This window comes from Homo sapiens, chromosome 12 (genome assembly GCF_000001405.40).
Source record: "Homo sapiens chromosome 12, GRCh38.p14 Primary Assembly".
Taxonomy (NCBI): Eukaryota; Metazoa; Chordata; class Mammalia; order Primates; family Hominidae; genus Homo; species Homo sapiens.
The window spans coordinates 8,305,022-8,426,876 of NC_000012.12; the positions used below are offsets into that span (position 1 = coordinate 8,305,022).

The 121,855-nt window shown below is 45.8% G+C and overlaps 2 long non-coding RNA genes and 5 pseudogenes across 2 annotated transcripts, besides 11 other annotated features; 2 read left to right on the plus strand and 5 right to left on the minus strand.

Moving 5' to 3' along the window:
- Nucleotides 1–3,244: 3,244 nt before the first annotated feature.
- Nucleotides 3,245–15,251, minus strand: LOC107987171 (uncharacterized). Its single transcript, XR_007063200.1, has 3 exons — nt 14,127–15,251; nt 11,335–11,518; nt 3,245–3,711 (listed from the first exon to the last, which is right to left on the minus strand). It is a non-coding gene; the product is annotated as an uncharacterized LOC107987171 (long non-coding RNA).
- Nucleotides 11,098–11,287: an enhancer, noted in NCBI's record as "active region_5932". NCBI's record gives its function as "activates an Ori minimal core promoter by ATAC-STARR-seq in GM12878 lymphoblastoid cells {active_cell/tissue: GM12878}" and the evidence as "EXISTENCE:reporter gene assay evidence [ECO:0000049][PMID:35858748]".
- Nucleotides 14,474–15,333: an enhancer, noted in NCBI's record as "OCT4-NANOG-H3K27ac hESC enhancer chr12:8472091-8472950 (GRCh37/hg19 assembly coordinates)". NCBI's record gives its function as "activates a minimal SCP1, AML or CMV promoter by ChIP-STARR-seq in primed H9 embryonic stem cells {active_cell/tissue: H9 hESC(primed)}" and the evidence as "EXISTENCE:reporter gene assay evidence [ECO:0000049][PMID:30033119]".
- Nucleotides 15,334–16,193: an enhancer, noted in NCBI's record as "OCT4-NANOG-H3K27ac hESC enhancer chr12:8472951-8473810 (GRCh37/hg19 assembly coordinates)". NCBI's record gives its function as "activates a minimal SCP1, AML or CMV promoter by ChIP-STARR-seq in primed H9 embryonic stem cells {active_cell/tissue: H9 hESC(primed)}" and the evidence as "EXISTENCE:reporter gene assay evidence [ECO:0000049][PMID:30033119]".
- SNRPCP7 (small nuclear ribonucleoprotein polypeptide C pseudogene 7) lies at nt 35,167–35,945 on the plus strand (annotated as a pseudogene).
- Nucleotides 51,942–85,731, minus strand: LINC00937 (long intergenic non-protein coding RNA 937). The gene is made up of 2 exons (NR_024420.1): nt 85,249–85,731; nt 51,942–52,120 (listed from the first exon to the last, which is right to left on the minus strand). It is a non-coding gene; the product is annotated as a long intergenic non-protein coding RNA 937 (long non-coding RNA).
- Nucleotides 53,962–64,576, plus strand: LOC101927966 (40S ribosomal protein S24-like; annotated as a pseudogene).
- RPS3AP43 (RPS3A pseudogene 43) lies at nt 53,989–54,837 on the minus strand (annotated as a pseudogene).
- Nucleotides 85,522–85,571: a silencer, noted in NCBI's record as "silent region_4214". NCBI's record gives its function as "represses an Ori minimal core promoter by ATAC-STARR-seq in GM12878 lymphoblastoid cells {active_cell/tissue: GM12878}" and the evidence as "EXISTENCE:reporter gene assay evidence [ECO:0000049][PMID:35858748]".
- Nucleotides 85,522–85,826: a biological region, named in NCBI's record as "Sharpr-MPRA regulatory region 11326".
- Nucleotides 85,532–85,826: a silencer, noted in NCBI's record as "tiled region #11326; K562 Repressive non-DNase unmatched - State 13:Ctcf". NCBI's record gives its function as "represses a minimal TATA promoter and a strong SV40 promoter by Sharpr-MPRA in K562 cells {active_cell/tissue: K562}" and the evidence as "EXISTENCE:reporter gene assay evidence [ECO:0000049][PMID:27701403]".
- Nucleotides 85,672–85,721: a silencer, noted in NCBI's record as "silent region_4215". NCBI's record gives its function as "represses an Ori minimal core promoter by ATAC-STARR-seq in GM12878 lymphoblastoid cells {active_cell/tissue: GM12878}" and the evidence as "EXISTENCE:reporter gene assay evidence [ECO:0000049][PMID:35858748]".
- Nucleotides 91,490–91,749: an enhancer, noted in NCBI's record as "active region_5933". NCBI's record gives its function as "activates an Ori minimal core promoter by ATAC-STARR-seq in GM12878 lymphoblastoid cells {active_cell/tissue: GM12878}" and the evidence as "EXISTENCE:reporter gene assay evidence [ECO:0000049][PMID:35858748]".
- Nucleotides 91,870–91,919: an enhancer, noted in NCBI's record as "active region_5934". NCBI's record gives its function as "activates an Ori minimal core promoter by ATAC-STARR-seq in GM12878 lymphoblastoid cells {active_cell/tissue: GM12878}" and the evidence as "EXISTENCE:reporter gene assay evidence [ECO:0000049][PMID:35858748]".
- Nucleotides 92,212–92,713: an enhancer, noted in NCBI's record as "H3K4me1 hESC enhancer chr12:8549829-8550330 (GRCh37/hg19 assembly coordinates)". NCBI's record gives its function as "activates a minimal SCP1, AML or CMV promoter by ChIP-STARR-seq in naive H9 embryonic stem cells {active_cell/tissue: H9 hESC(naive)}" and the evidence as "EXISTENCE:reporter gene assay evidence [ECO:0000049][PMID:30033119]".
- Nucleotides 92,714–93,213: an enhancer, noted in NCBI's record as "H3K4me1 hESC enhancer chr12:8550331-8550830 (GRCh37/hg19 assembly coordinates)". NCBI's record gives its function as "activates a minimal SCP1, AML or CMV promoter by ChIP-STARR-seq in naive H9 embryonic stem cells {active_cell/tissue: H9 hESC(naive)}" and the evidence as "EXISTENCE:reporter gene assay evidence [ECO:0000049][PMID:30033119]".
- On the minus strand, nt 101,812–102,174 carry VPS51P3 (VPS51 pseudogene 3; annotated as a pseudogene).
- Nucleotides 109,758–110,753, minus strand: OR7E140P (olfactory receptor family 7 subfamily E member 140 pseudogene; annotated as a pseudogene).

A 121,855-nucleotide genomic window follows, 5' to 3' on the forward strand; every position in this document is an offset into this window, starting at 1 on the left:
TGCCAGTCTGTCTTTTAATCAGAGAATTTAGCCCATTGACATTTAAGGTTCATATAGTTATATGTGAATTTGATCCTGTCATTATGATGTTAGCTGGTTATTTTGCTCATTAGTTGATGCAGTTTCTTCCTAGCCTTGATGGTCTTTACCATTTGGCATGTTTTTGCAGTGGCTGGTACTGATTGTTCCTTTCCCTGTTTAGTGCTTCCTTCAGGAGCTCTTGTAGGGCAGGCCTGGTGGTGACAAAATCTCTCAGCATTTGCTTGTCTGTAAAGTATTTTATTTCTCCTTCACTTATGAAGCTTAGTTTGGCTGGATTTGAAATTCTGAGTTGAAAATTTTTTTCTTTAAGAATGTTCAATATTGGCCCCCACTCTCTTCTGGCTTGTAGAGTTTCTGCTGAGAGATCAGCTGTTAGTCTGATGGGCTTCCCTTTGTGGGTAACCTGACCTTTCTCTCTGGCTGCCCTTAACATTTTTTCTTTCATTTTAACTTTGGTGAATCTGACAATTATGTGTTTTAGAGTTGCTCTTCTTGAGGAGTATCTTTGTAGTGTTCTCTGTATTTCCTGAATTTGAATGTTGGCCTGCCTTGCTAGATTGGGGAAGTTCTCCTACATAATATCCTGCAGAGTGTTTTCCAACTTGGTTCCATTCTCCCTGTGACTTTCAGGTACACCAATCAGACGTAGATTTGGTCTTTTCACATAGTCCCATATTTCTTGGAGGCTTTGTTCATTTCTTTTTATTCTTTTTTCTCTAAACTTCTCTTCTTGCTTCATTTCATTCATTTCATCTTCCATCACTGATACCCTTTCTTCCAGTTGATCGAATCGGCTACTGAGGCTTGTGCATTTGTCACGTAGTTCTCGTGCCTTGGTTTTCAGCTCCATCAGGTCCTTTAAGTACTTCTCTGCATTGGTTACTCTAGTTAGCCATTCGTCTAATTTTTTTTCAAGGTTTTTAACTTCTTTGCCATGGGTTCGAACTTCCTCCTTTAGCTCGGAGTAATTTAATCGTGTGAAGCCTTCTTCTCTCAACTTGTCAAAGTCATTCTCTGTCCAGCTTTATTCCATTGCTGGTGAGGAGCTGCATTCCTTTGGAGGAGGAGAGGCACTCTGATTTTTAGAGTTTCCAGTTTTTCTGCTCTGTTTTTTCCCCATCTTTGTGGTTTTATCTACCTTTGGTCTTTGATGATAGTGACGTAAAGATGGGGTTTTAGTGTGGATGACTTTTCTGTTTGTTAGTTTTCCTTCTAAGAGTCAGGACCCTCAGCTGCAGGTCTGTTGGAGTTTGCCTGGGTGTCAGCAGTGGAGGCTGCAGAACAGAGGATATTGGTGAGCAGCAAATGTTGCTGCCTGATTGTTCCTTTGGACGTTTTGTCTCAGAGGAGTACCCGGCCATGTGAGGTGTCAGTCTGCCCCTATGAGGGGGTGCCTCCAGTTAGGCAACTCAGGGGTCAGGGACCCACTTGAGGAGGCAGTCTCTCCATTCTCAGATCTCCAGCTGCATGCTGGGAGAACCAGTATTCTCTTCAAAGCTGTCAGACAGGGATATTTAAGTCTGCAGAGGATTCTCTGCCTTTTGTTTGCCAATGCCCTGCCCCCAGAGGTGGAGCCTACAGAGGCAGGCAGGCCTCCTTGAGCTGTGGTGGGCTCCACCCGGTTGGAGCTTCCCAGCTGCTTTGTTTACCTACTGGAGCCTAGGCAATGGTGGGCGTCCTTCCCCCAGTCTTGCTGCCACCTTGCAGTTTGATCTCAGACTGCTGTGCTAGCAATGAGTGAGGCTCCATGGGTTTAGGACCCTCTGAGCCAGGCACAGGATATAATCTCCTGGTGTGCCGTTTGCTAAGACCATGGGAAAAGTGCAGTATTAGGGTGGGAGTGACCCGATTTTCCAGGTGCCATCTGTCACCCGTTTCTTTGACTAGGGAAGGGAATTCTCTGACCCCTTGCACTTCCCGGGTGAGGCAATGCCTCGCCCTGCTTAGGATCATGCTTGGTGTGCTGCACCAAGTGTCCTGCACCCACTTTCTGACACTCCCCAGTGAGATGAACCCAGTACCTCAGTTGGAAAAGCAGAAATCACCTGTCTTCTGCATCGCTCATGCCAGGAGTTGTAGACTGGAGCTGTTCCTATTCGGCCATCTTGGCTCCACCCCCGCTATTATGATTCTTACACAGAGTTCTTTGCTTTCCAGCAGCCTCCTCTTCCTCCTTTTTAGGTTGGAATCCCTCTATTTTAGTGGCCACTGGGATTCTGAAATGACCAGGTCTTTGTCTCAGAGACCTCACACATGCTCTTCCCTCTGCCTGGAACACTTTTCCTTGCTGTGGTCCCCTGAGATCTCTTTCAGCTCAACTGCCCCATGCTCAGAGACCCCCTTTCTCCCTCTCTAGTTTGAAGCCAGTTTACCCCTGTAGTCTGTGCCTGGAAAACTCGTTTTCCTCCTTGATGCCTCCTGAGTTGTCACAGGATGTATGTGCCTGTTTGGGTGTCTGGTGTCTGTCTCCCCGACTGGACTGCATGCTCCTGGTGAGCTGGAGAGACTGGACTAGCATAGGCCAAGGCCCTGGGGCTGGAAGGAGCAGGGCAGAAGGCACAGGCAAAAGGTCTGTGATCTAGAAGGAAGTGAAGGAGAGGGAGAGAGATGAGAGAGATGCAGAAGATGGGCCAGGGGCCAGGCTGTGTGGAATCTTTTGGGCCACAAAAAGACATTTGAGTTCTTATGTAAGAGGACCAGGACACCATTGGAGGGTATGAGTCACCTCATCTAACTGAGCTCTGTAAATGTCAAGGTTTCATTATTTTTATACAATTATTTAAAAGTGATTTTAGTTATTTACCTTTTTATTTTTATTACTTTTATTTTTTTTTGAGACAAAATCTTGCTCTGTTGCCCAAACTGGAGTGCAATGGCATGATCTCGGCTCACTTCAACTTCCACCTCCTGGGTTCAAGTGATTCTCCTGTATCAGACTCCCGAGTAGCTGTCGTTATAGGCATCTGCCACCACGCCCAGCTTATTTTTGTATTTTTAGGATAGACGACATTTCACCATGTTGGCCAAGCTGGTCTTGAACTCCTGACCTCAGGTGATCCACCTGCCTCAGCCACCCAAAGTGCTGGGATTACAGGGGTGAGTCACCATGCTCGGCCTTATTTACTTTTTTAAAAAAGAACAGGCCAGTCACGGTAGCTCGTGTCTCCAATCTCAGCACTTTGGGAAGCTGAGGTGGGATGATCACTTGAGGCCAGGAGTTCAAAACCAGCCCAGGCAACATAGTGAGACACCCCCTTCCCCAATTTCTAAGAAAATGAGAAAATTAGGCATGGTAGCTTGTCTGTATCCCTAGCTACTGGGGATCCTGAGCTAGGGAGGACTGCTTGAGACCAGGAGTTTGAGGCTCCACTGACCTGTGATTATGCCACTGAGCTACAGCCTGGGCAACAGAGTGAGGCCCCGGAGCCGCCTCAGCCTCCCTAGAGCTGACCGAGCTTTTGCTTCTTATCACAGGGAATGACGGACGCTGGGGCTTTGATGGGCATCGGATGAAATGGGCAGAGTGACGCTTACCTGGGATGGTAGTGAAGTGGGATGGGGAGGTCATTGTGACAGGGGGCTGCATGGGTAATTGGCCTTGATGCCCTCCCCGGCCAGACGGTCCAGGTTGGGGGTGTCCACACCCTGATCCTAGTCCCAGCGGAAGCCCTGGAAGATGAGCAGCAGTAGTGAGTGCTCTTCTTCCCTGGGAGGGGGTGGCCGCCCAGCAGGACAGGCAGCGGCAGCAGCAGCTGGAGGGCGCCGAGCCATGTCATCCCACGAGCACCTGTCATGCACTCCTCACAGAGTTCATGGGCTTCTCCCTCTTTAGTCCGTTGTTGAACGAAGTCCACATTAATAATTCAGCCCAGCTCTGTTGTGGGACAAACAAACTGGAGTGTAGCAAGGTGCTGCATATTTGCAGGACAGTATGAAAGCATTCTGGAGATGGATGGGGGACATGGCTGTACAATGTGGTGGATGCACTTAACACCACTGAATTTTTCCTTTGAAAATGGCTAAAATAATAGATTTTGTATGTATTTTACCACAATAAAAAATCAAACTGGCCGGGCATGGTGGCTTACACCTGTAATCCCAGCACTTTGGGAGGCCAAGGCAGGTAGATCATTTGAGGTCGGGATTTCAAGACCAGCCTGGCCAACATGGAGAAACCACATCTCTACTAAAAATGCAAAAATTGCCAGGCATGGCGGTGCATGTCTGTAATCCCAGCTACTCGGGAGGCTGAGGCAGGAGAATTGCTTGAACCCGGGAGGCAGAGGTTGCAGTGAGCCGAGATTGCGCCACTGCATTCCAACCTGGACGATGGAACGAGACTGCATCTCCAAAAAAAAAAGAAAAAAAAAAATCAAACCACATGAAATATTTTGGACTCTTATACTAATTCCAACATTTTGAAGATCTGGGGAGAACAAACTAGATTGGTGCTTTCCTTGGCTTATTATGTCCTGTTTTTATAGAGAGAGCAAATTATTGTTCACCAGCACTATTAAAATAGCTACAACAGGATGGGCATGGTGGCTCACACCTGTAATCCCAGCACTTTGGGAAGCTGAGGTGGGAGGATCGCTTGAGCCCAGGAGTTCAAGATGCCAGCCTGGGCAAAATGGTGAGACCCTGCTACTACCAAAAAATACAACAACAACAACAAAAATAGCTAGGTGTGGTTGTGTGCATCTGTAGTCCCAGCTACTTGAGAGGCTGAAGTGGGAGGATCACTTGTGCCCAGGAGGTTGAGGCTGCAGTAAGCCGTGATTATGCCACTGTACTCAGCCTGGGTGACAGAGTGAGACCCTGTATGGAAAAAAAAATAAAAAGTTGCAGTGGACTCGGTGATCATGAGGCCAGGCACTGTATACATGTACATCATCTCATTTAATTTTTTCTCTTGTTTAAAATTAGTTTTTCCTCTAATCCCCATGTTGATCGACATCTTTTTAATCCTAGGAATTAGTTGAAAATTTCGCGTAAGAATTAAAAGTTGCCTGGCCTGATGGCTTACACCTGTTATCCCAGCACTTTGGGAGGCTGAGATGAGAGAATCACTTGAAGCCGGGAGTTTGGGCCAGTCTGGGCAATATTGCGAGAATGCAACTCTATAAAAAAATTTAAAAAGCTGGGTGTGGTAGGGTTCACATGTAGTCCCAGCTACTTGGAAGACTAGGTGTGAGGATTGCTTGAGCCCAGGCGGTAAAGGCAGCAGTGAGCTATGATTGTGCCGTTGCACTGCAGCCTGGGTGATGGAGTGAGACTCTATCTCTAAAATAAATGAATAAAATTGTGGTATAATATATGCAACATTTACCATTTTGTGTATCTGAAAGTGTACAAGTCAGTGACATTTTGTACATTTATCATGTTGTGCAATTATCACCACTACCTAGTTTCAGGGCTTTTTCAACACCTCAGTTGGAAGCCTCATATCCATTCAGCAGTCACTCTGCATACCCCCTCCTGCAGCCCCTGGAAACCTCTCATCTACTTTCTATCTCTGTCGATTGGCTTAGTCTGAACATTGCATATAAATGGAATTGTACAATATATGACCTTTCATGTCTGCTTGTTTCACTGAGCATGTTTTTAACGTTCATCCATATCACAACATGGATAAGTTTTATTTTCTTTTTAGACCCAATCTAAAAAGAAAAAAAGTTGTAAAACAAAAACAAAAAATATATAGGATGGAGTTCAGATGAGTCCTGCAAAGTTTATAATATTTACTATCTAGCACTTTACATAGAAGCTTGCCTAGCTCTGAATGATATGCAGGTACAGAGATGACATTTATCTTGGCACTTATAGAAAGACCTATAAATTGTATAAAGACATCATCATTGGATTTCCAGTAACAAGAAGCGGCAAGACATGACGGTGTGTCCAGGTGTTCAGGTGAGGTTTAGGGAAGGTCTTGTCTTGACGAGGTCGGATGTGAGACCCAGATGAGATAACCCCATTTCCCCTGCTGAAATTGCCTGAGAATTTCATTCCAGTTATTTGCGTAGGTTGATTCTTTCGGTGGGGGTGGGGTGGGTGAGGAGGTGAAGTGTCAGGGGAGTTCTATTTTGTATTTGCACAACTTGGCTTTCTTTTTACTTGGTGTGCTGTTTTGCTGTATGAGGAATTTCATAGCATTTTGTGATGAGTATGCAGCATAGTGGTTTGAATCCTGCCAGGCCGAGGGTCATATCTCAGCTCTGAAACTCATTATCTATGACTCCTTGCGGCAGGTCCCATAACTCTCCAAGCCTCTGTTCTATATTTCATGTGGTTGTGAGGTTCAGATGAAATAATGCATGCTGGCAGGAATGGTTACTGCTCATGGGATTTCCAGGTGCTTCCCATATTCCCCAGACCCCCTGTAGTTAGATGGATCCATGCCAGGGTCCAGTGCTCTATAAGTGGAAGTCACTGACATCACCTCTAGTCTACAGCTTTTGAGGGCTTGGGAATAACTCTCTCATTCTCTCATCTCCTGGTGCAGTAACTATGGGAGAATCCTTGCATTAAGATGGTAGAATTTCCGTCATTCTAGGATTTTGAGTGGCCATATGGAGCACATCATACCCAGGCAACCCATTGTGGACATGTAATGTAAGAAATCAACCTTGGTTGCTAAGCTGCTGAGACTCTGGGGTTAATTTGTTACTGCAGCATAACCTAGTCCATCCTGATGCATGCAGCATGCAAACCACTTATGTTGACCCTTAGTCATGGTAAGTGCTCCACAGATGTTGGTTACTTTTGGTAGGAAGATAGATTGCCTCTGAAAGTTTTGTTAGGTGATCTCATGATGCCAATATTGCTATTTTGTAATTGGATAAATTGGACTTGGCTCTCCTTCCAGCATGTGGGAGAGAAAGATGACTGAGAGACAATAAGGCACTATTATCTTCAGTTTGTGTCCTTGGATACCCTTGGTGGCAATGAACAATGCATGCCCCTCTGAGAAAACTGGACCTAAAGGAGAATGGGAGATGATACCAGAATTGGGAACCTCCAAGGCCCCAGGCATTCCCTGGTCTGGAGAAAACTTTGAGTCCTTGGTGGGAAGATTCTCCAAGGGAACATAAATGCTTCTACTACCTAGTTTGTCTCTTTGAGAAGTAAAACTTTTTTTTTCATTCCAGTAGCTTTTGGGGTACAGTTTGTCTCTTTGAGAATTGCATACTAATTAATTTTAGGGGTCATCTGTACACATCTCTATATTCCTGAAACATGGTAGAAACAGCCAGCAGTCAGGCGACAATCTACTATGACCACTAAAGTATCCCCAAAGTGAAACACCAGATGTGATCCACTAGGTTTAGTGGAGGTGGCTGGCTTGACAGTTGATTATATTTATTATTGTCACTGTGGTGATTATGGCCACAACATTGTGATGCGTGTTGGTGTTCTTTTGGTGAGCTGCAGTTTGGAAGGAATAAATCCTTTTTTTTTTTTTTTGAGTCTTGCTCTGTCACCCAGGCTGGAGTGCAGTGGTGCCATCTCAGCGTGCTGTAAACTCTGCCTCCCAGGTTCAAGTGCTTCTCCTGCTTCTATGGCCAGGCTGGTCTTGAACTCCTGACCTCAGGTGATCCACCTGCCTCAGCCTCCCAAAGTGCTGGGATTACAGGTGTGAGCCACCATGCTCGCCCCATTATTCATTTAACCAATATCTATTGAGCACATTGGGTGTGGTGGAGGATGAACTGCAGGGGAGAGAGGAAGCCTCCTCCTGCCACTATGTTTTCAAGTTGTCCTAATACTCCACCATGACACGCAGGCTTGTGGGTCCCAGAGCTCCAGAAGCATCTCCCGACCACAACATCCTGACCCAGATTCTACTGAATAATACGTGAGTCTAGCAGAGCGATCTCTGACACTTCCCTTCTTTTGAACGGCTGATCTGTCAGCCATGGGGAGCCCTTATGAAAGTGCAGTGTGTTTTGTGAAACTTGAGGTTGATCAAAGAATACCATTAAACTTTGTTAAGAAATCTACATATTGATGACATAGGCAGTGGGGTGGAGGTGGGGAAATTCCCAAATACATTTTAGGAATTATCTCAGGAGGTAATAGTCAGAACTCTTGGTTGCCAGTGACAGAAACTCATCTTACTAGTGTGGAGTGGAAAAGGGATCATGTTTTTCTCTGCACTCCCCAACCCCAACCCCAACCCCAAGCAGATCCTGAAAGAGGGACAGGATTGCAAGTGGATTATTTAGGAGATGATTCCAGGGAACACCAATAGAGGAGTGAGGAATTGATTCATGGAAAGGCAGGAGGCCACACAGGGGGCTTCAATGAGCAGCTTACCACTCCAGGCAACTAGGATTTGACCCCACTGGGGACCTCTGGGAGGTGATGTGGAATACATTTCAAAGTTGTTCCATCCAGGGGGCAAAGATATTGAAGCATTTATAGCCTGGCTCCTATCCGTCACTTGCTGAGGACTGATCCCATGGCATCAACTCTCTGGCTTTGCTTTTTTCTTTTTTCTTTTTTTTTTTTTTTTCAGACATAGTCTTGCTCTGTCACCCAGGCTGGACTGCAATGGCATGATCTCGGCTCACTGCAACATCTGCCTCCCAGGTTCAAACGATTCTCTTGCCTCGGATTCCTGAGTAGCTAGGATTACAGGCGCCTGCCGCCATGCCCCACTAATTTTTTTATTTTTTGTAGAGACGGGGTTTTGCCAGGTTGATCAGGCTGGTCTCGAACTCCTGACCTCGTGATCCACCTGCCTCGGCCTCCCAGTGTTGGGATTATAGGAGTGAGCCACTGCACCTGGCTTCTGTGGCTTTTCTGACATACTCCATGCCTGACTTTGAGAAAGCCCTCAGGTGAAAGTCTTGGTTGTATGCAGTAGCAAGCATGTACTAGAATGATAAAAACCAAGGGGCTTACCACAAGATCTCTCTATCTCTGTCTCTAGCTTTGTCTGCATACTGGCTTAATTTCTTCTTACTCAAGCCTTTTCTGCATAAGGCGAGGAACGTGGCCACAAAAGCTCCTGTATTTCTCACTACACACAATTCCTGTCATCACAGAGAATGATTAACTTGGTCTAGTTCCAGTTTGGAAAAATATTCAAGGGAAGAATTCTGATTGGCCAATTTAGGCCAGATGCTCATCCCTGGACCAATCAACTGAGGCCAGAGGGGTGGAGTCATTTGAGAACATTGCAGCCCCCATGAGAGCCACATGAGTGGAGTAGGAAGTGTGAGTCTCCATAGAGGGGAGGGCTGCTAGGCTGAAAAGGCAATAGATGTCTGCAGTGAAAAGAATAGATCAGGAGATACATTCTGTTAAACCTGTTAATTATTTGAAAAAAAGAGAAACTTTCAATATACAGTCACAGTATACGTGAGCCGGTGGCTCACGCCTATAATCCCAGCACTTTGGGAGGCTGAGGTGGGCAGATCAGAGGTCAGGAGTTCGAGACCAACCTGACCAACATGGTGAAACCCCGTCTCGTGCGCCTGTAATCCCAGCTACTCAGGAGGCTGAGGCAGGAGAATCGCTTGAACCAGGGAGGCGGAGGTTGCAGTGAGCTAAGATCATGCCACTGCCCTCCAGCCTGGGCAAAAGAGTGAGACTCCTTCTCAAAAAAAAAAAAAAAAAAAAAAAAGTTACATTGTGGTTCCCCCAGAATGATTTATCAGAAAGGAAAAACTTACAATATGCGTATTTCCTATGCATAGGCTACTGCTATGAATTGAAATTCTTAAATTCCAAAGATTAATTAAAATGTTTCTTAAGACACATAAACTGTTAGAATCTGCTTATAATGAGGCTGAAGTTGAGTAAGAAGAGAGCTGGCATTTAGGACATTACTTTTCTTCTGTCGAGTACTGTCAAGATTTGGTTCTGCCTGGAAGTAGATGCACCTCAAGGGAGGGTTGCATGTAAAGGTGTGTGTGTGTGTGTGTGTGTGTGTGTGTGTGTGGTAGTTTCCAAAGATGGGTACAACTTTCTGCAAATGCTCGTGTAGTGTAATTGAACCAATCTTTTCTTTAAGAGGTAGAGTTTATACTCCTCTACATGAATCTGGGCTGCCTATGACTTGCTTTGGCCAGTGGAATGCTGCCAAAGTGATGGTGACCAACTTCTAGCCGTGAAAGGAAAATAAATTTTGGGACCCTAAGATCACTAAGCTAGGCTGGGCTCGGTGGCTCATGCGTGTAATCCCAGCACTTTGGGAAGCTGAGGCGGGCAGATCACCTGAGGTTAGGAGTTCAAGACCAGCCTGGCCAACATGACAAAACCCCATCTCTACTAAAAAATATGAAAATTAGCCAGGCGTGGTGTCAGGCGCCTGTAATCCCAGCTACTTGGGAGGCTGAGGCAGGGAAATTGCTTGAACCCTGGAGTTGGAGGTTGCAGTGAGCCGAGATCGTACCACTGCACTCCAGCCTGGGCAACAGAGCGAGACTCTGTCCCCCCACCCAAAAAAAAGTTACTAAGCTAAAGAGAAAACTCAAGCTGGGAACTGCTTAGGGGAAACCTGCCTCCCATTCTATTCAGTCACCCCTTTGCTCACTGAGATAAATGTATATCTGATTGCCTCATTTGGAGAGGCTAATCAGGAACTCAAAAGAATGCAACCATTTGTCTCTTAACTACCCGTGACCTGGAAGCCCCTTCCCCTTGTCTCACCTTCACCTTCACCTGGAGTTGTCCCGCCTTTCCAGACTGAACCAATGTACATCTTACACATATTGATTGATGTCTCATGTCTCTCTAAAATGTATCAAACCAAGCTGTGTCCCTACCACCTTAAGGACATGTTGTCAGGACCTCCTGAGGCTGTGTCACAGGCAAGCGTCCTCAACCTTGGCAAAACAAACTTTCTGAATTAACTGAGACCTCAGTTTTTTGGGGTGCATATAGTCTTAGGCCTTGAAAGCCCTCTCGTAGTTTCCATATTTTTGCCCTCTTGGATGCTGGCACCAAGCAAACCTTGGCTATCCTGCTTAAAGGGCCATTTGGAGAGGGGCTCTGGAGGGCGAGGGGCCACATGGAGGAAAACAAGCTTCCCCGGCTGACAACCAGCACCAACTGCCAGGCACATGCATGAGGCCGTCCTGGATGTTCCGCCCAGCTGGCCCTCCAGCTGCAGGTAGCCACACAAATGAGCCCAGGTTAAAGCAGCCAGGAAGTCCCCATGCAACTCACAGGGTCATGAGCAATAATGGCTTGTGGTGGTTTAAAGTTTCTAATTTTAGGTGCAATAGGTAACTGAAACAGCCCACAAGGGTGTGAGCCTGTGGAGGGTGCATTTCCCACCTGCTGAAGCTTCTCAATTCCCAGGATCCAATCCAGATAAGACTCTTGTTCTCAGTGTCCTTGATGGAAATGGCAATGAACTTTTTGCAGATTGGACCATCTCGGGAATCCCAAAGATCGGAAACTATTTTCTTTCTCAGAATCTTCCACACAGCATTGAGCCTTAGGAATTTCTAAGAAGGATCTGGAATGAAAAAAAATCTTTTGAAAAGGTATTTGTATAGCTTCAGTTCAGCAAGATTCATGGCGGGTATTAGACTAAGTGCTGGTGTTAAGCCAAACCATGTTTTTCAAAGACTCATCTGGCCTCAAGGTTGGCAGGATCAGAGTGGCCTCCCAGGATCTATCACATCCTCAGAAGAGTTGGTTCAACTGGCATATACCCAGATCTCTTTGAGCTAGTATGATACTCCCTTGAGTCAAAGGCTGCCACATCACATCTCCTTTAAGTCCCCCTAAATACGACCCCAGAAGTATTGACAAAATAGTGCTATTCCTGAAGATTTCAGGAGGACATAAATGAAGAGACTAAACTGCAAGGTACCAAAACTTCCATCTTTGCTAAAGACCCTCATCCAGGCTGGGCACGGTGACTCATGCCTGTAATCCCAGCAATTTGGGAGGCCAAGGCAGGCGGATCACCTGAGGTCGGGAGTTCAAGACCAGCCTGACCAACATGGAGAAACCCCATCTCTACAAAAAATACAGAATTAGCCGGGCGTGGTGGCACATGCCTGTAATCCCAGCTACTAGGGAGGCTGAGGCAGGAGAATCTCTGGAACCTGGGAGGCATAGGTTGCAGTGAGCTGAGATCGTGCTATTGCATTCCAGCCTGGGCAACAAGAGTAAAACTCCATCTGAAAAACAAACAAAAAGTCCTTATCCAATGGTCGTGCCACTCTATCTGGCCATGTAATTTCTCCTCCTGGCTTTCTGTAGCAACAGGCTTCTGAGGAACCTCACTCTGCCTTTCAAAACCCCTTCAACTTGTACCCTTCATCAGCAAAGTACTTAGCTCAACATGTATGCCTCTGGAGGAACTCATCCCCATGCCATTTAAGGATATTTCCAGCAACATCATCTTCACTACCCCAGGACAGCATTTTAGAGTGGATTACGTGCCTGCTGGATGTGTTGTACTTGAGGGAGTTAGAGAAAATGCCACACTTTGAGACGAATTAAGAGTCTGTTTATTTAGCCAGCGGCTAAGAAATGGCTAACGTTTAAAGTTCTCTCGGCCTCGAAGAAGGGGCTAGATTTTCTTTTATACTTTGGTTTAGAAAGGGGAGGGGGGGAAATAGTTAAAACAATTTTACAGAAGTAGGCAAAAAAGTTAAAAGGAAAAACTGTTACAGGAAAGTAAACAGTTCTAGGTCTAGGGGCTTTAAGACTATTACAAGGTGATAGACGCCAGGCTTTGGGCGTTATCAATTGGACGAATTCCTGAGAACTGCAGATACTGCTCGCCACAGTATCTTATCAGTTAATTGCATTCTTGGATGTGCTGGGAGTCAGCTTGTACAAGTTAAGTCCTTGGGGAAGGGGCTGCCAGTGAAAGAGCCAAGATGGAGTCTGTCTGGCTCTCTTAGCTAAGGGAGAGTCAATTCAGGTGGAAATAAGGCTAGGTGATTAAAAGAAAGGGAGAGTCTAAGAACAGGGTTAGTAAAAACAAGGTTGGGCATTACATTCCTCACTTGTGTTTTTGGGGAATCAAATCGTTGACTCTTCAGTTATAACAAGGGGGTTATATTGAGTCTTAAGATACATAAGTTTGACAGAAACTATGTGTTGTTTTACAAAATTAATAAACTAATTTAATATACAAGGTCTAAAAATTAGACTTAATAGTAGGATTGGGAGGGGGTCTGGCTAACTTAGTAGTTAGAATAGTTAGCTCTGGGTTCTAGTTGAACATGCTTTGATACTAGGGGATGTTATTTTCTTGTTCTTGTTGGCGCTTATCTAGATGTTCTTGCACTGTCTGGAGTGTATCTTTTATGACTAAGAATGGTGGAGGAACAGTTAAATCAACTTGTCAGGGTGTTTCTGGAACATAGGGTTACTTAGATCAGTTAAAGGCCTGATTGGCTTGGGTGGGCTTTATGAGACTAGGGTTTTTTTGGATGGTGAACATAGTCTTAACATTAAATCCTGGGATATAAAATCTTAATCTTCATGACATGCCATGATACTATTGAGTTGAATTAAGGTCATGGACAGCTATAGTAAGAGGATTACAATTTTTCTAGTACATAATTTAGGATGAGAAGCACGACTTGTGGAAAGAGTTGAAGATCTGGTTGATCTTTTAGAGTAGGTGGCTAAAGTTACACATGTCTAATCAGGGCAGAAAAACTGATAAGTATCTTGACAGCTAACATCAGGGTGATTTCTAGGACAGAGGTAAAAGCCAATATTTTGGAGTCTTTTTTCTGCACTTTTGGAGCCTCTACACTTAGTTTGGCTCTTGGAGTGTCTGAATCTTGCTGCAAGGTCGACACTTCCTGCTCCTGGGACTGACAGATTGTGTTGCTTTTCGTGGGTATGGGCTGGCTTTGGGAATAGTACAAATAAATCCACTGCAAAGGAGACTTCTTTGGAGGTACTGGCCTTCTAAGTGGTGTTTGCAAATACACGTCCTGTTGTGAAAGAGGTGAGGAGAAAGGAGTAGGAAGGCACAGGGGATGTAACGGGCAAAAACAAGTAAGTGAGGTAGTAAAAAGGATGAATCTAATGGCTTCACCTGACTTAGGTGCAGTTTTAAGGGGACTGACTTAGGCCTGGGGACTTACGTTTTTAGCTGGGATCTGTTGGCCTTTTTGATGCAGGAGTGATGAATCTAACTAGGAATGCCATCTATTTTCAGAGCCACTGGTGTCCTGAGGATGACGGTGTGAGGTCTTTTCTAAGCAGGAGCGAGTCTTTCTTTTTGGAACTTTTTAACAAACGCTAGGTCTCCTGGCTGGAAAGAATGGCAGGACTTTGGTCAGGAATTGGATTGGGATGGGCTCCTCGAACAAGTGGCAGGATGATATCTTGTACCTGTTGGAGAGACTATAGGTACTGTAACAAATTAGTTTGTGATATTTCTGCTAATTTGGCATCTCTTAGCTTAGGCAAGATAGGCGGCGCCTTCTTATACATGATTTCAAAAGGTGAGAAATTCTCCGGGTAAGGGGTGCACCTTACTTTAAGTATGGCTAAAGGAAGGAGACTTACTTAATTTACACTGTTTTTTTAAGATTAATTTTGTAGGAGTGTTTTTTAGGGTGTGGTTCATGCTTTCTACTTGCCTGGAGCTCTGGGGTTGATAGGCACAATGGAGCTTCTGTTGAATGCTTAACACCTTACTGACTGACTGAGCTATAGGTGAGGGGAAGGCTAGTCTATTATCAGACTTTATGGCAGCAGACAGCCTATATTGAGGGATGATTTCATTGAGTAAAAACTTAACTACTGTGTTGGTGGTTTCATTTTTGGTAGCAAATGCCTTAGTTTATCTGGAGAAGGTGTCTACTAGTACTAGAAGGTATTTGTACTAAGCCTGGTGTGGTTTTACTTCTGTAAAGTAAATTTCTTACTTTTTTCTTGGCGAGTTTTTTCAGAGACAGTGGCCTGGGCTGGGTTTAGGACTTTGTTTGGCATTTACTTGGGCGCAGGTTGTGCACTGGAGAGCTGCTTAATCTGTTAGGCTTTGAAGATGGGGGATCTTAAAATGGCTCTGGAGGAGCTGAGGTAGCTTTGCTCTTCTTAAATGGGTGGTAGACTGTAGGTAACTGATTAAAGTTTCTTTAAGAGTTCAGGGTATGAAGATTCCAGAGTCAGGAAGAATCTACTAACTTTCCTGATTTTTATTGGCTCTGAGATCTGAAGCCAGTTTTTTTGTTGTTGAGTGTACGGGATTGTCATGCAGATCTGGCTGTGGAAAGGAGACTGTAGGCAGCAAGTTTAGAGGCGTGACTGAAAGTCTCGCTGAGACCTGAGCTGCTGAATCAGCTTTCTGGTTACTATGGGCAATGGCTGTGTTTTCTTTTTGATGTCCTTTGCAGTGGATCACAGCTATCTGCTGAGGTGAGTAGCCTGCTTTCCTGGTAGATGGCTTTACGTACATGCACAGTAGCAAAGGCGTACTTGCTGTCACTGTAGATGTTAATACGTTTATTCTACTTTATCGGAGAGCCTGAGTGAGGGCGATCAATTCAGCCTTTTGTGCTGAGGTGTTCGCTGGTGAAGCTTGAGCTTACAACACATCTGTCTCTGTGGTAACAGCTGCACTGGCTTTTCATACTTCCTGCTTGAGGAAGCTGCTACTGTCTGTGAAAACGGCGGCATCTGCCTCTTCTAGGGGCACAGCTTGAAGATCAGATCAGCCAGTTTCGATAGTTTCTAACAGTTCTTGACAGTCATGAGCAGGAATAGTGGAGTCTGAGTCAGGAAGTAGTGTAGCTGGATTGAAACACTTTGTGGGAGAGAAAGTCAAACGAGGCTGATCTAACAGTAAACTTTGATACTGCAAGATGCGAGCATTTGACATCTATTTGCCAGAAGCATTTTGTAGCAAGGTCTTTACGGCATGAGGAGCTGTAAGGGTTAAATTTGGGCTTAGAGTTAACTTATCATCTTCTTGGGCCAGGCTTGCTGTAGCCGCTATGGTTCGCAGACAACTTGGCCATCTACAGGCCACAGGATCTAGCCTCTTAAATAGGCCACTGGGCATCTTTAGGGTCTTAGAATCTGAGTGAGCCGTCTTTAGCAACTCCTTGGCTTTTTTGGAGATATTAGAGAGGGCTAAAGCAGGGGCTTCAGTTAACGCTAAATTAATGGGCTATTTCATTCTGTACTTCTTGGATAGTTGCCACTAAGATTTTTGTTTGTCTTTTGAATGCTTTATGAGTGGCCTTTTCAGCTGCCTGTGTTGCTTGTTTTTGTTTTTTAAACTTATGATTGTCAAAAACTTTTTGGGCTATTTCTGAAAGCTGACTGATATTTATTCTAGCAAATCTTTCTAGTTTTTGGAGTTTCTTTTTAATATCCGGGGCTGCCTGAGCCACAAATGCTAAATTAGGAGCACGGCTACTTTCGGGAGCTGCCGGGTCAAAAGGGGTGTAAATCCGATAAGCCTCCTGGAGGCGCTCTAAAAACGTTCTTGGTGACTTATCTGGCCTTTGGACAACTTCGGTCGTCTTAGACAAGTTTATGGGTTTCTGAGCGGCTCTTTTAATACTTGTGAGAGGAGATACCAGTGAAAATCGTCTAAAGCTCCCTTTCTACTTGAAGAATTTGGGTCCCAGTTAGGCCGGGTAGAGGGAAAGACCTCCTCAAGGAGGTCTCTAGCTTCTCCTTCCGGTCCACTGGCTGATGTGAGGAAGTACTTTTTGGCTTCTTTTCGGATACGTTCTTTCTTTTCAGAGGTGAAAAGGGTTAAAAGGAGCTGTTGGCAATCATCTTAGGTGGGTGAGTGAGTCCGGAGTACAGACTCTGTCAGAGAGGTCAAAGCCTGGGGCTTTTCAGAAAAGGGAGGATTATAAGTTTTCTAATTATGTAAGTCAAAAGTAGAAAAAGGGACACAAACTAAGAAGGGTGCTGAGCGCTCGTCACCTGGAGGGACTTGTGCCTCTCTCAGTGGTAGTAGAGGGGCTACTTCTTCCTGCCACGGTCATGATTGAGAGGCAATGGGTGGCGAGCCTACAGGGGACGTCGTCGAGGAGACATGGGATAACTTTAAGGGAGAAGGTTGGTTGTAAGGCGGTGGGACTGGGTGAGGGAGACTCCCCTCTTCTTCAGAGGGAGGCAGTACAGGGGAAGCTGAACCGGCTGAGGGTCGAGGCGAAAACGCGGTCTGGCTTAGGAGGACCTTGGAGGTAGAATTATGAATGGCGCATGAATGGAGCCATGGAGGGGGGATCCTGACTAATCTTAGCTATTGATCAATGTAGGGAAACTGATCAGGGTGGCTAGGAGTTTCAGTAACAACCTGCCACACAGCTTGAAGAATTGCAAGTTTCAATGACCCTTCAGGGGGCCACTTGACTTTAAACTTTGGCCATTTTATTTTGCAGAGTGTCTGGAGCTTGCCTTTTTTAAGGCGGACTTTATAATCCTCTGAGGAACTGAGAGGAAAATTCTGCAGAATACATTGGAGAGGGCTTTAACTTTTATAAGGCTGGGAGGAAGTGTTTCTTTTTTTTTTTTTGAAGGCAATTTAATAAGATTTGAGCATAGATATTAAACTTAGCATGGACAGAGAAACATTTCTTGGGGGACTGGAGTAGTGAAAGAACAGAATCAACATGACTAGAAAGAGCAGAAAAACCACAACAGCTAATACTACTTGCTACATTACTGTAGCTTTAAGATTGAGGGAGGAGGACTAGAGCCAGCCTGAGATCTTCTGGGTCAGTTTGATCTAGGCGTTCTTCTTCTTCTTCTAGATCTGCACTTTAAGTACTTTTGGTGTCTTTATGACTTAAAGGCAAATAGCTTAAACTTAGCTTTTTCTTTTAAGGGTTTAAGGAGTGAGAGCAGAGCCAAGTCCTGGAGACGCTGAACTTGCTGTCGCACCGGAAAACGAGATGTGCGGGGTAGGGGGCAGGGACAAGGTGGAAAAGGACTACTCGGATCATTTTTAAGATGGGAGAGTAGCCACAGAGGAACAGAGTAAGAATCTAAACGAAGTAAAGCAGTACGGGCGTACATTTCTTTACATAGTGTTCTACTTCAGGGCACAGGAAAAGTTACAGAATGACAAAAGAGGTGAGTAAGGAAATCTGCAGGGTGGCTGTTTTGAACTCACTACTGGTTTAGTTTAGAGGAGGTCTAATCACTTGGACGTGGAGTGTGACGATCTAAATACTTACAACTTTCATGGTGCTAGAAATCTTAATCAGGCAAATGTTTTTCACACTTGTTCTTGTAACAACACTTGACTTGGTTCTGGCAGAAAAGACAGGACTGTGGTGGCCAGCCTAAATGATTGATGAGAAATTTCACCTCCTGTGACAAAAAATCAGCACTAAGGACTTTGAAGAAGTTTTTACTTAGATGTCTTGGGCAATATCACCGTCCTGACATGCAAAACTTTCACAACTACTAAGAAGACAATAGAAACTGAACAGAACAATCAATATAAAACAAACAATTGACTTTAAGGCATGTAAACAGTTATGACAGTTTCTTCCTTTTTTTTTTTTTTAATAGACAGACAAGGGGAGGGGTTCCTGTGATGGGATCAGTCAGATGCCTGCCTGGCCGCTCCCCGTGAGGGGACTTGGGCTCCTCTTAGCATTGGCAGGCCGGTATAAACTTCCGGCTCAGATTGAGCTATGCCTGATGCTGCCTTAAGCCTTATGAGGTCGCCAAGGAACCGCAGGTGAGGGTCTACTTGAACTCCGTCGCTTTCGCCGTAGAGCTACAAACTGGAGGACAAGCGCAAGCCCTTGTCCTCCCTCATTCATTCATTATTCACAAAGAGTTTATAACAGTTTTTTTTTTTCTTTCTTGGAGTTTCTTCAAGAAACTTGAAGAAGAGAAAGAGGAGAGATAGAAAAAGACAGAGAGAGAGAGAGAGTGACCGGTCTGCCAGAAACCAGGACTCAGTCCTCCAGCATCCTGGGATGTGGACTGAGTCAAGGGAGGACCCCTGTCAGGGCCACTTCCCTCCTAGAAAGAGACACAGAGGTGCCTAACAGAAAACCAGGGCTCTACCTTCTAGCTTCCTAGAGAAACGGGCAGAGTCAAAAGAGGGACGCCCTCATCAGGGCCGCTTCCCTCTTACTAGAACTGAAATCAAATCTGACCTACCTGACCTCGGGGTCAGAAGTTGAGGACTCAGAGGTGGAATTTTTGTGGGCATCCACACGGTAGTCGATCCGCTCTCCTCTGGAAGACGGTCACCTTTTGGGGACCTGAAAATTTTTTTTCAGGTGGCACCCCCACTACAAGCCGGCCGTCCTTCCGGGGGAGCCCGGAGCGAGCCCGGCTCTCGCCTGGTGGCGTTTCTCGCTCGGGCCTCCAAATGTTGTACTTGAGCGAGTTAGAGAAAATGCCACACTTTGACATGAATTAAGTCTGTTTATTTAGCTGGCGGCCAAGAGATGGCTAACTCTTAAAGTTCTCTTGGCCCCGAAGAAGGGGCTAGATTTTCTTTTATACTTCAGTTTAGAAAGGGGAAAGGGGTGTAGTTAAAAGAATTTTACAGAAGTAAAGTAGGCAAAAAAGTTAAAAGGATAAATTGTTACAGGAAAGTAAACAGTTCTAGGTCTAAGGGCTTGAAGACTATTACAAAGTGATAGACGTGGGGCTTTAGGCATTATCAATCGGACAAATTCCTAGGAACTGCGGATATTGCTCGCCACAGTATCTTATCAGTTAATTGCACTCTTAGATGTGCTAAGAGTCAGCTTGCACAAGTTAAGTCCTTGAGGAAGGGGCTGCCAGTGAAAAAGCCAAGATAAAGTCTGTCTAGCTCTCTTAGCTAAAAGAAAGTCAATTCAGGTAGAAACAAGGCTAAGTGATTAAAAGAAAAGGAAAGTCTAAGAACAAAGTTAATAAAAACAAGGTTAGGCATTACAGATGGGGTCATCCTGACATTCAGCACAGTGTTTGTCCTGAAACTTCAATGGAGTGCTCCTAGTTTGATAACTTGAACCATGCCAAATAAATTGAATTTCTCTTTCTTAACAACAGATGTTTGAATACAGCCCCGTGTCCCTCTCTGCTCCTTCCTGCCTTCCTCCTCTCCTCTTCCTTCCCTTCCTTTTCAAGAGCAGGGTTTGCAAGCTTTTACTTGAAAGCATCAGATAGTAAATATTTTAGAATTCGTGGGCCATACAGTCTCTTGTAGTAGTTAATCAACTCTGCCACCCATAGCATGAAAGCAGCTGATATAGGTTGAATATGTGTCCCCACCCAAATCTCATGTTGCAATGTAATCCCCAGTGCTAGAGGTGGGGCCTTGTGGGAAGAGATTGGATCATGGGGGTGGATTTCTCATGAATGATTTAGCGTCATCCTTTTGGTCCTGTCCTTGCAATAGTGAGTGAGTTCCTGCAAGATCTGGTTGTTTACGAGTGTGTAGCACCTCCCTCCTTACTCTCTTGCTCCCACTTCAGCTTCTGCCATCATTGTAAGTTTCCTGAGGCCTCCACAGAAGCTCAGCAGATGTCAGTGTCATGCTCCCTGTACAGCCTACAAAACTGTGAGCCAATTAAAACTCTTTTCTTTATACATTACCCAGTCTCAGGTATTTCTTCATAGCATGAGAGAACAGCCTAATCCAGCAGCCATAGACAATATGTAGCAAATGGGCATGGCTGTGTTTCAATAAAACTTTATTGACAAAAACATGTGCAGGCAGGTCAGATTTGGCCCATGGGCCATAGTGTCCCAACCTCTGCTCTGGAATATTCTCTTTAGCCTGGATGGACATCTCTAGGGTGTTTTTTTTTTTTTTTTTTGAGACGAAGTCTCACTGTTGCCCAGGCTGGAGTGCAGTGGTGCAATCTTTGCTCGCCACAACCTCTGCCTCCTGGCTTCAAGCCATTCTCCTGCCTCAGCCTCCCAAGTAGCTGGATTACAGGCACCTGCCACCACACCTGGCTAATTTTTGTATTTTTTAATAGAAATAGGGTTTCACCATGTTGGCCAGGCTGGTCTCAAACTCCTGACATCAGGTGATCCACCCATCTCAGCCTCCCAAAATGCTGGGATTACAGGTGCCTGCCGCCACATCTGGCTAATTTTTTTGTATTTTTAGTGGAGATGTGATTTCACTATGTTGCCCAGGCTGGTCTCGAACTCCTGATCTCAAATGATCCACCTGCCTCAGCCTCCCAAAGTGCTGGGATTACAGGTGTGAGCCACTGCAGCTGGCCTCTAATATATATATTTTTTTGACCATTGCTTATTTGGTTTGACTTTCATTTTCTTCCCCATTGTGGTAGTCATTTTCTGAATGCCTGTTAGTTTTTCCATCTCTCTCCTCTGTAGTCCCTAGAGTCAGATGAACTCCTCTGCAGGTGCAATGGTGTAACACACTCTAGTGCTGAATTTTGAGCAGGAGAAAGAGAGCAAGAGTGACCAGTACCCTTGGAAACTCTGGCCTCCTGAGAATTTGGTGTCTTCTCTGCAAAGGTTGCAAACCTGTTAACCCACAGGCCGGAGAGAGAGAGAAGCCAGAATCATGATCTCTTAAGCTTGAGTTTAATATTTGATGCACAGAGATCACTGAGTTTTTTGATAAGAATTAGAGGGGGAAGAAATGGCCACAGAGATCAATTTCTATCTCCAGGTGAGGATTCAGGAGATAATTCTGCCAACAGAAATTCCTGAGAACTGAGATGGGGGAAATCGCTGGTATTAGAAGGGTGAAAAGGTCAGTAATTAAGGCTACGACTGTGCTCTTAGAGGCAAAAGGAGAAAATGAGACTGCCAGGCATGAATAATGAGAAATCTTTGATGGAATTAGCCATGCAGAACAGATACTAAATGCATCCTCATTCTTCTCATAGTCAAAAGTTTTTGCTTAAGCTGGATGGGAAAAAGAGAATCCCATTTCACTAAGCATAAAAGAGGGGATTTTAGAGAAGGTCTCAGAAGAAAGAGATGTGGCGGTTTGGTGAAACTCACCAGAGGCTGAACCCTCTCCGGCATAACACAGGGATTGGGAGGAGCAGGGAAGCATTAGGCCAGGTGCATAGCCCAGTGCTGCTCTCTCTGGACTTGTTTGCTAGCTGAGCTCATCCATTTGCATAATTTTCAGCGCCATTTCTCAGCTGATGAGTCCTGAACTTTTGTCTTGAGGCTAGACTTCTCCTTCAAACAGCAGTCTTAAACACTCAACTTCTTTCTTGTTTTTTCCACTTGTCAACTCATGAACACCTCAACCTTCTTAAATCCAAAGCCAAACTCATGGCTTGGAGTGGTAGGTGATGGCTGTAATCCCAGTGCTATGGGAGGCTGAGGTGGGAGGATTACTTGAGGTCAGGAGTTTGAAGCCAGCCTGGAGAACACAGTGAGACTCCCTATCTACAAAAAAAAAAAAAAAAGCTAGGCATGGTGAAGTGCATCTGTAGGATCTGTAGTCCTGTTACATGGCAGGCTGAGGCAGGAGGATCACTTGAGCCCAGGAGTTTGAGGCTGCAAAGAGCTATGACTGCACCAATGCACTCCAGCCTGGTTGACAGAGCCAGAGTCCCTGTCTTAAAAAAAAAAAAAACAAAAGAAAAACTTTTTTTCCTCCTCCTCCTCCATGGGCTCTGTCCATGCCATCTCTGTTCTGTAAATGGCACCACCCCCTGCTGAGCTGCTCAAGGTGGTCATAACTCATGTGTTGTGCTAACTCTGCTTTTGCCCTCTTCTCCAGTCAGAAGTCCTGTGATTCTAAACTTTATCCAACTTGTCCACTATCTCTATCTTCACTGTCATTATCTTTGCCTAGGACACTGCTATCCCAGCTGGGCTACAGCAGTAGCCTCCTAACTGGTCTTAACTGGTCCTCTGCACCTGCTCTCCATGCTCAGCAATCCATTTCCTACCTAGCAGCTTCAGTGATCTTAAGGTGTCCATTGAGTCTCATTCCTGCCTTTCCTGCCCATGGCACATAGAATAAAATAGAGACCCCGAGTCTTCTGCCTGTTCGTGCCACCTCTCCAGCTCTCTCCTATCTCCTCCCCTTGGCCTACTCTATTTCAGCCACTCTGGCCTCCTTTTGTTTTCTTCGACTTTCAAACCTTTCTCCACAACAGGGCCTTTGCACTTGCTGCTTCAGCCTGGAATGATTTTCCTCTGCACCTCCCCAAATTAGACCATCCTTTGGGTCTCAGCTAAAATGATGCTTCCAGACAGCTCTTTCCTGACCCCTTTATCAAGTGGACTTCCCTGCTCTTCTCCACCTTAACCTCATTATTTCTTGTTGCGGGAACTCAGGGACCCCAAATGGAGGGACTAGCTGAAGCCACAGCAGAGGAACATAAATTGTGAAGATTTTGTGGATATTTATCATTTCCCAAATAATACTTTTATACTTTCTTATGCCTGTCTTTATTTTAATCTCCTAATCCTGTTATATTCATAAGCTGAGGATGTACATCACCTCAGGACCACTGTGATAATTGTGTTAACTGTACAAATTGATTGTAAAACATGTGTGTTTCAATAATATGAAATCAGTGCACCTTGAAAAAGAAGAGAATAACAGCAATTTTTAGGGAACAAGGGAAGACAACCATAAGGTCTGACTTCCTGCAGGTTTGGGCAAAAAGAGCCATATGTTTCTTCTTGCATGGAGTCTATAAATGGACATGCAAGTAGGACAGATATTGCTAAATTCTTTTCCTAGCAAGGAATATTAATATTAATACCCTGGGAAAGGAATGCATTCCTGGGGGGAGGCCTATAAATGGCCACTCTGGGGATGTCTGTCTTATGCAGTTGAGATAAGGACTGAGATATGCCCTGCTCTCCTGCAGTACCCAAAGGCTTACTAGGGTGGGGAAAAACTCTGCCCTGGTGAATTTGTGGTCAGACTGGTTCTCTGCTCTCCAACCATGTTTTCTGTTGTTTAAGATGTTTATTAAGACAATACGTGCACCACTGAACATAGACCCTTATCAGTGGTTCTGCTTTTGCCCTTAGCTTTGTGATCTTTGCTGGACCTTTATCAGTAGTTCTGCTTTTGCCCTTTGTCTTGTTCCTCAGAAGCATGTGATCTTTCTTAGACCCTTAGTAGTAGTTCTGCTTTTTGCCCTTTGAAGCACGTGATCTTTGTACCTACTCCCTGTTCTTACAGCCTCCCCCCCTTTTGAAACCCTTAATAAAAACTTGCTGGTCTGAGACTCAGCAGGCATCATGGACTTACTGATACGTAGTGTCACCCCCAGCGGCCCAGCTGTAAAATTCCTCTCTTTGTAGTGTCTGTCTTTATTTCTCAGCTGGCTGACACTTACGGAAAATAGAAAGAACCTATGTTGAAATATTGGGGGCAGGTTCCATCAATAGTTCTTTCATGGATTTACTTATTTTTTGTCTCCCTCCATACCCTAGAAACTCCTGGAGGGCAGAGCTGTGTCTGCCATCTTCATCATTGCATTACCACCACCCAGCACAGTGCCTGGCACAAAAGAGTTGCTCAATAAATAAATCAGGATGAATGAATAAACACATGGATAGGCACTTTGAACTACAGATGAGTTTAAATACTTTGTGTTTTTCTTAGTCAAACATGTGCAATTAAGCATGTGATAAATGATATGATGACCACATGTGTGTCTTGCCTGATGTTCTTTGCAATCACTAAATGAAGTCAATTGTGCCTGTTTTGACAGTTCTGTTTTCAACCTAATGATCTGTTTCTTTTAACTTCTGGCTGTTGGCTTTGTTTGGGTTTGTTAGCCTGACAAAGTGGCAGATATTGGTATTTGCTCTTTTGTTTAAATGTCTGTCATGAACTTTAAAAATGCCTTTGCTTTTGGTAAGAAACCCTAGTTAGGACAGTCTAGCAGTCAGGATGATTTGGGTTCTGGTGCAGTAACAACAATCCCCAAATCTCAGTGGATCCATGCAGTGAGGTATTTGTTTGTGTGTTTGTTTTTTGAGACAGGGTCTCACTCTCTCACCCAGACTAGGGTGCAATGGTGCAACCTCAGCTCACTGCAACCTATGGCTCCCAGACTCAAGCAATTCTCCTGCCTCCTGAGTAGCTGGGATTACAGGCCTGTGCCACTACTGTCTCACTAATTTTTGTACTTTAGTAGAGACAGGATATCACCATGTTAGCCAGGCTGATCTTGAACTCCTGACCTCAAATGATCCACCCGCCTTGGCCTCCCAAAGTGCTGGGATGACAGGCATGAGCCACCATGCCTGGCCACAGTGAGGCTTATTCTTGGTCACGTTGCATGTCTGGGCTGTGTTAGGGCATTGTGGGGTGGTCTGTTCATTGTGTTCACTCAGGGATCCAGGCTGACAAAAGCCCCATCTCTGCATGTGTCCTTGATCACTACTTCAGGGGAAAGGGAATGTGGTGGTTCACACAACACTTCCACCTGGAGGTGACTCAAGTTGCTCTTGCTCATGGTTCATTGGACAATACAGATCACAGAGACATGGGCAACTTCTCTGTGCCTGGAATGGGAATCAAAATAAGAATAGCTACATTGATTTTCCCTAGCTATTACACAGAAGGCCTCATTTAAACACAGTTACTTATTTGTGTTTTGAAGCTAATTTTTGTCCATCAAAATTCACAGAAGATATGTGCATTTCCAAGTTATTATTAAGCACAATTTTTTTTTTTTTTTGAGACAGAGTCTCACTCTCTTGCCCAGGCTGGAGTGCAGTGGCATGAACATGGATCACTGCAACTTATGCCTCCTGGGTTCAAGTGATTTTCGTGCCTCAGCCTCCCAAAGTGCTGTGACTACAGACATCCACCACTGCGTCTGGCTAAGTTTTGTATTTTTAATAGAGATGGGGTTTCACCATGTTGGCCTGGCTGGTCTGGAACTCCTGACCTCAGGTGACCCACCTGCCTCGGCCGCCCAAAGTGCTGAGATGACAGGCATGAGCTGCCACGCCCATCCTTGAGTATGATTTTTGATTGGGAGGGTCAGAGTTAGGGTTTTAGTCTGAGGACAGTATGATGTGAAGGTGAAAAGCAGAGCTTGGCTGTGAGTTTGCTGGGATGCCTGTGCTGCTTCTACAGTTCTTTGGCTGTGTGACCGTCACCTTTGGCAAGTTCCTTTACGTTTCTATGTGTTGGTTTCCTCATCAATAAAATGGAAAAACTAATCATAATCATAATATCTATTGGTGTTGGGATAGCCCAGTGGTTGACACATAAGGACTCAAAAATAGGTTTTTGTTTGTTTGTTTGTTTTTTGAAAGAGTCTTGCTCTGTTCCCAGGCTGCAGTGCAGTGGTGCAATCTCAGCTGACTGCAAACTCTGCCTCCTGGGTTCAAGCGATTCTCCTGCCTCAGCCTCCCAAGTAGCTGGGATTACAGACGCCTGCCACCACTCACAGCTAATTTTTGTATTTTTAGTAGAGATGGGGTTTCACCATGTTGTCCAGGATGCTCTCGATCTCTTGACCTCATGATCCACCCACCTCAGCCTCCCAAAGTGTTGGGATTACAGGCATGAACCACAGTGCCCGGCTCAAAAATACTATTATTAATTTTGGGGGGTAGTTACTATATTTTGTGAAAATCAGAGTTCAGTACCTTGTAACACTGGGTTGGGATCTATCCCAGAAGGAACAGGCTTCTAAAGAGGAAGGCATGGAGAGAGGGGCAAAATTTCAGTGTATGTTGTAATGACTTTAGGTATATGGACCTGGGGCTGAGTTCTAGCTGGGGCCACCAGGTGGCAAGGTGGACTTTGCTAAATTCTATCACTTTCCCGGGCCTCAGACTCACTTGTTACAAATGGGGTTAAAGCATCCCTCTTTCAGGGCTAAGATAAAGATGATTAAGTAAGAGGGAATGAAAGTAACTTCCATCAACTGTCAAAAGTATTCGTTTAAAATTTTTTTTTTTTTTGAGATGGAGTCTCTCTCTGTTGCCCAGGTTGGAGTGCAGTGGCATGGTCCCGGGTCACTGCAATCTCCACCTCCTGGGTTCAAGTGATTCTCCTGCCTCAGCCTCCTGAGTAGCTGGGACTTCAGGTGCATGCCACCATGCCTGGCTAATTTTTATATTTTTAGTAGAGACGGAGTTTCACCATGTTGGCCAGGATGGTCTCCATCTCTTGCCCTTGTGATCCACCCACCTTAGCCTCCCAAAGTGTTGGGATTACAGGCATGAGCCACCACGTCCGGCCCATTTAACTTCTATATTACTTTCCTGTTGGTGGATTTACCAGTGCAAACTGAGCAGCTTAAAACACCACCCAGTTATTATCTGTTTTCATGAGCCAAGGGTCTGGGCAGGGTTTAACTGGGTCTTCTATTCAGGGTCACAATACGGCAACCAGAGTGTCAGTTGGAGCTGGGGTCTCATCGGATGCTCAGTGTCTTCTTCCAAGCTTATTCAGTCTGTGAACTGAATTCAATTACTTACAATTGTTGAATGAAGGCCCTCAACTCCTAGAGCTGCCACCTCCAAAGACAGCTCACAGCATGGCCGTTTGTGTCTCCTTGGAGGCTAAGGGTTCAATCTCTGAAACTTCACCTTTAAAAGATTCACCTGATTAGGTCTGGCCCACCTAAGATCATCCTGCTATGGATGAACTCAAAGTCAGCTGAGCAAATGTGCTTAACAAAGCAAGTGTGACCATAATCACATTTGCAAAATCCCTTCCTCTTGGCCAAATCGCAAGCTCTGCACACACTCAAGAAGAGGAGATGATACAGGGAGCAGATATAAGGGAGTGGGTCTCTTGGGGGCTGTCCTAGAACTATTTCCATTACAACTTCCTTTCTCGAGGAACAGCAGGCCTGGGGAGAGATGATCACAGATGAGCGCAGCCCACAGGTGGTGAGTGCCTGGTGCTGGGGTAGGATGCAGGAGGCTGTGAAGCAAGTATGAAAAGCCTTCTCTGGGCTGGGTGCAGTGGCTCACACCTGTAATCCCAGCAGTTTGGGAGGCCGAGGTGGGTGGATCACGAGGTCAAGAGATCGAGACTATCCTGGCCAACAAACATGGTGAAACCCCGTCTCTACTAAAAATAAAAAAATTAGCTGGGCATGGTGGTGCATGTCTCTAACAACCCAGCTCCTCAAGTGAGCAATTCCTGTCCCTTTTAAGGGCTCACAACTCTAAGGGGGTCCACATGAGAGGGTCTTGATCTATTGACCAAGCAGGGAGTACGTGACTAGGGGCTGCATTCAGCAAACCCCATCTCTACTAAAAATACCAAAATTCAGCAAAGTTTCAGGATACAAAATCAATGTGCAAAAATCACAAGCATTCTTGTACACCAATAACAGACAAACAGAGAGCCAAATCATGAGTGAACTCCCATTCGCAATTGCTTCAAAGAGAATAAAATACCGAGGAATCTAACTTACAAGGGACATGAAGGACCTCTTCAAGGAGAACTACAAACCACTGCTCAATGAAATAAAAGAGGACACAAACAAATGGAAGAACATTCCATGCTCATGGCTAGGAGGAATCAATATCATGATAATGGCCATACTGCCCAAGGTAATTTATAGATTCAATGCCATCCCCATCAAGTTACCAATGACTTTCTTCACAGAATTGGAAAAAACTACTTTAAAGTTCATATGGAACCAAAAAAGAGCCCACATTGCCAAGTCAATCCTAAGCCAAAAGAACAAAGCTAGAGGCATCACACTACCTGACTTCAAACTATACTACAAGGCTACAGTAACCAAAACAGCATGGTACTGTTACAAAAACAGAGATACAGACTAATGGAACAGAACAGAGCCCTCAGAAATAATGCCACACATCTACAACTATCTGATCTTTGACAAACCTGACAAAAACAAGCAATGGGGAAAGGATTCCCTATTTAATAAATGGTGCTGGGAAAACTGGCTAGCCATATGTAGAAAGCTGAAACTGGATCCCTTCCTTACACCTTATACAAAAATTAATTCAAGATGGATTAAAGACTTAAATGTTAGACCTAAAACCATAAAAACCCTAGAAGAAAACCTCAGCAATACCATTCAGGACATAGGCATGAGCAAGGACTTCACGTCTAAAACACCAAAAGCAATGGCAACAAAAGCCAAAATTGACAAATGGGATCTAATTAAACTAAAGAGCTTCTGCACAGCAAAAGAAACTCCCATCAGAGTGAACAGGTAACCTACAGAATGGGAGAAAATTTTTGCAATCTACTCATCTGACAAAGGGACCTATGACTTTCTTATAACCAAAAGAATATGGCAGAGGTGATGGGATGTAGTGATTACGTTAGATAGGATGTTAAGTTGTCTGGCTAGGAGGCTGTCTGTCTTGCTGGCTTTGAAGATGTGAGCTGCCATGTCATGAGCGGCCAGATGGAGAGGCCCATGTGGCAAGAAGCTGAGGGCAGCAAGAAACTGGGGCCCTGAGTCCAGCAGCCTGCAAGGAACTGAATGCTGCCAACAACCAGATGAGCCTGGAAACAGATCAAACACCAGTCAAGCCTCCAGATGAGAACTGAGCCCTGGCTGACACTATGGCTGCAGCCTTGCACTGAACCCAGCTGAGTCACGCCTGGATTCCTGACCCACAGAAACCATGCAGTGATGACTGTCTGCTGTCTCAAGCCACAAAGTTTGCAGTAATATTGTTGCACAGCAATAGATAACTAATATAAAAACTGTCCTACATCATGTACATTACTGAGCGAAATGTAGAACCTGGATTTGAGCTCTGATTTCAGAGGTGTGGTCTCAGTCTCCCCAGGGAGACCTGTCCTGGGAGACAGTTATGCCAGGCTGTGATGCTGTGATGATTGTTCTCTTCCTACCCAGAAGCTTTCAATAGGCATGTCAAGCATGTGACCCCAGCTGCATATACCAAATGTATTTCTGACAAATGCCAGGACATCGTGAGCTTTCTTGTTTTACTGAGAGCTCCATAAAGGAAGGACTATCTTTGTCTTTTTTTTTTTTTTTTTTTTTTTAAGACTCTCACTGTCACCCAGGCTGGAGTGCAATGGTGCGATCTCGGCTCACTGCAGTCTCTGCCTCCTGGGCTCAAGGGATTCTCCAGCCTCAGCCTCCTGAGTAGCTGGGATCAAAGGTGTACATCACCACACCCAGCTAATTTCATATTTTTGGTAGAGATGGGGTTTCGTCATGTTGGCCAGACAGATCTTGAACTCCTGGCCTCAAGTGATTTGCTTACCTCGGCATCCCAAAGTGCTGGGATTACAGGCATGAGCCACTGCACCTGGCTTGTCTTATTTATGTTATGTCTACGTGAAACAGCCCAGTGGTCAGCACACAAAGGGGTCCAAACGTGAAAGGAAAGAGCAAACACAGGGGAAACATAGGGGTGTTCAGAAACAGTTCCCAGGTTACTGTCTGTTTCAATATGTACAGTCCTCGAACCCACCTGCAAGATTCTGACTTGGCAGGTGAGAGTTGGAGATGGGGGAGCTACCTGGTTATGAGGGATCCCAGTTCATTTTGAGGCAGCTGGTTGTTAGACTGCATTGTAAAAATTACCCCCCAAAGATGTGAAAGGATAATTTATGTATTTCTAATAGAGTTTCACCATGTTGGCCAGGCAGGTCTCCAACTCCCAGCCTCAGGTGATCCACCTGCCTTGGCCTCCCAAAGTGCTGGGATTACAGGCATGAGCCATTGCTCCTAGCAGTATTTTTTTAATGAGGCAAAATTCACATAACACATAAGTCCCTGTATGAAACCATATACTTCGGTATCATTAAATACATTCACAATGTTAAGCAATCATCATCTCTGTCTAGTTCCAAAACATTTTCATTAACACCCCCAGCCCCCCCAAAAAATAACCCTGTATCCAATCAAGCACTCTCCATCCCCTCCCCTTTCCCCCAGTTCCTGGCAACCACTTACCTGTTTTCTGCCTCTACAGATTTGCCTATTCTGGACCTTTCACATAAATGGAATCATGTAATATATATAATAACCAAAAGGTAGCAACAACCAAGATGGCCATTTGGTTGATGAATGAATAAACAAAATGTGCTGTATCCATACAGTGAAAGTATTGGTGCCTACCACATGTGGATGGACCTTGGAAACATCACGCTAAGTGAGAGAGAGCCTTGGTATTGTCTCATCTCCCCAGGAGATTCCAAGGTGCAGCCAAGGTTGAGACCCAGTGACAAGCAATGGATATGGTTGGGTGCAGATGAAATAAGGCAGCCAGGGGCAGGAGGGATGTCTCATTGAAGTTGACTGTTTGTGGATGCCTAGCAGGGGTGGGGATGAGGGATGATAACAGCAACCCCAATCCCAACACAGCGTGACCGATTTTATCTTCAGCCAGCTGATACGCCTCATGGGATTTGGACACGACATCTCTGCCTCCCAGATTCAAGCAATAACTCCTGCCTCAGCCTCCTAAGTAGCTGGGATTACAGGCATGTACCACCACACCTAGGTAATTTTTGTATTTTTAGTAGAAACGAGGCCTCATAATGTTGCCCAGGTTGTTCTTGAACTTCTGGCCTCAAATGATCCACCCACCTCAGCCTCCCAAAGTACTGGGATTACAGGCATGAACCACAGTGGCAGCCTCCAAATTCTACTTGAAGTTTGACTTTCCACCTCCAGAAAATCCAAACCTTTGCCCTAGTCACAGTGGGACACCCCGGAGTTAATTTCAGAGAAATGTGGTTTTAAAAACAACTCCAGGCCAGGCGCAGTGGCTCACGCCTATAATCTTAGCACTTTGGGAGGCCGAGGCGGACGGATCACGAGGTCAGGAGATCAAGACCATCCTGGCTAACACGGTGAAACCCCGTCTATACTAATAATACAATAAATTAGCCGGGCGTGGTGGCACAAGCCTGTAAGCCCAGCTACTCGGGAGGCTGAGGCAGGAGAATCGCTTGAACCAGGGAGTCAGAGGTTGCAGTGAGCCGAGAGCGCACCACTGCACTCCAGCCTGGTGACAGAGGGAGATTCCGTCTCAAAATAAATAAATAAAACCCTCCGATATGAACACCAAACTAGGATCATTCCATTGACTTCCCTCCACCAATCAGGGGGAGTGATGGTGATGGTGCATGAGTGTCTATTTGCATTGAGTCTTAATGGAAAATAAGGTTGTGTCACTCAAAGGAAAAACAAATCACAGCCCAGACTGGAGCTGTGGATTAATAACATGGCTGAGTGTTGGTACAGGCTTTCCACAGCAATATTAAAACTGAAAAAATCAGCAATGAAGCTCCCAGCCACATTTCTGCCTAATGATTTGGGGGAAAACAACAGAGGCACTCCTCAACTTTTCCTTCACTGCACAAAGTGGATTTGGCTGGAAATGCCAAATGTGCTTGTAGCTGGGATCTTTCAAATGAAAGCAAGCTGGGAGTCAACCTCCTGCAGCCGCAGGCCAGAAATGGGTTGAGACCAAACTATTATAGTAACACTGGTGCACATCTAAACAGATTTAACTCCCTCCCAGCAATCCAGATTAATTTAATATGCTTTCTTAATGGCATTCCGCATTTCTCATTAAAGCAAATGAACGTCCATCCCTCTGTGATAAATTAGGTCAAAAAACATTCATATATTTAGGGCACAGGGAAGGAGGAGTTGTTGGCTGTTAAAAAAAAAAAAAAAGTCCTGCAAATGGCCTTTCAAAGTCTAGACATCTTCATCATCAACACAAACATTCCTCTTCACAAAGGGACCTCAAGTAACCTTAGGCTGGAGGGCCCACCTGCGTATGTCTTTCTTCTCATTCTTTCTTACCTTTCCTCCAGCCCACACAACTCACATTCAGTGACCAAGTCACGTAGGTTTTACCTCCTAAATCTCTCATATCCTTCACTGCTCAGCCACTCTCCTGACACCACCATAAACCAAGCCACCATCACCTCCAGCTGTTTGACTGCAAATGCCTCCAGACTGGCCTCTGCTTTTCCCTGGCCCTGTGACAATCTGCACTCCTCACAGGGACCAAAGCAATCACTTCAGAAGGTGCATCCAAACAGATCACTCAACTTTCAATGGCTCCCTCTGCTGTGTGGGTTAACAATGATAAAAGCTCGGCCGGGCGCGGGGGCTCACGCCTGTAATCCCAGCACTTTGGGAGGCCGAGGCGGTCGGATCACGACGTTAGGAGATCCAGACCATTCTCCCTAACACGGTGAAACCCCGTCTCTACTAAAAACACAAAAAAATTAGCCGGGTGTGGTGGCGGGCGCCTGTGGTCCCAGCTACTCCGGAGGCTGAGACAGGAGAATGGCGTGAACCCGGGAGGTGGAGCTTGCAGTGAGCCGAGATCGCGCCACTGCACTCCAGCCTGGGTGACAGAATGAGATTCCATCTCGGAAAAAAAAAAACAACAACGATAAAAGGTCACCTTTTCTGAGCACACACTATCTCAGTCCATCCCTACATCAGCCCTTTATTTCACCAGTGGGGAAGCTGGGACAGAGAGTAGTTACGTGGGATGCCCAAGGTGGGACCACTCGTGTGAAGTTTCCACACCCTAATGTGAGACCCTCTATGACCTAGCCCCTGTCTTTCTCCAGCCTCATTTCCTGATTCTCTCGCTTGCCCTGCAGGCTTCAGCCACAGAAACTTCTTGAAAGTCCCTTAAATCTGGCTGAGCGCAGTGGCTCACGCCTGTAATCCCAGCACTTTGGGAAGCTGAGGCGGGTGGATCACCTGAGATCAGGAGTTCGAGACCAGCCTGGTCAACATGGTGGAACCCCATCTCTACTAAATATCCCAAAATTAGACACGTGTGGTGGACGGCACCTGTAATCCTAGCTACTCGGGAGACTGAGGCAGGAAAATCACTTGAACTCGGGAGGCAGAGATTGCAGTGAGCCAGGATCGCACCACTCCACCCAAGCCTGGGCGTCAAGAGTGAAAGTCCGTCTCAAAAAAAAAAAAGTCCCTTAAATCTGCTGTATGCCTATCAACCTCAGGGACTTCACTATGCTGTTCCTCACCCTGAAATGCTGTTCCTCATTTCTCCACATAGTGAACTCATCCCACCCCCTAGGCCTCTCCTTAAGTGTCATCTCTTCCAGGAAGATTTTACTTTTTAAATATAACTATTAAAATATAATTCAGGTACCTTATGATTTGCCAATTTAAAGTAAACAAATCAATGGTTTCAGTGCATTCACAGAGCTCGGCAACCACCATCATGATCAATTTTAAAACATTGTCATCACCCCAAAAGAAACCCTGTATCTATGAGCAGGTACCTGCCATTTCCTCCTCCCACTAAGCCCTGACAATTTACTTTTTTGAGATAGAGTCTCTGTCACAGGCTGGAGTGCAGTGGCACAATCTCGGCTCACTGCAACCTCCACCTCCCGGGTTAAAGCAATTCTCCTGCCTCCCGAGTAGCTGGAATTACAGGGCTATGCCACCACGCCCATCTAATTTTGTATTTTTAGTAGAGACAGGGTTCCTGTCTTCATAGATTTGCGTGTTCTGGACTTTTCATATAAATGAAATCTTATAATATGTGACCTTTTCTGACTAGTTTCTTCTACTTAGCATAATATTTTCATAGTTCATCCGTGTTGTAGCACGTGTTAGTACTTCATTCCTTTTGATGACTGAATAATATTCCATTGCATGGTCAAACCATGTTCTATTTCTCCACTCATCAGTAGACAAGCATTTGTGTTGTTTTCACTTTGGCGCTATTATGAATAATGCTGCTATGAGCATTTGTGTACAAGTTTCTGCACGGACATATATTTTCATTTGTTTCATAAACTGGAGTGGAAGTGGTGGGTCATAGAACTCTGTGTTTAAGCTTTTGAAGAAGTGCCAGACTGTGTAAGAAAGAAAGCCTTTCCTCACCCTGTGAGACTGAGCTCCCTCTCTCCATTTATACATTCTCTTTATGCCCTTTGCTTCTCTTTCAGAGCAATTCACTTTGACCTGGGTCACCCTCAACTTAAGGCTCATAACTCCCCTAGATCCTCAGGGTCCACACTAAATGTGATGAAATATGATGCAAGCCACATATTTACTTTTGCATTTTGTAGTAACCACATTTTAAAAAGTAAAACAAAAGAAGTGAAGGTAATTGGAATAATATCAGAGATTTAAACAAATCTATCCGAAATACCAGGTCTACAAGTATAAAATATTTTAACATTAACAAAATACTTTGCTTTCTTTTTATATTAAGTCTTCACAATCTAATGTGTATTTGACACTTCTCGCACATCTCAGAATGATGGCAGCACCCCATATGGGGGGCCCTCCCATGATGCCAATGATGGGCCCTCCTCCTCCTGGGATGATGCCAGTGGGACCTGCTCCTGGAATGAGGCCGCCCATGGGAGGCCACATGCCCATGATGCCTGGGTGCCCAATGATGAGACCTCCTGCCCATCTCATGATGGTGCCCAGTCAGCCCAGAATGACTCGACCAGACAGATAAGGATAGAGGGGAGGCCTCATACATCAGTGTTGTTTTGTTGTTGTTATTGTTGTGTTTTCTTTGTTTGTAATGTTTTGTTTTGTTTTTGAGACACAATCTTCCTCTGTCGCCCAGGCTGGAGGGCAGTGGCACGATCTCAGCTCACTGAAACCTCCACCTCCCGGGTTCAAGCAATTCCCCTGCCTCAGCCTCCTGAGTAGCTGGGACTACAGGCGTGTGCACCATGCCCGACTAATTTTTTTTATTTTAGTAGAGACAGGGTTTCACCATGTTGGCCAGGATGGTCTCAATCTCCTGACCTCGTGACCCGCTCGCCTCAGCCTCCCAAAGTGCTGGGATTACAGGTGTGAGCCACTGCGCCCGGCCTATATGAGTTTTATATTTACCTGCTCCCTTCACCAGGAGATCATGCTGCTGTGATGCCGGCTTTTCTTAACAGCATAAGGAAGACTTGTCCCCTTGCCCTATCAAAGAGAATAGTTTTGGAGGGGAGAAGTGGGACAAAAAGATGCAGTATTCATTTCTATTGGGAAATATGAAAATAAAATTGTCAACTCTTTTAGTTAAAAACAACAACAAAAAAAAGGAAACGAGATGTGGGGCTGCCACATGCAATATCGTGCATTAAAAGGATCTTCTACTCTGGAGGAAAATATCTTTGCTGATGCCAGACCAACCTAACACAAAGACCTTTTGGTTTTTTAATGTGACTGTGTTTTATTTTACAATGTGTAATTCACTTTAGAAGGGAAAAGTACCTGTCTGGGGAAAACTATTTAATTTCCTGCATTTATTTAGAATATTGGTTAATGTTATTCTGAAGGGAAATATCTCTAACAAGTGAGTGGCCCCCACATAGACACAGCTCATGAGCTCACGGGGCAAAGGAATTGAACAGCAGCCTCCTAATAGCTAGCCTTCTTTGTGGTATGGAAATAATTATCAGCATGTAAAAGACTATATATATATTCAACAATTCTGACCCCCTGCAAAATTCAAATCTACAACTGATTTGCTTCCCCTGGGCTCCTGAAAACAACTTTGTCAAAATTGTTCAGAAATAAAATCGGCCAATCGTTGCCCCTTGGGGACGCAGGACAAAGCAAATCAGCCATGACCAATATGGAGTCCGCCGTACACAATTACATGCAGACCTGCAGGACATCGAGTCCCTGCTATGGTCCCTCCCCAGTCAGGCCCGCACTGCCTGGGCTGCAGCTAGAAGCATTCAGGCACAAGTGCATTCAACAAATACTTATTTAATTGCATTGGTGGCTAGAGGGCTGTTGTTGATTAAGGTACATTAATGGATCCATTTCCTCCCTGTATCCAAGACTCTGCCATTTGTCTCTGCAGTGCCTCCCGCTGAAGAATCGGAGTATATTTCTCCAGCCCCTAATGTTGGGTTTAGTCATGTGTCTAGCTTTGGCCACTGGAATATTAATCTGCATGACCAAAAACTTGGAAAGTATGCATTCATTTGTGCTCACTCACTCCTGCTGTCACCATGAGAACAAGCCCAGGCCAGCCTGCTGCTTCCAGCAGAAGATAAGAGACACCAAGAGCAAAGTCGAGCTTCCCAGACATGCTCATGCTAGATTAACCAATCCTCAGCTGACCCATAGCTCCATGAAAATAAATGACTGTTGTATTAAGCCACTGAGATTTGGAGTGACATGTTATACAGCATTTTGTGACAATAACTAACTGATACAAGGGTCACCATCCTTTATCTCTGTAGATTTTTGCCAATTTTTAATAGCTAGATGGAGATCTTCTAGTTGCCTTTATTTATAATGAATAAGACTGTAGAGCTACTTTGGCCTGACACTACCAGTTACCTACCCAGAAATTCAGAAATACTTTCTTCTCCAACCCACCCCAACCAACCATTACCATTTTCTTTTTTTTGAAACGGAGTCTTACTCTTTGCCTAGGCTAGAGTACAAGTGGCACAGTCAGAGCTCACAGTAACCTCAAAATCCTGGTCTCCCCTGATCTTCCCCTTCAACCTCCTACGTAGCTAAGACTACAGACATGTGCCACCATGCCTGGCTAATTTTTTTATTCTTTGCAGAGACAGGGTCTCACTATATTGCCCAAGTTGGTTTCAAACTCCTGGCCTCAAGCAGTCCTCCTGCTTCACCCTCCCAAAGTGCTAGGATTATAGGCATGAGCCACCACACCCAGCCTCTTCTTCTTTTTAAATAGAAACCCTATTTTATTCTGACAGCGGGTTGCTTACTTTTTTTTTTTTTTAAGAAAAAATTGGCCCAGCCCCAGGGAATAAATTGTGACCAGTCTAAACAGGGTTGGCAAACTATAGACCAAGGGCCAAATCTGGCCCTCTGACTGTTTGTATAAATTAAGTTTTACTGGAATAAAAGCAGGTCCATTCATTTATGCCTTGTCTACATATGCTTTTAGACTACGATGGCACCACTGCGTCACTGCAACAGAGGTTATCTAGACCAAAAGCCTAAAATATTACCGTTTGCTTCTTTATGGAAAACATTTGCCATTCCCTAGTCTAAGGTTGAGATTCTGAGCTTAACATTTTAGCCTACCCCCACTTACCAGTGACTGGCTCAAAACAAGTCTGTGATTCCATTCTGACTGTTCTACTGAGGGAAATCCCCCTTCTTCTCATGCAGAGCTGATGAGGGTAAGTGGTATTAATAGGACATATGCTCAGGTTTTCTGAAAAATACTTTTATCTAGAAATGCATAGGAATATGCTGGTGCCTGAATGTACCATCTGGGGGCCTGGAGATTGACTCACACTGCCTCCAGAGCTAGCGCTCACACTTACTACTGAGAGGCCTGAGGAAACACCTGCCTACCCACCACCGGAACCTGCGCATGTCACCTGGAGAACTAGAGATCAGCCTGCCACACACACCACCCAGGAGCCCAGTGGCGCACCTGCCCACCTGGCCCAGTGCTGCCACTGCCAGCAACCAAAGAAGCCACCTGGAGGCCCAGGGATTGGCCCATGCAGACAGGCTATCATCAGTGCCCACATACACTGCCCATGGTCCCTAGTATTGACACACCTGGTCTACCACCACTACCACTGATGCTGAAGGACAAGACTTCCAGGCATCTCCATCCTCAGCAAAGCCTCACCACAGCCTCCAATAACAACTGCAGTCTGGCTGGGCATGGTGGCTCACACCTGTAATCCCAACACTTTGAGAGGCTGAGGCAGGAAATCATGAGGTCAGGAGTTCGAGACCAGCCTGGCCAACATGGTGAAACCCTGTCTCTACTAAAAATACAAAAATTAGCTGGGCGTGGTGGCACGTGCCTGTAGTCCCAGCTACTCAGGAGGCTGAGGCAGGAGAATCGCTTGAACCTGGAGGCAGAGGTTGCAGTGAGCTTAGATTGTGTCACTGCACTCCAGCCTGGTGAGAGAGCTAGACTCCATCTCAACCACAAACACACAAACAAAAAAAACTGCAGTCTAAGCCACTGAATAACTCACAGACACCACTCATGCCAATTACAGCTGAAGAAATCATATGCAGACTATACCACTGTGCCCACCCAGAATCAAAGCCAAAGTGTGATATCCAATGAACACTGTAGATACAGCTATAAGAAAAGCTCTTTCCCATATAAAAGCCAACCCAGAAAATTGGAAGAAGTGACTGCTATGTCAGAGTCACAGATAGTCACATAAGAATGCAAGAAATATTAAAAAGGAAACATAACATCGCCAAAGAAGCACAATAATTCTCCAGCAACAGATTCCAATGAAAAGAAAATCTATGAAATACCTGAAAAAAATTCAGAATAATGATATTAAAGAAACTCAGGGAGATATAAGAGAGCACAGATAATGAATACAAAAAAATCAGGAAAATAATTCATGATCTGAATGAGAAATTCAACAGGGATAGACAGCATAACAAAGAACCAAACACAAATCCTGGAGGAGATGAAATCATTGAAAGAAATACAAAAGATAATTGACAGCTTTAACAATAGGCTAGATCAAGCAAAACAAAAGAATTTCTGAACCTGAAGACTAGTCTTTTAAAATAATTCAGTCAGACAAAAAGAAAGAAAAAAGAATGAAGCAAGGCTACATGACATATGGGACACATATGTGACCAAAAACTGAAATTCTGGGAGTTCTGGATGGAGATGAGATGGGTAAAGGCATAGAAAACCTATTTAATAAAATAATAACTGAAAACTTCCTGAAAGCTTCCAAATACAGGAAGCTCAAAGATTACCAAATAAATACAACTCAAAAAGGTCTTCTCCAAGGCACATTATGGTAAAATTGTCAAAAGACAAAGAGAAAATGCTAAAAACAGCAAGAGAAAAGCATCAAGTCACTTATAAGAGAATCTCCATCAGGCTAACAGGGGATTTCTCAGCAGAAACCTTTCAGGCTAGGAGAAAAGGGGATGTATACTACAAGTTAAAAAAAAAAAAAAAAAAGTAAGGCAAAAATGCTATACCCAGCAAAGCTATCCTTCACAAATGAAGAAGACTGGCACTGTTTCTCACATCTGCAATTCCAGAGACTCAGAAGGCTGAGGCAGGAGGATCCTTTGAGCCCAGGAGTTCAAGGCTGCAGTGAGCTATGATCATGCCACTGTACTCCAGCCTGGGTGACAGAGTGAGACTCCATTGCTTAAAAAAGAGAAAAAATATTTCCGAGATAAGCAAAAGACTGTTTGTTTGTGTCTTGTTTGTTGTGGTCCTACAAAAAATGCTTAAGGGAGTCCTACACTGGGAAGAAAAAGAACAATTTCTACCATCATGAAAATACATGAAAGTATAAAACTCATGGTAGCGCAGACACACAAAGGAGAAAGGATTCAATCATCACCATTAAAGAAAACCACCAAACTGCAACAATAAATAATGAGAGAAAAAAGGAACAAAGGTGTATTAGTCTGTTTTCACACTGCTGATAAAGACATAACTGACTGAGACTTGGCAATTTACAAAAGAAAGAGGTTTAATGGACTTACATTTCCACGTAGCTGAGGAAGCCTCACAATCATGTTGGAAGGCAAGAAAAAGCAAGTCATGTCTCACATGGATGGCAGCAGGCAAAGAGAGAGCTTCTGCAGGGAAACTACCCTTTTTAAAACCATCAGACCTTGTGAGACATATTCACTATCACGAGAACAACATGGGAAAGACCTGCCCCCATGACTCAATTACTTCCCACCAGGTCCCTCCCACAACATGTGGGAATTCAAGATGAGATTTGGGTGGGAACAAAACCAAAGCATATCATTCTGCCCCTGGCCCTTGCCAAATATCATTTCAAAACAAATTATGCCTTCCCAACAGTCCCCCAAAGTCTTAACTAAGTTCAGCATTCACTCAAAAGTCCACAGTCCAAAGTCTCATGTGAGACAAGGCAAATCCCTTCCACCTATGAGCATGTAAAATCAAAAACTAGTTAGTTACTTCCTAGATACAATGGGGGTATAGGCATTGGGTAAACACAGTCATTCCAAATGGGAAAAAAATGCCAAAACAAAGGGGCTACAGGCCCCATGCAAGCCCAAAATCCAGTGGGGCAGTCAAATCTCAAAGCTCCAAAATGATCTCCTTTGACTCCATGTCTCACATGCAGGTCATGCTGATGTAAGAGGTGGGCTCCCATGGCCTTGGGAGAAAAAAGGCCACAGCTCCACTCCTGTGGCTTTGTGGGTATAAACCCCCTCCTGTCTCTTTCACAGGTTGGCATTGAGTGTCTGCAGCTTTTCCAGGCACACAGTGCAAGCTGTCAGTGAATCCAACATTCTGGGGTCTGGAGGATGGTGGCCCTCTTCTCACAGCTCCACTAGGTGGTGCTGCAGTAGGGACTCTATGTGGGGGCTCCGACCCCACATTTCCCTTCTGCACTGCCCTAGTAGAGGTTCTCCATGAATGTCCTGCCCCTGCAGCAAACTCCTGCCTGGACAACTAGGCATTTCCATACACCTTCTGAAGTCTAGGCAGCAGTTCTGAAACCTCGATTTTTGACTTCTGTGCACCCATAGGCTCAACACTATGTGGAAGCTGCTAAGGTTTGGGGCTTGCACCCTCTGAAGCCACAGCCCACATTGTACCTTGGCTCCTTTTAGCTGCAGCTGGAGTGACTAAGACTCAGGCACCCGAGGCTGCTCACAGCAGGGGGGACCTGGGTCCAGTCCACAAAACCATCTTTTCTTCCTAGGCCTCTGGGCCTTTGATGGGAGGGGCTGCCATGAAGCTCTGTGACATGCCCTGGAGACATTTTCCCCATTGTCTTGGAGATTCACATTTGACTCCTCGTTACTTAAACAAACTTCTGCAGCCAGATCGAATTTTTCTTGAGAAAATGGGATTTTCTTTTCTATTGCATTGTCAGGCTGCAAATCTTCCAAACTTTTATGCTCTGCTTCCCTTATAAAACTGAGGGCCTTTAACAGCACCCAAGTCATCTCTTGAATGCTGTGCTGCTTAGAAACTTCTTCTACCAGATAACCTAAATCATCTCTCTCAAGTTCAAAATTCCACAAATCTCTACAGCAGGGGCAAAATGCCACCAGTCTCTTTGCTAAAACATAACAGGAGTCACTTTTGTGCCAGTTCCTGACAAGTTCCTCATTTCCATCTGAGACCACCTCAGCCTAGACTTTATTGTCCATATAACCATCAGCATTTTGGGCAAGTCTCTAGGAAATCTCTTCCAAATTTTCCCACATTTTCCTGTCTCCTTCTGAGCCCTCCAACCTCTGCCTGTTTCCCAGTTCCAAAGTTATTCCACATATTCAGGTATCTTTTAGGAACACCCCACTTCTGGTACCAATTTACTGTATTAGTCCATTCTCACACAGCTGATAAAGACACATACAAGACTGGGAAATTTACAAAAGAAAGAGGTTTAATGGACTTACAGTTCTACGTTGCTGGGGAGGCTTCAAAATCATTGCGGAAGTCAAGGAGAGACAAGTCACATCTTACAGGGATGGCAGCAGGCAAAGAGAGAGCTTGAGCAGGGAAACTCCTCCTTTTAAAACCATCAGATCTCATGAGACTTACTCACTATCAAAAGAATAGCATGGAAGATACCTGCCCCCATGATTCAACTACTTCCCACTGGGTCCCTCCCACAACACATGGGAATTCAAGACGAGATCTGAGTGGGGACACAGCCAAACCAAATCAAAAGAATATACAAAATAACCAGAAAACAATGAACAAAATGACAGGAATAAGTCCTCACCTATCAATAATAACTTTGAATATGTGTTAAATTACCTACTTAAAAGATAGAGACAGGCTTGATGGATAAAAAATGACCCAACAACATCTCCAAGAAACTCACTTCACTTGTAAAGACACACACACACTGAAAGTGAAGGGACTGAAAAAGATATGCCACACAAACAGAAATCAAAAGTAATCAGGAGTAGCTAAACTTTCATCAGATAAAACAGACTTTAGGTCAAAAACTGTAAAAAGGACAAAGAAGGTCATTATATGGTAATAAAGGGATAAATTCAGCAACAAAATATAACAATTCTAAATATGCATGCAACCAACACAAGTGCATCCAGACACACATAGCAAATATTATTAAATCTACAGGGAGAGATAGAGTCCAATACAATGATAGTTGAGAACTTCAACATCCTACTGTCAGCATTGGACAGTTCATCTAGACATAAAATCAACAAAGAAACATTAGACTTAAGCTGCACTTTAGACCAAATGGACCTAACAGATATTTTCAGAATATTTCATCCAGCAGCAGCAGAATACACAATCATCTCATCAACACATGGAACATTCTCCAGGATAGACCATATGTTAGGACACAAAACAAGGCTCAACAAAATTTTAAACATTAAAATCATATCAAGTATCTTCTCAGACCACAATGGAATAAAACTTGAAATCAATAACAAGAAGAAATTTGGAAACTGTACAAATACATGGACATTAAATGTGCTATTGAATGATCATTGGGTCAATGAAGAAATTAAGATGGAAATCAAAAAATTTTTTTAAACAGAAAATGGAAACACATCATGCAAAACCAATGGGATACAGCAAAAGCAGTACTAGGAGGAAGGTTTATAGCAATAAATGCTTACACCAAAAAAGTAGAAAGATCTCAAATAAACAACCTAATGATGCACCTCAAGGAACTCAAAAAGCAAGAACAAACCAAACACACAATTAGTAGAAAGAAAAAAAAAATAACAGCAGAACCAAATGCAACAGAGACAAACAAGAAATGCAAAGAATCAACAAGATAAAAGTTGTTTTTTTGAAAAGTTAAACAAAATTGATAAACCACTAGTGAGGCTAACCAAAAAAAAAAAAAAGAAAAGAAAAAAGGAGACCCAAATAAATACAATCAGAAATGAAAAAGGAGACATTACAACTGTTACCAAAGAGATAAAAAGGATGATTAGAGGTTATTATGAACAACCATATCCTAACAAATTGGAAAACTTAGAAGAAAGGGATAAATTCCCAGACATACACAGCCTACCAAGATTGAACTAGGAAGAAACAGAAAACCTGAACTGACTCAAAATGAATAGCAGGTTTGAATCAGTAACAAAAAGTCTCCCCAAAGAGAAAAGCCCTAGACTAGGCTTTTATGCTGATTTCTACCCAGTTTATAAAGAAAAACAAACACCAATTCTTCTCAAACTATTCCCAAAAATTGAAGAGGAGGGAATTCTTCCTAACTCATTGTATAAGGCCAGCATTACCCTGATATCCAATCAAGACAAGGAAACAACAGAAAGAGAAAACTACAGGCCAATATTCCTAATGAACACAGATGGAAACATTCTCAGCATAATACTACCAAGCCAAATCTAATGATGAATGAAAAAGATAATATACCATGATCAAGTGGCATTTATCCCAGGAATGCAAAGATGGCTTAACAAACACAAAATCAATGCATGTGATACATCACATCAACAAGATGAAAGGCAAAAACTATCTGATCATCTCAGCAGATGCAGAAAAATCACTCGGTAAAACTTACCATTCCTTCATGATGAAAACTCTCAACAAATTAGGCATAGAAGGAACACTTCAACATAAGAAAAGGCATATATGACTAATCTACAGCTAACATCCTACTCACTGGGAAAAATTGAAAAGCTTTCCCTCTAAGAACTGGAACAAGACAAGGATGCCCACTTTCACCACTCTTATTCAACACAGTATGGGACATCCAAGCCAGAGTGATCAGACAAGATAAAGAAATAAAAGGCATCCAAACTAGACAAGAGGAAGTCAAATTGTCTCACTTTGCAGATGACATAATCTTATACTTGTAAACAGAAAAACCTAAAGACTCCACCAAAAAACTCTTAAAATGGATAAATTAGGCTGGGCATGGTAGCTCATGCCTGTTATCCCAGCACTTTGGGAGGCCAAGGTGGGTGAATCACCTGAGGTTGGGAGTTTGAGACCAGCCTGGCCAACATGGTGAAATCCTGTCTCTATTAAAAATACAATTAGCCAGGCATGGTGGTAGGTGCCTGTAATCCCAGCTACTTGGGAGGCTGAAGCAGGAGAATCTCTTGAAATCCAGAGGCGGAGGTTGCAGTGAGCCAAGATTGCATCACTGCACTCCAGCCTGGGCAACAGAGCGAGACTCTATCTCAAAAAATAAAAAATAAAAAAAATTTAAAAAAACAGATGTATAATTCAGTAAAGCTTCAGGACACAAAATCAACATACAAAAATCAGTAATGTTTCTATATATCAGTAACAAACTAGCTAAAAAAGAAACCAAGGAAGAAATTCTATTTACAATAGCTACAAAAATAAAATACCTAGGAATAAACTTAACCAAGGATGGGGAAAAACAAAACAAAAAAAAAAAACAAACAAAAAAAAACCTCTGCAATGAAAACCACAAAACACTGATAAAATAAATTGAGAAGACACAAACAAATGGAAAAGCATCTCATGCCCATGGGTTGGAATTACTAATACTGTTAAAATGACCATACTACCCGAAGCAATCTAGAGATTCAGTATAATCCCTATCAATTATATTCTTCACAGAAACAGGAAAAAAAAACCCTGAAATTCATATGGAACCACAGAAGACCCCAAATAGCCAAAGCAATACTGAGCAAAAAGAACAAAGCTAGAAGCCTCACACTACCTGATTTAAAGGTATACTGCAAAGCAGCTGGGCGTGGTGGCTCACGCCTGTAATCCCAGCACTTGGGGAGGCCAAGGCAGGTGGATCATGAGGTCAGGAGATCGAGACCATCCTGGCTAACACGGTGAAACCCCGTCTCTATTAAAAAAAAAACAAAAAAATTAGCCGAGGCTGAGGCAGGAGAATGGCGTGAACCCGGGAGGCAGAGCTTGCAATGAGCCTAGATTGCATCACTGCACTCCAGCCTGACTGACAAGGCAAGACTCTGTCTCAAAAAAAAAAAAAAAAAAAAAAAAAAAAAAAAAATATATATATATATATATATATACACACACACACACACACACACACACACACACACACACACACACACACACACACACACATACTGCAAAGCTATAGTAACCAAAACAGCGTGTATTGGTATTAAAACAGACACAAAAACAAAGGAAACAGACTAAAGAACCCAGAAATGAATCCACGTATTTTCAGCTGATTTTCAAGAAAGGTGTCAAGAACATATATTGAATAAAGGACACCCTCTTCATTAAATGGTGCCAGGAAAACTAGATATCCAAACACAGAAGAATAAAACTAGACCCTTATCTCTCATCACTTACACAAATAAACTCAAAATCGATTAAAGACTTAAATGTAACAGCCACAACTATAAAACTACTAGAAGTAAACACAGGAGAAATGCTTCAGAACAAAGGTTGTATGGCTAACACTTAAAAAGTACGAGCAACAAAAACAGACAAATGGGATTATATTAAACTAAAAACCTTCTGCATATCAAAGAAAACAATCAACAGAGTGAAAAGACAACACCCCTCCCTAACGCCATATACAAAAATTAACTCAAGATAGCCTACAGACTTAAATGTAAAACCCATAACTATAAAAACCCTGGAAGACAACCTAGGCAATACCATCCGGTACATAGTGATGGGCTAAGAGTTCATGGTGAAGATGCCAAACGCAATTGCCACAAAAGCAAAAACTGACAAATGGGATCAAATTAAATGAAAGAGCTTCTGCACAGCAAAAGAAACTATCAAAAAATAAACAGACATTTCTCAAAAGAGGATATACAAATCACCAAGTTTGTGAAAAAATATTCAACATCACTAATAATCACGGAAATGCAAATCAAAACCACAGTGAGATATCATCTCGCACTTGTTAGAATGGCTATTATTAAAAAGACAAAGCACAACAAATGCTGGCAAGCATGTGAAGAGAAGAAAATTATCGTATATTGTTGGTGGGAATGTAAATTAGTACAGCCATTATGAAAAAAAGTACAGAGATTTCTCAAAATCTAAGAACAGATCTACCATATGATCCAGCAATCCCACTTCTGGGTATATATCCAAAAAAAAGGATATCAGTGTATCAACGGGATATCTGTACCCCCATATTTACTGCAGCACTATTTACAATAGCCAAGATATGGAATCAATCTAAGTGTCAATCAATGGATGAATGGATAAAGAAAATGGGAATATACGCACAATAGAATAGTATTCAGCCATAAAGAAGAATGAAATCCTGTCATTTTCAGCTAAATGGATGGAACTAAAGGTCATAAAGTTAGGTGAACTAGGCCATGCACAGAAAGAAAACTATTGCATGTTCTCACTTATATGAGCAGTTTATGCTCCTGGAAATCAAAGCGGGGGCCATGTTTCAGGTCAGTAGGGTCAGGGATAGAGACCGCAGTTATGGACTTGTGTGCCCTGTAGCTATAGAAAATTGATATCATGGAGATAAAGAGTAGAATGATAGTTACCAGAGGCTGGGAATAGGAAGGGTTTGGAAAGAGGTTGATTAATGGGTATAAAAATATATAATAGAAGGAATAAGATCTAGTGTTCCATATCACAGAAAGTGACTACAATTGTATATTTCTTTTTTTTTATTTCAATAGTTTTCAGGGAACAAGTGGTATTTGGTTACATGGATAAGTTTTTTAGCGGTCATCTCTGAAATTTTGGCATACCCATCACCAAAGCAGTTTACCCAACGTATAGTCTTTTTTCTCTCACCCCCTCCCCCTTCCCCCTGAACCCCCAAAGTCCACTGTTTCATTCTTGTGCATTTGCATCATCATAGCTTAGCTCCCACTTATAAGTGAGAACATGCGATGTTTGGTTTTCCATTCCTGAGTTACTTCGTTTAGAATAATGGTCTCCAACTCCATCCAGGTTGCTATGAATGCCATTATTTCATTCCTTTTTAAGGCTAAGTAGTATTCTATGGTATATATATAAAAAACACATTTTCTTTATCCACTAATTGATTGATGGGCATTTGGGCTGATTCTATAGTTTTGCAGCTGTGAATTTTGCTGCTGTAAACATGTGTGCAAAAGTGTCTTTTTCATATAATGACTTCCTTTCCTCTGGGTAGATACCTAGTAGTGGTATTGCTGGATCAAATGGTAGATGTACTTTTAGTTCTTTAAGGAATCTCCATACTGCTTTCCATAGTGGTGGTACTAGCTTAAATTCCCACCATCAGTGAAAAAGCGTTCTCTTTCACCACGTCCATGCCAACATCAATTTTTGCTTTTTTTTACTTTTTTTGTTGTTGATTTTTTCTTTTTTTCTTTTTTTTTTTGAGATGGAGTCTCACTCTGTCGCCCAGGCTGGAGTATAGTGGTGCGATATCAGCTCACTGCAACCTCTGCCTCCCGGTTTCAAGAAATTCTCCTGCCTCAGCCTCCTGAGTAGCTGGGATTACAAGCAACCACCACCATGCCCGGCTAATTTTTGTATTTTCAGTAGAGATGGGGTTTCACCATGTTGGTCAGGCTGGTCTCAAACTTCTGACCTTGTGATCCACCCGCCTCAGCCTCCCAAAGTGCTGGGATTACAGGCGTGAGCCACCTCACCCGGCCCTATCTTTGTTTACTTTACACGTGGTATTGCATTGTGGTTTTGATTTGCATTTCTCTGATAATTAGTAATATTGAGCATTTTTTCATATGTTTGTTTGCCATTTGTATATCTTCTTTTGAGAATTGTCTATTCATGTCCTCGGCACACTTTTTGATGGGATTATTTATTTCTTGCTGATTAGAGTTCCCTGCAGATTCTGGACATTAGTCCTTTGTCAGATGCAGTTTGTGAAAATTTTCTCCCACTCCGTGGGTGATCTGTTTACTCTGCTGATTATTTCCTTTGCTGTGCAGGAGGCTTTTAGTTTAATTAAGTCCCATCTATTTATCTTTGTTTTTGTTGCATTTGCTTTTGGGTTCTTGGTCATGAACTGTTTTCCTAAGCCAATGTGTAGAAGGGTTTTCCAATGTTATCTTCTAGAATGTTTATGCTTTCAGACCTTAGATTTAAGTCTTTGATCCATATTGTCTTGATTTTTTTATAAGGTTGAGAGATGAGGATCCCGTTTTATTCTTTTACATGTGGCTTGCCAATTATCCCAGCACTATTTGTTGTATAGGGCGTACTTTCCCTACTTTGTTTTTGTTTACTTTGTCAAAGATCAGTTGGCTGTTAAGTATTTCGCTTTATTTCTAGGTTCTCTACTCTGTCCCATTGGTCATGTGCCTATTTTTATACCAGCACCATTGCTGTTTTGGTAACTATAACCTTGTAATATAGTTTGAAGTTGGGTAATGTGATGCCTCTAGATTGTTTCTTTTTGCTTAGTTTTGCTTTGGCTTTGTAGATTCTTTTTTAGTTCCAAATCAATTTTGGCATTGTTTTTTATAGTTCTATAAAGAATGATGGTATATTGATAGGAATTGCATTGAATTTGTAGACTGCTTTTGGCAGTATGGTCATTTTCACAATATTGAGTCTACCCATCCATGAGCATGAAATGTGTTTCCATTTGTTTGTGTCATCTATGATTTCTTTCAACAGTGTTTTGTAGTTTTCCTTGTAGGGGTCTTTCACCTCCTTGGTTAGGTATATTCCTAAGTATTTTATTTTTACAGCTAACATAAAAGGGTTTGATTCTCAGCCTGGTTGCTGTTGGTGTATAGCACTGCTACTGATTTGTACACATAGATTTTGTATCCTGATAAATGAATTTATTGTATATTTCTAAATAGCAATAAGATTTGAAATAACTCCAACACAAAGAAATGATCAATGTTTGAGGTGATTAATATCCTAAAGACCCTGATTTGATCATTACACATTGCATGCATGTACCAGAATCTCACATGGACCCCATAAATGTGTACAATTATTCTCTGTCAAAAACAATTTTTTAAGAAACATGCAGGAATACACTGTACCTCTTCCTTGCTGTCTCTGGATATTGTCACATGAGGACTTGACATGCAAATTGTGGCAGCCCCTGGGACCAAGAGCAGAAGGCTATAGCAGCATAGAAAGCTCAAATGAAAAACCTAACATCTCAAGCTACTAATTTAGCCAACCTTGGCATCAGCTATCTCCGGTCTTAGTACATGAGGTGATAAGCCCCCACTGTCAAGTTGGGTGGCCATCAATTGCTGCAGAATAGAAGTTAATGAGGCTTCCTCCTCCTGGATCCCCTACTAGACCCTGACATACCCATTCAGTCATAGGCAGAAAGGGAAGCAGAGCATAAGGAGACCTGGCTGGCTCTGCCATAGGCAGATCTTACCTGTCCTGCTTGCCCTAAAAAAGCCTGGTGACTATGCAAGGGACTGAGAGGTGGCTCCCATGGCCATAGTCTAGGCAAAATAACCCATCCACTAATAAGTGAACATGGCAGAAATACAGTCAGCATTTCCTCAGTCTTGCCAATAAAGTCAACTCCTCCACTCACCAGGGAGGAGCTGTATGAAAGGGGCAGAGAGACTTGGAAGTTTTCATCCTAACTCACTCTTCTTTGTTTTTGCTTTGTTTTGTTTTGAGACCGAGTCTCGCTCTATCACCCAGGCTAGAGTGCAGTGGTGCAATCTTGGCTCACTGCAACCTCTGCCCCCTGGGTTCAAGCGATTCTCATGCCCCAGCCTCCAGAGTAGCTGTGACTACAGGTGCCCACCACCACGCCTGGCTAATTTTTTATTTTTAGTAGAGACACGGTTTCACCATGTTGGCCACGCTGGTCTCAAATTCCTGGCCTCAAGTGATCTGCCCACCTCAGCCTCCCAAAGGGCTGAGATTACAGGCATGAGCAACCCCACCTGGCCACCTAACTCACTCTTGAGAGGCCAGAAGTGATGCTGGAACTTTCTTCCTCTGTGGGTTAAAAAGAGAAAATTAGGCAGAACACAAGGCATGAGAGATGCAGCGATGCATATATCTATATGCAGCTTTTGTCTGCATCCAGTAGAAAATGCATTTCTAGGCACCAGGTTTAAGAGTGAAAACCTGGAGTCTTGTCTATTAGCATTCTCATTCCCCACAAACCAGAGAGGGAATACATTTGCTCCAGCACACCCGAATGTAGGAAATGTCACATTCCTATTTCTGTAACTTCAGTTAAATCTGCTCTGAGTCCCTGGATGCCTGGCAGGTGGAGAATTCAATCTTGTCGTTACCAGCATTCCTTTCCCTTCTCCATGGGCTTATGTAAGAATTCTGGACTTACATACTGTTGGAAAGCCAGGTAGGAACTACATCCCCCAAACTCTCCATTCTTCCAGCTGCTCATGATCCATCAACCTTCTTTGGGCCATCTGCTATAACAAGACCCTCCTCACAGCATCATTCCACTGACCCACAGGCTCAGCCCCAGGGACCCTCACTATAGCAGGTCTCCACTATGCATAGGAACTCACAAAAACCTTCTCTTCATCTTGGCTTCCTCTGATATCCAGCCACTCCCCCACTTCTCACCTTAAACACAGATGGCAGCTCCTTCCCATTGTTCCAAACCTGGGGGATTGTCCAGCCAAATTCTCTTCAGACACCAAAGCTTCACCCACCCTCTTCAGGGAGGTGATGCAAGGGCATCTGAGATCTTTGGAAGCTGAATTCTGGCTTCTCTTTGGGGTGGGCTGAGAGTGGGAACTAGACTCTCTTTTCCAAGTGCCATGTTTATCTTGTTCATCATTATATTATCTCCAATGCCTGGCACATAGCAGGCACTACAGATTGACACTTAGTAGATGCTATTAGTGTCTGTATAATGGAACTTTTGAGGTTGGAGCTATTAACAGAAAACTGCCAAGCAAAAGGATGGAAAAAAGACCACCAAAAAAAAAAAAAAGAAAGAAAGAAAGAAAGCAATCATGGCTATGAGCTCTAAACACACAAGGCACCAGCCCAAGTTTGGGCAATTTTAATACAACAGCCATTTTGCCTCCAAACAAACTGGCACTGGAAACCTCCCTCTGCCTCTTAAAGAGAGCCACTTTCTCTTTCTCTAAGTGGGCAGCATTTCTCCCCAATGGCAGTACCCAGCCCACTGCCACCAGCAAAGGACTGCATCCAGGAGCCAAGAGTTTGATAGTTTAAATAATATATTTTATAGGGAAAAACAAAGTAACATCCACATAAATCTGGAACTACCACCACTTTCCAGAGGCTGAATCCCATTTGTGGAGTCTCTTGCGTGTCAAGTACCTTGCAGTCAGCTCAATTATATACTTTTGGGATTCGTTGCAGAGAAGAGTGAAGTTATCTGCAAAATAAAGGAACCAGGGCTCAGAATTCCCATAGCAATCCATGACAGAGGATGTGAGTAGAAAAGGGAAGGGTGAAGTCAAAGGAGAAAAGTCAATGAGTTGGTCAACACCAAGCAAGGATCATGGAACACTCTCCATGGCCCCACAACTCAAATGAAGTCAATAAAACCCATCAATGCTTGGTGTAAGTGTTGTATGCTCCCAGAAATGAAAGCAAGGGCCAAATTTCAGGTCAGTAGGGTTGGGGGTAGAGGCAGCAGTCATGGACTTGTGGGCCCTGGAGGATGGGATGATTCTGAGATATTGAATCCCCACACTGATCTCAGTAGAAATCTCAGGTAGGGCTTCAACATTCGTGGACCAAGGACCCTGCGGGCCTGAGAGCAACAGACTTGGTGCATGTTCCAGCTCCAGCAATCCCAACTGGGGCTTTGAACAAGTTACTTATTTTTTTAACTAATGTTATTTTAATTGACAAATCATAATTGTACACATTTATGTGGTGTTTTGTTATGTGTATACAATGTGTGATGATTACATCAAACTAATTAACATGTCCATCCCCTAATTTACTGACAATTTTTATGATGAGAAATTTGAAATGTACCCTCTTAGTTATTTTGAAAGATACATTATTATTGACTATAGTCACGCTGCTGTGCTATAGATTTCAAAGCATGTAATCCAGCAACCCAACTTCTGGGTATAGACCAAAAAAAAATCGAAGTCAATACGTCGAAGGGATCTCTACATTCCTATGTTCACTGCAGCACTATTCACAATACCCAAGATATAGAATCAACCTAAGTGTCCATCAGTGGATGAAAGGATAAAGAAAATATACTATATACATACAACGGAATACTATTAACCCTTAAAAAAGAAAGAAATCCTGTCATTTTCAACAACATAGATGAACTTGAAAGACATTGTGTTAAGTGAAATAAGCCAGGCACAGAAAGACAGATACTGCATGATTTTACTTATATGTGGAATCTAAAGAAGTTGAACTCACAGAAATAGAGAGTAAGACAGTGGTTATCAGGGGCTGGGGTGGAGGAAAGGTAGGGGATAGGAGACACTGGTCAAAGGGTACAAAGTTTCCAATAGGAAGAATAAGTTTTGAACAAGCTAAACTCCTCTGAAAGCTCAGTTCCTCATCTGTAGAGCAGGGATGCATCATTAACCTTCTAAGGATGTTGCTGTGAGAGTAAGAGATGATGTTCAGCACAATACCTAACGCACAGTCAGGTCTCCTTAAGCTTGAACCTGCATCGCCATGACCTACATCTCAGGACAGAAAGGCTCACAGCCAGTGTCTCAGTTCCCAGTGAAAAGTGGATCCCAGACCAGGCTGAACAGCAGGATCCCTAGGGGATACCCAGCCCTACTGAGTCAGAATCACCAGAGGTAGAGCCTGGGTATGTATGTATGTGCGTGTGTGTGTGTGTATGTATGTATGCATGTATGTATATGTGTGTGTGTGTATGTATGTATGTATGTATAAGAGATAGGGTCTTGCTCTGCAGTCCAGGCTGGAGTGCAGTGTCACAATCATAGTTCACTGCAGCCTCAAATTACTCCTGGCCTCAAGCCATCCTCCCACCTCAGCCTTCAGAGTAGCTGAGGCTACAGGTGAATGCCACCAAGCCCAGATACTTTTCTTTTTCTTTTTTCTTTTTGGAGAGAGTCTCACTCTGTTGCCCAGGCTGGAGTGAAATGGTGCAGTCTTGGCTCACTGCAACTTCTGTCTCCAGGTTCAAGTGATTCTCATGCCTCAGCCTCCTGAGTAGCTAGGATTACAGGCATGCACCACCACACCAGGCTAATTTTGCTTTTTTCAATGTTGTTTATTGTTTGTTTTTCACAAATAGAACTTTTTATTTGCCACTATTATAAGTCTGAACTTTAAACAGATTCTTGGACTGGTGGTTCATATCCATCAGCTCATTCAACTTTAGCATGTGTCTCATCCCTAGTGGGTTTTCCAGAACTACTACCATCACCACGAAGCTCCATGCCTTTCAAACCCAGGGTTCTCCAGCATTTTTTCTTTTCTAATGAAGACATCATGGAGAGGATAAATTGGCAAGCCTTTTCTACATCTTTTCCAATGTTGTCTGGAATCAGTTTATTGACCACTTCTTTCAAGTCATTTGTCTGCACCTCTCAGGTCATGATTTCCATCATTTTCTTCTGGATTTGGCAGACTGTTGGTCCTGAGCATAAGAGGTCTTCCGTATCTGATTGTTGCGTTTTTTAGTAAAACCAACACAAAACAAGATGAAAGAAGTAACCATCGTAGTCTTGACATCAACATGAGCGTCAATCATTGTTGAACATTTTTCAGCCATGGAACATATTTTGTCACAGGTAAGACCCATGCCATAGAAGTTAGTCAGGCAGTTTTTGCCCTGAACATCTTCAGTAATCAGCTTGAATTTTCTAAATGCAACTTCATCATTCTGCAAATCAGCAAGACTCACTTCAAACACAAGACCCTTGGGACCATCAGATGCAATTTGGGTTCCTTGGGTCCTGGTGACCAAGTCTTTCCAATATTTCTTATATTGGACATAGGAGGTGCTTTCACATCATACTTATCTTTCTTAGAAAATGGATCAACTACTTTCTTCTTAACTCCCTTTTTGCCACCTTTCATAAGGCACTTGTTCTTAACAAACACCATGGTGCTGCTCAGAGTACGAAAAGGCTAAATTTTATATTTTTGGTAGAGACGGGGTCTCACCATATTGTCCAGGCTGGCCTTGAACTCCTGATGTCAGATGATCTGCCCGCCTCAGCCTCCCAAAGTGCTGGGATTACAGGTGTGAGCCACTGCACACAGCTGATATTTATTTTTTCTTTTTTGTAGACACAGAGTCTTGCCATGTTGCCAAGGCTGGCCTGGAACTCCTGGCCTCAAGCAATCCTCCCACCACAGCCTCCCAAAGCACTGGGATTTCAGATGTGAGCCACCGTGCCCAGCCTGGAATCTAGTTTTAAAGCCAATCAAGTGTTGAATAAAATTGCAACTTGGGCTGTTTTTTCTTTGCATTTTTTACATTTCAATGGTTTTTAATATATTCAGAGATATACAAAAACATTACCAGTCAATTTTAGAACATTTCATGACCTCAAAAAGAAACCTCATACCCTTTAGCTAACACCTCCTATCCTCTCATGCTCCTACCAGCCCTAAGCAACCACTAATCGACTTCCTATTTCTATAGATTTCCATCTGAATGAAATCATGTAGAATGTGATCTTTCATCTGCTTTGAAGGTTCATCCACGCTGTAGCATATGTACTTTGCTCCTTTTTGTGATCGAATAATATTCCACCATGTGGGTAGACAACATTCGTTGTACCTCTTCATCTGGTGATGGGCGTTTGGATTAATTCCCTCTCTGGGTTATTAGGAGTGATGCTACTGCAATTATTCATGTACAAATTTTTGTGTGGACCTGTGCTTTCATTTTTGAATATGAAAATATGGCACATCTCCAAGGAAGACATACAAGTGGCCAATAAGCACATGAAAAGATGCTCAATGAAATTCATCATCAGGGAAACAGAAATCAAAACCACAGTGAGATATCACTTCATACCCATAAGGATGGCTACAATCGAAGATCCAGAAAATTGGCCTGGTGCAGTAGCTCATGCCTGTAATCCCAGCACTTTGGGAGACCGAGGCAGGTGGATCACCTGAGGCCAGAAGTTTGAGACCAGCCTGGCCAACATGGTGAAATCCTGTCTCTACTAAAAAAATACAAAAATTAGCCAGGCATGGTGGTGGGTGCCTATAATCCCAGCTACTCGGGAGGCTGAGGCAGGAGAGTAACTTGAATCTGGGAGGCAGAGGTTGCAGTGAGCCAAGATTGTGCCACTGCACTCCAGCTTGGGTGACAGAGCAAGGCTTCGTCTCAAAAAAATAAATAAATAAAATACAGAAAATAACAAGTGTTGGTGAGGATGCAGAGAAACTAGAAACTTCATACACTGCTGGTAGGAAATAAAATGGTGTAGCCACTGTGAGAAACAGTTTGACAACTTCCCAAACAATTCTACACAGAGTTACCAAATGACCCAGCAATTGTACTCCTAGGTATAGGCCCAGCTTGGGCTCTTTTAATCTATGGAAAATGAACTATGGGTACTTGGCAAGAACAAAGAGGGAGAGAGGCAGAAATGGAGCCATGAGGGCACATTGATTGGTCTCTAGTACACAGGGCTCCTACTGCAAATGGTCTCTAAATGACTTCATCAGTTGCTCATAAAAAAAAATTACCCTCTGCTCTAATCGTGGAGGAAGAAGTGTGGATTGGACCTGGTGAGCCACGGTAAGACTGACTGCTAAACTTTATGAATGAGGGGATTTACACATATAATCTTGACTGTACTATTTTTTATTTTATCCACTGTCTGTGAAAACCTAACTCTTGACTAAGAACTGACTTTCCTGTACTTGTTATTGACTCCAAGTAAATTTCCAATTCCACATAGTCCAAAGATGATGTGCTGAGAAATCTCTCAAAGGAAAAATGCTAAGAATACAGGCAGAGTTATGCGGCAAATTTTGCAGAATTAACACAAATTGCACTTGCAATTTGTGAAAACACAAAACATTTCATGAGTAAAGAAAAAAGTGTTCATTCTAATAGAGGCTGCAGGATGAGGCTGATCAAGCTGCTTGCCCAGCCAGACCTTGGGCTCTTACCTAATTTGTGTTAGAGTCAACTCTGATGGAGTCTGTATCTCAGTCATCTTTTTTTTTTGACATGGAATCTCGCTCTGTCTCCCAGGCTGGAATGCAGCGGGGTGATCTCAGCTCACTGCAACATCTGCCTCCTGGGTTCAAGCGATTCTCCTGCCTCAGCTTCCCAAGGAGCTAGGACTACATGTGCATGACACCATGCCTGGCTAATTTTTGTATTTTTAGTAGAGATGTTTCATCATGTTGGCCAGGCTGTCCTCAAACTCCTGACCTCAAGTGATCTGCCTGCCTTGCGCTCCCAAAGTGCTGGGATTACAGGCATGAGCTACCATGCCTGACCTCAATCATCTTTTTATTCTCCACACCTGGCAAGTTCTAGACACACTGTGGTTCCATACAAGTTTGTTGAATAAACAGGAGACAGATAGAAAGTGGGAACTCTGGAAGTAGAGAAGATTCCAGAAATTGTGCATATTTCCCAGAGACTGTGGCCCAATTCCTCAGTCTTGCCAGAGTTTCTCTATCTCAACTCAAACCTTATGTGTGGGCCCAGGCGCAGTGGCTCACACCTGTAATCCCAACACTTTAGGAGGCTGAGGTGGGCAGATCACTTGAGGCCAGGAGTTTGAGACCAGCCTGGCCAACGTGGTGAAACCCCGTCTCTACTAAAAATACAAAAATTAGCCAGGCATGGTGTTGTGCACCTGTAGTCCCAGCTACTCGGGGGGCTGAGGCACAAGCATTGCTTCAACCCAGGAGGCGGAGGTTGCAATGAGTCAAGATTATGCCACTGTACTCTAGCCTGGGCAATAAAGCAAGACTGTCTCAAAAGAAAAAAAAAAAAACCCTTATGTGTGGGCCTTGTTACAGAATTAATGTTTATATGGACAATATGTACATGGGTGTATGTTAAGAGCATGAGTCATCCACAAGATTTTAGCAAAGTCCATTTAGAAAGCTCAATGCTTTGGGCTTCCACTTGCTTTGCTGCCTCTGTCCTCAGAAGGAGGCTTCATCCTTCCATGTAACCAGCAAATCCTTTATGCAGAGATGTACACAACACACTCCTATCCTTGGCTGTGACACCTTGAAAGGCGCTTCTTGGTGGTCCCTGGTGCTCATTTCAGAGTAGTTAAAATTAAGATGATCAGCTTTCATGCCAATCACTCTACAGATCACTCCTATTATGACCAATTTTTCTAAATGCTTTATTGAATTATTACTTAAAGAAATGTGCACATAGAAGAGGTCAACACAGTACTTTTCTTACAAACTGAACATACTGGCCAGGCACAGTGGCTCATGCCTGTCATCCCAGCACTTTGGGAGGCCGAGGTGAGCAGATTGCTTGAGCCCAGGAGCTTGAGACCAGCCTGGGCAACATAGTGAGACCCCCCTTTCTACAAAAAATAAATAAATAAAAAATTAGGCAACAGTGGTGGCACATGCCTGTAGTTCCAGCTGTTCGGGAGGGCTGAGGTGGGAGGCCTGCTTGAGCCCAGGAGGCAGAGGCTGCAGTGAGCCATGACGGTGCCACTGTGATCCAGCCTGGGTGACAGAGCAAGATTCTGCCCAAAAAAAAAAAAAATAACAAAAAAAAAAACAGAACATTTCCATATTAGCGACACCCAATTCAAGAAACAGAGCATTACAGCCCCTTCCAGGATATTCCTGGCATCTCTTCCATCTCTACTAACCCCTGACTACAAACAGCCTCCACCTATTTCACCTGACATTGTACTTTATGAAAGCAGCAGTTCTCAGATGGGGGCTATTTTGCCCCCTGGGGACATTAGGCAATATCTGGAGACACTGGGGGTTGTCTCTACTTGGGGGGAGTTGTGTTCCTGCATCCAGTGACTCCAGGGATCCAGGGATGCCGTTCAACATCCTAAAATACACAGGGAACCCCCACATATACAACAGAGAAATTGCTGAGCCAAAATGTCAGCAGTGTCACAGCTGAAACCATGACATACACAGAATCACACAGTATCTGCTCTTTCGTGCTGAGGATCTCTTTCATTCTGATCATTGCATAGGAAATAGAAATGTTATTTGGAGGCAGGTAGAGTCCAAAACAAAGAAAATCCAGAGATTTTTTTTTTTTTTTGGTCAGCCTGGTGCCTTTAGAGCTAGGATTTAGTTTCCATCCTTTCTGTCTCATTTTCAAGTGATTTTTCTTCAACTGGCATCTGCTGGGCTCAAGACCCGGAGATCCCCGCAAAGCTGAGATTCACATGGGAATTTTGTACACACTCACACGGGTATACACTGCCATTTACATGCAGACATCCACCCACAGATACACACATCCAGAGACCAAGGCAGAAAGCAAACTCCACCATAAAAGCACGGTTCCCCGAACAGGAGAAACACACCATTCACTCAAGGGAGGTACCTATTTGTTTAATTCAGCCTCTGGCAGGCTGTTGCCAAGCCCAACTCTGAAAGTCTTCCCCTCTAGGAGAGAGAGATGGATTTTTTCTTTACTCAAGAATATAGATCTAAAAAAACCAAACACTTCTGCATCTCAAAGCAGGCTCTACCTCCTGAGCTACACATATTGATCAGCATTTTATTGTCAATTTTCTTTTATTTGAACTGGAGAAAAATATAATCTAATTGTGTTCTTACTGACAGTTTGGAATCAGTCACACTAAATCCAATTCTCTGGGTTCTCATGATTAAGGTGTTTAATTTGGGGGACAACAAAGCAAAAGCATTGGTCATGTTTTAATATAATTAGTACAGGATATATCTAAGGGGTTCAAGTATCACTGTAGCAAGAAGCTCATTCTGCAGTAAAAGGGGGATTCTGCCACTAGGATAGAGTGAGGGTGGTTCATGGCTGCACCGTTTCATCAATGTCTCTTCGAGAGTCCATGGAATGTGGAATGGGAAAGACTGAAATAGTCCAAGTCTTGGCTAAGCTTCTATTAAGGGGTGTTAGGAGCTGATAAAATAACCTGGTCTTTATAGACATCCCACACTGTAGTTCTCTAAGCTACAGATTCTCAGATTTTTCTATTTTATAAACCAGTAAAAATATTTTATTAATTTGAGAACCAACATAAGGTTGCTACTTTTTTTTCTCTTTGGTAAGAAGGAACTTTTTTAAACTACCAGTTTCACACACACACACACACACACACACACACACAGACACATACACACACACACAGAAATTCCACCATGATTGGTCAGAAGAGGTGAGGTTTTGCTGCAATAACAAGCAACTCCTAAATCTTGGTAAATTCAAACATCAGAAGTTGTTTTTCTCACTCGTGCTACATCTGCAGGGAAGTGTGGGGTGCTCTGTTTTCCATCAAACTTGCCCTAAGACTAAGGCTAATGGGGGTTGCATTACCTCGAGTATCACCAAGCAGGGAACAGAGGGAGAAGAATGCTAGAGAGTCTTGTACTAAGAATTAAATGCTCCAGGCTAGAAGTCTCACACTGCACCTCTGCCCCCAGCCTGTTGGCCAGTACTTGCCACATCCCCTCCCCCACCACACTGCAATGCATGGAGACAGGAGAATTGGATACATTACAAATTTCTACCCAATGGCATTTCATAAGAGAAAAAAATGTAAATACAAAAATGTTTTAATAGAATAGAATAGATACATTTTTAGAATAAAGAACAATCCTCCAAAAAGGACAGCTCGTGGTCTTTCAACAATGGGCACATTTCTGTGACATTGTCTCTGTTTTTCCATTTTATCCTTGACCTATGAACATTTCATACAGATGGTCCAAAGAACACCATTTGAGGACCACTGCTCTAATCAGGTGATGAAAACGGCCCTAAGAACAGAGCACAGTCTCCTTAGCAAAGACCCAGCAGGGCCAGGGTGACCACGTTCTCACCATCAATGCACAGACATCCACCTGCAGCATCCTCACATCCCAACATCAAACAGTGGCTCTTTATAGCTTGATTCTAATGCCCTTTGATCTTCATCATCACTGTAAAGCTCTCTGGCCCCAAGATATAACATCACCACTCTAGCTACATCCTGCAACTGTTCACCTCTCCTGCCGCCTCATCCCTCTAAACTTCTCTTCACAACCTCATGTTTCCTTCTTGCTTTACCTTCCTGCTCAGCCTGGACCTTACAGTCACCTTCTTGTAATGTGCTCCTAAAGGCGTTCTTCCCTGCTTTCAACCACACCCACCTGGAAAATCTCCATACCCCATTGATGACTTGCCTCGCAACTGCCCAAGGGCTGCTGAATGATACTGGAAAGAATCACAACATGGATCTGGTAGTTCCACTAAATAATCTCACCATCCAACTCTAGGGTAGACTTCATTTCTGTTCAGCAGTATTTTTAAGCATCACAAATAAATTCAAAACCATATTTGCTATAACAATTGACTTTAAACCTCTTCCATATCTCAAAGCCCCCAAACCCATCCCTAGGGGTTTCAGAGCCCAGAGTTGAGTTCTCTCAACTCACTTCCATCTCACCTCTAGATAACTGTATCTTGACCCTCTTCCTCTGCCTTTCCCATCTTATAAGGAGAAGCATCCTTATCCTTTCCCAAGCTACCTTCTCCACTTGTGCCTCATCTGAGACCTCCCTTTATCACCCGTTCCCTTGGAACTGCCATGACTCACCACCTTCACTCATCATTTCACTCATATTTTGTACCATGTATGTGACAGGTGTTTAACATATAATCATGCTTAAGTCTCCACATGCTAACAAGAAAAACCTTGATCATCCCTGTTATGCCCTCAAGTCATTACCCTCCCCGCTCCTTTCCTGTGTTCCCAAACTTTGTTGATCTTCATCAAACCCTCTGATGCAGATGGCTCCAGTTTGCATCCTATTAGGTTGGTGCAAAAGTAATTGTGGATTTTGCTGTTAAAAGTAATGGCAAAAACAGCAATTATTTTTGTACCAGCCTAGTATCTTTTCTCCTTCTACCAAACTTTGTCCCTGAGACATCTCATCACCTATAACTACCTCCTCCATGTAGTTGATTCCCAGATCTGTATTATTCTACTGAAAGTCCATTCCCCAACTTCCTCGGCTGGAATAACAGAAGCCCAATTAGAATTCATGCTACCAGCTTCCCACCACCACCACCACCACCACCACCACCGTCACCCTGCCATTGTTAGCAAAACCATCTCTTGAGTGGAGCTCAAAGATTTGTAATGATCTCTCACTCCCCAGAAAGAGAACTTCAGACTCAGCCTAGAAGTAAAGATCCTCCAGATATGGCCTCAACTACCCTCCAACCCATGTCCCCAGTGCATCCCTCTGATGCCCCCTTCAGTGGAGTTAAAATGGAGTGAGTGTTTTTCTTTTCACATACTCCTGGTATTCTTCCACAGATACAATTTCACCTCTTGAATATTTTCAAGGATTCTCCATGCTACACACAGTGAAATCCAAACTCCCCATCAGGACCCCAGTCTTCCCAAACCCTCTTCACACTTTTCTGCCTCCATGCTTTTCCTTGGGTCATTGTCTTCTCTAATATAACCTTGTGTATTACTCTAGGTTCTCCAAAGAGCAAAGAGATAGAGGTAGAGCTATACACACAGAGAGACGCAGATTGATTAGTTGTAAGGGATGGCTCACATGGTTATGGAGGCTAAGGAGTCCTGGAGTCTGCAGCCAGCAAGCTGGAGACCCAGGACTCCCAATGATATAGTTCCAACTCGAGTCCACATCTAAAGTCAGGAGAAGATTGCTGTCCCAACTCAAATATAATCAGGTAAAGAGAGCAAATTCTCTGTGACTCTACCTTTTTGTTTTGTTCAGGCCTTCAGTGGATTGGATGAGGCTCACCCACATTGGGGAGGACAATCTGCTTTATTCAGTCTACCAATTAAATGTTATCCTCATCCAGAATACCTCAGAGACCCACCCAGAATAATGTGTAGCCAAATATCTGGGCACCCACAACCCAGTCAAATTCATACATAACACTAACCATCATGTCTTGCTTCTACACTCTCCCCATTACTGCATGTCCAAATCCTTCCCTTATTTCAAGGCTTAGTTCAAATGTCACCTCTTAACTAAGCCTTCCCTGCTAACCCCAAATATTAATAGAATTGGTTTCTCCCTTCGCTGATGTCTCAAAATACGTTGTGTGTTTCTCTTTTACTGTATTTATTACAAACTCCCTTACAAATCAAGGCAGTGATTCCCAAATTATCAAAAGAGTATAAAAGAAGTCTTCTTTGAGTGTGAAATATCTCATGGAATATAGCACATGGCCTCTTCATGAAGAAACTACTGGGAGAGAAGAAGACAAGATGGAAGAGGCCAGGGAAAGGGGGTTAGTAGAAAGCACAATGAGGCTGGGCTAATACGGTGGCTCACACCTGTAATCCCAGCACTTTGGGAGGCAAAGGATGGTGGATCACAAGGTCAGGAGATCGAGACCATCCTGGCTAACATGGTGAAACCCCGTCTCTACTAAAAATACAAAAAATTAGCCAGGCTTGGTGGCACGTGCCTGTAGTCCCAGCTACTCAGGAGGCTGAGGCAGGAGAATGGCGTGAACCCGGGAGGCAGAGCTTGCAGTGAGCTGAGATGGCGCCACTGCACTCCAGCCTGGGTGACAGAGTGAGACTCCATCTCAAAAAAAAAAAAAAAGAAAGCACAATGAAATGTCAGTGGATGGGTGCCTATAATTTCTAAGGGAAATAGAGTATAATCCAAGAATTTTATAGCCAGCTAAATTATTGCCCAATCAAAATAGGCAAAAGATACTATCACATGTTCAAGAACTTAAAGAATACAGTATTTCTGAGCTCTTTAAAAAAAAGCCTTCATAATAAAATTTAGTCAGCCAAGAAATTAAAAAATAAGCAACTTGTGAATTGAATGACCATGACAAAAGGTTAGTGATGAGAGGTGAATCCATTTAAAAACAGGACTATGATTGCAGAACAGAAAGAAAGGTGGTCAACCTTAACAACATGAAACAACCCAGAAATAACTAGTTTCCAGAGGTAAAGGGAGGGACTGTAGGAAGCAGAAGTACAAATGCCCCTTATTAAGTCAATTAATCAGGTCTAAAATTGAAACGTGGTTTTAAACATATAATTTCTTGTTTATTTTCCTCCGTAACTACCTAAGGATCACCACGATGAATGACACGGTAACTATCTGGACCAGGAAGTTCATGACCAATCGACCGCTCCAGAGGAAACAAATGGTCACCAATGTCCTTCACCACGGAAATGCAACAAAATGTACAAGATCATAATAGGTGTCATCTTCATATTAATAGTTGGACTCAGAACCCATGTTGGTGGTGGTTAAACAATGGGCTTTGGCATGCTATCTGGTTCTTTGAATTATGCAAAGAAAAATGAACTCAAACATAGACTTGCAAGACACAGCTGACATGAGAAGAAAACGACCTCGAGAAAACAGCAAAAGGAATGCAAGGGCAGAATGAAGTCAAGAGACTGCAAAGGCCAATGTCAGTGCTGGCAAAAAGCAAAAGGAGTAAAGATTTTGCAATGACTTTATTTGCAGTGACTGTACAAATTTTGCATGAGATGATCAATCAGCTGTAAAGACTTTTACATATATATAAAACATCTTAATATTTTTCATCATCTTTGATTTCCTAGATGTTCTAGAAACTGATTTTTAGTGAGAAAAAAACTACATTTATCTGAGTTGACCAGTTCCTTCAGTTTCATTTCCATTTCTTTTTCTTCTGATAAATTTACACGGCATTCAATTTGCTACTTCTTGTTTTCAAAATCTCATTTTGTGTGATCAGAAGTGTCTGTTCATGTCTCAGGCCATCTTTGTGCATAGCAAGGAATGCTGTTCACTTAATATTAGGAGGTTTATTTCTTGGGGTCGTGAGATTTGGGGTGATTTCTCTCCCTTTTTGTACTTTTCTGTATTCATTAATTTTTTTGAGACAATGTCACCAATGTCCTTCATATTAATATTTGGACTCAAAACCCATTTTGGTGGTGGTTAAACAATTGTCACCCACATTGGAGTGCAGTGGTACGATCTCAGCTCACCAAACCTCCGCCTCCCAGGCTTAAGCAATTCTCCTGCCTCAGCCTCCCCTGTAGCTGGGATTACAGGCGCGCACCACTACCGCCTGGCTAATTTTTATATTTTTAGTAGAGGTGGGGTTTCACCTTGTTGGCCAGGCTGGTCTTGAACTCCTGACCTCAAATGATCCACCCGCCTTGGCCTCTGAAAGTGCTAGGATTACAGGCATGAGCCCCCGTGCCCAACCTTTTCTGTATTAAATTTTTTAAAACAAAACATTTAAAATAATCAAGTCATTCTTTTTGAATCTACTTTGTATTATAGGTGTCCAAATACTCACCTATTCTCTCTTACGTGATGACAAACTTGTTGAAATGTCATTTCATTTTGTGGCTCCAGCCCCAGGTATTCTGACTCTGATTCTAAAGGGTCTGCATGCAGAGCGAGCAAGCCACCTAGATGATTCTCTTGCAGGTGTTTTAAGGGCAGGAGTTTGAGACACCCTGATGCAAAAGAACGAACCCTCAAGGAAGTTGGCTGTACGGGTATTTTCCTTCCTAGCACAGGAAAAGACAGAAAGATTATCCAATCAGTACCACTCATAGCACCTGATTATATGTGTATGAGGAATTCAGATATGGTTTGATCAAGGCTGAAGACCTAAAAAGAGGCTCTTCTCTTGGACATCAAGTCCCCATCTCATGCGTGGTTGAGTTAGTAGAAACTGAGGATGATACTTCTTCCTCCAGCATTGGTATCCCATGGTTTTTGTTCAGTAGATGAAGTACCTCCATTCCCCAACATCCCCAAGCTCTATCCCAGTTTCCTCACATACACTTTTTTTTTTTTTTTTGAGACAGAGTCACGCTCTGTCACCCAGGCTGGAGTGCAGTGCATTGGTGCAACCTCAGCTCACTGCAACCTCCACCTCCCAGGTTCAAGCGATTCTCCTGCCTCAGCCTCCTGAGTAGCTGGGATTACAGGCATGTGCTATCATGCCTGGCTAATTTTTGTATTTTTAGTACAGACAGGGTTTCACCACATTGGCCAGGCTGGTCTCAAACTCCTGTCCTCCAGTGATCTGACCACCTCAGCCCTCCAAGTGCTAAGATTACAGATGTGAGCCACCGTGCCCAGCCTCCTCACTTACACTTTTACAGAAGATCTGATCATACCCACTCTGCAGAAGTCAGAATGGCCCCCACGTGGTGTTAAATGGGAGTGAAAACTTGAGTTCAATCAACTGAGAGTGACACAGAAACATTTCCCCCAAAACGCTTTTGGCAGCTCTGCTGATCCATAACCTGGCTCCATTTCAGGACAAGACCTCCTCTTAAGCTGCACTGGCTTCCACTAGAGTAAGTCACATTAACTCATGGCAAACACAACTGAAGGGCAAAAAGATTCTTTTTAAAATGATTTTTGCCTCTCACTTACCAACACACGCTGGCCTCCCTAAAGCCTGACTCCATTCAGCACCTGTTCCACTGAGCACCCACTGAAAGCTCAGCTCATGAGCTGAGATGACCCAGACATCAGGGAGTTTACAATCCAGGGGGAAAACAGACCTGAATACAAATGGTGACAATACAAGACGGAGTCAAAGAGCCCAACTTGAAGTTTCAGCAGAATAGCACCAAAGACTAGTTCCCAACCCAGCTCCCAGAGCCAGAGCCAGAGCCAGAGCCAGGCTGGCTGCATGAGATCACCTGGGAGCTTTTGCAAACATAGGTCCTAACTGAGCCCCTAATCATCAGACTGGGAGTCACTGGGAGTGAGCTCCAGGAATTGGTTTATTTAATAAGCACCCACACACACATGATTCTGATGTTCCTATGCCTTGTAGAAACATGGAACTATGGAAAACGCTAAAAAAAAAAAAAGGCACTAAAAGAAACCTATAAATATTCACTACCATCCCAGGCATCATGAGGACGCTCCATGTGCACTATTTACAATACTTAGAATAACCTGCAAAGGAGGCATTCATTCATGACGATGGGCTTTATCGGGATCAGAGCCAGCCCTGGGAATGCTTGAACCTGCGCTGAAGGTCACCCCCTCCTCCCCACAGCAGGGGGCTAACATTAAGGAGCAGGGGCCAGATGGGAAATGGAGTGTCCTTTCATTATGAGACCACAGTGAGAGACTTTTTTTTTTTTTCCAGAGTCTCGTTCTTGCAACCCAGGCTGCAATGCAGCGGTGCAATCTCAGCTCACTTCAACTTGTGCCTCCCGGGTTCAAGCGATTATCCTGCCTCAGCCTCCTGAGTAGCTGTGACTATAGGCGCCCGCCACCATGCCTGGCTAATTTTGGTATTTTTAATAGAGACAGGGTTTCACCATGTTGGTCAGGATGGTCTTGATCTCTTGACCTCATGATCCACCTACTTTGACCTCCCAAAGTGCTGGGATTACAGCTGTAAGCCACCACGCCTAGCCTGAGACTTTCAAGTAAAGCCACAATGGACCACAGAGCTTAGACATCAGGGCTAACGTGGAATCTCTGTCATTAAATCTTGAGATCTTATTATCTTTGCTCAAAGAAAAAAATAATCACAATTGACATTCTGAGGACAAGACATCTGAATGTAAACTTGATCTTAGAGGATATTAAGGAATTACTGGTAATTTGATTAGGTATGATAATGATCATATAAAAAATGCCCTCATGTTTTTAGAGGGAAGTAAATTACATAAGGGTGAATATCAGGATGCAATCACATAACTACTGTAAACTATTTTTTAAATACTTCAGAAAAAGAAATGGAGTAAATATTGCAAACGTTAATAGTTTTTAAACCTATGTGATGGGTATATGATAGCTCATTAAACTAGTCTCTCTACTTTTATGCATATTGACAATTTTTCATAATAATAACAAAAAAAAACCTTGGCCAGGCACAGCAGCTCATGCCTGTAATCCCAGCACTTTGGGAGGCCGAGGTGGATGGAGGACAGCTTGAGCCCAGGAGTTTGAGACCAGCCTAGGCAACATGGTGAAACCTCATCTCTACAGAAAATAGACAAATTAGTCAGGCATGGTGGTGTGCACCTGCAGTCCCAGCTACTCAGGAGGCTGAGGTGGGAGGATCACCTGAGCCCAGAAGGTCAAGGCTGCAGTGAGCCAAGGTCACGCCACTGCACTCCAGCCTGGGCTACAGACCCTGTCTCAAACAAACAAACAAGCAAACAAAAACCCTCTTGATCCCATTTCCCAAAAAAATGATTTTTTTGAGATCTTACCATCTCCTGGCTTGTTGCAGAGTACAGAAAATCAAGACAAAGTACAGCACACAAGGAATAAGCAGGGAGGGAAGCGTGGGGGAGGCTGACACCGTGGACTCTCCCAGCTCAGTCGACCCATGCGCCTTGCTTCATGGAAGAAAGGAATGGAAGATGAAGCATGCCTTCAGCACACAGTGACCTTCCTCACTAGTAAATGCGCCTCCAGAAGTGTCCAAGAACTCAGTGCCAGAGCCAGGCTGGCTGCATGAGAATCACCTGCGAGCCTTTGCAAACACAGGCCCCTACTGGGTCCAAATGTATTCATCTCTTGGAGGGGAGGAGAGAGGCAGAACAAGGAAAAGGATGGGAAGAAACCAGCCTTGTGCACAGGAGGATGCTGGGATTCCTCCTGCACGTTTAGCGCAATGCAGCCTATTTTACAAGGTCACAGAAGCTCAGAAAGGTAAACCTGCCCAGGTTCTCATAGCTTGTAACTGGCAAAACCCGCCCAAATCTCTGTCTCTAGAGATATTTCCACTTGCTTCAACTCTGGAGCTGTCTTAGTTGTAAAGATGACAGATTCCACTCATCACTCACTTTTGTTTGCAGATATTGCCTAAGGTCCCTTGTGAATATTTAGGTCAGGGATTTTTTTTGAGTTTTTTGTTTCTTTTTTTTTTTTTTTTTTTACAAAGCAATCTTGTGGAAAGAACCCAAAGTGCCTCCCCCATTGAAGACCCTGTAAACAGGAAGACGAGAGTCTGGAGTCCTGGTCTGATTTCCACACCTTCCTTAGATTTCCCTGTGTGTAAAATCCAACAACAATCTTTGAGAAATTGCCTCCCCTAGGGGAGAGACAGAGGAAGTGTTAACTCTGCTTTTTTTTTTTTCTTTTTTTTCTGTTTTCAGACAGAGACTCGCTCTGTCGCCCAGGCTGGAGTGCAGTGGTGCCATCTCGGCTCACTGCAACCTCTGCCTCCTGAGCTCAAATGATTCTTGTGCCTCAGCCTCCCGAGTAGCTGGGACTACAGGCAGATGCCACCACACCTGGCTAATTTTTGTATTTTTAGTAGAGATGGGGTTTCACATATTGGCCAGGCTGGTATCGAACTCCTGGCCTCAAGTGATCCACCCCCCTCAGCCTCTCAAAGTGCTAGGATTACAGGCATGAGCCACCATGCCCAGCCACTTTGCTATTTTTTTTTAATAGACAGCTTCGAGGTCCAGTGTGATTTCACAGGTTAGGAAACATCACAGGCAAAGAAGAACACTTTGCATTCAAATAGCAGAATGTTTTCATTTTCAAAGAGCTCTCACCTGCCATCTAATCTTGTCTTCCTAGCAGTCCTGGGAGAGAAGCAGATGTGGTTTCCAATCCCACTTTCCAGAAGAGGAGACTGAGGCAGAGGCTTTGCAGATACACAGAGGACATGTGAGGACAGGTGAAGGTCATGATCATTGTCAGCCCCCTCCCCCAACTGGACATTCCCAGATCTGGTGGACTTCCAGCCAGAGGAGACAGAAGGACTGGATCACTCAACTCTGCCATGGGTGCCAGGACCCAATTTTTCCCTGGCTAACTCGGTCACCTCCTGTCTGGGATCTCCAACTACTACCCATCCCAGAAGTCTCAGCTAAAACAGCAATTCAACGGGGAACTTTTTTCTGAGGCTCCAGGATTGGGCCAGGCCTTCTCCATGGCTCTCTGCCCTTCCCCTACTGCAGAACTTAGCACCTGTATGTCACTATTGGTTCAAACATGTGTCTTTCATATGCTCTCCACGTTATCTGCAGCATCTGCTAAGAATAATAATGAATGGTAAAACCTAATCTCTATTGAGTGTCGATGATGCACTTTTAACGTGACATCTTATTTAATCCTCACTATATCTGCAAGAGTAGAAGCTATTAATAGCCAATTTTCAGATAAGAAAATCAAAGCACAGTTTCTATAACTTACCCAAGCAGCTAGCTAGGAGGCAGCTCAATTTGAGCTCAGGGAATCAGATTCCAGAAACCATGTTCTCAACTACTGGAGCAGATACCTCCCCAGAATCTAGTAGGTGGTTAATGAGTCTTTGTGGAATAAATGAACAGAAGGACAAGCAGTGGATGGATACATAGGTGGGTGGGTGGATAGATGGGTGGATGGAAAGATGGGTGGGTGGGCAGGTGAATGAATGAATGGGTGGTTGAGTCGGTGAAGGGATGGCTGAGTGGGTGGAGAAATGGATGAGTGGTTGAGGGGGTGGAGGGATAGATAAATGGGTGGACGGGTGGGTGGATAGATGGATAGATGAGTGAATGGGTGCATGGGTGAGTGGATGGATAGATGGGTTGGTGGGTGGGTAGGTGGATGATAGCTGGGTGCATAAGAGAGTGGGCTGGATGGATAGATGGGTGGGTGGGCGGGTGGATAGATGGGTAGGTGGGTGGATGGATGTATGCATGTCTGGATGGATGGATGGATGGATGGATGGATGGATGGATGGATGGATGGACGGAATGGTGGATGGATGGACGGACAGATGAACAGATGGACTTGAGCCTTTATTCAAGGTCCTCCAAAGAATTGAGTGATTTCCTAGGGTGTGTCATCACCTGCAGGTGGGTGGGCAAGGGGGCTTGCCTCTGTAATACTCATGATTATGGGTAGTGCTCAGCCTTAGTCGCCACTCTCAGAACACTTTATTGACTAGGAAAGTCAAAACTGGCATTGACAACTAATGCAAATTACAGCTATAACTAACAGAAGATGTTGAGTGATGAGAGCTGGGCAACCAATAATCAATAACTTGGCTGTGTCATGTTGCTGCCATGCTGGACAGGTAGAGCCACGGGTTCCTTAATCCCTCCATCACATTGAGGATGCCTATCAAGATTTCCCCAACCATGAGGACAGGGATATTATCAAATACTTGCAGTTTGCCCCAAAAGGCTCACCCTCTTCATTCCACCTGCACATGACCTTCAGCTCAAAGACATTTCCAGTCCTCCGGGTCAGCCCTTCTTCCAGCCTTTGAATTAACCCTGATGACTGCCTGCTCATTAGGTATCTTCATCTTTCATCACACAGCCTTTTCTAAGGCTTTCCTTCAGTCCAGCCCTCACTAAACGCTGGAACTGTTGTTGACAAAATCCAGAACAAGCTGGCTGCGGGATACAGGTGGGAAACAGGCTGTCGTAGTGGGGAAAAAATTCTAAGCAATCTCGAACACAGAAAAGAAACTGAACAGGTAAGAGAGAGGCAGTAAAGAGAAGAAGTGTGAATTTTGCATAACTGAAGCTGAAGAAGATTGGGGGGCATGGCAGACCACAAGATAAATATGATATAGACTCCTTTTTAAAAAAGTATAAACACCCACCCTTTCCTACTGACAACTGTGCTTCAAATATTGCTAAGGTCTTTACTAAAGGCAAGTCAGAAAAACAGGGTATTTTATGCAATACAGTAAGAAGGCCCATAGGCAAGCATGTTCCTGACACCACCTTCTAGGATAACCCCTGGGATTCTGGTTACGCCTGTCCTAAAGTTGTCTCTCACTCCTGCTGTTGGAGAACTACTAAGAGAAAGAACCATAGTGAAGTGGTTAAGAGTGTGCACCCAGCGACCAGCCAGATGGCTTCAAACCATCACCATCTAATACTGAGCAAGTTACATAATGTTCCTGAGCCTCAACTTTCTCACCTGTAAAATGAGTATGCCGTCATTCATTAATCAAATTCTAGGTAAGCATATACTAAACACCAGAGACACAAATGAGAATCAGGAACAGGCATGGCCCTGGCCCTCACGGTGACCACAGTCTTGAAGGGGAAGGATGACACGCACAGAAATAGGAAGCCGTAGCTGAGCTCATGACACCTGGTGTCATGAAAGCAGATAACAGGGGGTTGCTGTGACTGAGTCAGTGTGGTCAGGCGTCCCAGAGGATGTAGTGACTCCACTGTCAGATGAGACTGTGACCAGGTGAACGGGTAGGGACAGGGAAAATCTTTCCAGGCAGAAAGAGCAGGATGTGCAAAGGCCCCGTGGCAGGAAAAGAGCAAAGGAAGTGCAAGAGCCTGAAAGAGGCCAGAGAGAACAAGTGAACATGTGGATAATCACAGCACCCACCTCATACAGGACTTGCAAGAAATTGAGACACTGTCTGTAACAGATTCAGCAATGACTAAATAGAAACTATCTCCTAAAAGCACAGGATGAAGCTCCTTGGTGGTATTTCCCATGTGAGGCTGCCATGGACTCAGAGGCCAAGTTCAACCTGCCTGTAGACAACCTCCAAGCCAGCTGGACACACATACAGCCTCAGGCTCAGGATATCCAGGACAGAGTCCTGGATGCTTGAAGTCATGATAAGTATCCAGAATGACACAGAATTCCAGCCAGTCATGGTGGCTCACACCTGTAATCCGAGCACTTTGGGAGGCCGAGGTGGATCACCTGAGGTCAGGAGTTCGAGACCAGGCTGGCCAACATGGTGAAACTCCTTCTCTATTAAAAATACAAAAAAATTAGCCAGGTATGGTTGTGGGTGTCTGTAGTCCCAGCTACTCAGGAGGCTGAGGCAGGAGAATCGCTTGAACCCGGGAGGCAGAGACTGCAGTGAACCGAGATTGCACCATTGCACTCCAGCCTGGGCAGCAAAAGTGAATCTCCGTCTCAAAAAAGAAAGAAAAAAAAAAGAATGACACAGAATTTGCTAAAGGGGGATAAACGGCTTTCTTCCAAAGCTGGGCCTGGTTTCTACAGAGAGTCTTTCAGATGAAAATTAAGCAGCTCTTTGCAAGCAGCTCTCTGCAAGCACCTCAGAGGAGAACCCCTCACCCTGATGAATCAGGCACACGGGCGCATCCAAGACAATCGGCTGCATGCATGTGAACAAGCCTATGGTAGAAATGCAGTGCTTTATTTGTTTGGGGTGGTTTAATCACCAGGAGGGAGAAGCATCTAAAGCAGCATTCAGAGGTGGCTGTTGCCTGGGTTTTCTGGAAGGGGGAGGCGGTGAGGATGAGGGCTTCCATTTCATCTGCAGGACCCTTGCAGAAGGAGCTGGGGAAAGCTTTGCAGCCATCTGCACACTGTTTGCCATCTTGTCTGGCTGGGCAGCCGAGCTCCAGATGGGGGCGGATGGGATAGCTCTTGCCACCGTATTTGGAGAGAGATGGCAGGGAAGTCAGCCCCCATGAAGAAGACAGGAGCACACAGGTGCTGGAAAGTGCTGCCTAGGCCCCTGGGCTGAAGTGTCCAACCCCACAGCCTCTACCTGCCACCAAAGCAGCCCGAGAGGATCTTCTCTGTCCATCTCCATCCTGGCACCTACAGACACTTGGAGAGGGTCCTTCACATTGGAACTCACAAATGCACACTGATAACCCCCACACGGAACTCTCATACGTAGCAAGTGAAAAGACAGGATGCCAGTTTAACTTGAATTTCAGATAAACAACAAATCATTTTTTAGGGTAAGCAGGTCCCAAATATTGCATGGGATATATTTGCACCAAAAAAAAAAAAAAAGGTTAATGAGAAATTCAGGTTTAATTGGACTTCCTGTATTTTAACTGGCAAGCCTAACCCCGTGTAAACACAACCTCGAGCTTGAAACTCACAGAGAAGCCACGGCCGTGCTCACACATGCACACAAACCCATATGCCTTACAGAGTCAAGGGCTGTGATGAGGGTCCCCACCCTTGCACACTTCCCTGTCCTCTGTCTGGGCTCAGAGCAAACAGAGGGTCACCTGGCATCCACGTCTAAGCTGGGCTTGGAGGTGTCCTAAAGAAGCAGGATGCTGACCTGCACTTCCCCAGCTAAGCCGGGGCTGCAGCCAGGCCTAGCTTCCAGTCTCGGGCCTAGAACACACAGCACAGCCCCAGACCTTGGCAAGAAGGCCACTGGTCCAGGACCTATTAGAAGCCCCACTTCTTTCCTCTGTTTCTGCTGCCATTGCCCCAGTCTCTGACCCTGACACTCAATCACTCTATAAACACAGCAGGTACTGGGGTGGCTCTGGGCTCGGCACTAAAGACAATGCCCCTGGTAAAGCCACAGTCTAGCAATGACAGTCAACCACGTATCAGCAACAGCCCTGCCCCACACGTGCTGACTGCGCACAAGGCCGGCGCTGTGAACGTGCTCTCAACACTGATCTCACTGAACCCTCATGGCAGCTCTAGGATGCAGACAGTAGCATCACATTATCCCCATTTTACTTTTGAGGAAACTGAGGCCTGAAGAAGGCAAATGCAGGCCTCGAGATTTGCAGTAACATTGCCAGGAATGTTTGAGAAAGCAAACTTCTCCAGAGTGAGGCAGTCTGCCAGAGCTCAGAAGCCAGAGTCCCTGTTAGCAGGGGTTGGGGGGACTGTGGGGTGGGGGCAGACAAGCAGGTAGGGGCTGGACCCCCCAGGACACCAGGGTGCAGACTGGTGTGAGTAAAAGAGAGGCGGTCGTGCCATCATCTGCAGAAGATGATGTCTACAGAGGACAGTACCATGTGAGCCCTTGGGGAGCCAGATGACTGGATGGAATTTTGCACAGGATGCAAATTAAGCACAGATCCCCCTCTGACCTAGACAGCCCACCTCCAGGAACATCCCACAGAAACGCAGACACAGAGCACCAAGTGATGTGTGCGAGGAAATTCATCAGAACACCGTCTGTGACTGGGAAAAGGCGGAAACCATCCACAGACGTATCGCTGCAGGGCTGGTTAAACGAAGCAAGGTGCATCCACACATCAGAATAACTGCTGGGAGAAGAAGGTGGTTCCCAGGTTCCAATGGGAGACAATGTCAAAGACACGCTGCCTGAAAAGCAGGCTTTCCAAAGAATAAATACAGCATTATTCCGTTTTTACTTTTTAAAAAAGGTTACAATAAACACTTACGTGCAAATACATGTGCTTGCATGCACAGAGGAAAAAGGTGTGGACAGGAACAGAAAACCAAACTCTGCGGGTTCTCACTCATAAGTGGAAGTTGAACAATGAGAACACATGGACACAGGGAGGGGAACATCACACACCGGGGCTCGTCGGGGGTGGGGGACAAGGGGTGGGAGAGCGTTAGGACAAATACCTAATGCATGCAGGGCTTAAACCTAGATGACGGGTTGACAGGTGCAGCAAACCACCATGGCACATGTATATCTATGTAACAAACCTGCACATTCTGCACATGTATCTCAGAACGTAGAATAAAAAATAAAAAGAAATCAAAGAAAAAGGTGTGGAGAGGTATACCCCAACGCTTCCCAGTGTTACCTCTGAGAAGCAAGATCAAGAAAAGCAAGTCGAGAGGATGTTTTGTTTTTTGTTTTCTATATAATTTTTTTTTTTTTTTTTGGAAACATAGTCTCGCTCTATTGCCCAGTCTGGAGTCCAGGGACACAATCTCGGCTCACTGCAACCTCCTGCTCACTGCAACCTTCTCCTTACTGCAACCTGCTCCTCACTGCAACTTGCTCCTTCTGGGATACAGTGATTCTCTTGCCTCAGCCTCCCAAATAACTAGGATTACAGGTGCGCACCACCTGGCTAACTTTTGTATTTTTTGTAGAGACAGGGTTTCACTATTTTGGCCAAGCTGGTCTCGAACTCTTGGCCCACCCGCCTTGGCCTCCAAAAGTGCTGGGATTACAGGTGTGAGCCACCATGCCTGGCCTGCATTGCTTGAATTCTCAGACCACATGGACCCTCTCATCTGGTCCTATTGCAAGAGTCCAAGGCAGGAAAGGCAGAAGGCAGGGGCTTACCCCTCCATCAGGACAACATAGAAAAGAGTCAAAAAAGAAAAACATGAATGGATCAGTGAAGAGGGCTGTGCACATGCCCTCTCAGGCACCTACACCTTGCAACTTAAGCCGACAAGCTTTCAAGCCACAGAGTCTTCCTTCCTAGAGACTAGCAAGGACACAAGCCCTGGCCAGTCCCCTCCAGGAGGATGGCCTGAGGGATAAGGTGGGGGGCACAGTCAGGGATGGCAGGAGGAAAGGGGGTTATGAAGCCAAGGAACCCAGGGCACCCCATGCTTCCTGAAGGCCACCAGAACAGGGTGCCACACAGAGCCCCTGTGTACCTGTTTCCACAACAGCCTGAACACAAGGAAAAGGAAAACAAGGAAAATACACAAAGCCCAGCCTCACCTGGAGCAGGTTAAATAAAGTTGTGTGACTTCATGTCCTTTGGAATTGGAAATCCAAGCTTCCTCTTCTGTGCCTTTAAGGTCCTGGCTGCTGCCCCACAGCTCCCTTCTCTTCCCTCCTCCTCTTGTCCTGACTTTTTTTTTTTTGAGATGGAATCTTGCTCTGTTGCCCAGGCTGGAGTACAGTGGCACAATCTCAGCTCACTGCAACCTCCACCTTCGGGGTTCAAGCAATTCTCGTGGCTCAGCTTCCCGAGTAGCTGGTATTATAGGTTTCACCATGTCCGGCTAATTATTGTATTTTTAGTAGAGACAGGTTTTCACCATGTTGGCCAGGCTAGTCTCAAACTCCTGGCCTCAGGTGATCTGCCCACCTCGGCCTCTCAAAGTGCTGGGATTACAGGTGTGAGCCACCATGCCTGGCCCTCTTGTCCTAACTCTGCCATCTCTTTGCAGTCTCCCCTGAGCAGCTTTTCCTGGGCCCGCCCTGCCCCCCTCCAGAGCTGCACTCTCAAACCACCCCCCAATGCCCCCTGGCCCTGGCTCCTGCCCCGGGGCTCTGATCCTCAGCTGGTGAGGTCTAGAGGGTCAGAGGGAGCCAGACTCCCTAGAGAAGCTAAGGCAGGAGCCCTGTGCTGGGCTGTGGGTGACCTGCCCCCTTCCAGCTGGGGCCAAATAGAAGGGGGAAAGGCTGCCCCCAGAATACAGGGCTGTCAGAGGCCCTGGGGATCTGTGCTGGCAGTCAGGAGGACTGTCACCTCAGTGCAGTTGCCTGCAAGGAGGGCTGTGCAGGAAGCTGCATGTTGCTCAGAGAACAAAAAAAGGAAATTAAATGCACCATCTTGTTATTAGCAAGAGCTTTTGAGACAGACACTTAAATATGCATGCCTAGACATTATAAAACTTGGGGGAAATGCTAATTTCAATAACGCCACTTCTTGTGCTTGCAGAAACCATTCTTTTATCTCCCTTCCTAGGAATTTGGGGGCTCCATCCCTCAGAGTGGCAGCGCCAAGACAGCCGGCCTCACTGGGTTTTGTAAGCTGTGCAAGGGGAGATCCCAAGCCCTTGCCTGGAGACCCATCTTAGGAAAACGTTAGAACAGGGCAACAAGTGGCCATTTCCTCCCTCCTTTCTCTTCCCCATACAAAAATCAGAAAGCACACTAGCCCAGTGCCCAGCCACAGTGGTGAGGAAACCCCACTCAAAATCCTGGGTTGTGCCCCTGATGCCAAAGACCTGCAAAATTGGGCCTCACCTGCTGCAACCCTAGCCCAGACTTGCGTACATTTCAGCGGTGGCTGGACTCATGGCCACCTGGGACGTCAGGGTGGTACAAAGTCCTCTTAATCTAAGACTGTCGGGGTACAAAGATAAGCATATTTTCCCCTTTTCTTGAGAGCCAGATGGTAAATAGTTCAGCTTTGCAGGCCATAGGTCTCTGTCCCAACTATTCAACTCTCCATTGTAGCAGGAAAGCAGCCACAGACAATATGCACTGAAATGGGTGTGACTGTGTGCCAATAAAACTTTATTTGTGTGAACAGGCAGGGGGCTGGTTGTGGCGTGTGGGCTACAGCCTGCCTCCTCTGCTACAGCGTGATCTCCAAGGACCCATCCATCTTGTAGACCAGCAGCTGGCACACAGGAGCTGCTCAGATACTTGAAGGAGGAATGGAGAAGGCAAGCAGCCCCCAGTGTGCAGACGTGAGGGTCTCCCAGCAGCACCATCCTCTGCCATCTCATGCCGAGGGACAAAGCCAGAGCAGGGCTCTCCACCAAGGCTGGGCTCTCCTCCAAGGAAATGTGATAACAAGACAGAAAGCACTGTGGAAGGATAGGGGCTTTGGAGTCCCACAAACCACAGTTTGCAAGACCAGGAGCATCCTGCACTTCCTTGCACACAACCTGGGTGGGTGCTGGAGCATCTATACTTAGAGTGAATCTTTTCCCCCTCCTCCCCCAACTGGCCTCCATTACACTTCCAGCAACAATGTAGTGTACGTACACAATGGAATACTATTCAGCCTTCAAAAAGAAGTAAATCCTGCCATTTGAGAAAACATGGATGAGCCTGGAGGATATTATGTTAAGTGAAATAAGCCAGGCACAAAACGACAAATACCACATGATCTCACTTATATGTGAAATCTAAAAAAGTTGAACTCGGCCAGGCATGGTGGCTCATGCCTGTAATCCCAGCACTTTGAGAGGCTGAGGCCGGCAGATTGCTTGAGCCCAGGAGTTCGAGACCAGCCTGCATAACATAGCAAGACCCCATCTCTACAAAAAAATGCAAAAATTAGTGGAGCATGGTGGTGCATGCCTGTACTCCCAGATACTCAGGAGGCCGAGGTGGGAGGATTGATTGAGCTTGGGAATTCAAGGCTGCAGTGAGCCAAGATCACACCCCTGCACTACAGCCTGGGCAATAGAATGAGATTGTCTCAAAAAAAAAAAGAATGAAAAAGAAAAGAAAAAAGTTGAGTTCACAGAAGCAGAGTAGAATGATGGTTGCCAGGGTGGGGAAGTGGGCAGATGCCAAAGGACACAGAATGTCATTTTTAGAGAAGAAGAATAAGTTCAGGATATCCATGGGACAACATGGTACCTATAGTTAATAACAACATATCATACACTTGGAAATCACTAAGAGAGTAGATTTTTTAAGTGTTCTCACCATAAAAAAATAAGTCTGGGAGGTGATATGTTATTTAGCTTGATCTAGCCATTTTGTAATGTATACATACTTCAATCTCATCATGTTGTACCCTCTTGTACATAATTTTTGTCAATTCAATAAATTCAACAGCTCCAGAAAACAAGACATTCTTTTTAGAAAATAATTATTAAAAATAAAATTCAGAATTCTATTTTATTTATTTATTTATTTTTGAAACAGGGTCTCACTCTGTCACCCAGGCTGGCTGAAGTGCATTGGTGCGATCTCGGCTGACTGCAACCTCTGTCTCCCAGGTTCAAATGATTCTCCTGCCTCAGCCTCCCAAGCAGCTGTGATTACAGGTGTGTGCCATCACACCTGGCTAATTTCTGTATTTTCAGTAGAGACAGTTCCGCCATGTTGGCCAGGCTGGTCTCGAACTCCTGACCTTAGGTGATCCACCAGCCTCGACCTGCCAAAGTGCTGGGATTACAGGTGTGAGCCACTGTGCCTGGACAGAATATAAAAGATTGTTTAATTCAACTAAAACATTAAAACATAGATTATTTCTATAAGTGGTAATTGTTCTAACATGTTTTGGTCAAAATAGTCTCCTTACTCATCCACAATTAAATGGTTAATTGACATTTGATTGGATTTTGATAAAGTTTTCAAATCATGATTGACTTTTCCAATGTACAGTAAAATGTGTTTGAAAATATTTCATAAAAATTAATATTGAAAAATGGTCAGGCATGGTAGCTCATGCCTGTAATCCCAGCACTTTGGGAGGCCAAGGTGGGCCGATCACTTGAGGTCAGGAGTTTGAAAGCAGCCTGGCCAAACCTCATCTCCACTAAAAATACAAAAGTTAGTCGGGCATGGTGGCGCGCACCTGCATTCCCAGCTACTTGGGAGGCTGAGGGAGGAGAATCCTTTGAACCTGGGAGGTGGGTTCCCCAGGCTTAGAGCAAAACCGCCATCTTGTCCGTCTCCACTCTCATCCCAGGCAATCATGGTCATTTCCACAGCCTCAACCACTGTCTACCTGGGATGCGTCCCAAGCCCAAGTCTCCAGCCCAAACCTGCCTTCCTAGCCCCAGACCCATCTGTCCTGGCACACGTTGCTCCCTGGGTCCCAAGCAACCTCAGCCAATGAGTCCAACGTCAACTTCCTGTCCTTGCCTGACACTGTCAGCCCTGAGATCAGACTTGACCATTCACCTCCAGTACCTGATAGGTCCGTCAGTCCTTTGGAACATATCCCATGAACACTCCCCAAACCAGGCACCGGACTCCACACATCAACACCGTCATGTGAGTCACCAGCATCCCTGGCAGGGACCCCTGTCCCAGCCTTCAACTCATTTCCTTCCTGTCTCTTGAGTTCTGTGTCACATTCCAGAGGCCACAAGAAGAAAAATGATAACCTTAATGAAATTAAAAGAATTGAGAAGACATTTCCCTATGGTCCAAAGTCTTTCCAACTAAGAAACACGTATCAAGATCCGGCCTGCCAACCCTGTGGTTAAATGTTCCTGAAATAATTAAAGCCCAGGGCAACACAGCCCGCACTCCACAAGTACTCCCAGCACAGTAAGACTTGCTTTTCTGGAGGGGCTTGAAATGTCCAGTGTGTGCCCTGCCCCTCTCTGTCGTAGCTAACAGGAATGTGCTTCATGTCTTCTTCCTGCTCAAAGGACCATCCACCAACCTGTGCAGGCAGCACTTTCGGCCCGGGGGGGGATGCGAGAACTTCCCACCATTTCCCACTTACGCACTGCATTCCTCAGGAGCCTGCCTCACAAATTACAAGAGCGCCACGGCAGACACACGACGTTCCAGTGGGTGGCCATGTCTTCATGTCAGCTTGAAAGATCGTCACCAGGGAAATATCTATATCTCGGCAGAGAGAGCTTCAGCCTGTGTAGTCCAGCTGTGCTCAAATGGAAATCCAGAAACCCAGATGTTGGTCCAAACACCCTGTCTCAGACAGCCAGCTCTGCAGGTCCCCAGCATGGGAGTGAACTGGGTGGGCCACCTACCCTGCCTGCCCACATCCCTGCTTCCTGGAATCCTGGACCCTGAGAACCAGGGGGATGTGGTGGGGAACAGGCAAGTCTTGTACAGAAAGCCAACATGCCACCCAAATCCACTCTGCAGTCTAGGTGGGTGATATTCTGGTCTGCACCACACCAGTGCATGAGGGGATGGAGGATGGAGTCTAGACAAGCCAAATGTAAAAAGATATTGCCCAAGTATTTTGTGCTTTCCCTGTGTTACAATGCTATGCCCAGCCCAGCGTGGTGGCTCACACCTGTGATCTCAGCGCCTTGGGAGGCCGAGGCAGGCGGATCACCTTAGGTCAGGAGTTTGAGACCAGCCTGGCCAACATGGTGAAACCCCATCGCTACTAAAAATACAAAAATTAGCCAGGTGTAGTGGTGGGCACCTGTAATCCCACCTACTCGGGAGGCTGAGACACGAGAATCACTTGAGCCCAGGAGGTGGAGGTTGCAGTGAGCAGAGATCATGCCACTGCACTCCAGCTTGGGCAACAGAGTAAGACTCCATCTTTAAAAGACATAAAAATAAATAAGTGCTATGCCCAGCATTTTCCATGTACTGTCTTATTATCTCAGTAAATCCCATATAACCTTCCTATGAAAGTGTATCTCATTTATCTCCATTTTATAGATGAGAAAACTGAGGCCCCTGGAGTAGTATTAATTTTCCAAGACTGCATTGCTCATAAAGGGTACAGCAGGGACCCAAGCTTGACACTCTCACCCTCAAACATTTCCACAAGTGTAGACCAATGGCTCTCAACTGGGGTGGTTTTGCTCACGTACCACTCCCTTGCCCCACAGCATTTGAGACCATCTGGAGACATCTGGGGTAGCCACAGCTGGGAGGATAGAATGGCACCTAGAGGATGGAGACCAGGGATGGTGCTAGCCATCCTACAATACACAGGATGCCCCCACCACCACCATGAATGGTCTCACCCCAAGTGTTGTGACTGTGGCAAAGCTGAGAAACCAGGTTTCTCCTCAGCAAGAAGGAAAATCCCTGCAACGTGGATGCACCTCTACAGGAGCCCCAGGCTGACAACAACCTTCCTGATCTGGTTTCAACCCTGGATGCTTTTACCTGGTGTGTCCATCAGGGATTTCAGGGACTCCAGTGAGTTATTACCCTCGAATGCTCGGTTCTGCCTGACAACCCAGAAATCTCTGCCAAGATGCCTGGTCTTGGGGAAGGCTCAGCAAGTGGTTGAGGTTGATAACCAAGTACCTAGGAGACACTTTTCTCTCCCTCCAGGAGGAGCTGTGGGTCAGACACACCCTGGGATCATTCACAAGTGGTCAATAAAGGCTTGGGGAGGGCCAGGTTTTCTAGGCCTTCTCAATGGGGTGGGTGTTTGTGGATACACAAGAAGCCTGTGAAACTTCTGATATTGGCAGGAAATCAATACCCCCCACCCTCCACGCCCCCACATCCCCACCATAAACACATGCCCTGCAGCAGGACTTGGCACTCAGGGGCTCCTGAGATCCCGATTTACCTGCTAAAACATCCTCTAGCCATCACCGAATAAAGCAACCCCTTGCCACCCGACCACAAGATCACAGCCTGGGAGCCACTCCAAGGAACACCAAGTCACATTAAAACCTCAGCCATCCAGAGCACCAGGCCTGGTGATGAGAAAGAACATTTTATCCTTAAACGCATCTGAATGCCCATGCTGCTTCTTGCAGAGAAAAGTCCAAAATAATCTGCTATTAAAGAATGAGGATGGTTTTGACATTTTTACCAAGCTAATGGTCTACGCAGACAAAATCTCATAAAAGGGCCCTCTGTTCTTCTTGATCCACTCAGACATGACCTGTGAGTGAAGAAACGGATCTCCTCCTCAAAGAAATCACTGCTGATCCTCGTACCAGCCTGACACTGCTTCATGGGTTCTTCAAAGAGAGTATTCCCATAGAAACTAAAAAGGAAGAGGAATGTGTCTGACGGGCATTGTGGGCAGCAGTGGGCTTTGGGCCAAATTTTAAGTTTGAAAATCAAGATTCCCTCTTTTCGAGGGGCCGCCGGACTGAGCAGATACAGACACCGTGAAAAGAGGGTGCCATGTTCAGATTCAGGAAACAAGGATGGTTTCTGTTCAGTTCCTCCATCATCCTTCAGGTCATGCGATTCCCATTTCCCTCTGTGGACCAAACAATTCAGTGGGGTTTCTGCCTTTTAAATATTTCATTATCAACATATCATCCTTTTAGCCTCCAGAAGGCATTTTAACATGAAGATTCTGGCTTAAGACTCTTGTGGGTCTGTCTGTCTCTCTCTCTTTTCCTTGAAACAGAGTCTCACTTTGTCACCCAGGCTGGAGTGCAGTGGCATGATCACAGCTCACTGCAGCCCGACCTTCCAGGCTCTAGTAATCCTCCCACCTCAGCCTCCCAAGTACTTGGGACTACAGGCACACACCACCATACCTGGCTTTTTTTTTTTTTTTTTTTTTTTTTTTTTTTTTTTTTGGTAGATATGAGGCTTCGCCATGTTGCCCAGCTGGTCTTAAACTCCTGGGCTCAAGCGATCCTCCCCTTTCGGCCTCTCAAAGTGTTGGAATTATTGGCTTGAGCCACCATGCCCGGCCAGGAACCTTGTCTCTTGTGATGCACCCCAGAACAAAACATCACTGCAAAAACACACCAAGGCATGAGTTTTAGTCCTAAGTCCCATTTATCCACCATACACTATGTGCCAGGCACAACGCTAAGTGCTTCTATGGACGAGCATCCCTTAATCTCAGCAGTAACAACCCCAGGCAATGGGGCCTGTTGGCAAATCCATTTGCCACTGAAGACAGTAAGGCTCAGAGAGGGTAAGTGGCTTGTGCCATGTCAGCCAGCTAAGGAGGGGCAGAACCAGGATGCAAACCCCAGCCGCCTGGCTCCAGACTCGGGTTCCCAAGGTCCCACTACACTTGGTCACTCCACTGCATTGTGGTATCCTGGTCTTTGGCAGAGTCCACGTAAAAGAGGTAGGTAGAGGGAGTGAGAAGGACTTCATGCAATGAAGTTTCCCGGCGTTACACTGCCATTGTAATTGTGTCCCCGACCAGGACCTCTCCCTTCTCATCCTTTCCGTGATCGGCCCTGGAAAACCTTCCAAAGAACTGTCCTCCTTCTCCCGGGATCTCAGAGAAAATTCGCCTGAGTTCAGTGTCCAGGTGACCCAAGCTCTGAATGCGGTAACGTGCACGGGGAGATGAGGATGTCACCATGAGCAACCCCAAGACTGGGCAGGGGGGGCTCTGATGCAGCCCACGGCGAGGAGGGCTGCCCGTGCTGCCTAAATGGGTTCAGAATGAAGGCCGCCCTCTCGCCCATGTGGGGCTCATTAACCACGAATCCAATTATTAAGACAAGCTCAGCTGAGCAAATGGTCAAACATAAAAACATGTGGAAGGAACCAAGAGGTCAACCCCATTATCCATCAAAAACCATCAAGGTGGCGGACCTCACTGAGGGGTACAGCTCTCCAGTGGGCCCTCATCTGTCCTCCAAACCTATGTGCCTCCTCAGTGGAAGGCCAGCAAAACCACACAGGAAGAGTTGGCGTAGGAAAGCAGAAAGTGAACCCCAGGAGGCCAGGCTGGCCACGGAGCCCCATCCCACACTCACAGGCCCGCTGACTCAGGGGCTCACATGTGCAGGACACCGGGAGCTCACAGGGACAGTGCCCCGGGGGATGCAAGGAACTTTGCCTCTCTGTCCCTCTCTGTAGGGATGGAAAGAGGAGAGCGATTTCTGGGATGGAAGCCATCTGCCTCCTCTCAACTCTCGCTGCCCAACCAGAAAGGGAAGAAAAACAGGAAGATGCGGGACAGGTGAGGAGCTGGGTGAGCGCCGCCAGCCCGCAGCCCAGCAGAGCAGGGCTTGGCCAAGCCTGGCGCCAGGGACTTCCCCCCTACCCCCACCACAGGCCCCTCGCCAGGTGAGAGGCACCGGCAGAGTCCCAGACAGATGCCCCAGACAGGCGGCTCAGCGCAACCCCCGGCCCTTCCCCTGCTAGGGGCCCCCAGGACGCGGGGCTCCCCCTCCCCTTTTGGCTAGCTGCAGAGTCCAGCGCGTCTCCCGGCCAGGGACGTCGTGGGAGAATCAGGAAGTCGAAGCCACACAGCCGAGAAGGGGCAGCTGGCGTCTCGGAGGCCGACACGAGCTGTCACTCCGCGCCCGCCGGAGTTGCCGCTCAATTACCAACTTCAACCCAGGGCAGGCCACGGGGCCTCCCGCCGCCCCTACCCTGCGCCCCCGGCACCCCGGGACCCCCGCGCCCGCGTCACTTACTCCTCTGCCGTCGCCACCTGTCTGGGTGCCGGTCTCCTTCCTGGCCGACCGCGGCGCGTCCTGCCCGTCCTCGCAGTCCTGGGGCTGTGCGCTTCCCCCCTCCAGCAAGAGCCGCAGCCTCTTCTCTTCGGGAGGGACGTCGTCCTCCTCCCTCCTGGGCCGGCCATCCCTGCCTCGGGGCTTGCCAGGGGCTTCGGAGCTGCCGGAAGGGCTGGCCATGGCCCCGGGGGCTCTGCCTGCACCTGGGGAAGAGGAAGGACCCGGAGCGAGCGGCCTCTCGGCGGAGCTGGGGCGTCTGAGCGCGGGCTCGGTGGGTCCGCGCGGCGCGGAGCTGGGCATCGGGGCCGGCGCGGACTCCTCCGCGGGCCGCTCGTGGTCCTCTGGCGCCCTCTGCTGGCCGCTCGCGCGCACCGTGGACAGGTAGGGCCCTGGCCTGCGCTGCGCTCACCTGCCCCGGACCAAGCAGTCGCTGTCTCCTGCCTGTGGCCATGCCCGCTCTGACCAGGCCCTGCACCTCCTCCCCACCCCAGCCAGGTTGCACCCCGATGGACTCCCTGCCCAAGGAGGAGAGAAGAGAAGGGACGCCCCGAGAGGGTGGACATCGGCCACAGCCACCTTGTCTTTGCTCTTACCCTGTGTCTTCCATGATTTGGAGGTGGTAGGAAAACCGAGGCTGCTCAAAACTCGTGGAGAATTCCGCCTGCAGGATGACATGAATGCACCTTCCCATTGCCTACCAACAGATCTTTTCTGAGCATCACTGTGGACCAGGCGTGGTGATGGGGGAGGGGATATTGTGGTGAACATGACAGGCATTGCCTTCACCCAGTGGGGCTCAGCGCTGGGTGAGAAGGCATTGAGAATGGACATTGTCAATTGGGCCAAAGGAGGCCAAGGAGAAGTGCTGGGTGCATGGGAACTAAAAAAGACAGGAGGCTCAGCAGGTCTTGGAGCTGGGAGAGGGACAGCAGCAGCGGCTGTTCCAAAGGAAGCAACAGCTGAGAGAAGTCTCAGAGGTTGTTCTCAGCCCAGTGGAGGGTGTTCAGGCAGAGGGAACAGCGTGTGCAAAAGCCCAGAGGCTGGGAAAGAAGCAGAAAGAGGACGGTGGGGCTGGAGCGTGGTGTGCAAGGTGAGAGAGGTGTGGTGGGTGGACAGATGGCCTTGGACCCAGCCGTGCAGGGGCAGAGGAGATAGGGAATCCTTGCAGGCCCCCAGCCGGGGCTGAGGCACAGAGACAATGCAGGTGGGCAAAGGGAGGAGACGTGGAGAAATATTTTGGAGGCATGCCCTGATGAATGAGCCCAGGATGCACCCTTAGTGTCAGTGTGGAGCTCCTTCCTTGGCTGTGTGATGAGCTGAACTCGGGGGTATTTTCTGGACATGGAGGTGCTACACCCAGAGTCCAGGACAGGCTAAGTGAGCACCAGCAGCTCCTGGCCCACCTCAAAAGCAGGAGAGACAGGGGAGACTGGGGAGGCCGGGGTAGAAGGGGAAGCCAGGAAGGCAGGAGAGGCCACAGAAACAGAGGAGGCCAGGGAGGCAGAGGAGGCAGGAGAGGCTGGGGAGGCTGTGTCCTTTCCATGATTCTGCCCAGGATCCTAGGCCCCTGTACTCCCTGAGCTTCCCCACCCCAAGTGCTGGAACCATGTTGCACAATGGTCTCCCCACTAAGCTCCTGATGGCAGCCCCTACCCTGCTGTGCTCCCTATTTCAACCCTAACAGCTCTCACAGTGGGCAGCACAGAGTAGGTGCTCAGGAAACACTGGTGGCAGAGCACATGGGTCTGCTCAGCACCTTCCTCCCTCCTCCAGCTCTCCCTATCATGAAATAATTCTGATAACGACACATGGACTTTGAGACCCTCTTCTATTACTTTCCATATGCTAATCCATCTATACCCCACAGCAGCCCTGAGGGTGGGTGCTATTACGATGCCCATTTTAAAGAGGAAGAGACTGAGATATAAAGAGGATAACTGACATAGGCACACTACAGGGGCTGGGACCAAGTGATCAGAGCACTCAGTCCCCAAAGGCAAGGTGGATGCAGTTACCATAAAAGACAGCAGAGTCAAAGCTGCAACCAGAATAGCCTGACTCGCAGAGACCTATGGTGCCAGCTGATCGTGGCATTCCTAGAAGTGAAATAGATAAGAAGCCTGCCACATTTTTACTGGATCTGTGTTTGCAGAAGGGTTCTAGGTCAGGTGAGCAGAAGTCTAATCTGAATCCTAAAAACAGAGTCACAGTCCCCAGTCAATTTCCAGACATAAGCCAGTTCACAGACCCGGAGTCCCTTGTCTGAATGGGAAGCCAGGTCCCCTCTAGAAAGGACTCTGCTCCACTGCCAAACATTTATACTGTCAATCTTTCTCCCAGCCTGCCCCCAAAGGAATACCCAGCCTTTCACCAGGATGACTGAACAGGAGAAAAGGAACTAGAGACTTGTGCAGGATCACTGGACACAGGCTCTGAACTGGCACTAGGGTGAGACTAGGGCCTACCAGTCAGAATAGGCATTTTGGAGGTCAGGTGAATGTTGGTGCAAGTTCATGTCATGGTAGATCCATTGGGTCCCCAAATCCATCCTCTGGTTATATACAAAGCGGCAATGCTGAGATTCAAATTCAGGGCATCCAGCATAGAGGCTGTGCTCTTACTCGTGAAACATTCTGACACTAGTAACCAATATAAAAATGCAAACACGTCCTGGGGCTAGCGAGAGTCCTCCAAACAGTCATGTAAATTGGTTCTGTCAAGGATTTCCTCCCATCCCCTGCTGAGAGCCAGTTGCAAGGAGAGACTAGGGAAGGGCATTGGGTAACTTTGTTGCTAAAAGCTCTTCTGGATAAAGACATTTGGGAAAAGAAGCAAATAGAGTTCAGCAGAAGATGTAAGAAAGTAAGTTTATGTTTGGCCAGGCACGGTGGCTCACGCCTGTAATCCCAGCACTTGGGAAGGCCGAGGCGGGCAGATCACGAGGTCAAGAGATCGGAGTATCCTGGCCAACATGGTGAAGACCCGTCTCTACTAAAAATTCAAAAATTAGATGGGCATGATGGCGCACGCCTGTAGTCCCAGTTACTCAGGAGCCTGAGGCAGGAGAATCACTTGAGCCCAGGAGGTGGAGGTTGCAGTGAGCGGAGAACATGCCACTGCACTCCAGCTTGGGCAACAGAGTAAGACTCTGTCTTAAAAAAAAATAAAAATAAATAAATGCTATGCCCAGTATTTTCCATGTACTGTCTTATTATCTCAGTAAATCCCATATAACCTTCCTATGAAAGTGTATCTCATTTATCTCCATTTTATAGATGAGAAAACTGAGGCCCCTGGAGTAGTATTAATTTTCCAAGACCTCATTGCTCATAAAGGGTACAGCAGGGACCCAAGCTCGACACTCTCACCCTCAAACATTCCCACAAGTGTAGACCAATGGCTCTCAACTGGGTTGGTTTTGCTCACGTACCACTCCCTTGCCCCACGGCATTTGAAACCAACTGGAGACATCTGGGGTAGCCATAGCTGGGAGGGTAGAATGGCACCTAGAGGATGGAGACCAGAGATTCTGCTAACCATCCTACAATACACAGGACGGCCCCCCACCACCACCATGAATGGTCTCACCCCAAGTGTTGTGACTGTGGCAAAGCTGAGAAACCAGGTTTCTCCTCAGCAAGAAGGAAAATCCCTGCAACGTGGATGCGCCTCTACAGGAGCCCCAGGCTGACAACAACCTTCCTGATCTGGTTTCAACCCTGGATGCTTTTACCTGGTGCGTCCATCAGGGATTTCAGGGACTCCAGTGAGTTATTACCCTCGAATGCTCGGTTCTGCCTGACAACCCAGAAATCTCTGCCAAGATGCCTGGTGGTCTTGGGGAAGGCTCAGCAAGTGGTTGAGGTTGATAACCAAGTACCTAGGAGACACTTTTCTCTCCCTCCAGGAGGAGCTGTGGGTCAGACACACCCTGGGATCATTCACAAGTGGTCAATAAAGGCTTGGGGAGGGCCAGGTTTTCTAGGCCTTCTCAATGGGGTGGGTGTTTGTGGATACACAAGAAGCCTGTGAAACTTCTGATATTGGCAGGAAATCAATACCCCCCACCCTCCACGCCCCCACATCCCCTCCATAAACACATGCCCTGCAGCAGGACTTGGCACTCAGGGGCTCCTGGGGTCCCGATTTATCTGCTAAGACATCCTCTAGCCATCACGGAATAAAGCAACCCCTTGCCACCCGACCACAAGATCACAGCCTGGGAGCCACTCCAAGGGACATCCAGTCACATTAAAACCTCAGCCATCCAGAGCACCAGGCCTGGTGATGAGAAAGATCATTTTATCCTTAAACGCATCTGAATGCCCATGCTGCTTCTGGCAGAGAAAAGTCCAAAATAATCTGCTATTAAAGAATGAGGATGGTTTTGACATTTTTACCAAGCTAATGGTCTACGCAGACAAAATCTCATAAAAGGGCCCTCTGTTCTTCTTGATCCACTCAGACATGACCTGTGAGTGAAGAAACGGATCTCCTCCTCAAAGAAATCACTGCTGATCCTCGTACCAGCCTGACACTGCTTCATGGGTTCTTCAAAGAGAGTATTCCCATAGAAACTAAAAAGGAAGAGGAATGTGTCTGACGGGCATTGTGGGCAGCAGTGGGCTTTGGGCCAAATTTTAAGTTTGAAAATCAAGATTCCCTCTTTTCGAGGGGCCGCCGGACTGAGCAGATACAGACACCGTGAAAAGAGGGTGCCATGTTCAGATTCAGGAAACAAGGATGGTTTCTGTTCAGTTCCTCCATCATCCTTCAGGTCATGCGATTCCCATTTCCCTCTGTGGACCAAACAATTCAGTGGGGTTTCTGCCTTTTAAATATTTCATTATCAACATATCATCCTTTTAGCCTCCAGAAGGCATTTTAACATGAAGATTCTGGCTTAAGACTCTTGTGGGTCTGTCTGTCTCTCTCTCTTTTCCTTGAAACAGAGTCTCACTTTGTCACCCAGGCTGGAGTGCAGTGGCATGATCACAGCTCACTGCAGCCCGACCTTCCAGGCTCTAGTAATCCTCCCACCTCAGCCTCCCAAGTACTTGGGACTACAGGCACACACCACCATACCTGGCTTTTTTTTTTTTTTTTTTTTTTTTTTTTTTTTTTTTTTTTTTGGTAGATATGAGGCTTCGCCATGTTGCCCAGGCTGGTCTTAAACTCCTGGGCTCAAGCGATCGTCCCCCTTCGGCCTCTCAAAGTGCTGGGATTATTGGCTTGAGCCACCATGCCCGGCCAGGAACCTTGTCTCTTGTGATGCACCCCAGAACAAAACATCACTGCAAAAACACACCAAGGCATGAGTTTTAGTCCTAAGTCCCATTTATCCACCATACACTATGTGCCAGGCACAACGCTAAGTGCTTCTATGGACGAGCATCCCTTAATCTCAGCAGTAACAACCCCAGGCAATGGGGCCCGTTGACAGATCCATTTGCCACTGAAGACAGTAAGGCTCAGAGAGGGTAAGTGGCTTGTGCCATGTCAGCCAGCTAAGGAGGGGCAGAACCAGGATGCAAACCCCAGCCGCCTGGCTCCAGACTCGCGTTCCCAAGATCCCACTACACTTGGTCACTCCACTGCATTCTGGTATCCTGGTCTTTGGCAGAGTCCACGTAAAAGAAGGAGGTAGAGGGAGTGAGAAGGACTTCACGCAATAAAGTTTCCTGGTGTTACACTGCCACTGTAATTGTGTCCCCGACCAGGACCTCTCCCTTCTCATCCTTTCCGTGATCGGCCCTGCAAAACCTTCCAAAGAACTGTCCTCCTTCTCCCGGGATCTCAGAGAAAATTCGCCTGAGTTCAGTGTCCAGGTGACCCAAGCTCCGAATGCGGTAACGTGCACGGGGAGATGAGGATGTCACCATGACCAAGCCTCCCAGACAGCATCCGGGAGCAACCCCAAGACTGGGCAGGGGGGGCTCTGATGCAGCCCACGGCGAGGAGGGCTGCCCGTGCTGCCTAAATGGGTTCAGAATGAAGGCCGCCCTCCCAACTTCAACCCGGGGCAGGCCACGGAGCCTCTCGCCGCCCCTACCCCTCGTTCCCCGCATCCCCGCGCACCCGGCACCCCCGGACCCCCGCGCCCGCGTCACTTACTCCTCTGCCGTCGCCACCTGTCTGGGTGCCGGTCTCCACCCTGCCCGGCCGCGGCGCGTCCTCCCCGTCCTCGCCGTCCTGGGGCTGTGCGCTTCCCCCCTCCAGCAAGAGCCGCAGCCTCTTCTCTTCGGGAGGGACGTCGTCCTCCTCCCTCCTGGGCCGGCCATCCCTGCCTCGGGGCTTGCCAGTGGCTTCGGAGCTGCGGGAAGGGCTGGCCATGGCTCCGGGGGCTCTGCCTACACTTGCGGAAGAAGAAGGAGCCTGCGCAAGCGGCCTCTCGGCGGAGCTGGGGCGTCTGAGCGCGGGCTCGGTGGGTCCGCGCGGCGCGGAGCTGGGCATCGGGGCGGCGCGGGCTCCTCCGCGGGCCGCTCGTGGTCCTCTGGCGCCCTCTGCTGGCCGCTCACGCGCACCGCCACCACGCCGGGCCCGGGCCTGCGCCGCTCTCACCCGTCCTGGCCCAGGAGGTCGCTGTCCCTTGCCCGTGGCCAGGCCCGCTCTGGCCAGGCCCTGCACCTCCTCGCCACCCCAGCCAGGTTGCACCCCGATGGTCTCCCTGCTCAAGGAGGAGGAAGAGAAGGGACGCCCCGAGAGGGTGGACATTGGCCACAGCCACCTTGTCTTTGCTCTTACCCTGTGTCTTCCATGATTTGGAGGTGGTGGGAAAACCGAGGCTGCTCAAAACTCGTGGAGAATTCCGCCTGCAGGATGACATGAATGCACCTTCGCATTGCCTACCAACAGATCTTTTCTGAGCATCACTGTGGACCAGGCGTGGTGATGGGGGAGGGGATATTGTGGTGAACATGACAGGCATTGCCTTCACCCAGTGGGGCTCAGCACTGGGTGAGAAGGCATTGAGAATGGACATTGTCAATTGGGCCAAAGGAGGCCAAGGAGAAGTGCTGGGTGCATGGGAACTAAAAAAGACAGGAGGCTCAGCAGGTCTTGGAGCTGGGAGAGGGACAGCAGCAGCGGCTGTTCCAAAGGAAGCAACAGCTGAGAGAGGTCTCAGAGAGTTGTTCTCAGCCCAGTGGAGGGTGTTCAGGCAGAGGGAACAGCGTGTGCAAAAGCCCAGAGGCTGGGAAAGAAGCAGAAAGAGGACGGTGGGGCTGGAGCGTGGTGGGCAAGGTGAGAGAGGTGTGGTGGGTGGACAGATGGCCTTGGACCCAGCCGTGCAGGGGCAGAGGAGATAGGGGATCCTTGCAGGCCCCCAGCCGGGGCTGAGGCACAGAGACAATGCAGGTGGGCAAAGGGAGGAGACGTGGAGAAATATTTTGGAGGCATGCCCTGATGAAGGAGCCCAGGATGCACCCTTAGTGTCAGTGTGGAGCTCCTTCCTTGGCTGTGTGATGAGCTGAACTCGGGGGTATTTTCTGGACATGGAGGTGCTACACCCAGAGTCCAGGACAGGCTAAGTGAGCACCAGCAGCTCCTGGCCCACCTCAAAAGCAGGAGAGACAGGGGAGACTGGGGAGGCCGGGGTGGAAGGGGAAGCCAGGAAGGCAGGAGAGGCCACAGAAGCAGAGGAGGCCAGGGAGGCAGAGGAGGCAGGAGAGGCTGGGGAGGCTGTGTCCTTCCCCAGATTCTGCCCAGGATCCTAGGCCCCTGAGCTTCTCCACCCCAAGAGCTGGAACCATGTTGCACAATGGTCTCCCCAACTAAGCTCCTGATGGCAGCCCCTACCCTGCTGTGCTCTCTATTTCAACCCTAACAGCTCTCACAGTGGGCAGCACACAGTAGGTGCTCAGGAAACACTGGTGGCAGAGCACATGGGTCTGCTCAGCACCTTCCTCCCTCCTCCAGCTCTCCCTATCATGAAATAATTCTGATAACGACACATGGACTTTGAGATGCTCTTCTATTACTTTCCATATGCTAATCCATCTATACCCCACAGCAGCCCTGAGGGTGGGTGCTATTAGGATGCCCATTTTATAGAGGAGGAAACTGAGGTATAAAGAGGGTAAGTGACATAGGCACACTACAGAGGCTGGGACCAAGTGATCAGAGCACTCAGTCCCCAAAGGCAAGGTGGATGCAGTTATCATTAAAAGACAGCAGAGTCAAAGCTGCAACCAGAATAGCCTGACTCGCAGAGACCTATGGTGCCAGCTGATCGTGGCATTCCTAGAAGTGAAATAGATAAGAAGCCTGCCACATTTTTACTGGATCTGTGTTTGCAGAAGAGTTCTAGGTCAGGTGAGCAGAAGTCTAATCTGAATCCTAAAAACAGAGTCACAGTCCCCAGTCAATTCCCAGATATAAGCCAGTTCACAGACCCAGAGTCCCTTGTCTGAATGGGAAGCCAGGTCCCCTCCAGAAAGGACTCTGCTCCACTGCCACAAATTAATACTGTCAATCTTTCTCCCAGCCTGCCCCCAAGGGAATACACAGCCTTTTACCAGGATGACTGAATAGGAGAAAAGGAACTAATGAGACCAGTGCAGGATCACTGGACACAGGCTCTGAACTGGCACTAGGGCGAGACTAGGATCTACCAGACAGAATAGGCATTTTGGTGGTCAGGTGAATGTTGGTGCAAGTTCATGTCATGGTAGATCCATTGGGTCCCCAAATCCATCCTCTGGTTATATACAAAATGGCCATGTTGAGATTTAAATTCATGGTATCCAACTTAGAGGCTGTGCTCTTACTCATGAAACATTCTGACACTAGTAACCAATTTAAAAATGCAAACACCTCCTGGGGCTAGCGAGAGTCCTCCAAACAGTCATGTAAATTGGTTCTGTCAAGGATTTCCTCCTACCCACCACCCCTCCCCACCCCCATCCGCTGAGAGCCAGTTGCAAGGAGAGACTAGGGAAGGGCATTGGGTAACTTTGTTGCTAAAAGCTCTTCTGGATAAAGAAGAGCTTTATCCAGGAAAAAGAAGCAAAATAGAGTTCAGCAGAAGTTGAGAAAAGAAGCAAATAGAGTTCAGGAGAAGGGGTAAGAAAGTAAGTTTATGTTTGACCAGGCACGGTGGCTCACGCCTGTAATCATAGCACTTTGGGAAGCCAAGGCGGGCAGATCACGAGGTCAAGAGATCGCACCATCCTGGCCAACATGGTGAAGCCCCGTCTGTACTAAAAATTCAAAAATTAGCTGGCCATGATGGCACACGCCTGTAGTCCTAGCTTCTCGGGAGCCTGAGTCAGGAGAATCACTTGAACGCAGGAGGCAGAGGTTGCAGTGGGCCGAGATCATGCCACTGCATTCCAACCCGGTGACAGAACAAGACTCCATCTCATAAAACAAAACAAAACAAACAAAAAAAAGTAAGCTTATTTTTAAGCCTGAACAAGTGTAGTGGTTTAGGGGTTCTGCAAACATGGCCCCAATCAGGCTACAAGATGTTGTGGCAGCAATATTTACAGCCAGTCACTCCTGGCCAGCTGAGCCACTTTTCAAAACATGCTTGCACAGCTGTGCAGAGCGGCTGGCTCCACTGGCAGCCGGCAGAGCCATAACTCACACTGTCACCAATGCCCTCAAACCCCTTCGGTAAGCACTTTGTTTTTTTGAGACGGAGTCTTGCTCTGTCATCCAGGCTGGAGTGCAGTGGCACAATCTCGGCTCACTGCAAGCCCCGCCTCCTGGGTTCACGCCATTCTCCTTCCTCAGCCTCCCAAGTAGCTGGGACTACGGGCGCCCGCCACCATGCCCGGCTAATTTTTTTTGTATTTTTAGTAGAGACGGGGTTTCACCGTGTTAGCCAGGATGGTCTCAATCTCCTGACCTTGTGATCCGCCTGCCTCGGCCTCCCAAAGTGCTGGGATTAGAGGCGTGAGTCACCGCGCCCGGCCTGGTAAGCACTTTTAATCAATGCAACAGGAATAAACATTTGCTGCAGAGCGGCAATGTGCAGGGAGGAACATGCTTCCACTCAGGCTCAGAAAGCAAAACCTCCTGGCTGTTTGCATCTATGCAAGAGCTCGCAGGAAAAGCCCTCTGTGTGGCTGCCAGCCTCACACACTCCCCCCAAGGGGTGAGTTTCTCTTTTCATGTTAATCTATGCTCTGACGTGCCATCTGTCAACCACCACACCATTCTCAGTTGCCATTTCAAAGCATCTTTGCCCTGTGAATGGTCACCAGCCCTGCCTTGCAAGCCCCCAGTTCACATTGAACTTAAATGAGAGAGAAAGCAGGTTTCGGGGTGGATTTCAGTTCAGCATCTTCGAGTCTCTGTGTGGACATGAAATCTGTCTCTCCAGCTGTGGGCTGCATCTTTGTTTGTCATCTGGTTTGGTTCTTGGGGACTTGGAAACTCGTGGGCACCTTTGCAATTTGTCAAGAAGCTGCATGGCCCTTCCAACAAAAGCAAGGAGTAGGAACAGAAGCCCAAGGCTTCAGATCAAGGTGCAATTTAAAGCAGCCTCAGTGTAAAAGCAAACAAGATTCAGAGGGATGCCTAAGGCAGAGTCTAGTCCCCAGGGCAGCAATAAGGCAAAGAGAAAGAGAGAGAGAGAGACAGAGACAGAAAGACAGAGAGAGATGGGAGGAGACATGAGGCACCCAGGCGTCTGCATCAAAATCCCTACAAGAGGGGCCTCCTCAAAATGCAGGAGGCTGAGGTGGGTGCACACAGAAGTTCAAGACTAGCCTGGGCAACATAGCAAGACCGTGTCTTTACAAAAAATACAAAAATTAGCCGGGTGTGGTGGTGTATGTCTGTGGTCCCAGTTACCCAGGAGGCTGAGGTGGGAGGATGGCTTGAGCCCAGGAGGTAGAGCTGCAGCGAGCTGAGATAGCACCACTGCACTCCAGCCTGGGCAACAGAGTGAGACTTCATCTCAAAAAAAAGTTAAAAAAAATTTTAAAAAGGATCACCCTGGCTACTTGAATAGGTAATAAGAAGGTAAGAGCAGAAGCAAGGAGACCAGCAGGGAGATTCTGCAGGTGGGAGTCCACAGTGGCTCAGACCAGGCTGGCGCTGAAGACTGCCTGAATTCTATATATATATTGATGATGAAGCAACTCACGGACTCTTGAAGAGTGGGCTCTAGGAGACTGGATTTTTAACAAGCTCTCAGAGGATTCTAATGCAGGCTGAAGTTGAAGAACTGGTTTAGGTGAAGCTTCTGTTTCATCCTTGGGGAAGTACCTACTGACTTTTCTCTAAGTCACCTAAAAAGAGGTGCTAGACAAGATGTGCTCCAATGTCTGAACATGTGTGCACAGCTCTAGAGCCAACCTCAGGACACTGAGTCAAAGGTTAGGAGTACAATAGTGAACAACCACTGTCCTCTTTTCAATGAGCTTTGCATTTAGTGAGAGAAATAAAAAGCAAAAAAAAAATCATTTTCAACACAGAATGGTAAAAGTTATGGTGACAGTATGTCTGGGGCAATGGGAGCACATAGAAGAGGCACCCGATTGGCTAGGTGCAGCTGTTCATGCCTGTAATCCCAGCACTTTGGGAGGCCAAGGTGGGTGGATGACTTGAGGCCAGGAGTTCAAAAACAGCCTGGCCAACATGGTGAAATCCTGTCTTTACTAAAAATACAAAAAAATTAGCCAGATGTGGTGGCGGGCACCTGTATTTCCAGATACTCAGAAGGCTGAGGTGAGAGAATTGCTTGAACCTGGGAGGCGGAGATTGCAGTGAGCCAAGATCGTGCCCCTGCACTCCAGCCTGCACGGTCAGAGCGAGACTCCATCAAAAAAATAAATAAATAAATAAATAAAAGCCCGGAGGTGGGTGGGCATGCAATCTCTATCAGGTGGTGAGAAATCCTTCTCCACCACAGGACTCCTCAGTTGAAGACTAGAAAATGGTAGGAATTAGCCAGGTCGATAGGAGAGGTGTGGAAGATCATTCCCAGCAGGGGGAAGAGCATGTGCAAAAATCGAGACGTGAGAGGGTGAGGAGCTGAGAGATGTTCATATAATTATAAAAAGTGACTAATATAGAGGTAAGTTGGAGCCAAATCTTAAAGGCTCTTTGTCGTGTTTATCCTGTACACAAAGGGAGACAGTAGATGTTTTTAGGCAGGGGAGTAATGATCCACTTTGTGCTATAAAAAGAGCAGTCTGGCTGGAGGAGAGTGGGAGGTGAGTAGACCAGGTAGTAGGCTGCAATAAGCCAAGTGAGACAAGTTGGTTGGCTGGACCAAGGCTGTGGCAGTGAGGATGGAGAAGAGACAGTAGACTAACTTGACGAGAAAGAGGGAGGAACGAAGGAGGAGGCCCAGGTGTTTTGGAAGCTGGGTGGATGGTGGTGTGAATCTGACGTGCTGAGCCCAGGCAGAAGAGGAAATCAGGAGAGGCAAGGTAAGATGAGGTCAATGCAAGAAAGACAGTCAAATAGAGATAACAACTGGGCCATTGGATTCATCAGCCTGGAGTTATACAGAGAGCTCTGGAATGGAAATAAAGAGGAAAGGACTTTGGGAATAGGTGAATCCTCCCAGAATAATGTATAGAGAAAGGAGAATAGAACACAGGGGACAGAAAAAGGGAAGAGATTTGTTATTAAAACCAACCATCCATCAGACATCTTCCAATACAACACTTGTTAGAGGTTTCCTCAGTGTGAGTTATTCAGGACCAGAGCTAAAGACCATATTCCCAATAACATCACTGCTGGGAAGGTCTTCATGAAAACATTTAATGCTGCTTTTAAAACAACAACAACAACAAAAAGGCTTTAGCTACCGCACAGACCCTGGAGCAATTTTTCGGCAAGAGTCTATCAAACACGAATCTGATCTGACTCAAGGAGGTGTCATATCAAGTGTAAAAATCCAATTCCAATGTCCATAACAGCCTTTCTTCCAGGTACAAGACCCTAATCCAGTTGAAGTGATTTTCTATTGATTAATAGGCTGGGAATACACAGGTTGTTGGTTTTTGAGATTTCCCTCCCTGTGCCTTCATGCTAGCTGTGAAAGAGTCAAAAGGCTCCTAACTGTCAAAATAAAATTGACACTTGGTCACAGAGGAAACAGATTATAGGTCAATCACATTGATGACTTTTTAACTATGAGAAGCCATTAATGTTACTGAATAAGCAAATCTGTTTGCATAACCAGATTTTTATAGGCTACTGGGAATAAAGGTTTTCCTAAGTAGGTGATTTGTACAACGATAGCCTTTGGGTCTCTGATGGAACAGCTCTGATGAGGAAATGTTCCTTTAATTATGTGGAAGGCCAATTACCACGTTATAGCCACATTGTTTTGCAGATTACATATAATTTCACCATTTCCATAGCTTCAGCACTATAATTCTGGAGAAAATTCAGGCACCAAGGGGACATTGAGGCACACTATGCTGGAGACAAAGATGTTTTAGCGAATTCAATTTAAGCTTCAACATTAAAGTTATTTTGTTGAATAAAACAATGCAATAATGAGCTTGTGTCTGTCAACTCTATAGTGCAGGTAATAACAGCTAGAGAGAGCATGTCGCGTCTCCTCTTTTTAATGCTCATTCAAGTAATACATAATGCTATAGAGAGAAACTTTCTCTAATATGTGCTTCATCTCAGGCTAAGCCTGTTTTGGGCAACTGTCCTTCATGAGAAAAAAAAAAAGTAAAGGATCTAATTTGGGAGCCATTCACAAAAGTGCTACCACTTGATGTTTTTTTATACTCTGAGATTTCTTATTCCCAGTGCCAACCAGGAATGGACTTTCTGGAGAAGCTCAGATTAATCACTCCTTATTAGAGGTGACAGCATGCTGGCAGCCCTCACAGCCCTCGCTCGCTCTCAGCACCTCCTCTGCCTGGGCTCCCACTTTGGCGGCACTTGAGGAGCCCTTCAGCCCGGGGTTGCATGGTGGGAGCCCCTTTCTGGGCTGGCCAAGGTCGGAGCTGGCTCCCTCAGCTTGCAGGGAGGTGTGGAGAGAGAGACGTGAGCCGGAACCGGGGCTACGCACACTGCTTGCCTGCCGGCTGGAGTTCCGGGTGGGCGTGAGTTTGGCAGCCCCGCACTAGGAGCTGCCGGCCAGCCTTGCCGGCCCGGGCAATGAGGGGCCTCGCACCTGGGCCAGCAGCTGCTGTGCTCGACTTCTCGCCGGGCCTTAGCTGCCTCCCCGCGGGGCACGGCTCGGGACCTGCAGCCCGCCATTCCTTAGCCTCTCCACTCCGTGGGCTCCTGTGCGGCCCGAGCCTCCCCGACGAGCACCGCCCCCTGCTCCACGGCACTCAGTCCCATCGACCACCCAAGGGATGAAGAGTGTGGGCGCACGGAGAGGGACTGGCAGGCAGCTCCACCTGCGGCTCCTGTGCGGGATCCACTGGGTGAAGCCAGCTGGGCTCCTGAGTCTGATGGGGACTTGGAGAACCTTTATGTCTAGCTAAGGGATTGTAAATACACCAATCGGCACTCTGTATCTAGCTCAAGGTTTGTAAACACACCAATCAGCACCCTGTGTCTAGCTCAGGGTTTGTGAATGCCACAATCGACACTCTGTACCTAGCCATTATGGTGGGGACTTGGAGAACCTTTGTGTGGACACTCTGTATCTAGCTAATCTAGTGGGGACGAGGGGAGCCTTTGTGTCTAGCTCAGGGATTGTAAATGCACCAATCAGCGCCCTGTCAAAACAGACCACTCAGGCTCTCTGTAAAATGGACCAATCAGCAGGATGTGCGTGGGGCCAGGTAAGAGAATAAAAGCAGGCTGCCTGAGCCAGCAGTGGCAACCCGCTGGAGTCCCCTTCCACACTGTGGAAGCTTTGTTCTTTTGCTCTTTGCAATAAATCTTGTTGCTGCTCACTCTTTGGGTCCACACTGCCTTTATGAGCGGTAACACCGAGAAGGTCTGCAGCTTCACTCCTGAAGCCAGTGAGACCATGAACCCACCGGGAGAAATGAACAACTCCAGACGTGCAGCCTTAAGAGCTGTAACACTCTCCATGAAGGTCTGCAGCTTCACTCCTGAGCCAGTGAAACCACAAACCCCACCAGAAGAAAGAAACTTCGAACACATCCCAACATCAAGAGGAACAAACTCCAGACATGCCACCTTTAAGAACTGTAGCACTCACCAGGAGGGTCTGCAGCTTCATTCTTGAAGTCAGTGAGACCAAGAACCCACCAATTCCAGACACACTTATACACTTGGCACTGGGAGGTCTGTATGGAGCAAGTGAAGAAATCAGCAGAGTGAAGATAGAGGGATAACAACATGATGGGGGAAAGGCAAAGTTACTGCCATGTTGGTTTCAATTCTGCCACTCATGAGTGAGACCCATGACCTCCTCTCTCTAGGATTCTGTTGTTCTTATCTGTAGAGGGAGGAATAGAAGGGCCTTTTAAAGTATTAACATTTCCTGACCTATCTGTAAAGCACTTTCATTCAAACTGATGGGAATCTTGACTACTTTGCCAAGAGGACATAATAATCATCAACCTGAATGCACCAAACAACATTGCCTGAAACTATCTAAGCAAAACTGAGAAAGTTACACAGGACAGACAAACCTCCTATGAGAGTAAGAACTCTTCAGCCCATGCTTAGTGTGTCAAAGACAATGCTGGGTTCACACCATTCCTCTTCCTCTACATGCAGAAAGACTACATTTCCCAGCCTCACTTGCAGTTAGTTTGGAACCATGTGACTGCATTTCCACCAATAGGAATGTAAGAAATCACTTCTGCGCCAAGGTTATCAAAGGCAAGTGTGAGCTATGTTCCCTCTCTTCCTATCCATATGGCTAGAAGTGAAAAACTCTGAGATGGCAGAATTAAAAGATGGAAAGCTCCAGAATCTCTGAATCACTGTTGGACAAGGGCCCCCAAGGAGAACCCCTGCCCTGCATCAGACTATGCTATGTGTGCCAACCCACTGAGAGTTCAGGGTTTATTCATCTCAGCAGCAGTCTATTGTTACACTGACCAACATGCTAAGGTTTGAGAGATCTAGCATATTGTTAAATGAAGCTAGATTTCAATTACACTGAGAACCTTATCTATTTAAAAATAAAAACTCTTCAAAAAAAAACAAATAATCCACATTCCTTTTAACCACATGTGGCAAATTTGCAAAAAAAAAAAAAAAAACAACAACAACAACAACAACAACAACTGGCCACATATTAGGCCATAAAGAAGTCTCAACAAAATCCACTACACGATTGACATTGTCCAGACCACATTATCCTGACCATAATGCAACAAAATTAGAAGTCAACAGCAAGAAGATAGCTAAACACAAGCATACATTTGGAAAATTAAAAATATCCTTTCATGAGTTAAATGAAAAATCACAATAGTAATTACTAAACATTTACAACTGAACGAAAACACATCTTTATTTATATATATATATTATATATATATATATATATATGTTTTTTTTTGCATGGGTCTTCCAACTTTATTCTTCTTTTATAAGGTTATTTGGGAAATTCTGGGTCTCCTGCAATTCTTCATACAGTTTTATGCTGTTTGTCAATTTCTGTGGCTGGGATGAACTTATCGTAGTTCTCATAGACCAGGGTTTGCATGTCGCTGTCTAGAGCCCGGATCTGCTGCGCCATGTCCGTCTCACTGTCTATCAGCTGGGCCAGAGGGCACTCTCTAGGAAGCTTGTCTAGGTAAACTTCCGGGTCGAAGTGCGCCCCGTTCAGATCAGTGGGGTCCAGGGGGTCGGTCCCCGCGGGGAGTCCCACCGCCTCCCCTTTCGAGAGGCCGTTGTAAAGCTTTAGCATTCTGTGCGCCTTCCGCCGACGCTCCGTGAGCCTCCCCCTCGGGCCCTTCTGGGGAGTCCCCAGGTCCACACTCCGGGCTAGGCCCAGTGACAGCTGCCGCCGCCATAGCTCCAACTGCAGCCCACGGGCGTAACTTTTTTTATTTTTAAGTTGGATACATGAAGATACTTGGCTTTTGCTTTCATCACATCGTTGAGGAAAGAGGGGGTTGCTTATGGTACCCCTGTTTTTACTGAAACCTGTAATGGATGAGAACCTCCCTGTTGCAGAGAGCAAAACACTGAACTAAATTGTGCTGTAACACAGCCCTGTGTTGGGGGATTGGGAGTGATCATGCAAACGCTTGCAAATTTGCACAGTGACAGAGACAATCGTTTGGGCAGCTGTTCACTATATGAAAAGGCAATTGACCAAAAGTCAGTTACTGAGCTATCTCAATACTTTCATTTTATTTTAACTTTTGGCAGCAGGGTGCAATTAAAGGAAAGAAAGAAAACAAAGTGATAAGTGTAAGATAATGTGCACACATGTGTAAAAGAAAATGACAAGACAGGATGACTATTTGTCTCTTGGTTAGCTCCCTGGGCTCTATGTCTCCTTCCTCAGAGAACCTCGTTTTCCTTTGTCCAGATTTCTTGGGGTGGATAATCCAGTTGCCTGCACCCCCATGATGGAAGCCAAAGACGTCCCTGGAGCAGCCTCCCGCTGCATCCTTTCCTGCACTGCCCACATGGACACAACTCAGCCTATTAGACATCCTCTCAGAACTTTAGTCTTGAGCAAAGGGATTCAAGGGTGAAGTGACTGAAGGTATGCCCTTCCAAAGTGGTACGTGAGCTAATGGCTAAAGTTTGCCAAGCCCATCTAAGCACTTTTTTTCGTAATTTTTATTTATTTATTTTTTTGAGGCAGAGTCTTGCTCTGTTGCCCAGGCTGGAGTGCAGTGGCGTGATCTTGGTTCACTGCAACCTCTGTCTCCCAGCTTCAAAGGAGTCTCCTGTCTCAGCCTCCCCAGTAGCTGGGATTACAGGCATACGCCACCATGCATGGCTAATTTTTTTTTTCTTTTTTTTTGTATTTTTAGTACAGACAGGGTTTCACCATGTTGGCCAGGCTGGTCTTGAACTTCTGACCTTGTGATTCACCTGCCTCAGCCTCCCAAAGAGCTGGGATCACACGCGTGAGCCATTGCGCCCAGCTTCAAGAAGTTTTAAGCAGAGCTCAGAGGTTTTAACCACAGGCACATCGGAGGAGCATTTTTGAAACACTTTCCAGCTTCCTCAATAGGAATGGAAGCCAAACTCTGAATTGATGACTCCTTTGAGGAAGTCAAGAGCTGTAAGGAAAGCCAGGAACAGGGGCAAGGGAGAGATGCGTCCCGGATGAACCTGTGCCAATTCTTTCTGGAATCCTCGATGTGATCTCAGCTGTCCTTTCTATACTTGACACAGTGATTGTGGCACCCACTTGTCGAGCTGTGGTCTACAAGGAACCCCCAAAGGGAAGGGCACAGTGAGCAGGGCCATCCGCCTGAGTGACGAGGATTTGAGAGGGCAGGTTGGTTGCAGGGAGAGGACTGGCCAAATGCCATGTGTCTGGACTTAGACTGCCTGGTTCAAATTGGACTTCACCCTTTTTGACTTCGTGATCTGCTACAAGCTACATGAAAATCCGTTGCGCCTTTTCTAGTCTGTAAAATCATCCTGAAATGTGCACTAATAAGATGGAGACTATGCAGATGAAATGAAACAAGCTGCATAGAGCACAGAGCTCAGAGCCTGGCCTTTAGGAAGCCCTCAGTAAGGGTTCATGATGCCATGGTGTCTGTCGTCATCCTCTTTATCCTCATCATCACCTTCATAATCTTTTTGTTGTTCTTAGGGAATAGTTTAGAGGGACTGAGTGTCTGCTATCATGGGTGAGATGTCTATGAAAAGGACAACCAGTGGGGGAAGAAAGCAAAATTTTGAATAAGATTTCTGAGACCCCCACCACAACAAAGAACAGAAACTCCACAGTCTGCTGAGCAGAGAGTTGCATATTGGTGTCCTCACATCTGCCCACCGCACTCTCCAATTTGTCCTGAGGATGAGGAAACAAACAAGACCCCCAACCGTCCCTCAGCACTCACTTGAAAGTGTGGCCTGCCTCTCCACACCTGTGGGTATTTCTAGTCGGGTGGGACGAGAGACTGAGAAAAGAAATAAGACAGAGAGAAAAAGTATGGAGAAACAACAGTGGACCTAGGGGACCGGCGGTCAGCATACCAAGGACCTGCATCGGCACAGGCCTCTGAGTTCCCTCAGTTTTTATTGATTATTATTTTTATTATTTTAGCAAAAAGGAATGTAGCAGGAGGGCAGGGTGATAATAAGGAGATGGTCAGCAAAGAACATGTGAGCAATAGAATCTATGTCATAAGGAAGTTCAAGGGAAGGTACTATGACTGGACGTGTGCATAAGCCAGATTTATGTTTCTCTCCACCCAAATATCTCAGTGGAGTAAAGAATAACAAGGCAACATTGCTGCAAACATGTCTCACTTCTCAACATAGGGCGGTTTTTCCCCCATCTCAGAATTGAACAAATGTACAATCAGGTTTTATACTGAGACATTCAGTTCCCAGAGGCAGGCAGGAGACAGCGGCCTTCCTCTCTCTCAACTGCAAGAGGCTTTCCTCTTTGACTAATCCACCTCAGCACAGACCCTTTACGGGAGTCGGGCTGGGGGACGGTCAGGTCTTTCTCATCCCACGAGGACACTTTTCAGACTATCACATGGGGAGAAACCTTGGACAATACCCTGCTTTCAAGGGCAGGGCTCCCTGCGGCTTTCCACAGTGCATCGTGCCCCTGGTTTATTGAGACTAGAGAATGGCAATGACTTTTACCAAGTATACTGCTTGGAAACATCTTGTTAACAAGGCACGTCCTGCACAGCCCTAGATCCCTTGAACATTGATTTCATACAACACATGCTTTTGTGAGCTTCAGGTTGGGTCAAAGTGGTTGGTTGAAAGTGACTGGGGCAAAGCTGCAGATTAACAACTTCTCAGCAAAGCAATTGTTGAAAGTACAGGTCTTTCTCAAAATGGAGTCTCTTATGTCTTCCCTTTCTACATAGACACAGTAAGAGTCTGATCTCTCTTTCTTTTCCCTACCCTCACTGAACTGCCCTTCCCCTCTGCTGGGCCATGACCACGGAGAACAGGTCCACTCTCATCCCCACTTGGTGCACCATGGAGGCTCAGACTCCGTCCTCAAGGCTGGCAAGAAGACAGGGTGAGACATGAGCCCCCTGATCCAGGTGACGGGAGTGGAGTCCACAGGACTGAAACCCCACACTGCAGGACTGGAGGCACAGACGGAGTATTTACTATTCTGTGGCCTGTGGGGCTCAAGGAACAGAGCTCCTCATTAGCCAAAGTCGCCCAAGTTCCCCAACCTCTAAGGATTTCCCCAAAATATTGCAAGAAGAAGAAGAGAAAAGTGAGTGTCCATAGAAGCCTTGGGGCTCTTCCTCTAATCAGGAGAAAGCTGGGTGTGTATTCTTCGCTTCTTTCTTTTCTTTTTTAAACATCCAACTGCTTTAATTTTCATCTTTTATTATCAGAAAATATACCACGTATAAATATTAAAAATTATAAATATATATTAGTTCATATAGAATGGCCAGCATACACATTTACAATTTCCACTTTTTTTCAGTTTACATTTTAATGACATTAAGTACATTCACATTGTTTAGCAACCATCACTGCCATCGTCTCCGGAACAGTTTTATCTTTCGAAATGGAAATTCCACCCATTCACCAAGCTCTCCACTCCTCTCTCTCGCCCACCCCTGGGGGCCACCTTTCTAGTTTGCAACTCTATGAGTTTAACTACTCTAGACAGTTCCTAGAAAAGTGGAATCATACCGTGTTTAATTTTTTTGTTTTGGAGACAGAGTCTTTCTCTGTCACCCCGGCTGGAGTGCAGTGGCGTGATGTCGCCTCACTGCAACCTCCACATCGTGGGTTCCAGCGATTCTTGTGCCTCAGCCTCCCGAGTAGCTGGGTCTATAGGCACACGCCACCACGCTCATCTCATTTTTTGCATTTTCAGTAGAGACAGCGTTTCACCAAGATGGCCAGGCTGGTCTTGAATTCCTGACCTCAGGTGATCCGCCCACCTCGGTCTTCCAAGACGCTGCGATTACAGGCTTGAGCTACCGCAGCGGCCAGAAGTGCCTGCCTTTTGAAGGCTGAATAGTCTTCCATTGTATGAAGGAACTGCAGTGTGCTTTTTCATTCATCTGTCCACGAACCCTTCGGTTGCTTCCACATTTTGGCTGTTGTGAATAATGCTGCTATGAATATGGGTGTACACAAATCTGTCTTCCACTCCTGGCTTCTAATTCTTTTTGGTATGTACCCACAAATGCAACTGCGGGAACATCTGATCATTCTGTTTCTAATTTTTCCAGTTAGACGCCATACTATTTTCCCCGTTCCTTCACGGTTTTACATTCCCTCCGATCATATTCGAGCATTCCTACTTCCCTCTAGTCTCGCCAATGCCTGTTTGTTTATCATATCCATCCTAATGTTTGGTAACACATTCTTGGTTTGATTTGCGCTTCCCTATGATGAGTGATTTTGAACATCATTTTAGATGCTTATTGGCCATTGCTATATCTTCTTTAGGAACACGTCTACTCGAGTCTTCTGACCATTATTGATGGGATGCTTTGGGTTTCTTGTTGTTTAGATCTAGCTGTTCTTTATATATGATGGATATCAACCTCTTTTCAGATATATGCTTTGCAAATATTTTTCCTAATCCATGGGTTATCTTTTCACTCAGTTCGCAGTGTTTTTTGCTGCACAAAAGTGTCTGTCATTTAGATGTAATCCAAGGAATCTAATTTTCTTTTGTTGCCTATGCTTTTGTTGTCATATTCCAGAGAACATTGCCCAATCTGATGTCATGAAAGCGTGGCCAATGTTTTCCTTTAGGCGTATGATACTTTTAGCGCTTGGGGTGAGGTCTTTGATCCAGTTTGTGTTAATTTTTGCACCTGGTGTGACATAGGGTCCACCTTCATTCTTCTGCATGTGGAAATCAAGTTTCTCCAACACCATTTCTTGAAAAGGCTGCTTTTCCACCAATGAGCTTTCTTAGCACTCATGTGAAAAATCATTTGAACATATAGGTGGGAAGTTATTTCTGGGCTCCAAAACAAACAAACAACAACAGACAACAGATAAGGATACAGCATGGGCCGGGCGAGGTCGCTCACGCTTGTAATCCCAGCACTTTGGGAGGTCGAGAAGGGCTGATCACCTGAGGTCAAGAGTTGAAGACCAGCCTGAACGACAGGGAGAAACCCCCGTCTCTACTAGAAATACAACATTAGCTGGGCGTGCTGGCTTATGCCTGTAATCCCAGCTACTCGGGAGGTGGAGGCAGGAGAATCACTTGAACCCAGGAGGCAGAGGTTCCGGTGAGCCAAGATTGCACCATCACACTTCAGCCTGGGCAACAAGAGCGAAACTCCATCTCAAAACAAAAAACAAAAAACAAAAAACCAGCGTGATTTCAAGAGCAGAAAGAGAAGAGCTTAAAAACCAGCATAATGAGAAAGTTAGGAAGTTTCTTACCAAACCATCTGGAATTATGCAAGAAATTCTTGTGAAGTAAAATTTTCATACTGTACTATCAAACACTAGAACTCACTTATTCCATCTTTCTGTATTTCGGGACCCAATTATCCACTTGTCTTCATTCCCCATCCCACCCCTTTTCTTCGTAGCGTCTGCTAACCTCCTTTATACTTTCCACCTTACTCAGATTCCTTTTGTGTGTAGGTGTAGGATGGAGTCTCTTTCTGTTGCCCAGGTTGGAGTACACAGGCACAATCCGGGCTCACTGCGAGCTCCGCCTCCCGAGTTCAAGCGCTTCTTGGGCCTCAGCCCTCCCAGTAGCTGAGACTACAGGCACACGTCACCAAGCCCGACTAATTGTTTGTTTTTTCCGTAGAGACGGGGTTTCACCATGTTGGCCAAGCGGGTCTCGAACTCCTGGACTCAAGTGATCCATGAGACTCGGCCTCCCAGAGTGCTGGGATTAAAGGCCTGAGCCACCACACGTGGCCAAGGTTTCCTTTTTTCTTCCTACATAGAAGTGAGGACATGAAATATTTGTAATTCTGTGCCTGGCTTCTTTCATTTAATATACAGACCTGCAATCTCATCCATTTTGTCTGCAGCGGAGAGGAGTTTCTTCCTTTTTAGGCTGAATAATACTTCATTGGGTGTGTATACCACAGTTTCTTCATTGAAACAAATTTCTAAAGAGCACATATTTTAAAAGACTCGGAATATGAAACTTCAGGGATACTGGGCCTATTTTATTCTTTTCTATTTCACATCTTACGTATATGCAAGTGTATAACAAAGCAGCAATTGATGTGTGCATAAATCTATAACTTCAACAAATGTAAAATGCAAATGCTAAGTGGTGGCTGGGTGTGGTCGTTCATGCCTGTAATCTCAGCACTTTGGGAGGCGGAATCGGGCGGATCACCTGAGGTCGGGAGTTCAAGACCAGCCTGACCAAAATGGAGAAACACTGTCTCTATTAACAATACAAAAAAAAAAAATAGCCAGGCATGGTAGCGCATGCCTGTAATCCCAGCTACTTGGAAGCCTGAGACAGGAGAATTGCTTGAATACGGGAGGCAGAGGTTGCAGTGAGCCGAGATCGTGCCATCGAACTCCAGCCTGGGCAACAAGAGTGAAACTCTGACTCAAAAAAAAAGGAAAAGAAAGAAATAGAAAATGCGAAATGGCAAGAAAAAACAGCATAATAAACATTGGTATGGTGTTGATGGACAATGCATTTGAAGATAATATTTGAAGAAATTATATTACAATTACTTTCTGTTCTAACTCATTGGAGCTTGATGCCTCTAAAAACTTCGTCATTGGAACCACCGCTGGTGCTTTAAAAGAAAAAAAAAATCCACACACTCACACAGGTGCAAGGAAATCAGAATCTCAGGTATTGAGACCCAGGCCTCATCATCTGTAAGCTCCCCAGGTGATTTGACTCAAAGCCAAGATTGAGGAACGGCGACATGGATCTCTCCACAGAACCTGCCTAAATAGATTCTCTAGAAGCAGTTTATAAAGAAATTCCACAGGAACTGTGGAAGAGGATATGAATTTGATGTACAGTATGTCCTCACTTAACATCTTTGAAAGTCTCTTGGAAACTTCAACTTGAAGCAAAATTATGTATAGTGAAACCACTTATTTTTCATCAACAGTATAACTACACAACTTTGAACAACCAGTAGTGTTGGAGGACCTCCTGTACATTGTTTCCATAAAGTCAGTTTTCAGGGAATTCCAAAACGAAGTGAGGACTTCGTGTATATAAAAAGATGGTTGTGATTCCACCCGGATGACAGGGTTATTGCTCAGAAACTAAAAGAGGCCGCCTAGGTATAGAGGATCCTGTCATGAGGTTTCTGTTAAACCAAGGATCCCAGAATCCTCACCCATTCCAGTTAAAGGCATAACGAAGAAAGCAATATTCACAAAGGAAATGTGGAAAGGAATAAAAGCCATCAAGCCACAAAAATAATGTGACTAAGGGGCAGGATTTGCAGATGTAGAGATTTAATGTGGTTACCCTTTCTCACCCACACAAGAAAAAGGATGGAACAGATCATGAGATTCCACTGTTCTGCTGCGCAGCCTCCGCAGGGCACTTTGTATGTCCCTGTTTCTCAGGCTGCAGATGAAAAGGTTCAGCATGGGGGTGATCACAGCGTACATCACTGACGCCACCACACCATTCCTGGGGGGTGGTGACACAGCTGAAGCCAGGTACATGCCAATGCCTGTTCCATCAAATCAGCAAACAACTGCCAAGTGAGAGCCACGTATGGAGAAGCCTTTATACTTCCCATCTGACGATGAAATCCTTAGAATGGAGGGGACAATTTTATAGTAAGACAAAAAGATCCCTGAAATGGGAAGAAAACCAAACGTAGTACTATCGAAATATATGAATATGCTATTGATGACGCTGTCAGAACAGGCAAGTTTGAGAAGTTGAGAGGGGTCACAGACAAAATGAGAGAATTCCACATTCTTGATGATGGTGAATTGTAACACAATCCAACTGTGCAGCTGGGAATCCAACAGGCTAAGGAAAAAGGACACCAAAACGAAGAAGACACAGAGGTGAGGATTCACGATGACTGGGTAGTGCAGAGGGCGACAGATGGCTACAAAGCCGTCATAGGCCATCACAGTCAGGAGCATGCCTTCTATACATGCAAAAAGGACCAAGAAATACATCTGTGTCAGGCAGCCTGCGTGAGAGATGACTCTGCTATGCGACTGCATGTCCACAATCATCTTGGGAACCGTGGCCGAGGTGAAACCGATGTCAGCCCAGCACAGGTTGGAGAGGAAGAAGTACATGGGGGTGTGGAAGGGGGAGTCAGAGCTGACAGCCAGGATGCTGAGCAGGTTCCTCAGCACCGTGACCAGATACGTGGACAGGGACAGGGACAGCAAAGTGAGGACGGGCTGCAGTTCTGGATCCTCTGAGAGTCCCAGGAGGAGGAATTCTCAGACACCTGTGAGATTCCGTGGCTCTGTGTGTCTTGGACACCTTGAGAAGGAAAGAGGATTGCAAAATAAAAGATAAAAACCAGCCCTTAATGTTGGATGCAAGCAATTCACAAGGAACATCTTGACACTTGCGGACCATACACCGCCAGCAATGTTTCTCAGTTGTGACAATTCCAAAAATCTCAGAATTTTTACGTGATTTACTTTTTAGCTATACGAGGCTTTCTGTACATACTACTTTAGAGAAAATCCACTGAAGAATATTAGAAGACCAAAATGTCATATATAACAAATCCGTGATCTCAGTAAAATACGGCCTACTCTTTTCAGAAAAAATACAATGCAATGAAAATGTCCTTCTCTCTTTCAGAAAAAGATCTCAGTCAAATTGAAAGAAATTAAGAAGCCGTGAAATACACTCTACTTTACTCTGACACCGTGCTGCAACTTCCATTGATGTAGAACATGTAAAAGGACGACACGAGAGCTAGGACCCCATTATCTGAAAACGAAATGGAACCTTATAGTTCTCAATCGGAAGACCTTTTCATATGCCTATTACTTTTCATATTTATTATCATCCTTCGGTTTTCTGACATCACTTCTTCATAAAAGTACACGCACACTCAAAAATGGGAGCTGTGTTTCCAAATGAATTGAATCTGTAACTCTTGGCCCAGCACCATGGCTCACAATTGTAATCCCAGCACTCTGGATGACCGAGGCTGATGGATCAACTGAGGTCACGAGTTCCAGACCAGCCTGGCCAACGTGGTGAAACCCCGCCTCCAGTGAAAATAAAAAAAAACTTAGCCAGGCGTGGTGGCGGGTAACCCTAGCTACTCGGGAGGCTGAAGCAGGAGAATCCCTTAGAACATGGAAGGCAGAGATTGGACACCCTGTGATAGGATTTTTGATATCCTAGGGAGATATTGCTCCTGACAGTAGAGTGGGCGTACACCCTGTGATATTATTTGTAATATCCTAGAAAGATATTGCTCCTAATATCACGGTGGCTCTACACCCTGTGATCTTAATTGTAAAATGCTACAGAGATATTCCTCCTAATAATACAGTGGATGTACACCCGGTGATATTATTCATAATATATTACACAGATACGACTCCTGATATCACAGTGAGTGTACACCATGTTTGTACACCCTGTGATCTTATTTGTAACAACTTTGAAAAATATTACAGCTAATATCAAAGTGGGTGTACACCCTGCGATGTTATTTGTTATCTACTAGGAAGATATTACTCCTAATATCACAGTGAGTGTACACCATGTGTGTACAGACTGTGAAATTATTCGTAATACCCTAGGAAGATATTACTCCTCATATCACCGTGGGTATACACTGTGAGTGATTTTTTTTCTAATATCCAGCAGGGGAGAGGATGATATTACTTCCAATATCACAGAAGGTGTACACCCCCCTGTGATATTGTTCCTAATATCCAGGGAAGGAGAGGATGACATTATTCACAATATCACTGGGGGTGTACCACCTCCCGCCGGGATATTGTTCTTAATATCCGGAGGTGGAGAGAATCATGTTACTCCCAATATCACAGGGGGTGTACACCACCCCTGTTTGTAAATGTCCCCTGTGATATTGTTCCAAATGGCCTGTGAAAGCGTAAACATGACTCCCTTTATCGCGGGGGGTGTTCAGCCCTGATGATATTGTTTTCTAACATCCAGGGAAGGAGAGTATGTTATTACTCCCAATATCGCAGGGGTTGTACAACCTTTTGTGTTTTTGTGCCCAATATCCAGCAAAATAGAGGATGATATTACTCCCAATGTCGAAGAAAACGTATACCCGCGCTGTGGTATTTTTCCCAGTATCCAGGTGGGGAGAGGATCCTATTACTTCCAATGTCGCAGGATGTGTACACCCCCTCTGTGATCTCGTTGCTAACATCCAGGTTTCGGGAGGACGACATTACTGCCAATATCGCAGGGGAAGCACACGCCCCTGTGACCTTGTTAGTCATTTCCTGGGTGGAGAGGATGATCTTACTCCCAATATCGCAGGGGGTGCACAAACCCTTGTGAAAATCTTCCTATATTCAGAGGGAGAGAGGATGATATTACTCCTAGTACCGCAGGGGGTTTCCAGAGCCCCGTGATCCTCTTCCTAATATCCACAGGGAGAGAGGATGATATGACTCCCAATATCGCAGGGGGTGTACACAACCCTGTGATATTGTTCCTAACATCCAGAGCGAAAGAGGATGATATGACTCTCAATATCGCAGAGGGTGTACACCCCTCCTGTAATATTGTTCTGAATACCCTGGGAGGGAGAGGATAAGGTTACGTTGAATATCGCAGGGAATGTACACCCTCCCCCTCTGATACCCTTCCTAGTATCCAGGGGGAGAGAGGAAAATTTCACTCCCAATATCACAGAGGCAGTACACCCCACCTGTGATGTTGTTCCCAATATGCAAGGGGGGACAGGATGATACTACTCTCAATATCACAGGGCTGTTCACATCCCCAGTGACATTTTTTCCTAATATCTAGGGGAGAGACAATTCTATGACAGCAAAGGTCGCAGGGTCTGTACATCCCTTCCTCATATTGTTCCTAATATCCAGGGGGGAAGAGGATGATATCAAATATGAAAGGGGGTGTACATCCCCCACCCCTACGATATTGTTCTTAATAATCGTGAGGGGAGATGATGATATTACTCCAAATATCGCAGGGATTGTTCACAACCCCCTGTGATATTGCTTCTGATATCCGGGGGGGAGAAAATCATATTACTGACAATATTGTAGGTGGTGTATACCCCACCTGAAATATGGCACCGAATATCCAAAGAGGGAGAGGATGGTATTCATACCAATATCGAAGTGTGTGTACACGCCCCTTGTGATATGGTTTTTAATATCCAGTGGGCGGGAGGATGATATTAGTCCCAACATCCCAGAGGCTGTACACTACCCCTGTGATATTGACCCTAACTTCCAGAGGGGAGAGGGTGGTATCACCCCCAGTATCTCAGAAGTTGTACATCCCCCGTGATATTGTTCGTCATATCCAGGGAGGCGCAGGATGACATTCCATTGAATTTCGCGACAGGCGTACACGCACAGTGTGATATTGTTCCTAATATCCAAGAAGGGAGAGGATGATATTACTCCCAATAAAGCAGTGGTTGTACATCATCCCTGTGTTATTGTCTCTAATATCCGGGGCCGGGGGAGGGAGGGAGAGGATAATATTCTCTCAAATTTAGCAGGTGGTTTGACGCCCCTTGCGGTGTTGTTTTAAATATCCAGCGGGGAAGACAATAGTACTGTTTTTGATAGTCCGATTCATCCGCTCCACCTTTCCGGAACTCTGAGGCCGGGAGGCGGCATGCAGTTTGCGTGTGATCCCCAATACCTTTGCGGTCTTCTGTACCAAGGCAGCCAAAAACGCAGGCCGGTTGTCTGAGCCGATCCGTAAGGGCGGTCGAAATCTAGGAATCACATCGCGAAGAAGCACAGGGGTTACTTCACGAGCTTTCTCAGTTCGTGTCGGATAGGCCTCCACCTACCCAGAGTAGGTACGCCCAAGAACTAGTATATACTTGTTACCTCCACACTTTGGCGTCTCTGTGAAGTCCACCTGGAGACCTTCAAAGGGGCTGCTCCATAAGCTCGTATGCCGGGCGGAACGGCTGCACCTTGCCTCGCATCATGCTGTCGGCAGCACACCGCTGCTTCACCGTTTTGGCAAGGGCTGACCAAGGCGTGATGTAGAAATACCGGCCTAACAACTTTTCCAGTGACTCCTGACCTCGATGGGTGGTTTCTTGCACAGCCAGTACAACTGCAGCTCCTAGCAGCTGTGGCACAGCTTCTCTCCCTTCTGGTAACCGAGTCCATCCTTCCTCCATCACTTGTCCTTCCCTCTACCTGGAGAAAGTCCTTTTCTTCTTTAGAAGAAGCAGGTCCAAGATTAGGTGCTTGAGGGAGCACTGATGCCCAGAAGGGGGCAGATGCTGCTTTTCAAGCCTCTGAGTCAGCGCGGGGATTCCCCAAACCCAGCAAAGTGGAAGCTCGCTGGTGTCCTCTGCAATGCCTAACTGCCACCTTGTGGGGTCTCCATACTGCTTCTAATCATTGCAAGATTTCTTGTTGATATTTTCTGTCTTTTCCCCCAGAGTTCAATAGGCCCTTTTCTTTCCATCACGCTCCATGCACTTGAAGGGTTAAAAAGACATACCGAGAATCAGTGTAAATGTTGACAGTCTCACCTTCACTGAGTTCTAAGGCCCGAATGAAAGCAATGAGTTCAGCTTTCTGGGCTGAAGTGGCCTGGGGCAACTATCCGGCTTCAACAACAGTGCCCAGGGTTATCACTGCATACCCTGCACCTCTCTCTCCTTGGGGGTTGAAGAAGCTGTTCCCATCCGCGTATAGTTCCCAGTCTACTGATGCCCAAGGCTGGTCCTGGAGGTCAGGTCTGCTAGAGTCAATTGAGTCCAACACTTCTACACAATCAGGCTCCACAGGGCTCTCTGATACCTGCAGCAAGGTGGGGGGGGGGGGTGTAGGGTGTTACAAACTTCCATGGTTATATGGGGATTTTCACAGAGCAAAGTTTGGTCCTTGGTGAGTCTGGCATTCATTAGCCAATGATGTCCTTTAGTGTTCATTAAAGTCACCACAGCACGGGAGGCCTTTATGTTCAGGTTTTGCCCAAGAGTCAGCTTATTGGCTTCTTGTACTGGGAGGGCAGTTGCTGCCAAGGCCCTCCAACAGGGGGGCCATCCTTTAGAAACGCCGTCTAGTCCTTGAGAGAGGTAGGACACCAGCCTCGGCCGGGGCCCCACAGTTTGGGTTCAAAGTCCAGCTGCCAACTTTTCTCTCTCTGATGCATACAATGGAAAAAGCTTTGTCAGATCGGGTAGCCCCAGGGCTGGCCCTGCCTGAAGTTTTTCCTATAACTCATGAAAGACTTGCTGTTGTTGGGATCCGCATTCCAAAAGTTCCCGGTCTCCGCCCCCTTGGTGACCTCATAAAAAGGCTGGCTACTTCTGCAAAGTTTGGGATCCACAGTCTACAAAAGCCCACAGCTCCTAAGAATTCTCTCACCTGCCTTCTGCCCTTAGGCTCCGCTAGATGGCAAATGACCTGCTTTCTTTCTGATCCTGGGCTGCGTTCTGACCCCTGTTGGATAGTCAATCCCAAGTAACCTACCTGCTGTCAGCAGATCTGAGCTTTCTTCTTGGACACCTTCTACCCACAGTCCTCCAGGTGCCAGTGTAGGGCATCTGTTCCCTTGGCACACCCGACTGCCGTGGGGTGTCCCAGCAGAAGGTCATCAACCTACTGGAGCAACACGCAGCCTAGGTCTCTGCTGGGAAACTTCTGGAGTTCTCGAGCCCACGCCTCCCTGAAGATGGTGGGGGAGTTCTTGAACCCTTGGGGAAGCCCGGTCCAAGTGTACTGAGTAGTGACACCTGACTCCGGATCTGCCCACTGAAAGGCAAACAGCTTCTGCCTCTCAGGGGCTAATCTGATAGGAAAGAAAGCGTCTTTCAGGTCCAAGCCTGTGAACCAGCTGTCCTCAGCTGGCGGCAACCCCAACAATGTGGACGGGTTAGGTACTGTTGGATGGAATGTCAGTGTAGCTTGATGAAGCAAGTGCAAATCCTGTACCGGCCGGTAGTCCTTGGTCCGTGGCTTGGAAACAGGCAGGAGGGGAGTGTTCCATGGAGACTGACAAGGAACAATCATTCCAAAAGTTCTTAGGTGCTTGAGAGGGACCTGGATACCTTGAAGGGCTTCTTTGGGGACCGGCTCCTGTTTTTGCCTCACCGGCTGGGCCCCAGTCTTAACTGGCCAATCCCGGAGGGTTGTCTTCTGCCATACTCTTGGCCACCGCTTAGCCAGAGCTGGTCTTCTCTCTTGGTCCGGCTCAGTTCAGAAAAGTCTCCATTCCTCCTCTCGGGGGACAATAAGGGTCATAATGACTCCCGTTCTGGGTAACCTTAGCAGCGAAGAGCCGTGCTCTGTCAAACAGATAGTGGTTCTCAGCTTGCTGAGCAAGTCCCTTCCCGAAAAGGTCAAGGGACAGTCAGACATGTACCAAAACTGATGAATGACTTTATGTCCTCCTACAGTACAAGTCCGAGGCAAGCAGAAAGCTTGCTTTGCTGAAACCCCTGTGGCTCCCATGACGTCAATAGTCTTTTTGGATAAGGGGGCGACCGGGGCGGTCACTAGCGAATGTTCAGCACCGCTATCTACAAGAAAGTCAATGTCTCCACCCCCGACTGCCATTCTGACCAGAGGCTCTTTGGGGACGCTTGAGCCTGGTCTCCCTCAGTCCAAGAACCCTTCTGCCAGGTTGAGCAGGGCCCCTTCCTCCTTGTCCGGGGCCTCCTGCTCTGAGTCACCTTGTTTTCTTTTGAGCTGAGGGCATTTGTTCTTCCACTGTCCTATTTCTTTACAATCAGCACACTGGTTACACTGCAAACTCTGACAGCCAAGCTGAGTTTCTTTCCCAGGGCCCCCCTTCCCTTGCCTCTTTGGGGGGGCCCCTCTGATTGCTGCAGCTGACAAACAGGTCAGCGTGTCGCCGGGCCTGACCTCCATTCTCTTTGCCGTTTTCCTTACGGCTTACTGCATCCCTGTTTACAAACACCTGGCTAGCTATTTCTAGTAATTGGGATGGATTCATCCATGCAAGCCCAGCCTGTTTCTGCAGTTTTCTTCTCATGTCTTCTGCGCTTTGACGGACTAAAGCCATGGGAATCATGCGCTGATTTTCAGGGCTATCGGGATCAAAGGGAGTACACATACGATAGGCCTCCCACAGTCTCTCGTAGAATTGTTCTGGACTTTCTTCTTTTCCCTGAATGACCTCAGAGAGCTTGTTAACGTTTGTGGCCTTCTGAGCTCCCCTCATTAATCCTCCCAAGAGAGCTTCCCTGTCTCGGTTTAGCCTTTGCATATCCTCTCTTCCATATGGGTCCAACTGGGGGTCGGTTCCTGGCAACTGCATCCTTCCATACTCTTGGGGGTTTTGATAATCAGCTGGTGCATGTTCCTCTAGCCACTTAGTTGCTGCTTGGAGGACTCTCCGCCTTTCTTCGCTGTTAAAGAGGAACATGAGCAACTGGTGCCAATCAGCCCAGGTGTGGTTGTCGGTCTGGAGAACAGCTTGGAGCAAATCAATTAGGGCTTGTGGCTTTTCGGTATAGGACGGTGTATTGTTTTTCCAGTTGAGAAGGTCGACGCAGGTGAAGGGCTGGTAACCAAAAACACGCCTCTCCACCACGTGACCATCCTCCTCTATCCCAGTCTACCGCTGCTCTCTCAGGGGCATTTGTGTCCCCGTTTGAGGTCATAAACGAGCTGCCGAGGGAGGGGTGTAATGGCGGTGGGCGACTTATGGAAATTAATAATCTCAATTATTAATTGACACTAATAATTATCAATATTAATAACCCACAATATAATTTTTAAAATCAATACCGATAATGATAATTAATATTAAATAGTTATACTAACGATAACAATACATGATTAATATTAATGATTAATGATGCCTGATATTAATAACTGATATTGATTTTATTCATTAGAAAACAGTAATATTAGCTCCTAATAATTAATATTAATAACCTGAAAAGTTTTTATTAGCAATTATTTCTTAATATTAATATTAATATAAGTCATTCATATTCATGTTAATAATGAATGAGGACTAATTCATACTAATATTACACCCTAATACCTCAGTGGGTGTACACCCATCTGCGATATTGCTCCTAATGTCCAGGGAGGGAGAGAGCAAGATATTACGTTCAATATCGCAGTAGGTGTACACACAGCCGGTGATATTGATCGGAATATAATCTCCAGAGTGTGGAGTATGACGTTACTCCCAATATAGCACTGGGTGTGCTTCCACCTGGTGATTTTGCACCTAATATTCACGGAAGAAGAGAATGCTATTACTCCCAACATCACAGGAAGTGTACAACCCCGTGTGACATGGTCCTTAAAAATATTCCAAGGCGGAGGGGGTGATAAGAAAACATATATGGCAGAAAGTGGACACCCCCAAAGATATTGTTCACATGCTCCTGGAGGGAAGAGGATAATATTACATTCACTAACACAGAAGGCGGACTTGCCCCTAATGATATTCTTTCTAATTGCAACGTGGGAGAGGAGGACATGACACCCCATATCCCAGGGCGTAGAAACACCCCTGTGATACTGTTCCTAATATTCAGGAAGGAAGAGGATGATATGACTCCCAATACAGACGGGTGTACAACTTCTGTACACTCAGGGTGTACACAGGTCTGTGAAACAGTTCACAATCTCCACAGGGGGAGATGATATTACTCACAATATGATAAACATGCTGTGAGTCCACCGCGGACCCTAAGAGCCGGGGTGGGCAAGAGGGGCTGGCTCTTACTCCCCGCATCGCGTGGGGCGCCTCGCCCCCTGCGATGGGGGTCCTAAGAGCCAGGGGGGGCAAGAGGGGCTGGCTCTTACTCCCTGCATCGCGGGGGACGCCCGCCCCCCTTCGATCTGTATCGTCATATCGAGGTTAGGAGAGGGTCGTGATATTACTCCCCGCTTGGGGTGGTCGCCCGCCCCCCTGCGATGTGTTTCGCCATATCCATTGCGGGATTGGGTGGTGATATTACTCCCCGCATCGCGGGGGCGCCCACCCCCATGCGATGTGGATCGTCATATGCAGGGGCGAGAGGGGGGTGATATTGCTCCCCGCATCGAGGGTGGAGCCCGCCCGCCTGCGGTGTGGATCGTAATATCCAGGTGGAGAGGCGGGTGATATTATTCCCCGCATCGCTGGGGGCGCCCTAGCCCGCCGTCTATGTGGCTCCTAATATCCAGGAGGGGAGAGGAGGTGATATTCCTCCCTTTCTGCTAGTATATTTTCTCTACTGTCACACTTGATTAACACCCTGGGACATTATTTTCCATATTCTAGGACGATGCCACTGTTTAAGTCCCAGTGGGTATACACCCTTTGAGATTATTCGTGATATTGTAGCGAAATGTCAATCCTGATGTCACAAGTCTCTACACACTCTGATATTATTCGCAATACCCTAGGAAACGTTAATAATAATGTCACAATGTGTGTACAGCTTGTGCTATTATTCTTAATCTCCTAAGGGGAGGTTGATTTTATTGTCACATGGAGTATTTTCCCTTTGGTATGATTCGGAATATCCTGGAGGGATGTCACTCCTCATGTCACAGAGTTTGTGCACCTTGTCAAATTCCTCGTATTACCCTCATAAGATGTCACTCCTCATATCACCGAGGGTGTACACTCTGTGATATTATCGTCATATTCTAGGGAAATGTTACTTTTAATGTCACAGACGTTGCACACCTTGTGAAATTATTCGTTATAGTTTTGTGGGATGTGACTCCTTACGTCACACGGGGTGTACACACAGTGATATTACGTGTAAACTTCTGTAGAAATGTTACTCGTAAATCACAGGTCCTGTACACACTTTCATATTCTTCGTCATATTCTAGGAAAACATGACTACTAATATCACAGGCCGTGTAGACCCTGTCATAAAGTTCCTAATATCCCAGCGGGAGTTCACTACTAATTTCACAATGCGTGTACACCCTTTGATACTGTTCGTATTATCCTAAAGAGATGTGACTACTGATGTCCCAATGCATGTACATTCTCTGATATTATTTGTTATATCCTCGGGAGATGTAACTTCTAATGTCACACGGCGTGTGCTCCCTGTGTTCTATTTCATAATATCCTAGGGGATTTGTACTGTTAATGACACCGGGGGTGTACACATTGTGATATTATTCATGATATTCTAGAAGGATGTTACTCCTAATGTCACAGGGGTGTACACCCTGTGATAGTATTCCTAATTTCCCAGGGGTCTATACTCCTAATGTCACAGAAGAGAACACCCTGTGACTTTATTCGTAATATTCTGGTGAGATGATTCTCCTACTTTCACAGGAGGTGTACACCCTGTGATAGTATTCTTACTATTCTAGGGGGATGTCACTCAATGTCACAGGTGTGTTCCTTCTGTGATATTATTGAAAATATGCTAGCTGGATATTACTACTAATGTAACAATGCTTGTACACCTTGTGATATTATTAGCAATATTCTGGGGGGATATTTCCCCTAACGTTACAGGGGTGTACACCATGTGGCATTGCTCCCAATATTGTAGGGGGATGTTACTCCTAATGTCACAGGGGGTGTACAGCCTTCGATATTATATGTAATCTTATAGAGAGATATTACTTTAATGATCACAATGGGTGTACACACATGGGCTACACCCACTGGGGTATTATTTGTAAAATCTTAGGGAGATATAACTCCTAATATCACAGTGGGTGTATCCCATGTGTGTACACTCTGTGATGTGATAGCTTTTATCCTAGGGAGATATTCCTGCTAATATCACAGTGAGTGCACACCCTGTGATATCATTCGTAATCTCCTAGAAAGAGGTTGCTGCTAATATCACAGAGGGTGTGCCCCCAGTGACATCGTTCGAAATATCCTAGGGAGATGTTACTCGTAATGTCACAGGGGTTGTACGCCCTGTTATATTATTGTAATATTCTAGGCGGGTGTTACTTTTAAAGTCACAGGGGTGTACACCCTGTGATGTTATTCATAATATCCTAGGAAGGGGTTCCTCCTGATATCACATGGGTTATCCTAGGAAGAGGTTACTCCTAATATCACACTCCTAATATCACACCCTGTGATAGCATTCGGAATATCCAAAAGGGATGTTACTTTTAATGTCACATGGGGTGTACACCCTTTGATAATATTCGTAAGATCCTAGGGACATATGACTTCAAATATCACATTGGGTGTACACACATGGTGTACACATTGTGTGTGAACACCTCCTGTGATATTATCCATAATATCCTAGGAAAATGGGACTCCTAATATCACGGTCAGTGGACACCCTAATATCCTAAAGAGATGTTACCACTAAGGTCACAATGTATCTACGCCCCCTGATATTATTCATTATATCCTCGGGGGATGTTACTCCTAATGTCACATGGGGTGTATTCCCTGTGATATTATTCGTAATATCCTAGGGGGATGTTA